Source organism: Mus musculus, chromosome 2, assembly GCF_000001635.26.
Source record: "Mus musculus strain C57BL/6J chromosome 2, GRCm38.p6 C57BL/6J".
Classification (NCBI taxonomy): domain Eukaryota; kingdom Metazoa; phylum Chordata; class Mammalia; order Rodentia; family Muridae; genus Mus; species Mus musculus.
The window spans coordinates 118,641,829-118,743,280 of NC_000068.7; the positions used below are offsets into that span (position 1 = coordinate 118,641,829).

General features: G+C 50.4%; 3 protein-coding genes across 13 annotated transcripts; 1 reads left to right on the plus strand and 2 right to left on the minus strand.

Annotated features, from left to right (window-relative positions):
* The first annotated feature begins 21,216 nt into the window (after positions 1–21,216).
* Pak6 (p21 (RAC1) activated kinase 6) lies at positions 21,217–56,192 on the plus strand. Of its 5 annotated transcripts, XR_866265.3 has the most exons (12): positions 21,217–22,195; positions 22,955–23,038; positions 35,895–36,000; positions 46,969–47,177; positions 47,906–48,562; positions 51,399–51,896; positions 52,039–52,172; positions 52,466–52,592; positions 52,687–52,812; positions 53,379–53,513; positions 54,275–54,400; positions 54,579–54,667. XR_866265.3 is itself a non-coding variant. In NM_001033254.3 (11 exons), the coding sequence occupies exons 4-11, from the start codon at positions 46,974–46,976 to the stop codon at positions 54,744–54,746; spliced, it is 2,049 nt and encodes a 682-aa protein (NP_001028426.2). In that variant the 5' UTR covers positions 21,749–22,195; positions 22,955–23,038; positions 35,895–36,000; positions 46,969–46,973; the 3' UTR covers positions 54,747–56,192. The 5 variants fall into 5 exon arrangements, 4 of the variants coding, with proteins under 4 accessions (XP_011237722.1, NP_001028426.2, XP_011237721.1 ...); NM_001033254.3 differs by lacking the exon at positions 54,275–54,400 and having other exon boundaries at positions 21,749–22,195; positions 54,579–56,192; XM_011239419.1 differs by lacking the exons at positions 21,217–22,195; positions 54,275–54,400 and adding an exon at positions 22,241–22,485 and having other exon boundaries at positions 54,579–56,192.
* Positions 56,193–57,274: 1,082 nt separating this feature from the next.
* Positions 57,275–62,135, minus strand: Ankrd63 (ankyrin repeat domain 63). Its single transcript, NM_001081971.1, has one exon. It carries the CDS (start codon positions 61,608–61,610, stop codon positions 60,438–60,440), a length of 1,173 nt encoding a protein of 390 aa, NP_001075440.1. The 5' UTR covers positions 61,611–62,135; the 3' UTR covers positions 57,275–60,437.
* Positions 62,136–63,174: 1,039 nt separating this feature from the next.
* Plcb2 (phospholipase C, beta 2) lies at positions 63,175–86,833 on the minus strand. Of its 7 annotated transcripts, none has more exons than XM_017316357.2 (32): positions 86,598–86,831; positions 83,189–83,266; positions 82,560–82,628; positions 81,840–81,980; positions 81,628–81,707; positions 81,477–81,530; positions 81,300–81,375; positions 77,832–77,932; positions 77,527–77,693; positions 77,286–77,432; positions 76,966–77,123; positions 76,682–76,764; positions 76,362–76,446; positions 75,567–75,729; positions 75,384–75,499; positions 75,199–75,295; positions 73,770–73,854; positions 73,535–73,659; positions 72,796–72,950; positions 71,907–72,071; positions 71,301–71,400; positions 70,539–70,643; positions 70,301–70,395; positions 70,103–70,175; positions 69,854–69,901; positions 69,508–69,718; positions 69,265–69,427; positions 69,093–69,169; positions 68,899–68,994; positions 68,375–68,432; positions 67,710–67,796; positions 63,175–67,374 (listed from the first exon to the last, which is right to left on the minus strand). In XM_017316357.2, exons 3-32 carry the CDS (start codon positions 82,623–82,625, stop codon positions 67,171–67,173), a joined length of 3,381 nt encoding a protein of 1,126 aa, XP_017171846.1. In that variant the 5' UTR covers positions 82,626–82,628; positions 83,189–83,266; positions 86,598–86,831; the 3' UTR covers positions 63,175–67,170. The 7 variants fall into 7 exon arrangements, 6 of the variants coding, with proteins under 6 accessions (XP_017171846.1, XP_030104373.1, NP_808236.2 ...); NM_177568.2 differs by having other exon boundaries at positions 65,689–67,374; positions 86,410–86,610; NM_001290790.1 differs by lacking the exon at positions 82,560–82,628 and having other exon boundaries at positions 65,689–67,374; positions 86,410–86,610.
* Positions 86,834–101,452: the final 14,619 nt, after the last annotated feature.

A 101,452-nucleotide genomic window follows, 5' to 3' on the forward strand; every position in this document is an offset into this window, starting at 1 on the left:
CTTTCCTTAAGTTCAAAGGTACCGGCCTTTGGGGACAGAGTACTCAGCAACCTGTCATGCAGGACACAGGGCTGCTGAGGGGACAGAGACCATTTTCCTTAGGTGTCAGGAAAGCAGGGGTCAGAACAGAAAGGACTGAAGTGGGGACTAATATGGAAAACAGTAAGTCTGATGGAACACTGTGCACCCAAAGGGGCGCACTGGCTGGGTGTGTGGGGGGCTGTGGGGGTGTGTGTGTCATTAAGGCTTTTGTTTCTTCAGTAGGATAATAAGCATTTATTTATTTATTTCACACTAAAATGTCAGTCACCTGATGTCCACTCGTGCTGGTGCCTGAGTCTCCTCTACTTGTCACCATTGTTGCTCTAAGCTTGTTAGAGAGCAGATTCCCTAACTAATCTCTCAACTGAAACACTTGGGCAAATTCGACAGGGTAAGCCAGAAAAAATGTATCTGAAAGACAAAGAAAGTAAATATTTTCCTTCAACCAAAATACAGTTCTGCAAACATCTTCAGTTTGCTTCTTATACTGAAGATAATAAATGATGAAACTGCCTTTCTGTAATCAAGTCCTTCTTAGTCCCCAGTGCCCTGTATTGCCCAGGAAATTGAGAGCCTTTAACTTAAGTAAGCTTCTACCTAGTGAATACTTCAGCAGTCTAGGCAGCCAAGTTGCTGTATGGGCAAATCTTGTTTCTGAAAGTACAAGCAGGAGTGGGAGGAGCCAGGACACCCTGCAGCTCTGTTCACACCCCACACCTCACCCCATACACCCCCCACTCTCTGACCTCCGCCAACTTCAGCCTTTGAGGACAGGAAAGGATGTCACTGCCAACAGTGCCTGTCATCAACAATGTCTGCCATCGCTTCAGTTTTCTTTACAAAAGCATAAAACCACAAAATAGAACCCTTTCCGTTTCCCTTTCATTTTTGTTTATTTTTAAGCTAAGATCACTGCAGGGCATAGGCTGCCATCAAACCCCAGGTACTCTGGTCACATTCCCCAGAGGGCTGGAATTTCAGGGGCCCACCCACCAGACTCCCTCATATTTGATGCCCATTGTCTTAGGAAAAGGAAGCCTTTGTTTTGTGTAGAGGCTACAGGTGGCTTTGATCTGGTCTCATGAAAGCAAGAAGAACAGAATGCTGGGCCTGGGAGAAGGAAAGACAGATGCACAACTGGGAAGAACAGGACTTCTTTCTCCCCGTTTGGAGGAAGACTGTGGAATAAGCTCTCCCCATTCACAAAGCACTTTGTGCCCTAACTTGCTTGGGGCCCTGTTAGAGGCATCCTCCTCACAAGTCAGAGTGTTCTAACTGATGCCAGACCCGAGTCTGGAAGTGAACTCCTTCCTTCCTGCTGGAGGAAGTTGTGGCCTATTGCTCGAGCTGTGATCTCAGGCAGGTAGGAAAGTCTTTCAGGGTTAGCACAGGCCTTCAGAATAACTTGTTGATGTCTTAAGGTGAAAGTCTAAGGCAAGGCCAGTGAAGGTGCACTCTTCATTGGAACTGAAAACAAAATTCTTGCTCTACCAAAAGTTACTCTATTCTGACTTCAACAGCTCCCTACGGAGCAGGTGCAGCATGCTTTTAACATGACTGACTTTGACTATAATGAGGTCGGAGGCATGGAAGCTGAGTATTTACCAAGGTACAGATGTGTCTGGGTAAGAGCGCTTACCACTAAGCCTGATGACCAGAGTCCTACCCTCTGCATGGTAGAAGAGAGAACAGACTCCACAAGTCATCCTCTGACTCCATACATGTGTGTGTCACACGAGCCCATACCTACACACACATACCAATACACACATACCAACACACACATACCAACACACACATACCAATACACACACACCCACAATAAATAAAACCTTTTACAGATCAGCGAGAAAGGACGAACCACATAGCATCCAGGGCTGAAACTGAGACCTAAAGCTTGAACTCTGTCCCCAGTGCCCCGTTCAGTGCCTTAGCGTGAGTTAAAGGCTGATCCAGTGTTTGCCAGCACGCAGGTCAACACCTTTTCAGCCCCTCTAATGCCTTCTAACCCCCTCTGGTGCCTTGTGCAGAGAATATACTTTATATCCATATGCTATGATCTAACCTCTTGTACTCCTTGTTCCCCAAATCAATTTGGGTAAGTCAATTTAAGAAAAGATAAAAAAAGATAATGACTCAAGTAGCTCAGGCTTGATCTCAGTATGTAGCCCAGGGTGGCCTTGAACTCCTGCCTCCCTCTCCCAAATGGTGGAGTTACTGGCCTGTTCTACTACAACCAGCCTGAGATGGCTTTAGTGTTCTGCTTGGTTCCTTGCTTTTCCACTCCAGGACTGGCGGGATGTGGAGCCGAGGAGTTGCTGATCTTCTGCAGGTGTTTGCATCACCTGCCGTCGTTATCATCTCAGGTTCTAGTCACTTGCTTCTCCCCCACCCTCCAGCCATCTCAGAACTCATCTCACATGGCCCCAAGTCCCAACGAATTTGTCGTAGTCTACAGAACACTAGCTGCCCAGTTCCCTGATGTCTCTGCTTCCTTACTCAAGGTCAACCCACGTCCCTCTGGCCACTCTTGTCTGCCTGGAATTCTTTTCCAGTTCAGTGGATGACATGTGATCCCATGTGTGCTTGTATATACAAACCCTTTTTCTGTTTTCTCACTACTACTTAAACTAAGGGCAGGAATTTGTGTTCTTAACTCTAATACCCCAGTTAAATGCTTGCCTTTATAAGAGTTGCCTTGGTTATAGTGTCTCTTCACAGCAATAAAACCCTAACTCAGACAGTATTTTTCCTGCTTTTATGTTTGTATACAGCATGCATGCCTGGTGGCTGGAAGTCACATGAGGGTGTCCAATCCCCTGGAACTGGAGTTACGCATAGTTGTGAGCCACCACGTGGGTGGGTGCTGGAAACTGAACTCAGGTTCTCTGTGAGAGCAGTGAGTGCTCTTAACCACTGAGCCGGCCCTCAGATCTTCATTTTAAAATCATTAAAGAGAATGCATCTAAATGTCTATTTGTAGTATGCTGAAAATTCAATGGTGTCTTAATGTTTTGTGATCTGTTAGAAGTTTTCAAAATCACTATTTCTGTTACTGTTACATTTCCTTATGTCTGTGAACAAGGACTGAGTGACATACAGCCCTTTTTTTTTTTTTTTCAAAATATTTAAGTGGCCCTTGAAATGACTCAGTGGGTAGAGGTGCTTAGCGCCAAGCCTGACAACCTGAGTTTGATCTCTGGGACCCATGTGATAAAGTAGTGGGACCTATGTGATAGAACTCCCAACTGTTCTCAGACCTCCACACATGGGCTATGGCATGCACGTGTGTGTGTGTGTGCGTGTGCGTGTGCGTGTGTGTGTGTGTGATGGCTCAGCAGGCAAAAGCCCTTGTCACCAAGCCTGATGACTGCTAGAGTTAGATTCTTGGGCCCCACACAGTGGAAGGACAGAACCACTTCTTACAAGTTGTCCTTGTGCATGCACACATATACAAATAAATAAAATGTAACTTAGAAATACTGCTCTGGAATAAAAGCTTGAGTTTTCATACGCTGGTTCCGTATGGTTATGTGGTGGATGTCAAATGACCATCTGTAAACACGCTGTTTCCTCCATCAAAGCACCTGCTTCTGCTGTTGCTCCTGGGAGGCTCCTGTGGCCGTCTTGAAGCCGAGCAGTAATCTGTCCATGAGTTCACATCATCCTCTCCCTGTGACACTGAGGTTGCCCAGACTGCTAGTTTTCCCTTGTAAGCAAGGGACCATGTATCTACTGTCACTCTGTGCCCAGTAATGTGTATTGTGGGAAGCCACATGTGCCGTTGCAGGGTGGCGCTGGTTACAGCTGGCCGCCACGCATACATAGGCAGTAAAGTTTGCCAAGATGAGGTTTTGAGAATTAATCAGATGAGAGACAAGTTAACCAATCAGATGAGAGACAAGTTAACCAATCAGATGTAGGCATGCAAATGAGGTGGTAAGCATAATCCATGCATAACCAATCCGGGTGTGAGACATGCCTCTCCTAGGCCTATATAAGCAGCACCAGTTCTGGGCTTGGGGTCTTTTCACCTCTGCAATCAAGCTCTCCCAATAAACGTGTGCGGAAGGATCCTGTTGCAGCATCGTTCTTGCTGGCGAGTCAGGGCGCGCATGCAAGACTATATAATTCTCAAAAATGAAAATCCAGGAAGGATCCAGCTACAAATTCAGGGACAAATTATAGTGGTTGCAGGTTAATGTCTGTCCTTAGTGTTAGATCTCACTTTCAGTACACCATTTTATTAGGCTAATGTAGCACGCTAAATGATTGTTAAGTTCACGTTATGATAGGCTTCACTGTCTAGGTTGTTATGCCAGGCGCAGTGGGGCACAGCTGTCATGCAGGAGCTGCACTGGGCAGAGAGCTTGCCGGTGGCCTGGGCTAGATCCTAGAGACGATCTCTTTTTTAAAAAGTTGTTTCTAAAGGGTATTCTCTGTGACGTGGACATTGTATTTCCATGTACACTTAATTTAGGTCCATGCTCAGCTGGAAGAGTTGGATGCCTCTGTCTGTCTGCTCCAGTTTCAGAGCCGTTTTAACTTGCCAGCCTGGTCATGTGGGCCTTTTCCTCTAATTGCTGCTCTTCCAAGATTTGCAAAGTGAGGGTTGCACTTCATAAAACAACTACTGGACTAGGGATATGGCTCGCTTGGCAGAGTGCTTGCCCTGGCATCCTCCACATCCTGGGTTTGATTCCCAGCACTGCATCCTGCAGTGGAAACTTAAGGGTTCTTAGGAAAGTCAGTTTTATGGTGTCTTGCTGGGGCAAACATGTGAATGAATATTTCACTGAAGCAGACACAGGAGAGAAAATTTTCTGCTAAAGCAAACATGTGAAAGGACCCATGATGGAGGATTCTTTGCTAAGGACTCGAACATTGGTCCACCTTCCACTGAGTAGTTGAGCTGGACTCCTCAGACTCCAGCTGATTGGATGCACCTGCAGAGGCAGGGCACGTGGAGGACACATGATGTCTGGAGGGTATAAATAGGACTCGGACCGAGTGACAGAGAGCTTGGCCTGCTGACACAGCTAGTTTGTGCTACTCTTGTGGGTCTTGAGTCTTTGCTGATTTTCGTTTCCCTGAGAGAAACACAGCTGAGGAACTTCTCCTGGTGTCCCTCTGGGTCCCTCCTGCTGACTGGAGCTGAGGCTGAGGCCTGGCTGTCCCTGCTAGGTCCTGTCACCGTTGCTGCTAACCACTTTTCTGAACTGGACTGCTTGTGTATCCGTGAAATGTTTGAGTGGATCGAGCTGCCGCTGCCTTCTAGCCTGTGAACTGATGACTTCAGACAACACAGACGGGAGTTGCTTCAAAGAACCTTTCTAAACAGGTTCACTTCTAAACAGGATGGGTTCCCATATCCTTTCTTTTCAACTACCTCTGGTGGGTAGTGGGCTAAAGGGAGGTTAAAGTGTTTAAGAACCATCATTAAAAAATAGGATGTGAAAACTTAAAGTTGCAGCATACATCAGCCGCACTGGTACTCCTGTAACCCCAACCCTGGGGAGGTGGAGGAGGAGCTTCGGAAGCTGATTATCTTCAGCTATACAGTGGGCTTGTAGCCTACCTGGACAGAAAGTTGTAGAATAAATCCATAGAGCCATGCTTGGTGGCATACACCTCTTACCCAATACTCTAGCAATAGAAGCAGGTGGGTGTCTGTGAGTTTCAGGCCAGCCAGGGTACATAGTGAGATTCCCCCCCCCCACCATCTATAAATAAAGTAAAACCACCAAAAATCTGTAAACAAGAGATGAATATGGATTTATTAGCTTTTCTATTTTAAAATTGAAAAAAAATGTAGTGCTACACTAAAGTACTAGTAAAGGCAGAAAAAGAAGCACACATGAAGTTTCACTGAGGTTGGCTGGGGATAATAGCTAAGGGTGAGTAACTGTGACGAAGCTGCATTAAGCACAGGGGTCAGACACATAAGCTGGACATAGGACACAAGGTGACTTCCGCTGACTTCTTCCAGATCTAGGGCATCACTACATAGTAAGAAAGCCATTGCTCAGGATTCAGATCGGCATGCCCTCCGCCCCAGTGCGTGGAGCACTGGCCAAGGCTCTTTCACGGGCTGCATAACTTATTGCATTTTCCTTATGTTAGCTTTGCATTCCCGGTTCAGGTGAGCTCTGTGGGGGTGGGAGTGGGTCCTCCTAACAGTCAGTTAGGATTTACATCGCGTGAGTCAACTTTACGGGTCTGTACCTGCCTAGAAGCTCTCAGGGTGTGATCCCAGCCAGACAAGACAAAGTGTGGAGGTCAGAAAGCTGACTTTTTGGTTTGCTTGTTTATTTTGTTTTTAAGATGGCCTCACTGTATAGCACCAATGGCCTAGAACTCATTGTGAAGATCAAGCTGGCCTGAGACTTATGGTGGTCCCCCTGTCTCTGCCAGGCCTAGAAATGCTTCCTTTGAAGCCAGAATAATTGGACCTGACTTTTAGCTGTGACTTTAACTTCCCTGAGCCACTGCCATCCTCTAAATGACACTACCCCGAGACCCTGCTTCACATGTTGAAAGCTGATGGTCTCTGCATAAGCATGTGTGTCGGTTTAGTTCTAACGTTTACTGAGGTAACGTCTGTAAAAACCTCTCCAGACCGAGATCCCGGCTGACTGATTGGAGCCTTGCTATCACGCATGTGCAGAGCAGTGCTCTTCTGTGCTTTCCTGCAACCTTTATATCACGATAAACCACAGTGCTAGCAGGATTCTATTTGTTATTATTTCTCTCTCTGTGTGTGTGTGTGTGTGTGTGTGTGTGTGTGTGTGTGTGTGTGTGTGTGTGTGTGTCCATTCGTGACCATGTCTGAGTCTGGTCTTTCTTTAGACACTCCATGTAGCCCTAGCTCTCCTGGATCTTAATATGTAAAGCAGGCTGACCTCCATTCCCAGAGATCCTACTGCCTCTGCCACCTGAGTGCTAGGATTAAAGGTGTGCACCACCGCATACCCTCATCCACCCTTTTACAGCACGCTATTCACAAGCCATCACGTGAGACGCTGAGGATGGAGCCCAGGGTGCTGCATGTTCCCCAGTCACATAACACACTTTTCAAAAGCAATTATAACCCGGTGGTCCTATATTCCTAGGAACAGGATTTTTAGTTACAGATAGAAGACTAAAGCAACTGTTATGAATCCTACTGTGCCCCAGCTTCAAATAATTTGGGTTCTTTCCTTGGCAGAGTAACACAGTTTAAAGGGAGATATACTATATACAATATTTATTACCATGTCCCAGAGAGTGGGTGGATTGTTACAAGATGGGTAACAAAGAAAGGACAGTGACTGTGGAAAGGGAAAGATCACACCAGATCCTAAGAGCCGCTCTGAGGCCAGCGGCTGGCTGTCTTGCTTAGGAGGAGTTTGTGAGGCTGGCTTGATACCTCCACTCCGTATCCAGGCAGCGGAAGTGATACGGACAGTTCCTGGTGTTTTGATTGGCACCAAGTGCTACAACTCCTCCTCCTACTTCAGCGAGGTATGTTTAAAGGCATTTTGGGAGCAAGAGACATAGCTCAGTGTCCGAGTGTTTGTCTAGCATTTGCAGGACCCTAGGATCCATCACTAGCATAATGAAGATAAATGATTAATTTTTAATGAAAATTGGGACCGGGGTGTGGCTCCGTGGTACAGCACTTGCTTTGCACACATGAGTCAGACTGTAGTGAGAATTCTGGAGTTTGGTTTCTCTTAAAAACACAGAAACATTATAAGAACATGCTTTTGTTTTAATCCCATGTGTGGGATAAGGGGCTGCTTTGGACTGTCCATACCAGCTGACCCTGATTTGCCTCATGCTCTAGCAGAAGTGTGGTTTTGCCAGCTGCTATGAACAGACACCATGACCAAGGCAACTCTTATAAAAGAAAACATTTAATTGGGGCTGGCTTACAAGTTCAGAGGTTCAATCTAGTATTATAGCAGGAAACATGGCAGGCTACAGGCAGGCATGGTGCTGGTAAAGGAGCTGAAAGTTCTACATCTCCATCTGAAGGAAGCCAAGAGGAAAATGTCCACCACAGGCAGCCAGAAGGAGGCTGCCTTCCACACTGGGTGAAGCCTGAGCATAAAAGACCTCAAAGCCTTCACAGTGACACAAAAGACCTCAAAGCCTTCACAGTGGCACACCTCCACCAACGAGGCCACACATACTCCAATAAAGCCATACCTCTTAATAGTGACACTCCCTACCTACGCCTAAGCATTGAAACACTTGAACCTATGGAGGTCAAACCTATTCAAACCACTACACCATCAAAGCTGATAGGATTAGAACTGGGCAGGAGACGTCTCCTGGAAACCTTGGCCATGACCTGAAAAGCACTGACTTCTTTGAAAAATGTCTGTTTATAATTTCCCACACAGTTAATGAGAGAGCACAGTTAATGACTTAACAACAGAAGGGGGAAGTGTAGTGAGAATTCTGGGATTTCGATTTCTTTTAAAAACACATCAATATTCTAAAAATGTGCTTTCATTTTAATCGCAGGTACAGGGATGCTGGGCTGCTTTGGACCGTCTGCAGCTCTGACTATGATTTGCCTCATGCTCTAGCACAAGCGTGGTTTTGCCAGCTGCAGGTATTTCCTGCAATTGTGTAGCATTTTGGAATTCTGGAAACTTTTCAGAGGGTTTTAAAAGGCAGAGGGTCAGTGATTATTGTTCATTCAGAGGGTGTCTTAGGGTTTTACTGCTGTGAACAGACACCATGACCAATGCACCTCTTATAAGGACATTTAATTGGGGCTGGCTTACAGGTTCAGTGGCTTAGTCCATTATTATTAAGGCAGGAACATGGCAATGTCCAGGCAGGCATGGTGCAGGAGGAGCTGAGAGTTCTACATCTTGTTCTGAAGGCAAACAGAAGAGTGACTTCCAGGCAGCTGGGCGGGGGTGGGGGGGGTGGGGGGGTGGGGGGGTGGGGGGGTGGGTCTCAAAGCCCACATCCACAGTGACACACCTACTCCAACAAGGCCACACTTCCTCATAGTGCCACTCACCCGGCCAAGCATAGACAAGCATCACAGAGGGATTGTTCTTGTTTGTTAGTAGGTGCTCAAAAAAGAAACAAAAGGAAGGAAATTAAAATTCAGGGCTCTCTCTCTCTCTCTCTCTCTCTCTCTCTCTCTCTCTCTCTCTCTCTCTCTCTCTCCACCCCCTCTAAGGGATAAAGACCTCTAAGGGATAAAGGGTGGGGAAAAGACCCACAAAGTAGCAAAGACTAGATACATCAGGCACTGATTTCAATCTCAGCAGCACAAAAGCAAAATACAACAGCTTGGGGAGTTGTTCCTCCAGTTCTTAGGTGGCAAGGGGGTCATCAGGGCAGCCGCCTCCTGGGTCAGTGGGATTCCTGAAGGTTAGAACAAACATTCATGCCAACAACAGGATAAGGAGAACTAGGTGAGCTTTGTGTCACATCTTCCAGGAAATAAGTGCTCTGGAATTTAAGCACTCAATGACCAGCACCAGCCATAGAGCAAGCTCCCAGCTGTCAGGACAAAGCCCCCATGAGAATCATCTCAGGAACACCTGCTCTTGGCTGCCAGGGCTTGAACCGTGGCAAACTGGGGCCACAAAAATACAGAAACACCCTGGACACAGATAGGGATAGTTCAGCCTGAGCCGTGGCAGTAAAAGGACAAAGCTTCCCATGGATAGCAGAACACGCATAAATGGTCCAGAGAAAGCTCCAGAGACTCTGGATGGGAACAGATGTTAAGAAAGAGCCAGGGGAAACTGAGGCAGAGCTCTGCACTCAAAACAGTCTCCAAACTGCCTTTGGCAGAGGAGCTGTGCAGTTGTACATGACCTGAGCATAGTCAAGGTTCCTAAAATGAGGAACACCACAGACCCTGTGGCTGGTCTAGGTATTAGCATTTCGGTATAGGGCTGTGCGAATGTCCTTGAAGCCAACCTGAATGGAGCGTGCATTAGTCAGCATCCTCTACAGGGACAGAACCAAGGGATTGAAGAAATGTATTAAGTGACTTTTAAAATAGTGACAAAAGCAGAATCACACCTGAGGTGCTGAGAACTTGGTAGTTCCTCGGTGATTGAAGCTGAGTGCCTCCAGCACAGGAACTGTCTCATAGCAGCTGTCTCACCAAGGGCAGAGGGACAACCGACCGTTACTGGGTCTGTAGGATGGGTGCCTCTGTGAGCCTGGGAGGATCCTGGAGAGCTGCTGGTTCCTGGTCCACCACGGAAGCTTGGAAACCTGTTCTACTATCAGTGGAGGAATCCACACTCAGGAAAATCAAGCTGGTGAAGAGAGGGAGGCCAAGCGGGCAAAATGAGACGAACATCCCTCTGAAATGCCTTTCTGCACAGGCTGCTACCCAACGATGCCACCCAGTCTGGGTGTGCCTTTCCATAGCAACCGAGGAGGCAACCAGGACAGTTCCTAGGGTGAGGCTCCGCACTTTGGTGATTGTAACTTGTGGCACGTTGACATTAAAACCATAAAAGAGGGCATAGGTGGTCTGTGGCCATGGCTTGGCTCCACAGTGTCCCTCCCAGACCTAAGACCAAGCTCCTAGCTCTGTGGCTTGGGCCTGCTGGGTGAGCAGACCTGCGCTGATCCACCTCGTCCCCGCTCTCGGGCACCAGGAATGTCTGCTTCATGGCTCTGGCTGGCTTACTTCTTTCTTTCACACAGCCAGCTCGTGTGTCGGTTTCTGTTACTGGCAGCAGGCTGTTGCCCTGTGGGAAAGCATGGGGCTGGCAACCTCAATACCCCATCCCTTCAGCCCCAAGGGATAGGTCTCCATGGTTAGTTAGCTAGGCAGAGTGGCTCTTTTGGGGGCCATATTGCTCCTCAGCACTGGAGACAGCCTGTGGCCAAGTGACCTGGGCTGTCAGTGTACTCATGGCTCTGGTCATTCTATCTGTACTTTTCTGAGGCCCTGGGGATAGAACCAGGCCCTTCTATGTCCTAGATACACCCTGTGCCCACTTCACAGTACTCAGTGTACTGACGCGGAAACTTAAGGGCTCTTTGGAGAGTCCGTTGTGTTAGATGGACTGTTTCATTGAAATGGACAAAGGTGAAAGACTACGGCAAACTTGTGAAGGAGTGTCTCGCTGAAGCAGACACAGGAGAGAGGATGTTCTGCTAAAGCAAACCCGTGAAGGATTCTTTACTAACTACCCACATGTATTGGTCTGCCTTACATGCGTAGTTGAGCAGAATTTGTCAGGACTCCTCAGACTCAGGCCGACTGGATGCACATGCTGAGGCAAGACCTGTGCTGAGACAAGGCTCATGGAGGACACGTGATGTTTGGATGGTATAAATAGGACTCAGTGGAATGAGAGACAGAGCTTGGCTTGCTGGTACAGCTGGCTGTGCGACGCTTGTGGGTCTTGAGTCTTTGCTGATTTCAGTTCCCTGCGAGAGGCACAGCTGAGAATTTCTCCTGGTGTCCCTCTAGGTCTCTCCTGCCAACTTGAGCTGAGGCTGAGGCCTGGCCGTCTCTGCTAGGTAGTGCCATTGCTGCTGATTGCTAGCTTATGTTTGTTATCCTGACTCTGCCGAACTGGACTACTAGTGCATCCGTGAAGTGTTTGCAAGTGGATTGAGCTGCCGCTGCTGACCCGTGAACTCAACTGCCCATTTCTGACAACACCAATGGGAGCTGCACCAAAGAACCTTTCTAAATAGGTTCACTTCCTCTCCCGCCCCACCCGCCCCTCCCCAAACACACCCTGGTATCCTTTCTCTCCCTCTACCTCTGGTGGGAGGTCGGCCAACAGGGAGGTTAAAGCATTTAAGAACCATTATTAAAAATAAAGTTGGAGGGCTTGAGAGATGGCTCAGTGGTTAAGAGCACTGACTGCTCTGCCAGAGGCCCAAAGTTCAATTCCCAGCAACTACATGGTAGCTCACAAGCACCTGTAATGGGATCTGATGCCTCCTTCTGGTGAGTCTGAAGAGAGTTGCAGTATACTCATATAAATAAAAAGTAAATAAATCTTTAAAAAAATAAGGTTTGAAATAAAATTACAGTGTACCTAACCTTCGACAGTAATGAAGGCAGATCAAGAAAGTGTTCTGAAATTTAAAAGCCGGGAGGAATATCAAAAGAAACAAATACAAGATAGTTAGAAAGATGGGTTTGCTCCTCTATCTGTTTGGATCCAGAGCGGGCAGCACTAGCAGCTTCTCCTCTTCTCTGCGAGGGGAAATGCTTGCTGTTAAGAAGCAGGTCTGCTGACCTCACATGAAGGTCTCGCCCTGCTTGGACCTGGGCTTTAGGGAAGTTTTCAGTTTTATGTGGTATTATATTCCTTTCTGGGTCATCAGTTGCTTCATAGGAAAAAGTTGGGGGAAAGAGGAGGGGCATGCAATAGGAAGTTCCAGGAGCTTGGCTCAGGAGCTGGAAAAGTCACCCTGCTGCGGACAGCTGTGTGTTAGAGCAGGCCAGTCTGCCACTGCTGTCCCCCAGGGCCTCTGCTTCCTACCTCCAGGGCAGAGTGAGCAGGGCTTTGCTTGGGCTCACAGCAAGCCATAGATTCATCTGCCTGCTGGGCATCCAGCACTAGAGCAAAGCATGGCTGGAGCTGCTCCATTGTTGAATCCAAGCCTGGAGGGAGCGAGGGAGGGAGGAGCAAGTGAGATGCCTCACATGCGCTCACACGGGGACACACACACAGGCACACACATGCCACTGCCACCTAGTTCACCGCTTGTTGAAAGCAGTTCATGGCCCCTCCTCCAGGGCAGCAAATGATATATTGGAATGTGGGGAAGAAAAGATTAGCCAATATATATTCATTAAGCTCTACCTGGGCCCTTCGTTTATGATGGGATTTAAAGAAATGGAAGGCCTGCTTACTCCCTGGAAGGAGTATATAACTTAAAACTAACAGGATATGACAATGGAATGGCCAAGGAAGTACAGGGGAGAAAGAAATCAGTCAGAAAGAGTCAGCTTGGGACAATGAGCTGGCACATGGGTAAAGCCTGGCATCCAAGTTCAGTCCCTAAGGTGTGAGTGGTAGGAGAGACCTGACTCCACAGAGCTGTCCTCTGACCTCACAGACCTCCGTACAGGCAAGGTTTGTGTGCGCCTCAGCCCACATCATGCATGCACAATAATAAGGAAAAAACGTAAAGGGTATTTTTGTCTGTGTGTGTATGTGCCACATTTGTATGTTCACAGTGGATATTCAGGAGCCAGCAGAAATCAAAAAAATGGGTATTGCATTCCTGGTACTAGAATCACAGTCAGTTATGAGTCCCCATGTGGGGTGCTGGAAACCAAACTGAGCCCTGCAAGGGCAGCAGGTGTCCTTAACTGCTGGGCCATCTCTCCAGCTGGGGCATGGGGGTGGGGAGATGTTTTAGAAAGACATCTCAAGGAAAGCCTCAAGCAAGAGCCAAAGGTGTAGAATCCATTGTCTGTGTCAGGACGCTCAGAACCATAGTCTGGGTTAGGACACTCAGAGCCATGGTCTGGGTTAGGACACTTAGAGGCAATAGCCAGTGCACAGGGTGTCCAGGAGCCAGCCCAGCTGAGTAGTGGTTGGAGCTGCCTTGTAAGTAGTTTGTAACCAGAGAGGGGTCAGGATCAGAAAGGCCAGACTACCTCATATAACAATGCCTGGAGCTCAGCTCAGCAGGTAAGTGGTATTAAGGTGTCTCCTTGCCACTCTCCTGTCCTGACACTAAATGTTGACTTTTACCTCAGGCTGGTCCCCTTATGAGAGCAGCTGGCTACCACACTTTGGGCAATTTGAAGTTGACAAAACAAAAAACAAAAACCAACCCTTACAGAAACCCAACCTCCCATGACTCTCCCCGCCAGAATGTTACATATTTGGGGCCTAAGCCAATACCTGCCTAAGGGGAGAGAAGGAAGTTACTAAAGAAAGTTTTGATCTAATCCACATTCAACCCCAGAGCTGGGAAGGGACTTCTCCCTGGGCACACGAGAAGAAGGTATGCACTTAGATAAATGGACTTCACCATAAAGAAAGGAGGTGAGCTGGTTTAGAAGGGCAACCAGGGCTGGAGAGATGGCTTGGGGGTTAAAAGTGCTGACTGCTCTTCCAAAGGTCCTGAGTTCAATTCCCAGCAACCACATGGTGGCTCACATCCATCTGTTATTGGGATCCAACGCCCTCTTCTGGTATGTCTGAAGACAGCTTCAGTGTGCTCATATAAATAAAAAACAAACAATTCTTTAAAAGAAGGAGGAGGAAGAAGAGGAGAAAGGTGGGGGGCAATCAAAGGTGTCTGCTACATAAACAGTGCTAGGAAGCAGAAACAGCAGGAGAGGAAAGCATGGGTTTTCAGCTATGCTCTGCCATTACCTGAGTGAGGGGTTAGTTAGTCTTGGGAAGCCTTAGTTTCCCCATCTCTAAAATAGAACAATAGTTTTTGCCCAGGTTGCAAATTCCATGCCGATGGGGACTTGTTGGTGCGTTCTCTCCAGCGGTCAGCAGGCACTCAATAGGTGTTTGTTGAATGGGAGGGCTACTTCACTGAGGTGCTGTGAGGTTTAGGAGAGCTTGTATTTAATAAGGGCTTCGCACAGTGAGTAACCGACAGCATGTGTGGAGAGGAAATCCCCTTCAGCTACAGCTCTGGTGGAGTTGCGGGAGGGAGCTGCCCTCCACATGCGCCCTGCTGCCCTTGCTCTCCCAGAAGCTGGGAGGTTTAAGAAGGTTCTGCGTTGGTGGATGGTGCTGGAACACAAAGACCCATCACTTCCTAGGCTGGTAGGGGGGCACTGAACATCAGTACCTGTGTCTCCCTGGCTTCCAGCTGGTCCTACTTGGTGCTTGGGTTTGTAACTCTCCTCTGGCTGGCTTCTGAGGCTCTCCACATGGCCCTTAACCTCTGGGGGCTTAGCCCCACCCCTCCCTGGACCAGCCTCACTCACTTCTAAGGCCACCTGGCTGGGATCTGGATGGGTGCCCACTACTGACAAAAGGCTTTTCTTTTTCATCCTTTCCCTACTGAAATGGCCGCCAGTTTTGGTTATATTCTCCTGTCTCTGCTTTGACAGCAGTGGGGAGTCCTTCCCGCAGCAACTGCTTCCTCTGTAGGCTCCTCTGTAGGGGATGAAACACAGCCATCCCTAAACTAAGCTGCTGCTGGGCCCACTGCCAGCTGCAGAACAACTAAAAGACAGAGCCACTCCCCCCCACCCCCTACCCCCCAGGTCTAACTTCCTGGCTTTCCTGTCTCACAGACATGAAACCTCCAGCCACAGAGGCAGGCAGCTCCTTACAAATGACACAGTCCTGCACTGTGTCATCTAAAGAAAGAGCACAAAGCTCTTCCAGGAAGCCTGGCCTCTGCTCTGAAATGCCTCTAAAAGCTGGACCTTGACCCCAGCTCCTGCACGTCCCAGTCCTCTCTGACTTGGGACAAGTTCTTCAGACACTGAGCTCCAGGTTCCTCTGTGTAATTACACTCAGGAGTCAGCACAGAAATAAGGTAAAGAGAGCCTCCCCTTACCGAGCCTGACTGTTAGAGGCCTCGCAATGAGGGCTTTTCACTGGGTGGCCTTCCTCTCATGAATTCTCAGATCTTCACCGTTCCACACGTCTTGTCCTGGGAAAAATAATTCCATCTCCTCAACAGGGAGTCTTCTACTCGGAAAGTCCTGTTCCAAGCAAACCTCCCCCGGAGGAGAGTCCCTTCCCGGGGGTCACTCCTGACCCTGTGACATTCTGACTCATGACCCCTCACTCGTCCCCATAGAATTGTAACCAAAAGCAGGCAGGAAGGGAAGATCGTATAAAAGTGTGTTCCTGGGGGCTGGAGAGATAGCTCAGAGGTTAAGAGCACTGACTACTCTTCCAAAGGTCCTGAGTTCAAATCCCAGCAACCACATGGTGGCTCACAACCACCTGTAATGAGATCTGATGCCCTCTTCTGGAGTGTCTGAAGACAGCTATAGTGTACTTACATATAATAAATAAATAAATCTTAAAAAAAAAAACTCTCTCAAAAAAAAAGTGTGTTCTTGCCGCTCACTCTGGGACTATGCTTATAACCACAATCTCTTAACCCCCAGATCCCTGAAATGGGTGCTGTGGGTATGGAGGCTTCTCAGGGGAGTCATCACCACCTCCCTTCAGGTCCCTCAAGGTTCCTCCTCACTTGCTCCTGCCCACTGGCAGCCTGGGATGCAGCCCTCCTGGCAATTGGAAGGTTCCTCTCCCTCCTCTTTGCTTGCAGGAAGAGAAGCAAGCTCACCTCAGGTTAAGGCTGAAGGAGTGTGACCCACGGCAGCCTCTACCAGGTGGTCACTGGTGGTCCCTTCTCCTGGTACTCTGGCAGGCATTCCGTAAGCTGATGCCCCTGGTACCCGATCTAGAGTGCAGAACAGTGGCAGGCTTGCCATCAGACCAGGCTTTCCCCACTTCTGCATCTGACAGGAAAGGGAGAGCAGAGCCAGGAGGGCACACACACACACACACACACACACACACACACACACACACACACACACACACACACACACGAGACTTAGAGCATTCCTAGGACAGGGCCCGGGAGTCTTCCCTCTGAGAGCATCTTGAATAGATGCAATGATTCTCCCCTTTGTGGCCAGCACCCTAGAGTGGATCACCTTGAATGTCTGTGACCTCTCCCTCTGGTCTAGCGCCCCTAAAAGCCAGCTCTGAGGTGCTGGACACGTGGTCCTCCAGTGACCACACCTGCTCACATATCCAAGCTGTTCCTCTCAAGCTTGCACTGGGTTGGGCTGGGGTGTGTGGGTGTGGCCGACAGCCTGTTCCTCCCCTCCAGGCTCTGAGAGTATAGGCAGGTGGAGACAAGCCGGGCTCAGTCAGCAAAAAGGCTGTAAATGTGGGTGGGGAGTCCAAGGCAGCAGCAAAAGATCTAGACCTTTGGGGCCATCCAGGGGAAAATTGTGGACACACTGGAACCCCAACATTTGTATCTAAACATTTTTATTACTTAAAGCAATTTCACAATTATTGGCTTATGAAAACTTCATATTTCCTTACTGGCATGGCTTTTCCAAATGCACCCCACAAATGACAGTTTAAAATCATAAAGAGAGACAAGATGGGTATAAGCAGTTATTCCTGCCTTGCTGACTCCGTTGGAAGGTCGGTTGCTGTTGAGTTTGTAAGTATGTGTTCATTCACAAAACCAGAAGGCAGCAAAGTGAAAGACTTTAAAGTTGTAAGGACACTGGCTTGGTTGACTCACACTGTGAGATCCCTGGGAACCAACAGGAGACAGGACTGCTACTGTCTCAACAGAGTTACTGGACCAGCACTCTCAGGGCTGCCTCTAGACAGGCCTTACCAGCAGTAAGGGGAACACCCAAACCTGTGAGCAGGGAAAGTTAAGGTCTGGTCCTGACTGCCTCTCATTTCCTCTGTGTTTTTTGCTGAGTCACCTTATCTCCCAGAGCTGCAGTTGGCTGTTGGCATCTTTTGGAGGAGGGGTGGGGCTTCCTGGAATTCATCTATGCTCTGAATCATGGGTGCTAAGTAAGAGTGGCTAGAGCACTGAGCCTCTTCAGATATTCACTCATTCATCCAACCAAATAACACAAGCAGCCGCTATATCCTGTCCTAGAGAGCTCACCGGCTACCGGAATGAGAGAGATGATTCCAGAAAGATAAGGAGGGCACGGGATGTGCCAATGGATAGGACTCGAGATATCTGAGTACTCTCACTTGCAACAGGCAACCAAGCCTTCTCAGGAATTCTTCCTATCTTTATATGGTGTGTTTGTGTGTGTATGTACGAGCGTGTGCGTGTACAAATGCATGTGCACGTGTACAAATGTGTGTGTGCACTGCGAGCACACACGCATGCGCATGTGTATAGACCCACGTTTACTGCTATCTCACCACATCTCTCACCCGTGCAGCACTCAGAGAACCTGTTCTCAGTCTATAGGTCATCAGTTTTCAGAAGTCCCGAAAGATATGAGGAATCTAAGTGTCAGCAACTGTGGACTCTCCTCCTCAGGAATTGACTTATTAGAAAAGCTAGTGGAAAGGTTGTGACGACCCCTGGCTGATGTATTTGTTGTTGAGGGTACTTTGGGGATGGGAAGGGACCCTGGGACACAGTTTCCTTTCCTTTAATGGTATCACTCTAAATTTCCAGCCCACACACAGTATCTTAACAGAGCACTGTTTCCAGAATATCCCTCCCCTTTGTCCGAGTGGGCACATGACTTGAGCCAGCCAATCAGAATCCTCTTGGTCTCAGTGCCGGGCTGCAGTAGGTGTTTCAGAGCACCTTTTGTCCAAGTGTGGGCATCTGTGAAGGCTGTGGTCAATGCTGATGTTTAGAGGCCCAAGGCTGCCCTGACTTCTCTGCTCTGTCCTCTATCCCCGGGCTTGCTATTTGGAGAGCGTGGCTAATTTGGAAGGGAGGAGGAGGGGCTTGTGTTGCTCTCTTCCTGCACCCTCTGTTATCTGTGGCTGCTGGGTTTGTAGCTGTTGCCTGGACTGGGGCTGCTGACAGTTTCTTCAGCAATTTCTGTTACTTCTTATAAACCAACCAGAACTTAGAAATGTCACATTTCCTAAAGAGAGTGGATGTAATTGTTATTCCAATCAATTATTCCTTCAAATTTAGTATAATAAACAGCCTACCTCCTTAACTCCTTCAATCTTGCTCTTCCTTCTAAACTATTTCTGGGCATTTGAAAGAAGAAAAAGGACTTTTCATTGCCCACATTGCCTTAAAATGGAATTGTGGAGGACGTTCAGATATATGAGCTCCGTGTGCTCTTTACAGAGTGTGGGCTTCCATGTTAGCTTGGCATTCTGTGTCTCAATTGTTATTTTTGCTTTTTAAAGATTTATTTATTATGTGTAAGTACACTGTAGCTGTCTTCAGACACATCAGAAGAGAGCATCAGATCTCATTACAAATGGTTGTGAGCCACCATATGGTTGCTAGGATTTGAACTTAAGACCTCTGGAAGAGCAGTCAGTGCTCTTAACCACTGAGCCATCTCTCCAGGCCCTGTATCTCAATTTTTAAACCCTTGCTTTTTGTGGTTTTATGCTAATAAATGTTTGCCCACATGTTTGTTTGTGTAGTGTGTGTGTGTGTGTGTGTGTGTTGCCCACAGAGGTCAAAGAGGGCACCAGATCCCCTAAAATTAGGGTTTCAAATGGTTCAAGCTGCTATGTGGTGATGGGAATCAAACTTGGGTCCTCTGGAAGAGCGGCTGGTGCTCTTAACCATTGAGGTATCTTTCCACCCCTTCTTGCTTATTTTTAAACAGGTATTTTTAAAAGTAGAAAAATATGTTCAGTGAAAATTTCAGATAATGGAAAAGTTAAAATTTTAAAGAAAGTAGAAGGTTCACCAGACCCCCCTCTCAACGTGACAGCAGAGTTAGAAACAGGTATAGAAATAGCTTATGCTTTTCAGTGAACTGGAGAAGATGATTTCTATTGTCTTGCAGGATGTGGCGTCATCTCTCTCTGGTGTCAGTGCCATTCTTCCCCCACAGAGAAACAGATACAAATTTTAATTCTTATTTTATCATTACGTGTATGTGCGTGTGTGCACATGCATGTGCATGAATGCCAAAATGCACATGTGGGGGTCAGAGGACAACTTCTCTCCCTCCACCATGGGCTCCAGCGTTCTAACTCAGGTTGTCGGGTTCAAGTGGCTGCCCTTTTACCCACTGAGCCATCTTGCTGACCTGACTCCATCCTTGGTCAGGGTCCAGCAGTTATTTGGCTGCATAAGAAAGTACCATCTGATATTAGTCAGTCCCCGATTTGTGAGCTTTCTATGGCTTCCATTTTTTCTGATCATAAACAATACTAATATATATGGAGAGAGAGAGAGATATCAGATTCGATGTAGGCCTAGAATGCTTTACATAGCCTAGGCTATCCTCAAACTAACAGTAACCCTCCTACCTTAGCCCCCCCCCCTCCAGTGCTGGAATTACAGGTGTGATCCACCATAAATTTGCTTCTGACTTAACTTGCTTCTGTCTGCTTTTAGAGCCTACGTGGACCGTTTATAATTGTTTCCTCACGATGTTATTTTGAAGGGCAAAAAGGAAAGACAGAGTTCTCTAAAACTGCCTACCTAGTTCAAGGGAAGACGTTTCCTGTTGGCCCCTGAGTGACGTTTGTATGTGGATTTTGATGTCCCTCTTGTTGGACACTGATGTTGTCCCTGTGTGCAGTCTGAGACCTTTGCACAGGCAGTGACTGGGAGTCCTGGTTTTAGAAGATTAGCTTGGTGACTAGGTAGATAAGAATGAGCAATAAATGACATAGGCCAACGGAGAAGAATGCTGATGTTTACCAAGCTCTCGGATGGACAGTCCCTGGCCGGGCAGCTTTGTCTACGGAATTCCCATAATCCTGGGAGGCAGGTGAAATTGTTTCCATTTTATAGATGATGACACTGAGGTTCAGTTGATTAAACAGCAGGCCAGAGTCACTCAATTAGTGAACAATAGAGCTGAGATGTGAGCTCAAGACTGAAAATTCAGAGCTCAGGGAGTTAGCCACATTTTAAGAATGAATGTTCAAAAGTGATGTGAATACTTTAGTGCCCCCTTGGGTAGTTAGAATCAGAAGACTTCTAGCTTTCTCGTGGCAGTACTTGTGGGTCTAGGAACACGTGGTGGGCAGTGTGGGCTGGACTGTTCACAATGGGGCAGCTACCACATAGGTTTGAGGTCAGCCTTCAGCAGAGTTTAGAGGAAGCCACAGAGAGATTATGGAATGATGCCTGGGAAAAGGGAAAAGGCAAACAATTGGCTAAGACGGGAATTTGGGCACTTCCCAGATGGACATGAGAGAAAATGACCAGTGAAGGAGGCAGGAGGCTCAAGACAGTGAGGGAGGGGCCATGCTTACGGAGTGCTCTTCAGGGAACCAGCAGGTGGGCATCCTGAGTCTCCTTTCCTCCCATGCAACTGTTTCTAGTTGTGGGAGGGGCGATGCTGGAGCAGGGGAGAACAGAAAGATGGTACCCACAGAGCTGAGTACCCCACCCTCCATCCTCACCCTTTTTGCCCTTTAGGACAAAACCAGATGAGAACGTGCAGCCCAGGTGTGGCCACGCCTGCCAGGGCTGAGACCCACAGCTGCAAACCTGGGGCGCGGATGGGAAGGGGGTTAGGCTTGGCTGTGAGCCAAGAAGGTCTGGTTTCTGGGGAACAACGGTGAGGTGAACTACAGTAGGCTCCTCTGAATCCCACCCCTCAGTCTTTTCTCTCCCTCCTCCCCCTCAGCAAAGGAAAGCAGTAAGAAACGTGTTTTTTTATAAATAGCTCCAGCCCCAGCTGATTTGTAAATTCAGTGGGTTTTTTTGTGTCAATGACATCACCCTCCTCCCCATGGCAACCCCCGACGATATCAAAATTGCCAGGCAACGTTGGAGCTGCTCGCGCCCTACAGGAGCAGGTCGCTGCCTGAGATTCTAATGGAGAAATCCCAAAGTGAGCTGGGGTGCACGGTGGAGGAGGGGTGCGCCGCGGCCGGGGCTGCCGGGCCCTGATCGATTGACCAGAGGAAGGCGGGAGCGGTTGTCGCTTGCTCCGCAGCTTGAACACACCGGGGGCTCCACGGCCAGCTCTTCCTGACAGCAGCGGCAGACCACAGCAGGTGGGGGGAGGGCACTGCTCGGTTCCTGACATGCCGGGAGCAGCAAGCAGCCATCCAGGTGACTAAGCCGGCCCACCGCCACTGAGTCACCCACCCACCCTGGCTTTTCTTCCTTCCCCCTTTGCATCTGATTATTTGGGGAGCTGAAAACTTGGAGGTGTCCCTGAGGCCCGCCCCTTCTAACTCTCCCCGCCCTACCTCGGCTTGGAGGAAAATGGAACTCGCCCGGAAGCTGCCACTACCCCCTAAGGACATGGAAGGCACGGAGGGAGCCAGAGGTGCCCATGGAGAGACCTCGGCTGGCAGAATACAATAGCAGACATGGTGTTCGGGCTGCCCGTGTGTCCTCTGAAGGTTCTGGGAGAGAAGGGGAGTCTAGTCCACACCGACTGGAGTCCTTCTGGGCTGCCTTTGCGCTCACCTCTCAAGGGGATCTTTCTGTAAAAGGAAACGTGTGGCTTCCAGGGTCACTGGTATTTGGAGAGCAAGACTGGATTGGCATAGGCAGGCCTGTGCAGGTAGGTGGCTCTGTACTGGGTGTGGACCCACGTGTGTGAGAGGGTGAGGGTGTGTCACAGTGCGTATGCGCCCAGCCAGATCTGAGGACAGCCGCTGGTCAGCAGAGAGCTGGGATGGGGACCTGACAGGGGTTGATTCTGATCGATGCTGGGCCAGCCTAGTCTTGAGTGCATGTTGGGGAGAAGGGACAGCAAACACGTGGCCTGAGCAGACAGAAGGACAGCTGCCTGCTCGGGCAGGCCCAAGCCCTGGCTGGGACCACAGGACAGAGACGTGGCCAGATGCCAAGGTAGGACGTGGTCCTGAGGCCTGGCCAAGTGTTAGGAACTAAACTAATAGGCATGGGTGTGCAGGTTCATCTCTTGTCTTCCTGACAGCCCTGAGTGCCCAGAGAACACCTTTCTAACAAGGATCTTATCACTCTCCCAGGCAGAGCTGTTCAGCTCCTATGTGTGTCCCTGCTGAGCTCAAAGACACATCCAATGAGCAGGCTACAGGCCGGGGCTCGGCTGGGGGCCACCCTGAAACCCCCTTTCAGGCATGCCCCTATGTGTGACAGGCAGAGGGGTGTGGGCCCCCTACCTCCTCCACACAACTGGCAGGCTTTTAGGCACATTGGTGAGTAAGCTGCCGCAGGCAGGGAGGTTGTGCCCACAGAGATGAGATGACACCAATCAGGGACCTTCTGGGGAAAAGCGGCTGAAAGAGAAAATCACCGGGGTCTTTCTTTTTCTTTCTTTTTTTTTTTTTGCCTAAAGGTAGCACCAAGCTTCTGGGCTCCAGACAAGCACCAGCCTACAGTGGGAGAGGGTGAGGCCCAGCTGCCCAGAAGGAGTGCCAAGGTAAGGTCTCCACTGTGGCAGCAGGTTCTGGATTCTTGAGCTGGGGACAGGGTATCCATTTATTGAGGCCACTCCTCACCTAGGCCAGAGAAGCTAACTCCGTGTTCACAAAAAAAAAAAAACAAACAAAAAAACCAAAAAACCAAAAACTGTGAGCTCTTGGACTAAGGATCCCTGAGGTGACCTGACTGTTGGCCACCCCCTCTTCAGGTAGATTTTGAAACAGCTCGGTGGAAACCAGTTTCTGGCTCTGGGCTTGTTTCTACAGTCCCTGCCTTTGCTTCCTGCTCCTGCCAGACCAAGCGAGGGCCACCAGCACTTCTTCCAAGAAGCCCTTCTCACCTGCCCCTCATGTAGTCATTCTGCAAATATTTATGGTGCGTCCTCTGCCTACTGGGCTCCAGCCCCCACTGGTGCCCTTTCCCTGAACTTAACCTGGCAGACTCTGACTCTGAAAGTCAGCATGAGGCCAGGGCCAGGGGCCTGCCTGGGGGCAAGCTAGTGCTACCCTTAGTCTTGCTTGGGCTTACCACTTCTGCTCAGGATTCTGGGCTGGTGGGCTTCATCAGGCCCCAGGAACTCAAGTCCATGCCCCAGGGAGCAAGGTTAGTGCAGTGTAGCCACTGGTGTAGAATGCCAAGGTCAGAAAATGTTGCATTCCTTCCGGGGAGACAGGGGTGTCTTTCCCTAAGTTGGTTCTGATGAAAACTGAGTTCCCAGGGTGGGCTTGGGAGCTCACCTAGTTAGGATTGGGGGTTGGTCTTTGGGTTAAGAAGGGCCCCGCTCTGTGGGCATTTTTACCTACATTTTTTTTTTCTGGTGATAAGCCTGGGAACTCGCATGACAAGGGCACCAAGGGATTTGGCACCAAAAATGAACCCTTCAAGAAGTATTTGACTTGGGTGGAAACTCTGAGCCCTGCAGGGCATAGGAACTGCATAACCTTTCTGGTGACCCCTCCCCCACCCACATACACTGGGTACATTTGAGATTTGCCAGACACAGGGAAGGTGCAGGCCAGTGGGGTACAGCCTACTCTATGTAGTTTTCCTCAGGATGACCAACACTGTTCCCTGTCCTGGGAGAGAGGACACAAAGGACCACAGTCAGGAGGAGACGATAGTATCATCTATACCTGGCTTCGGGATGAGGAAAACGACCAGACCATGGAAGGGCTTTCTGCTTCCTCCCAGAAGGTGACTCTTAAGGGAGCCTCCAGGTCTGCAGAACTGAGCAGAAGCCAGAGCCCAGCTGCGAGCAGAATGGCAGGTGCTAGTGAATATGCAAGCGAGCAGTAGTCCCTTAGGGAGGCAGACAGCTTAGCCAGGAGGAAGCCTAGGGTAGAAGCCAGGCCATCAGGAGATGGAAAGTCTGCTGGGGTCTTAAGGGGGTTCAGTAAAACCTTTGGGCTGGTCCCTGACCCTATCTGTCTCTGTGGGAGATTCTGGGCACAGAGGACTGGCAGTGCCAGTCAAGGAATAGGCTGAGATACTAGAAGATGGTATCCTTACTCACATGGCCCAGAGGTACTCCCGATGCAGTTTATCTTGCTTGCAGAAGGCAGAGAATCTTCTGGGAGACCTGTGGCTGAGAGCAGAGAGCCTTTCCTAGTGGCTGCCATCCAGATGTCAGTGGGAACAGCCAGCAGCCGAGCAGGTGGTCAGACCTGGGCAGTGCTGGGCCTGCAGACCTTACTGTCAGGCATTTTGTAGCCAGCCTTGGTAGGGAGGCAGCTTGAGAAAAGAGCTCATTTCTGTGAGTCTCCTGCTAGAAGTGGGCTAGCTAGCAAAGCGGGGCAAAGCATAGGAAATGGAAACTTCTCAGCCAAGGTTAGCCCTCGTGTGTGTATGTGTGTGTGTTCATGACCTGGGAAACTATTAGCCCCAGACTCTTTCTCAACCCCCAATACACTCTACCTCCATCATAACTTAGACTCTGGGTCCAGGAAGGAATAAGTGGAGAATGGGGCCATGAAAAGGAGGTTTGTCTGTGTGTGCTACTACAACATAGTATGTACTATTGTTTTTAAACACAAAATCTCCCTGGTGTTTGGTCTACCAAACCAAGACTGAGGAGCCAGACACTGTAGTGTAGACGCTTCTAGCTCAGAGAACCAGAGAGGCACCCAGCTGACCTTCCTACTCTCCCAATATCCCAGAGGGAAAAACTCCTCCTCCTTCCCCACACTGTCTAAAATACCCTTGGACTCACAGACCCTCCTTTCTGTTTACTTATGCTCATCCCTGTCGGCTGGTTCCCTATCATGGTCAAGGTCTGCCTCTTGACCCAGGGTCGACTTTTTTTAGCTCTTGGATTAAAGGTGTGTGATAGGGCTGAGGGCCAACACAAGTGTTTTCTAGCTCACGATCTTGGGGTTCACAGTGTGATCAAATGCGCTGCAGTAATGTACTGCTACGTAATTTGCACACAAAGGAGCTTTATCTGTATCTCACTCTCAGAAGCCAGGCAGTCCAAGGTCAAAGGGCCCACATTTAGCAAAAGCCTCAGCGCTGACTGAGATGTCACATGGCAGAAGGCAGAAAGACAAAAGAGCTGCACCCACTCTGATCTACGCTGTGTAAGGACAACCATCCACTCATAAGGGTGATACCCTGGAGACCCAAATATCTCTCAACCCTGTTGCATTGGGGGTTTAGTTGCCAGTAGACTGTGGTACCTGGCAGGCTGTGAGATCCAGATAGTGCCTGTTGCTGCTCACTGGCTCAAAGCTAGTGATTGCCGGGTTACTAAGTACCAGATCCAGATGGCTGGAAGAGGGGGTGAGAAAGAGAGAAACAGGACAGAGCTCTGGGCCCTGGGGAAGCTTGTACAGAGGAAAGGGATGGAGAGAGACACTGAGCTCAGGGTCAAGGCGGAGCCACAGAGCCAGGTTATAACTGGATGGCTTCTCCTTATGCCTTCGATGGCCTGTCTCATCTCTGAAGTTGTCACCCATGATTCATCCAGTCTAAATAATTTATGAATTTGAGCCAGTCTTAAATTAGCCACTTCATAAAAATGTAACCACCCCCCACACAAAATCCCTATGTTATGAGAGAAAACTGGATCGATCTCTAGGTCCAGGCAAAGGATGCTCGTCCCAGACCTGGGAAATGTCACTGAGCAGAGTCAGGAGTGTGTCAGGCCTTCATTGATTCTGGTGACTTGGATGTGTTATTTCACACCTCTCCACCTTAGTTTCCTCTCCCAACCCACAAAGATAATTAGCACCTGTGGGCTGGGGCTGTTGAGGGGGTAGTCAGGATGCTTTGGAAACTGCTGAGACCATGAGAGGAGCAAGGTGCTGGAAAGAAGGGGCCCATATTATTTAGGGGATGCAGGAAAGGCTTGCTGGGTGACTGTGGAAGATCCTCCCCTGAGAGAAGCAAAAGTCGACGGGTCCAGGACCAAGAAAGCCAGGGAGAATGGCAACACCGATCCATTTGTCCCATAGAGCAAATTGTGATCTCAGGTTCTTTAAAGAACCCCAGGCTAGCCGGGCAGTGGTGGCGCATGCCTTTAATCCCAGCACTCGGGAGGCAGAGGCAGGTGGATTCCTGAGTTCAAGGCCAGCCTGGTCTACAGAGTGAGTTCCAGGACAGCCAGGGCTATACAGGGAAACCCTGTCTTGAAAAAACAAAAAAAAAAAAAGGAAAAAAAAAAAAAAACCCAGGCTACTGAAAACAGTTCCTTCTTCTGAGGCCGGGAGTTCAGGGTTCTACGGATTTGGAGTGGGCTGTACCCATGCAAGGATGGGGAGGCGAAGCAATTGCTGTAGGCCTGACATCTTTTCTCATAGTGGATGATGCAGTTCCTGAAGAGCTGTGATCTCACTATGCCCATCCGAAACACAAAGCTAGGACAGCTGCAGGCAGAGAGGACCACTGATGAAAGATGGCTTTTTTTTTTTTTTAAGGGGAGGGCAGGGGGTGAGTTGATGCTCAATCTCCAAAACTTTTTAAACTTTTCCTGCCAAGTGGTCATCTGTCCTAGTAACTTAGAAAAGTTAATCTCCACCACCACTACCACCTCCACCCATTGTGATTTCACCTAGAAACAAAGGCAAAGCCAGAACATGACAAGTTCTTTTGCTAAGCTGGAAGAAATTTCCTCTCTGGACAAGAGGCCGGCCACAGGACCTCAGCCCAGCACAGGAGCACTCATCCTGATCAGTAATGTCTATAAAAGCTCATTATGGTATTACTGTAGTACAGAAACCCAAGTATTTGGGGGGGGGCGCTGATGACATTTTTGGACGATCAGGACTTCTCTGGGACACTGATTCTGCTCATGATTCAGATAGCACTGTCCTGAGGGTGTTCTGCTGGTCAGCATTTGTGTCTGTATCCTAGGGCCCTAGACCTCTGGCTAAGGAGAGAACATCATGGCTGACTCCTTCCTTCTCACTTCAGGCTACCCAGAGCGCGGAAAAGACTTCCCTGAGTTCTCAGAAAAGTATGTGCAGAAACCTCAAGTCAGCTGTGTGTTGTTCTGGCCTCTGATCTCAGTGCAGCAGGGGCCCAGCCTACTCTCCCCCAGGGCAAATAGCAACAAACCAGTCACCTTGCTCAAGGCTGCCGTCACAGCATCCTGGACTCCCAGAAGCTCAGGCATCAGCAGAGTTAAAACTGGGAGGACTGGTTCTGTAGTGCCTGGAGCATCTCCAGCTTCACACGAGGAGTCATGTGGAATTGTACACGAAGGTACAAGGTAGAAGGAGCTAGGGGACCATTCGGCCAGAGTACAAGTTGCCCAGGAGAGGAAGGGCTATCCATCACTGAGCTGGCCTTCTTAGATGCCGCAGCACCTTCAAGACAAAGGAGGGGTTCTCTGACAATGTTTAATTCAACTCTCATTGATGTATAGAGGAAAACCCACCCAGAGAGAAAAGGGGGGATCCTGAGGTCACCCCACTAACTAAAAGCCCTATCTCCCTTGACCAGCAGCAGGCAGGTATAGCTCATAGCTTGACGATTTTGAGAGAGGTGTTTTGGCCTGACAGTGGGAGGCTGGACAGGTCCTTATGCCTCCTCTGTGCATGTTGTTTTTACAGGGACCTGTGCTGGCTGGGCTGGCTGGCTCGCCCTGCATTCTGCTCAGCATGGGGCCTCAGTCTGGCTTGTGTTTATTAACCAAGTATTCCCCAAGGACAGATATCATTCCTGGGCACTGCACTAGGCCACTGGCCAACAAACAGAGCTAACTAATATGTAAGTGGACTGACTCAAGTTCTGTGTGTCCCAGGAAGTATCACAGGCTGTGAAAGACTTAGGCCAAGAAGGGGTAATGATAAGAACACCTGGAAATGAGAGAATCTGGGCAGAGGCAGAGAGGAGGCATGTGGGGGGGGGGTGGATCTCGGGTCATCTCTTTGTGTGTGTGTGTGTGTGTGTGTGTGTGTGTGTGTGTGTGTGTGTGTGTGTGTGTGTGTGAGAGAGAGAGAGAGAGAGAGAGACAGAGAGAGAGAGAGAGAGAGAGAGATTCTCATGTATGGTCTCTGTGTTACATGTTGATGTGCTCAACGGATCCATGAGGAGGCCAGAGGCTGACATCATTGTCTTCCTCTATTACTTCTCTATCTTACTTTTTTTTGAGAGAGACAGAGTGAGAAAGAGACAAAGAGACAGAGAGATATATAGAGAGATTTAGTTTCCTATGTGTGTGTCTGTGGACGCCAACGTGTGTGTGCAGGCCAGAAGAGGGTGGTGAACCCTCTGGAGCTGTACTTACAGGCAGTCTTGAGCCACCTGATATGATAGGTGCTAGGAACTGAACTTTGTGTCCTCTAGAAGTGCTGAAAGAACTCAAGCGTTGAGTCATCTCTCCAGCATCCCCCTATGAGATAGGGTATCTCACTGAGCCTAGAGCTCATTATGTCTGCTAGACGACCTGGCCAGTAAGCCCTGTCTCTTGGTTGCCCCAAGAGCTAGAGATACACTCTGTGCTGGGCCATAGCTGGCCTTTTATGTGGGTTTTGGCAGGGGAGAGGGTTTGAATTTGGGTTCTCATGCTTGCACAGCAAGTACTTTGCCCATGGAGCCATCTTTTTAGCCCAGAGGAAGGAGTGTAACTGGCACCCATCACCATTAGAGGTCAGTTCCCAGGAGGAGGAGCATGGTCCCAAGTCAGCAGATCTGAGACAGGCAAGAAGATTTTAGGGTAGAACTTGCTGGAAGAAGAGGGTGTGCCCAATGTCCAGAAAGGAGGACTGAGTGTTAGCCCACGGGAAGGATGGAGCCGGATTCACAGCAAATGGGGCAGAAAAAGTAGATATTCAGGACTCTACAAAGCATGTAAGAGCAATATGGGGGAAACCTTCACCATCCACCAGCTAAGCAGGGGCGCAGGTATGGGTGTGGCAATGGTGTGATCAGGACCCACCTTCTCAGTGTTCACAGGAATGTTCCGGTAAGCAAACAGGAGCTTTGCCCAGTATGTACCAAAGTGCCAGGAAAGGAAATACCAGGAGCGAACAGTCAGTCAAGCACAGACCAGCCAAATGGCAGTTAAACAAGCCATGCCTTCAGATAGCAACCTAGTGGCCAGAGCTCCCCAGTGGCCACACAGCCCAGACCCTTTGACTGTCATGTAACTACACCTAAGTATAGTTTCCTATTCAGAGAATTGGGGTGGCCCTTGGGGAGGGCAGCCTCATGCACCCTCAGAAACTTTGGTCCTCATCTGTCCAGGCATAGGAGTCTCTCCACACCCCCCCCCCATACCATCACCATCTGTGGCTCCCTGAAAGTCAGACCCAAGGGCTACAGTCATAGCCCTCCCACAGCCTCAGCCCCGAGGCAGCAACTGCAGGTTCAACAGGGAGAAAGGGGTTCTATCCAAGGGGCCTTCCAGCTGTTAGTTCAGCCAGTAGCAATGGCAGCTAGTGAGCTGAAGGGCCAGCAAAAGGCATCTGGAGGCCATTAATAGTAGAACCTGCAAAGCAACTGTAGCAAGAAGATATTAAATGAATTCATCATGTCTCTAAAGCAAGTGTCCTTACTGTAGAGATAGCTTGGCTCCCCAGGCCTTCCCAGGAAGGCTTAGATCATAGTCCATGTCCCTGGGAAGGGTGCCATGGTCTGCAAAGAGGCCAATGTTCCTGAATGGCTTATCTCAGGTTACCAGGTCCCTTGGGAAGGTCTGGCTAATTGAAATGAACTCCCACCGGCAGTTTTTGTTTGGAGAGCAGTCTAGAAAAGGTTAGAATTTGGGGAAAAGGAGAAAGAGAGAGAGAGAGAGAGAGAGAGAGAGAGAGAGAGAGAGAGAGAGAGAGAGAGACTGTTATGTGTGAGGCCAGAATGCCTGAGTTCTTGTCCTATCAGCAAATGAATGGAAGGTCCCATCAAGTGGGCACCCTTAGACTTTTCCCCAACAATAACTGGATGCTAGGCTGAGCTGGGTTCTTTTCTAGGCCATAGAGTGGTATACCTGTCGAATTGGTTGAGTAGTTGACCTTCTAGAAGAATCTGGGATTCTGCTCTGTGTTGTACCACAATGGGCTTGACTGATCTTTATGGAAGGTGTGTGTATCCACTGTGTGTGTACACTGTGAGTGTGTGTGTGTGGTCTTCTTACTCTTTCATCCATTGTGTTCACTCAGTTTGGAGGTGCTGGTCCCAAGGACCTCTGCACCCCAATGCTTAGACCTTATCACTTCACCCTCCCAAGGGAAGGGAGCAAAGTTTCCCCCACTATCCACATCAAGAAACCAAAGCTGAGGTCATGGGAACACCCAGACAGGGCAAGGGAATTGGTGGTTTCTACAGCTAAGCTCTGCCTGCCTCCTCCTGCAGGAGGACCAAAGGGTCTGATAAAGTTAGCTTCCAACTCATGCTCCCGGGCCCTTAGAGCCAGGCACTGTGCGCTTGTCCCATTAGCGCGTGCATGCATGGGCTGTCATGGAAAGGGAAGTAGCTAGACCAACCCCAGAGCAGAAAGAGACAGGTGGTTCTCTGCCCCTCCTAGAGCCCAGTCTCCATCGGACCCCTCCTCCTCCCTCCAATGTGCAGGAGACAGTGTGCTTGCCTCCCCGGTAGTCTCTGAATGTGGGATTCATCAAGTCCCTTTGGGTATGTGATGGAGAGAGAGCGTGAAGCAGGGTCTGCAGGCACAGTATTGACTATTGACTCATGAAACCTAGTACTTGGCTCCTAGCAGTGGATTCAGTGACCACCTTTGTCTTGCACATATGGAACCCCCTCCGCCCCCCCCACCCCGCCCTCTTCAGATTCAGGGTGGAGATAGCCACTGTATCAGACTCACTCTTCCTGAGTAGTGGCGTAAGGTGGCCTCTTCCCACTGCCACCTGTTCAGACTGTCCTTGGCCTCAGGAACTTCTGAGCACTAGAGTTAAGAGATATTCATAAATCATATACCTGTGTCACATACCTGTGGCTTCTTCACTCAGTAACCAGCTTAGGCCACCTACATCTGCACAGACTTCCATTGACCACACACCTTATATACAACACTGTTTCTCCTGATTCTGAGAGCTCAGAAGTCCAAGGTTAAGATGCTGGAAGATTTGATGTTCAGTGAAGACCCATTTCCTGGTTTATAAGTGTCTTTTCATAATAACATCAGGTGGCCAGAGCCTGGAGCCTACTCTGGGGCCTCTTGTGTAGGGCACTAATCCCACTCATGATATGTTATGGGTTTTTTAGGGTAGCAACAAGCTAAGTTCAGTCACCTCACTGATATAGGGCCAATTAAAGAAAGGAGTAGTGGGGATTGGGGTAGGGGGGAGAAAGATGTATACAATATGGCTGCACAGGGAAGAGGAACAGAAGAGGGATCCAGCGACCCCCCCCCCCAAGTCCGTCTTTAGGAGTACCAACAGGTTTGATTTTAAATAGAGAACCGTAAGAGTGTAACTAACCAGTCCTTATTGTCAGCGCGTGGTTCTGCTCTTTAGAAGCCCATCTCTGTCTCAGCAACATCCTGCTAGGTGGGTGGATGGGTTGTCGGATCTGTACGAAGTCCCTCCCTGGGAGGCAAGTTCTGGCTTGCACCAGGGCTTCCGCTTATCCTTCCCTTAGAAAGGAACTCAAGCAGAAAATCATAATTCCTTGTGGTCCACTACCTCATAGATTGATAGCTGGACGGGAGGGAGGGGCGCAGGTCTTTCTTTGAGAATGTTTTCCTGCTGACCAGAGGCTACTTTGGTAGTGTTTGTTTGTTTGTTTGTTTGTTTGTTTGTTTTTCGAGACAGGGTTTCTCTTTGTAGCCCTGGCTGTCTTAGAACGTGCTATGCAGACTAGGCTGGTCTCAGACTCACAGAGATCCACCTGCTTCTGCCTCTGCCTCTGAAAAGCTGGCTGGGGTTAACCACTAGGGTAGCTACAGGGCCTTTAGGTGCTAAATACTTGTAAAACCCTGCCTCTTAGGAATCTCCTCACCCTGGCGATTAGATCTCAGCATATGAATAGGTAAGTGTGGGGGTGGGGTGGGGTGGGGAAGGATCCATGCGTTTGCTTTACTAGGAAGTATGAGTCCTTTCTTAGCCACGGTGTGCCTCAGTTTTCATCACCTGTAAAGTAAGAATAATAATATGGCACTTCCACGCAGGATTACCACGCAGACCAAATAAGACAGTGTATGCTAGGAGCTACGCTCAGGGCTCCTCCCACAGGAACCATTCAGTAATTGGCAGGTCTGATTACTACTGTTCGGGAACGGAGGCATCCAGAGATAGGAAACTCACAGGGAGCTTGTTAGCAAGCTCCTGGCTCCTAGGAAACGTTTCAAGTCCTGAGCAGAAAGGTGCTGGGAAGGATAATGTGTTTGTATTTCTAAACCACAAGTTGATCCATATCTTTCCTCTTTGGCCCTAACCTGGGCTCACAGCCCTCGCTGTGCCAGTCAGATGTTACAACAGGCCCGACAGCCACTGACTGTCAGAGAACTGGGAAGTGCTCACTCCACCCCATGTGCCACCCTGAGGCCCTTGAAGATTGCTCTGGCTGTCTGGCCGGCCAATATTCCAAGAGCCCCTTCTTCTGGTGTTTCCCGTGCTTATCCCAAAGCTCCTGTGCGAGTTCCCTGAGCTACAGACCCATGCCAGAGACCATGTCTCCTCAGGGGAGTGCATACCTGCTGTCCCATATCCTTGACACCACAATAGGGGGAAGAGGCCTAGAGTGAGCTGCATGCACGCTGGAGGCAACACTCTTTAGTCTGTTGCTAGGACTTTCCACACTGTCATCCTCTCTCCTCTGAGGCAGGCTTGAGCTGGGCATGGATCAGAGGAACACAGAGAAAAGGGACAAGGAGACACAGGGGAAATAGCCACTCAATCGACCCTGCAGATCCCAGCCATCCCAACCCCCCGCTGGGCACCATCCCACCTAGTGCAGCTGAACTTGTGTAGACGCAGTGGGAAATGTAGAAGTGTGGCTTGGTGTGTGTTAGACCCTACGCCAGGGATGCCCCCAGTGTAGTCCTGTACTGATCATGATTTCTCTAGCAAATCTTGCTGATAGCAGGTTTGGTTAACTTCATCAATGGAGGAGTCATTACCTCCTTGGCCCATCTTGCTTGAGAACCCCTGCCTTTCTTGAGGCCCCAGTCCCCAGTTCAGCTTCCAAGGGTGGAGGGGGAACCTAGGGTTTTCTAAACCTATTCCTTGTAAGGGAAGGACTGAGACTTGACTGATGTCTACTCTGGGGTATGTAATCCTTGATTCAAACCAAACTAGATGCCAATTGACTTCTGATAATATTCTAATATTCATATTTTATTGTAATTCAACAATTCAAAATTAATGCTTAGAGCCATGGTTTTGGCATATAAAGGTATTTTATTAAAAGATGGTAGCTCATGTATACTTGTGGATCAGTTAAAAAAACAATTTAGGGTGTTGATTCTAGCTTCAATGCTGCATTTCTTCCCAGCTTTGATTTGTAGTTCATTTCAAACTCACAACAACCAATCTTGTCCTTTGTTCCACACAGCACAACCTTCTTCCTACAGCCAGCATCAGACAAGTACCTAGGCCCCAGAGATCTGTGGGGGAGCCATTTGTATCACTGCAAGGGCCTCTGGCAGCTTCCTGGCTGCCCACAGAAGTCAGGGTTTTGCTTACAATGTCCAAAGGAAAGAGAATCCACTTAGGAAAAGCACAGAGGAGACGGGGCAAAGCAGAGAGCCACAAAATGTGCATATCTGTGTTGGGCGGATGATCAGGAGAACCTGTAATCAGCTGCCGAAGCCTCTGTACAACCCTTCCACTGCACATAAGCCTGCCACCATGCCTTCTCCAGTAGAATGGAGGGCATGGAGGTCTGAGAGGCAATCAGACAGGGCATAGGCCTTTGTGGGTCTGGCGAGAACCTGTGGATCACCTCCATGCTGGTTAGTAGAGCCCTGTCATAAGCTCTAGGTTAGCTACCTAATCCACAATGAAGATGACTTAATCAGAAATGTCACCCATAGGGCTAAAGAATCCGTGAGCGAAAATAGACAGCAAACATGATGTCACTTAAAAGACAAAGCCTGAGATACCAGCAGTGGTGGCCAAAGAAGCAGTACTGTCCTCTGTCCAGTAGTCCCTGTCTGTGACACCAATCACCTAGCCCCCCACAGGAAGCAGCCCTTTGAGTGCCAAATGTACATATTTCTAAGCCAGAATCCCCTTATCACTCAGCAAATACAGTTTTCTCTGAGGGTCCAAGGAAGGACAGAGAAGGTCTTTTCTATTCCTTGTTTGGGGGAGGAGACAGACAGGTGGTCACTGCTTCCCCCAAGCAAGGTAGAGGGCTCCTGCAGGAACTTATTCTGTTCCCGTGTGCCAGGCTGCTTACAGTCCCTTTCCTGTAATCTTGAAGCCACATAAAGTTCTCAGGACTAAGCCAGGATGACAAAGAAATCAGAATCCCTTTATATCCTGCTCTCCTGCCTGCACAAAGAGGCCAACCCAGGACAGTCGCAGAGCTGGGGAACTTGTCCAGACTGGCAAGCAAGCCAAGATGCAGGATTTCAGGGCTTCGGATCGAGCCCTGAGAGATGTGCGAGTGGGCACATCTTGGGGAGTGGGCCCGGGACTCCAAAACAGGCATTTGCGAGCTACTTAACGAGCTGATTGCACAACCGCGGCTTAGTAGATAATCCAGGTCCTGGCTTGGCGCCGCGGGGAGGTCGCGGCTGGCAGGCGGTGGTCAGCGGGGCTGGGGCCGAGCTGCTGGAGGGAAGGCGGTGGGCATGCAGCTGCCCCTTGGTCGAGCCCGGAGCGCCCCTCGCTATCTCTCCGGAGCTCCCGCGCTCTCGGCGTTCCACCTGAAGCCACACCCTGCGGTCCAACTCCCCGCCAGGTGAAGCGGGCGTCGCACCGACGTGCTGCCGCCCCTCCTTGCCGTGCCCGCGCCGAGGTCCCTCCCGCGGAGGGCGGGCCTGGCTCCCGCGGCCTCTCGGGGCTCTCCGTGGCTTCCCGCTTGGCAGGTGGGTGCCCGAGGCCCCGCGGAGGATCGGGGATCCCTGGAACCCGGGTGGGGATTACGGCTCTCTAGGACCCAGGCTTGCCGCGCGCTCACGGCCCCTGCCCCGGGTTCTCAGTCCCCGAAGTTCGGGAATGGCTCGCCGCAGGTCCTAGGAGCCTATGGGCTCCGGCACACGGGCTCGGCGACCCACCTCGGCGTGAGCGCCGCACGGGACCGATCGCGCGGGGACAAGGGCGACCTTCGAAGTGGTGCTGCGCCCCCTCCCCCACCCTCTCCAGTCCCACTCTCTGCGGCTCAGCAGGCACCCGAGTTCGCTCTGTCGCTAGGCGGGCGGGGTGCGGTTCCCAACGTCCTGGACTCCAGCCAGTCGCAGAATCCGCGGGGACACTTCATTACATTGATCACACTGTGCTTCTCCCTAGGCCGGCAGAGGACTGGCCCTGGAAGGTCCCGGGATCTCCCGTCACCTCCATGCTCTAGAGAGCTGACCGCAGAAGGGAGAAAGGAGCGGAGAGAAGGCCACAGGAGGTGAGTGAGGGGGCTCCTGCTCCAGACCTTCCTAGGGGGTAGGTTGGGAGGGGCAGTGGGAGGGCAGGGGGCTCTCCTGAGCTGGATTCCTCCAGGTACTGTTAGACAGTGGCAGTGGCCCGGTGGAGGTGCCATTTCTCAATCCATTGCCTGTGTCAGATAAGTCATTTGCAACCTCTTCCAACACATGGTAGGCCAGCAGGGAGTCAAATGGCCCGCCTAGTCTCTGATGTCATCAGGTTTGATAACCGGCTGAACAAGGCAGTGTCCCAAAGCTCAGGTCCACAGAATGCATGCAAGAGGCTTCCAGACAAGAAAGACGGTGGCAAACCCAAGTTTGTGCTCATCAGTGCAGGAAGCCCTGCTAACAGTGTCCAGCTCATTCCATGCTCAGAGAGTAGCTCTCCGTGTGGGGGTGTGCTGCCGGTATCACCAGCGGCTAAGGCACAAGAGTTCTGGGGATGTGAGCCAGATTCTCTGCATTTTTTTTTTTGCCATATTCTAATGCTTTTTAAGTTCTTTTGGCATTTTTCTGTGTTAAGGTGGGGAGTGGTCCCTGGTCCAGTGGGCCTGGAAACACATTTGGAACCAAATGGTGGTGGCTTCAGACCCCCACTTTGCTGTTGATTACTTAGGCAGTTGTTTTCCCCCCTAAAAGTTTTAATGTCTGTAAAGTGGGGTTCAGTGTCAAGTGGCGAGGATTAAGCTGTCCACATAGGACAGCTGAAATGTAAAACTGGAGTAGTTAATGTTCAACAGCCCAAGAAGGTACCTCACCAGTTCTCAGCTAGAAGGGTTTAAGCTACCTTGAATGGGGACCTTTGAGAACAATGTGGTCCACTCCGCAAGATATTTTGGAGGGCATTAGAGCCAAATGATAGATATAAAGTGAAGGCAGAGAGAGAGAGGGAGAGAGAGAGAGAGAGAGAGAGAGAGAGAGAGAGAGAGAGAGAGAGAGAGAGACACTCTAGGAAGGCAAATAATGGGAGGTCCTAACTCACCACCTCTAGCACAGGGGAAGGGGCCACATCTAGAAGGAGACCCAGCTTTACAGACAGAAACAGCAGCAACATCTGTATGTATTCACATGTGTTCTCACATGTTTATGCTTGAGCTGAGCATATTGTTACCTTGGGTACTTTTGGGACACCAGGAGTCTTTGGCTTGTGGCTTCTGTGTCCATCTCTGCTCTTAAGTAGCTGTGTGACAGGGCAGACTGTTTGATGTCTCTGGTACTCCTCCTGGTAGGAGCTTGAAGTCAGAGGGACTTTGTATCCCAACCTCTCCATGTATAATCAAGGAGAACAGATTTTCTCAGAACCTCGGTTTCTCCATCTGTAACACAGAGCCCAGAATGCCTGCACAAACCATCGATTCAAGAATCAAAAACACCCAGGATGGTGTTATAACTGGGGAGCAGAGGCAGGAAGAGCTCTGTGAGTTCAAGGCCAGCCTGGTCCACATAGTGAGCTCCAGGGCAGTCAAGGGAGAATCTGGCAAAGCAGGTTCCACCTACCTCACAGTAGTTTTTGAGCATAAAGCAGGGAGGACCACAAGAGGGCTCTGGACAACTAAGGGCTATAGACATATAAAGCAGTCTTGTGGCTGGGGAGCGCTGCTGAAGTTCTTCTGGAAGGGTACTGAGGACCAGGGTTTCTACATGAAGTCACTGAAATCTGACGGTAAGAAGGGCCCTGGCCTGCAGTGCCCTGAAGGAATGTCATTCTTCATTCTTCTTAGAGGCAGTGCCCAACTTAGAGCCTCATGCCCAGGACAGCCCAGGACTGTCTTGCATCTTGCATCTTGCATCTTGCAACAGAAGCAGGATGGTACGAGACCAAGACTCTAGGCACAGCACACAGAGGTCAGAGAGCTGGACTAATGTGAGCGTCTGCTGGACCAAGCACTGTTAGAATGGTCTGGAACTGGGCCAGACAAAGCCCAAGTCAAAATTGACTGTCCTGAGCTGGCTAGCCTGCTCCTCAACCTCTCATTCAGCAGGAGTGTTGACATTAGCTACTGAATGAGCTTCAGCATTGTATTCTTTTAAACAACAGCCCTGTTATCTCTCCCTTGGGGTTCTCTGCGGCCTGTTGTGTGGGAATGGTAGGAAGATGTAGTCCCACTTCTTCTGCCTGGGTTACACAAGTGGGGTAACAGAACCTCTGTGTCCTTCTCAGCTTTCTGGGGCCTTCTGCACCATGCATGGCCCTATAGAGCTGTACAAAGCCACCAGAGGGCCACAGCTTGAGTCTGGAGGTAGCAACTGAGCCAAAAGCAGGTGAAACTTTCTCCTAGTGTGGTCTGGGAAATCAGAATAGGAGGCTGGGGTGCCACCTTCCCTGACTCTCAGGGAAATGTAGAGAGAAACAGAGCAGGCCTGGAGCCTAGTGGAGGCTGAGCAGTAAGAGGCCCATACATGCCTTGGGCAGGGACAGGAGCTCCTTGTTGCTGAACATGTTTAAGCAGAGGGTAGCCGGACTCCTCTTGGGAATACCATGGGCAGAGGCAGAAGGGTAGTTCAGAGGCTTCGTGGAGTGGGCATCTCATTCTCTGGGGCAGGATAACCAGCATCTATTTGGAAGAAATAAGCTCACCTTTCCCCAAAGTGAAGTCTTATTTACTATGGTGTGCAGACTAGGAGTGAAGCTGGCGCATAGTAAATGATATAATTTGATATTTAGGCAAACTCCAGAGAGTAAAGGCTAAGGAAAATCTTCCTGGCCAACAAGACAATTGAAGCCATCTTCTGTTACCAGAAATTTTCAGTCAGGGAGCTGAGGAGGCCCGCCATTCCTCCTAGAGGGGTGGGGTGATGGACCCAAGGTGAGTTTCAAGGAAGCTCACATGGAACGAACGGGGCCTCCACAGGCCACACGGGGCCTCGATAGTGGCAAAAATGGGAACATTTCTAAGCTCTGTAGAATCTAGGAAGGTTGCTTCTGTCTTGCAGTCTGATTTTGAAGTAAGTAAGCCCTTCCTCAAAAAATCTTGGGAAATACCACTTGAGTGGGGTGGGGTCCTGACAATCAACTGCAGCCAAATTTGCCTCAGGTCTAAACAGACCCGGTCTTTTCTTGCTGCTATCCTTGGGCGAGTAATTTGGTTTGTGTGGTCATCTCATTCCTCACCTCTGTGATGGAAAGCAAAGAGGACTCCTCAGACCAGCGGATACACATCTTGAATTTGAGATGCTCGGTCTAGAGCCTGGCCCTTCAAACCTGAGCGATTCTTGTTAAAAACCACTCCAACTTAGTAAGAACAGGCTGTTCTCTTTCGCTGTGCCTGAAGAGGCTGGCCAAAGGGAAAGAATTTCTTCTCCCATCAGCAATGGATACAAAGGCTGAGACCTAAAGATTAGGTCAAGGCCACAGATTCCAAGATTCCTGCCAAGCCTTAGGGCCCTAGACATGAGCTCCGAGAAGCATGGCCTGAGCCTTCTTGTGAGGAAACTGGACCGTTACTCCCCACTATGTCACCAGCACCTGAGCTGGGTGTCTGTCACTCACTATTCTGTGTTTCCCAGCCTCCTTCCTGTATCCCAGAACTTGCTTGTGTAAGTAACTTAATCTAACCTACTCCAGTTCCCTTCCCAGAAGCTGCACAACCCTCTCCACTCGCGATTGTTCTCAGCTTGTGGTCCCTTCCCTGAATCCCTTCAGTGGATCCTTGAAAGGCACTCAAAGTGCAGAAACCTGAAGTCACCCAAAGCCAGGTGTGGCAGGGTAAGGTGGGTGACCACACTGGACATTCACTATTGATGAAAGCAGGGCTGGCAGATTAGGAGAACAACTGATATTGATTCAAGATAGGACCCAAAGGTGACTCCCAAATAGCAGTTACAACAGATGTATATATACCCCAAGGGCTCTGTTGTAAAGTTTCTGTCCATCTTGGGCCTCTATAGCTCTGTCTGGGATCTGTGAGGAGCTGGCCGTGTTGTCTTGTCTCCTCTGGGAGCTGCAGTTTGAAAGCTACCCTCTCATCCTCCAAGTGGATGCTTGAACTGTTTTCCCCATCCCAATGGCATCATGGGGACATCAAACATGGAACCCTGCCCACTTCCCTGTGAGCCAAGTCTATGGTTACCACCTCCAGGGACTTTGTTTTTAATATATGCAGATCCTCGTCATCTCGGTCCCTAGCGAAACCTTTTAAAAAACATTTTGCCCACTCCTTACACAGTATAAAACATTCTGGTTCCATATATAAAGTAAGGGGTAACCTACAAGTCAGGATAGCCCTGCTTACCAGGGCTCAGACAAGCCCCGGGTCAGGTGGAGAGAGAAGGCCCCATCCCCCCAACTTTAGACTTCCATTGGTTTTCATTGGGTCATTAGCTAGATCCTGTTCCCTGCTGGTGAAGACTTCCAAGAAGAAGATCGTTAGCAGAGCATTGCACATAGTGCATAGGTGGGAATAGGAATGGCATTGCTCACTGCATAGGTGGGCATAGGGACAGCATTGCTCGCTGCATAGGTGGGCATAAGCCTAGAGCAGGGTCATGCAATCTGATCTGGGTTTAGTCCCCACCCCCACCCCACATACATGGTCACTTCCTGTGTCAGTGATCTGGGGCAGCCTCTGTCCTCCTGAGCCTCTTTATCTAGATGATGAGAGATGACTACTCCCTTGCAGAGCTGCTAGCCCTCAGGAAAGGCCTGACAGATACTCAACAACAGCTCTGGCCTTTTCTGAGTCTTCAAACCTCCTTGGACTCCAATCCCTCTCTCAGTGACCCCAGGCCTGTGGCTCCCTGAATGTCACACCAGCACCTCTCCAGGGTTTACTGCGTATGGCAGCACTTCTCCCAGAAAGTGTCTGCCAGGAACTGCTACATTCTTTCTGCTAGGCTCCCTGCCAGAGGAGCCTCCTCCTCTAATTGGTGTTGGCTGGAGTCAGCCCTCCTAGCACTGGGCACCCTGCTCTGATCCAGTTATGGGTCAGAGAGCTGGGAGGTAATGTTGAAAGCATAGTGCACACCTAGCCTGGGCTCTGATCCTCAGCCAGCCTGGTGTCCGACAGAAGAGGGGAAGCCAACCGCTTTGGGTCTGCCCATTTCTACATCAGGTCTGAGGCCACACCCTCTTTCTCAGCCTAGGCAGAAGGGAACGTATGGTTTGAGAGGAAACTCCCGCCCTGCTCCTCTTTGGCACTAGCTCCTCGTTGGATGAATCGAGCGGTGGGTGACATTTGAAGACTGGTGTAGCCTGAATTGATTGAACACCCCAGCATGGGGGCAAGTGCAGCAACTGCTCTCTCAAGGCTCTTGGAACTATGTGGGAAGGAAGGCCTAGATGCCAAGTTGGAGACCTCTGACTAAGCAGCTGTCCTTGGCAGAGGACATGGATATCCTGCCTCACTCATGGAGCCTGGGCAACACTGGCTATCATGGATCCCTCTTCTATTTAAAAGTATTTTGAGGCCTGGAGAGATGGCAAAGTGGTTAGAGCATGTACTGCTCCTGCAATTTGGTTCCCAGTACCCAAGTCAGTCTGGTGGCACGCAATTGTCTGTAACTCCACTTCCAAGGAGTCTTACACCCACTTCTGGCCTCTGAGGGAGCCTGCACTCACATGCACACACCTACGCACAGGTACATGCACATGTGTAAAAATAAGCCATAACAAAATAGATACAAACATTGTTATCTGGGTGTGGTAATCCACTCCTGTAACTCCAGCACTTGGGAGTGTGAAGCAGAAGGATTAATAGAAGGCCAGTCTGGGCTACATCTGTAATGACAAATTTGGAATTTTGGTTTCTTTAAAACAAAAAACACAGAAACATTATAAGAATGTTTTTGTTTTAATCCCAGGTGTGGATATGGGGCTGCTTCCAGGTGTCCATAGCAGCTGACTATGACATGTCTTGTGCTTTAGCAGGGGTGTGGTCTTGCCGGTAGCAGGTAGTTTCTGAGGTAGTGTAATGTTTGGAATTCTGGGGACTTCTAAGGGGGTATATAAATGCGAGGGCCGCCAGGCGTGGTGGCGCAAGCCTTTAATCCTAGCACTTGGGAGGCAGAGGCAGGCGGATTTCTGAGTTCAAGGCCAGCCTTGTCTACAGAGCGAGTTTCAGGACAGCCAGGACTACACAGAGAAACCCTGTCTCGAAAAACCAAAAAAAAAAAAAAAAAAAGAATAAATGCTAGGGTCAATAGGTGGGATGTTGGAGGAGATGTTGTTGGTTGTTAATGGTTGTAGTTTGTTAAGTAGTTGTGTACAAAGAAAGAAGAAACTACAACAAGAAGAAATTAGATATCCTGACATCGAAGATCAAACTTGCCCCAAGGAATTCGATGCCCTTGATTAGCAGGAAGTAGTCTAATGACAACGTCACCCCCTTTTCAACCCCTAACTTTATTCAGGGATCTCTTTTCTTCCCTCTATATCCTTTTTTTCTTTCTTATCTAATATGAGGGAGTTGAAAGAGTAGAACAAGAGTAAAGAAGGGGTGTTGGAGAGATGGCTCAGCAGTTAAGAGCACTGACTGCTCTTTCAGAGGTCCCGAGTTCAATTCCCAGAAACCACATGGTGGCTCACAACCATCTGTAATGGGATCCAAGGTCCTCTTCTGGTATGTCTAAAGACAGCTACAATGTACTCATCATATATGTAAAATAAAGAAATTAAAAAAAAAAGAGTGGAGCAGGGTAAAAGACACAAAGTATCCAGAGAAAAGCTACAAATGTTGTAAAAACCCTATCTAAAAAAACGGGTTGTTTCCCTTAGAAGAATGGGGAGGTGGCATAGGAGGAAAGCCTCCTGCCCCACCAGTTAAACTTAGTGATTATCTTCATGTGTTTCCTTCCTACTGCACTGGCAAATGGCAGAGGTGAAACTTTAAGTAATGATCCCCATTCCTGTTTAGACAAAGAAAACCTTGGTGTTTTAATTTGCCTCTGGGTTTCATGAACACAGACAGGTGTGGGGCCCATCATGTCAGCAATTCCAGAAGAAACCATCAAACTTGGGTCCAATATAGTCATCACATATAGGGGAATGAGGAGGGGACAGACAGACTGTACACACACACACACACACACACACACACACACACACACATACACACACAGCCATCAGTTTTATGATTTTCCCTTTCACATGTGGGTTATGATTTGTCTCTATTTAATTTAAGGGTATGCCAAGAGCTCATTTCTTCAGCTTCATTCCCCCCACACACTCCCATGGATATTTAATTGCTTCAGCTACATTCAGCTACAGAAAAGATCATCTATTCCTACCATATAGCAATGTCACCTTTGCCATAAATCAAGTGACCTCATCTGAGTGGGTCTATTTCTGGATTCTTGCTTCTGTCCCGTTGCTCTGTTTGTCAGTCCTTTGCTGTTTCTACAGCATATTAATTACACTAGCTTTATGGTAAACCTCGATATATATTTAGTATAGTCCTCCAACTTTGTTCTCTCAGATTGCTGCAGCTATTCCTGGTTCTCTGTTTCCCTGCACATTTTAGAATCAGTGTGTCAGTTTCTGCCACAAGAAATATGCTGAGCCTGAAATAAGTCTGTAGGTTGACTTGGGAGTAACTGACATCTTCACAGTGTGAACTCCTCAGCAGACGAGCATACTTTAATATCGCTAATAATGCTTTATAGCTTTAAATATGAAGAAATTTATTCCTGGGTGTTTGCTATTTTTAATGTTAGATGATAAATAATGCCATTTCATTTCTCTCTTTTAAAATTTATCTTTATTTTATTTTGCACGTGTATGTATGTGCTTTGTATATCAGCCTGCAGAGGTCAGAAGAGGGTGTCAGATCCACTGGAACTGAGGTTCCAGGTGGCTGTGAGCTGCCATGTGGGTGCTGGGAACCAAACTCAGGTCTTCTGTAGGAGCAGTAATTACTTTTAACCACTGAGCCATCTCTCCAGTCATCATCATTGTCGCTGTCCTCCTCCTCCTCCTCTTCTTCCTCTTCCTTCTCTTCTTCTGACAGGCTCTCTAGCCCAGGCTGGCCTCAGTGCATGCTGGCCTTGATTTGAATTCCTGATCCTCCTGCCTCATCTGGTATTACAGGTGTGAGCTACTATGCACAGCTTTATTTCATTTTATATCGTAATTCAATTAACTTTTACTTACTGTGACCTTGATTTCAGAACTTTCTAAATTAATTTGGTTGTTGCAGATTTTTCTGACTTTTCCACTTTCACAAACATGCTGTCCCAAGCACAGTTGGCCTGGCCATGTTTTGGATGAGCCCTAGTGGCCTTCCTGTAAGTCAGATTTCCCATTGTTTAAATGGTTCCCCGATTTCTTAAATCTTGATCCGATCTCCTACCCGAAGCTCCACTGACCACTCTGTTAGCCCCCAGCCTCTGTAATCCCCTGGCTGGTGGTCTTTCTCCCCAGATCTCTCTGCTGCCTCTGGGGGGATCTTGTCAAGGGATTGCTGTTCGGGTGAACTCTGGAAGGAAGGTATGGGGTCCCTGACACCACTTGATGCCTTCTCTCCCCATGGAGGAGGTGAAGAAATCAGGGCTTTCAGAGGAAGGCCTCAGGCAGTTCTTTTGTGACTCTAGATGTATTTGCACCTCTAGAAGATTTCCCAGCTACAGAGGAAGCAAGCAGTTGGGATTTCTATTGCTATGGTGAAACAATGTAACCAAAAGCAAGTCGGGGAGGAAAGGGTTAATTCAGCTTCTAGTTCCAGCTAACAGTCTGTTACTGAGGGAAGTCAGGACAGAAGCTGGTGCAGAGGCCATGGAAGAGTGCTACTAACTGACTTACTCTTCATCGCAAACAGCCTGCTCTCTTATAGAACCCAGGACCACCAGCCCAGGGATGGTACTAACCACAATGGGCTGGGTCCTCCCCATCAATCATTGAGAAAATGCTCTACAGCCAGATCTTACGGAGGCACTTTCTCAATTGTGGTTCCCTCCTTTCAGATGACTCTGGCTTATGTTGACATAAAACTAGCCCACAGAGTCTGCTGACAATCCAGGGGGAGGGTTTGCCTGAGAGGCTGTGGAGACTGGCCCTACTGACCAAAGCAAGAGCCGAGGCCTAAGCAGTCCAAAGAGGCTGCATAACAGAGGTGTGAAGTATCTTGTCTGCGTCCGGGACCTAGAGTTCTAGTCATGACCCCTTGAGAAGGAAATGAGAGAGGAAAGAACTTTGGCATCACTCCCAGACCCAAATCTACCCAAGTGTCAGAGTCTGGAGACCCAAGCATAGGCACGAGGTGGGCGAGAACACAACTAGAGAGATGGCCAGCGTTTGCTGGGAATCTGTCGCTTGCCCTCACTAACCTTGTAAGCTTCTTCCACAAACACTAGAGACGGGTGAGGAGCACAGAGGCTCGGCTGCTTGGGTAACTGCTCCAAGTCACTCCTATTAGGGTGGAGGCCCTCAGCAACTCAGTGATGCGTTTCAATGTAAAGTCTTCAGTCTCCAGGGTTCTGGAGCCGCTGCTCCGCCCTTAGGGGATATTAGAGTCTGCTGATCTAGGACGTGTGCTATGGATTCCACTGCCTTACATATAGCAAGTTCCTGGTGAGGAAGTGGCGGTCCTTCTGCCTTTTTTTTGGGTGGGACTATTGCCTGCACCCTCTCCAGAACCTGCCAAAGCAATGGGGAAAATGCTTTCTCTGGAAGGAGAGCAGTCAGAGATGGCAATGGCCCTGCATGGCAGCTCTTCAACTGGAAGAGTAATCCAAAACCTTCACAGGGAGAAACAGTGTAAGCTCTATAAGGCAGTGCATTCAGAGTCCCAGCCACTCCAGAGGCAGAGGCAGAGGGATAACCCTCGGGGAGACACGGTAAGACCCTGTTCAGAGTCAGAGACATATTGATTCATTCCATTTCTGAAATGTTCAAAGGCACTCAAGTGTAGTTTATCAGTATGTTTCGTCAAGCCTGGTCCCTAAGAGTCACCAGGACAGCCCTTTGGAAGCCCCTCTACACCATTCCCATTGATGGAGTTCAGTAGAGCCTCATGCCAACTCCAGATCAGCAAGGTGAGGGGTGCAGGCTTGACTACATTTTGTGAAATATCCTAGGATAAGATTAAAATCCACAGAAAGTGGCTAAGTGGGACTCTCTGCCTTTTTGTGGAGAACTTGACCTATAAGTTATCTACCCTGGCCCTAACCAAGGCCAACCCTTTGGCTCAGCCCTTTTCAGAGTTAAGGCAAAGTGCACGCTCAGCCCTTTTGGCGCTGCCAAGTCACATGGTACCCATTCGGCCTGGGCATCAGTGCTGCAAATTGGCTGTTGGGCTTCTTGCTAATATGTGTTGCTTTAACAGGTTTTCTATTAGTCAGTCAGCAACAAACAAGAGTTGACTGTGATGAAATTTTTAACAAATCATTTGATTCAGTTTGCTAGTTTTGTTTAGACTTTCACATCTATGGTCATTTGTGGTGGGATGGGTATCGCAGTTTAGACAGGGTTTTGTAATATAGTTCAAGTTAGCCTCAAACTCACAGCAATCCCCCTGCCACAACTTCCCAGGAGCTGGGATTACAGCCATATAACACCATGCCCAGCACATGTGTATGTTCTTAAGTGAGATTGGTTCCGACTTTTCTTTTCTTGAATTCTTATTTGGCTGAAGAGACAAGATCATACCAGCTTCAGAAAACAAGTCTGCTGGTCTTCCTTCCATTTTGTAATTCTTCGATGCGGATTGATTGCAATGGGCTTTGGGTTTTATAAAAGCACTCCTTGGCAGGCAACTTGACACAAGCAATAAGGTGGACACCTCTTTTCCTTGCTTGTAGTCTACGTGGCTATTTATTTATTATAGTACCTTTGTTGTTTCTACAACTGCTCTACTGGGAGTCAGCCATTTCCCCAAGGAAGTCCAGGAGAGAGTAAGAAAAGCCCTTGGGCTAGAGTAGTTATGCTAAGGGAGATCCACACAGGCCTGAGCCTGATACCCAGTGCCCACTGATCCACCCCAGGGTCCCTGGGACCAGCTCAGCTAACCCTCTTGCAGGCACCATGTTCCGCAAGAAAAAGAAGAAACGTCCTGAGATATCAGCCCCGCAGAACTTCCAGCATCGTGTCCACACCTCCTTTGACCCCAAGGAAGGCAAGTTTGTGGGTCTGCCCCCACAATGGCAGAACATTCTGGATACTCTGAGGCGGCCCAAGCCTGTGGTGGATCCTTCTCGAATCACACGGGTGCAGTTGCAGCCCATGAAGGTAAGGATAAGGAGGACAGGCTTGCAGCCACGTTCAGCCTCTCCCACTGCACAGGAAGCTGTCTGTGAGACCCCCAGTGGCACCATCAGGGTCCACTTATGTATCAGAATCAAGTCTCCTGTCTCAGTTCTCTGCTAATCAGCCTTCCTACCTGGGGAGAACTTTAAGCTGGGTGTGGGGGCTCTCCATTATAAGCCCAATGCTTGACAGGCTGAGGCAGTCATAACGCTAGGAGTTGAAGGACTAGCCTGGGCTACAGGGTGAGGCCCTGTCTTGAAAAAATTGTACCCAAACCATCAAAACTAACTCATCCACCACTTAGACCTGTAGCCCCAGAGGAGATGCAGCTGTCACAGACCAAGGGTCACATGAGGAGATGTAAGAGTTGGTTGGGAGTTGAGGTCAGGAGACTTGTCATAGTGGATGGGAGGTTAGGGGGTCTCTCTGAAGACCACTGGAAGATCTAAAGCCTGAAGTGCTGAGTTTGCCAGCTCCCTGGGCTCAGCTGACCCACCCACTTTTCATGTTGGACCCTAACCCTGAGGCTGCCTACCTATCTGCCCTGCCGACCAGGGCTTTCTCCCCATAGCCTCATAGATTCACTGTGATCACGGGTGATCAAACCCTAACATATGGACGATGATAGTGGAGGTGTGTGGGTGGGAGGCTCTGAGCCGCCACCGCCACGAAGGGGCTGTTCCTCCATACTCTTTTGTCTTCCTCCACAGACAGTGGTACGGGGCAGCTCAGTGCCCACGGAGGGCTACATCTCCGGGCTGCTCAACGACATTCAGAAGTTGTCAGTTATCAGCTCCAACACCCTGCGTGGACGCAGCCCCACCAGCCGGCGGCGGGCACAGTCCCTGGGGCTGCTGGGAGATGATCAGTGGGCTGCTGACCCCGATATGTACCTCCAAAGCCCCCAGTCGGAGCACACTGATCCCCATGGCCTCTACCTCAGCTGCAATGGGGGCACACCAGCAGGTCACAGGCAGGTGCCCTGGCCAGAACCACAGAGCCCGCAGGCCCTGCCCAATGGGATGGCTGCCAAGGCGCAGTCACTGGGCCCTGCTGAGTTCCAGGGTGCCTCACAACGCTGCCTGCAGCAGCTGGGTGCCTGCCTGCAGAGTTCCCCACCCGGTACCTCACCCCCTATGGCCACAGGGAGGCGTGGGGTGAAGGTTGCCAAGCATAGCTCCGAAGAGGCCCGGCCTCAGTCCTGCCTGGTGGGCTCCGCCATTGGCAGGCCAGGTGGAGAAGGCAGCCCTAGCCCTAAGAACCAGGAAAGCAGCCTCAAGCACCGGCTCTTCCGAAGCATGTTCCTGTCCACTCCTGCCACAGGCGCGGCAAGCAGCAGCAAGCCGGTCCCTCTGCCACAGAACAAGGTATATGACCTGGGGTTTCCTCCTGGGGTCACTCTAAGCACATCTAGTGACATCCATAGGCCAATAAGTATTAGAGATGCCAAGCCTAGTGGGGCCCTCCCCACTCACTGGATAAGGATAAGAATGTGGGAAATCAAAACGGCCAACCAGAGTGACCTTGGCTAATGGCTATAGCCTGAATTCACCATCTGAATCCATGTCTTCCAAAGGCTTAGCATGTGTGAGTCACAAGCTGTAAGCCAAGTCATTTCAGGTAGAGAGAAGAGATCACTGTGGCTGGCATTCCTGTTCTCTGAGGCCTGGCACTCCACACTGAGAGGCAGACCCTCCTTTAAAAGCATCTTTAACCAAAATCTCAGGACAGAACCTCAAGGCCCAAGTAGGGATATGTGTCCTTACCTGGAGAGGACAGGGTCTCTCTGCCTCCCTCTTTGGGGGCAGTTCTGAAGCCCCTGGTTCCCTGAGAACTGCAGGGGATTCTGGGTATCGCTTGATGCCTACAGTGACCTCCTCCACTTCCTCCTCTTTCTTCTCTTCGTTTTCTCTCCATAGTTATTTATTCTGCAATGTGTCAAGAGAAGACCAAAGGGTCACAGAGGAATCAGACCTCAGTTCTCACTTCCACATGTGCTTGATTCTCTAATGTCCCTGGAGGGGTACAACTTTCCAGAAGAGTGTGAGCTATGAAAATCAGGAGATCTGACTGTGCACCAGAACTTGGAGTGGCAGGACAGAGGGCTTCTTTCCTGAGACAGGGGGGAGGGAGACTTGGTGGCATTTCTTGGCAGGCAGGTTAGCATGGTTCCCTACTCGCCTGCCCGCCTGCCTGCCCATCCTATCTGCAGTGACAGGGCCACCATTTCTCACTTGGTAGATGATGACCAACTCAGAGTGAGCTCACCTAGGGTCTCCAGTGAATCACAGGAGCAAGCAGGAAAGGTCCTCTCTTAGAGCCGTCATCCCATCTCAGACCTTCCAGGCTCCTGGATCTTGTCTACAAAGCATTGCAATCACAGTGGATAGTTATTATCGAGCCCCCGAAAGACAGGATGAGCTTGAGGGTTTTTTTTTAAAGATTTATTTATTTATTTATTTATTATTATATGTAAGTACACTGTAGCTGTCTTCAGACACTCCAGAAGAGGGCGTCAGATCTTGTTACAGATGGTTGTGAGCCACCATGTGGTTGCTGGGATTTGAACTCCTGACCTTCGGAAGAGCAGTCGGGTACTCTTACCCACTGAGCCATCTCACCAGCCCCCGAGCTTGAGGGTTTTAAGCCATGCCTAAGAAACAGCTGCTCATGGTGGTTGGGCCTCCCCTTGAACGGGAGGGCATTGGGAGCAAGCTGGATCCTTGCTGTGGTGATGGTATGACTGGGGTGTAGCCTGAACTGGAGAATGCCTACTAGTGCTCCAGGCCACTTCCAGCTGAGGCACCGAGGAGGCCTTTTGGCTTCATACACTCCTGTCCCCACATATCTGTGATATTAGGGGTTTCTGGAAGGCTGTGACTTGGGAGACATCTCTACTAAGCTAAGGTGTGACAGGGCAGAGCATAGCACTAGGGAGGTCAGGGTCAGTTGATTCCTGTGTCTGCTTGGGTCAGCTACAGGGGTCTAAAAGAAAGAGGTGCTAACACTGAGATGGGCTCTGACAGCATTTGTTTGACCTGCCAGTCACCACGCTGCCCATCCCCATAGAGGACACTGAGAACCCTCATGGGCCATTGTGTATGCCAGGGCTCTCCCGCAGTGGAAGCAGTCATCATGGGCTCAGAGGCAAACTCAGGGGAGTAGTTCCCTTCAAAGCAGACTTTCCAGATAAATGCTCTCTAGCTGGGGCTCTTAAAGGCTTGACAGAATCTTCCTTCAACCACCCCTGTGTACTTGCAGAACCCTAGCAAGGCTCTGGTCTTGCTTAGAGTGAGTCCCCAAAGCCTGGGAATAGCATAGAGCTGGCAAGCCTATGTCAGAACCAAGATTTGGGGCACCTGAGCAAGCCTAAAGTGGCAGCTCGAGGAGATTTCCTTGAGAGGGTTCAGTGCTGTGGCCATGTGTGAAACCTAGTGAGTGCAGACATCTGCCCCTGGGATAGGTTAGGGGCACCCTAGACAACCTTCTGTGTAGCCCCTGTAGGGTCCCTCTTCACAAGCCTTTTAAAAATACAAGACTCCTGAAGGGGTGGTGAGGGGTGGGCTCCTTTTGCTCCAGCGCTGGCAGGAAGGCTCAGATAGGAGAGGGCTTCACCAGCTTTCAAGGATGGGCTGTCTTTCCTCTGTGTCACCCCCAACTGAGGCTGAGAGTAGCTGCCCCCCCCCCACTTTTTCCTCCAAGGGTTTTAGCCAAGAGCCTAACCTCCTAGATACACAGCCTCACAAGAATGCTGCCACACAGCAGCCATGGCTCCTTCCCTGTCTCGGTTTTGGGAGCCAGTCACAGCTACCCACTGCCTCTTGCCCAGGGCCACCTCCACTCACACCAGGAGCCTCTGACCCAGCTTCCCTGAGAAATCTGTCTCCCTGAGGCCTGCTTGTCAGTTGCTCAGGAAGAAATACCTAGCTTGAGGCCCCCCCCGGGGGGGGGTTACTGTCTTTGTCTCCCCTGGGAGTGGGAGAGTGGGTATAAAGAGATGCTCCTGTGCCTGTCCCCTGGGGGGTAGGGGGTACATCTGCTGCTCTGGTCAGGTTCAGCTCCATTGTTTGCTTCCTCAATTTAATCTGAAGTCCTGGGTGGCCCTGCTAGTGTCCAGGCCACAGCAGCCAACCCTGCCTTTAGGAAGCTTGTCTCAAATGTTCCTTAACACACCCAATATTGTCTCTTTCCTTGTCTTTGCAGCCCAATTCTGCTTTCCGACCACCACAAAAAGACTCCTCTTCAAACCTGGTAGCCAAGGCCCAGTCCTTGCCCTCAGAGCAGCCCATGGGGACCTTCAGTCCTCTGACCACCTCAGATACCAGCAGCCCCCAGAAGTCCCTCCGCACAGCTCCAGCCGCTGGTCCACTTCCAGGCCGGTCTTCTCCAGCAGGCTCCCCCCGTACCCGGCATGCTCAGATCAGCACCAGCAATCTCTACCTGCCCCAGGACCCCACAGTGGCCAAGGGGGCCCTGGGTGGCGAAGACACGGGCATTGTGACCCATGAACAGTTCAAGGCTGCGCTCAGGATGGTGGTGGACCAGGGTGACCCTCGGCTGCTGCTGGACAGCTACGTGAAGATTGGGGAGGGCTCCACGGGCATTGTGTGTCTGGCCCGGGAGAAGCACTCAGGTCGCCAGGTAGCAGTCAAGATGATGGACCTCAGGAAGCAGCAACGCAGGGAGCTGCTCTTTAATGAGGTGGGGACCTGGCGGGATGCCCGCAGGGCAGTAGAAGTGTTCAATGAGGCTTGCACGGCACGTGGGGCTGACTTGGCAGGAGAACAGGATGGCCTGACCATGGGATGCTGTGCTGGGTACTCAGGCTTCTCTCTGCCCTCAGGTGGTGATCATGCGTGACTACCAGCACCTCAACGTGGTGGAGATGTACAAGAGTTACCTGGTAGGAGAGGAGCTGTGGGTGTTGATGGAGTTCCTGCAGGGCGGGGCCCTCACAGACATCATCTCCCAAGTCAGGTGGGCATCTGAAAGGGCTGGGCAGAGGGAAGGCCACCCCACCACTGCTTAGACGTGGAGATCAGTTGCCTCTGGCCAATAGGACTGATCTTACTAGACTCCTGCCTATTTGGGGTAACTGAGACTCCATGGTCTTAGATTAAAAATGGGCAAGAAAAACGTGTACTCCGGGGTTGCAGCCTGCTGAGTCTGCAGCCTGGGAGTTGTAGTCCCTTTGCCCGGGACTCCTTCCTACCCAGCCCAGCCATGCTGACCACATGGCTCTCCCATGGTGGCTTGCCTTCCCTGTCCAGACTGAATGAGGAGCAGATTGCCACTGTGTGTGAAGCTGTGCTTCAGGCCTTGGCTTACCTGCACGCCCAGGGTGTCATCCACCGAGATATCAAGAGTGATTCCATCCTGCTGACCCTTGATGGCAGGGTAGGTCCTCCCTTTCCACGGCTCAGCTGCCCTCCCTGTTCTCTCTGGTGCCACTCCTCTTCCTGGTCTCTACCTACTTCCTTTTCAACTCCAGGTGAAGCTCTCAGACTTTGGGTTCTGTGCTCAGATCAGCAAAGATGTTCCCAAGAGAAAGTCCCTGGTAGGAACTCCATACTGGATGGCTCCTGAAGTGATCTCCAGATCCCTGTACGCTACTGAGGTAAGGGTTCCCTCCATCCCCAGCTCTCCAGGCTTCGGGCCACGTAGCTCCTCGGTCTTGCCCATGTTAAGTATTTCCACTATTAATGACCCCGGTTCTGAGGTCTCCACTTAATCAGTACCTACCCGCTGCCTTCCTTTTGAGACAGGGTCTCTCTGTGTCCTCCATTTCCTGGGACTCACTATGTAGAGCAGACTGGCCTCAAATTCACAGAAATATGCCTGCCCCTGCCTTCTAAATGCTGGGACTGAAGGTCTGCACCATTGCACCCTGACCTGCCTCCCCTTTTTGATGGAGTTACTCTCACCTGGACTTCACTATGCAGCAGGCCCTGCCACACACTGCTCTCTTCTGCACTTGCTTATGGCCAGTGTTCTCCATGAGGGGTGGTTTCTATGGTCACTGGCCACTCATACAAAAAGGGGCTGAACGTAGGGCATCGGACCAGGGGGTGAGGGAAGGAGGCAGCCACACTAGGGCACCTGGTAGGAGACAAGATACTCCATCCAACACACTGCCACCAAGAGCCAGACCCCAGCAGCAGAGTCAGGGCTATTCTCCCGCAGGTGGATATCTGGTCTCTGGGCATCATGGTGATTGAGATGGTGGATGGAGAACCCCCCTACTTCAGTGACTCCCCAGTGCAAGCCATGAAGAGGCTGCGGGACAGCGCCCCACCCAAGCTAAAGAACTCTTACAAGGTCAGTTATTGTGTTAGGTGTGAACTCCTCAACCTCATACCCCCAAGCCCATTTCTCCTGAGACAGGAGGACAGGGACCTGGAGCCATGGACTCAGAAGGATATATATATATATATATATCCACATATATGTTTTTGGTCTTTTTCCACATAAAACCTGTGCAGTCACATGTATGTACCAACCATCAGATTCATGCCAACAAATTCCCACCTGCAGCTGCAGCAGGAGAGCCACGACACAGCAGGCTCTTCGCCTATCCCTATGAGGAGGAAGAGGAGCCCTAGCTGTCTCCCAAGGAGGAATCCAGAGTACAAATCCTTCCATTCTACTTGTCTGGGGCCCATACCAACACAGTGCCATCACATGATTGGGCTTGTCCTCCTGTATGACACATCTCGATCATAGCTGAGCCACTGTTTGCGCCTTAGACCCAGTATCTATACTTATTATAATTAACTCTCTCCTGCCAAATAAATCCATTCCCCTGCTGCCAGATTGCCACAGGACAGACAGCTAAATGGTACTGCCACCTAGTGGCCAAAGCTAAAAAATGCCCCAGAGGATTGATGCCCGGTTTCTAACAGGCTCTAAGACAGCTTGGTCCCTGGAGACTGCCCTGCGAAGCCTGAGATGAGCAGGTCTCAAAGAGCACCCGTTAGTTAGTTAACTGCTCCAGGGGGGCAGCCTTCTGTAGCATTCCCCAGGCAGCCCGGTAGATGAGGAACTGGATCGCTGATGCCAGTTCCATGCCCCTTTCGCAGAGCTGCAGAGCCTGAAAGCCAAGAGCCCCGAGAAGCAGGCAGGGGGAGTGGGCCGTGTGTGGAACCCAGCCACCCAGACTTCCAGACATCCTCATCCCATTCATTGCTCTGCCGCTCTCATAACAGGTGAACTGGCCTCCTTCTCCTGCCTCCTAAGCCAATCATCAGTGCGCCTGGGAGGAACCAGAAAGTAAGAAAGCAGAGAAGATGAGGTGTGGAGCTAGTGGGGGCCCAGCAATCAGGCCGCCGAGAAGTGACTGCGAGCCATGGCTTCCCCTCACCCCCTCACGGTTCTGTTCCATAGGTCTCTCCAGTGCTGCGAGACTTCCTGGATCGGATGCTGGTACGGGAACCCCAAGAGCGAGCCACGGCCCAGGAGCTTCTGGATCACCCGTTTCTGCTGCAGACGGGGCTGCCTGAGTGTCTGGTGCCTCTGATACAGCTCTACCGCAAGCAGACCTCCACCTGCTGAGCCCGCACCCAGGGTGCACCTGCCACCTGTGCCCACAGGCAAAGGACACTGGACAGCCGTTCCATTGGCAAGGCCTACCCGCCTTGCCCTCTCAGTGTTCTCTCCAAAGATCGAATGTGAAGCTCCGCACCTTCCCTCCTGCCCTTTTGCCCGCTGGGCCAGGCCGGACCTGCCCCCCTTGGTTTCACTCCCCAGAGTCCCAGTTGCCTTTGGGATGACAGTGACCCCTTCTGCAGGTTTGGCCCTTTGTTATTTGCACAGGGATGTTTCTAAGAAACGCGGAGAGTGGTGCTCTTGGCCGCAAGCCAGCAAAGCCGACAGGCTGCTGCAGATTTTTAAAGGCAGTGTCCACAGTGACCTGGGGCAACCAAGAGGGTGCATGCTCCATCTCCACATGGACACTTGCTATTCTCAACTGAAGCTTCAAACCCTGGAGTCCCAGAGGGCCACGGGGAAGGATTTCGCTGCCTGAATCCTTCTTCCTCCTCTGGTCTGACTTCTGGAAGCCCCACTTGCACCTGTTTCCTGTCTGTTCCCTGGCACTGCCTCGCCCTAGAAAACCTCTACGGAACTGTGAATAGCCTGTGTGTAGACCATGAGAGCAGCCAGGGGGGAATCTTCTGAGAGAGAGTGGGGTTGGCAGTAAACGTGGTTCCATTGTCCAGGATGTAGAGAACATTCTCTCTCTCTCTCTCTCTCTCTCTCTCTCTCTCTGTGTGTGTGTGTGTGTGTGTGTGTGTGTGTGTGTGTAAACTTCCCCCAGTGGCCCAGGTCCTTCCAGTCACCCACAGAGAGCCTCAGAAGAGCTGTCCACCTCTTTTCTACCAAGCTCCATTCTGAAGGAATCTGCTTTTTGGACCTGGCTTTCTGCCTCTCAAGTCTCATGTTATTACCTAAACAGGGAAGGGGTGTGTGTATGTCAAGTCTAACACATGCTGGGGGCCCTCAAAGTTTCTGAGTTTCTCCCATACTGAGGCAGGAATAGTAAGGGAATAAACTTTGTTTTACCTGTCAGCAACTTCTTAGCGGCCAGATCAGGGACCCCTCCTTTTCAGAACCCTGGGCTGGGACAGAAAGGTGAACCACCTCCCGGAGGGGGTCCCTCATGCCGAGCGAGGGATGGGCACCTCCTCTGTGAGCCTGCTGCCCCAGCTGTCCTGTTGATACTTCCCTGCCTCCTTGACCTCCCTCCCTTCCCACCTTCCTGGCTGTTGTGAGACAGGGAATGCCAAGGAAGAACTCTAGTGTCTGGACCCGATCCAGATAATATTTTTAGACTCCTCTGTTCCCTGATGACCTGCATTAGGGCAAAAAAAAAAAAAAATTGCAAGGTCTTTTTTTTTTTTTTAAGGGTCAGAGTTTTAAAAAAACAAAAGCATCCTTCCCTAGACATTTTTGTGACTTGTTTGCACTTGTGCCTGTTTTAAATTAAACTAAATGTTCGAACCTTTGGGTTTTTCATTCTCTGGGATTGGAGCCAGGCTTTCTTGGAACTGGATGCCCTTGGAGTGGGTGCCTGGTAGGGCTCCTCTGTGGTTACTTGAATCCACAAATCACCCAGCTTCTTTGGCTTGGACACCTAGAATGAGGGCCGAGGAAGGAGGAGCCGGGACGTGGAAGGCCCTGGGGCTGGAAGAAAGGGCGAAGAAGGCTCTGGTCAGGGCCGAGGAGCCACCAGGCGGAGGTGTGGGGGAGGGCCCTAGCAACCCAAGGCCACAGAGACTGGCCTCATTCAAGGTTGGTTTCTCCCTTCTCCTGGTCTTCAGGCTGCCCATAGAAAGTTCCCCGAAAGCAGCCCATGTTCCTTTCTTAAAACTGAAGGACTCTGACATTTCAAAAGAGTAGGGAAGTGACCAGAGACTTGGGTTCTAGCCCTGGGGTTGGGAAGTGGCAAAAATATCTTTTAACTTTTACTCCGACAGTGATTCCAATCTTCCTTTTCTGAGCTCTATACTCAAAACAGTGCTCATTGAAACCACTTAACTTGGAGCAAGGAGCCAGCCCCAGCCCCAGCCCCAGCCCCAGCCCCAGGCCCAGCCCCAGCCCCAGCCCCAGCCCCAGCCCCAGCCCCAGCCCCAGCCCCAGCCCCAGCCCCCCCAGCCCCAGGCCCAGCCCCAGGCCCAGGCCCAGCCCCAGCCCCAGCCCCAGCCCCAGCCCCAGCCCCAGCCCCAGCCCCAGCCCCAGCCCCAGCCCCAGCCCCAGCCCCAGCCCCAGCCCCAGCCCCAGGCCCAGGCCCAGCCCCAGCCCCAGCCCCAGCCCCAGGCCCAGGCCCAGCCCCAGCCCCAGCCCCAGCCCCAGCCCCAGCCCCAGGCCCAGGCCCAGCCCCAGCCCCAGCCCCAGCCCCAGCCCCAGCCCCAGCCCCAGCAGCGGTTCATTGGTTCATTGAGAAGCAGCCCCCATGACTTGTAGAATGGCCATGGCCAGGGCTGATGAAGGTAGGAAGTACCTCCAAATCAAGTGTGTGCTTCCATCTTTTCAAAGGAAGCCAAGAGGCAGCAGTGAGCAGGAAGGCAAAGAGAGGCCAGGTCTCCAATGCAACAACACTGGGTTTATTAGCTGTGCCTCCCCTGCCAGTCTTTTTCAGCACATCGCTCCAAATGCATGTGCCAACGTCCTTCATACCCTTCCACACCAACCAGCGCTAAGTGCCAGTGGCTGGGGTGACTGACTCTTCACAACGACGATGATGACGACAATAACAGGAAAGGCAGAATATGCAGCAAAGTCTTTTCCTACTGCAGGAGGGGACGAGGGAGGACCACAGCCTCAGTATACCTAGAGCTAACAGGAAGTCCAGAGCGAGTGAAGTGTGCTGGAGTTCTGTACAGAGCCTGCTAAGGCTTAGCTAAGGCTAAGGGCAGACAACAAGGCCCACAACTCAGTTGAGATGGGAAAGATCTACAGTGTATCAGAAAAACCATTTTCAACCACCCATGTTCCAGCAACTCCACAGACCACAGACAAGAGCAATCATTTACCCAACAGAGACTGACCAAAGTGACGTTCCCACAGGGTACATATCAGTGACACTGGATGGTTGGCAGCACCCCTGACACAATGTGTGAGCCAAATGCCACGGTGCTTGTAAGCCAAAAAATTGTATCCTTACACCATTAAAAAAGTCACTAAAAGTAAACATAGTTGAAAATAGAATGTGAGGGACGAAGGGTCAGAGGAAAAACACTATTCACTTGGAGTGTCCCAGCCCTGACCTCCTCTGACTTTTCAGACACTGTGGTATACTGTTCGTCTGCCCCTCGGGGTGAGAAAAGGCAGGTGTATGTGTGCAGGTGTGTGGGACAGAGGCCAGGAGTGTCTGTGTGTGTCCGGGTGGGGTGGGGTGGCAGAGAGATCATCCCAGAATGAATAGCAACTGTCGTAAGACAACACAAATGGTCAGGTCAAGGCTCAGAAGTCATAAGGGTTGGCAGCTCCAGTTGTTCTAAAGACAGCAGGCGATCTTCCAACAGTAGCCTTAGCTTGCAAAATAACTTGGGGTTCTTGGTAAAGGGGTCTTTGCTGGGCTTCTGAGCACTTCTTACCACACCCAGTGCTGACTTTCCTTGTTCACTGTTCCTCACTTCATTGAAGTGAAGTGACTTCAAGTATCCGGATTTAATATTTTACAAGAGGAACACGCTTTATGGGTAAAAAGCACACAGAGGGAGAAGTTACACATCAATGATCTCCCGAAGAAAGCCAAGTCTGAGCTCCCGGGGCGCAGCGGGGAGAATGCAGAGGTGCCACTAGGGGGCAGCAAGGATCACGGTCCCAAATGTGGGCTGGCGCGCGGCCTCGGACGTTAGCGAGGGAGGGCAGGAACTGCGGAGCTCTCTGGCCCCTGCAAAAACTGGTTTCCGACTTCCTACGCTTCAACCGCAGACCCAGTTTCTGAGCACCAGCATTCTCTCTGGGAAGTTCTCTCAGAGATACTGGTGAGAAACCTTTCCACAAAGACGATCTTCCACAAAGATCAACGTCTTCAAAGACTTTATCGCAGACAAGTGAGGGACTTAAATGCTCACTCTTCGGGGTTCACAACTAGAAACCCGAGGTACTATCACGGCCAGAAAACCTTCACTGCTTTGAAGCAGGAGTTTTTACCCCACCCTGCTGGTACAGATTTTCCACCAGGAGTTAGCACTGACACTGGGGTCGTAGAGCATGCAATCTGTCAAACTCCTTTCTTCGCCTTCTCTCTGAGGAGGTACAGTGTTGGAGGGCAGGGGCGGAGATGGAGAGGACAAAAGACTTCGCGGGGAGGGGGCCTAACTACTTCTCCACAGTTGCCTCTGACTCACTAATCTGCCCAGTAATAAAAGCTGGAAGCTGGGCTGGGCCAGCATCCCACGCGGTGGGGCCCAGGCAGGGGTCTTTGGTCTTGATCTAGCATCCATCATCTGCCCTGCCCTCCATTAACAGCCCAGCAAGAAGCAGGAGACGTTTAGCAGCCCCCTCCTATGCTCTCTCGGGAGTTTGATGTAATTTAGACCGGGACCTGCAGTTCGTGTGGGCTCTCGACTCCCGCGCCCGTCGCCGTTTAACGTGGCAAACACTACAGTCAATTATCCCCCTCGCTGAGGTGCTATTTAAAGAGACGTTGTCAGGTTCTTAAGCCTCGGATCAGACCTGCTGCTTTCTGCTTCATACACAAAGGCTCAAAACACGAGTTCTTTTGAGGGTTGGGAGAAATACAATTAAGCAAAAATCCTTCCTAGCTGTTCCACCCTCTTGGAGCACCCACGTGTGGAATGGGGGAGCTGGGAGGAAGGAGGGGGTGGGGTGCTATGTCCTTTCCATTTCAGGCCTCTGGGACTAAGTGGAAATATAAGTAAGGCTGGGCCAGGAGAAGGGAAAACATTGATCCTCAAAGATGAAATTCAAACGCAATCATTTGGGGGGTCAAGCAGGCCCAGAAGCCAAGAGTTAGTAGGGGCTTGGGGAAGCAGTGACCCACCAGTATCAATGAAGTTAGATCCCATAGTCTTGACTGAGACAGAGTCAAAGGAAGTTGATTTCCCAGAAGGGAAAGCTGGTAAACACCTAAAGGGGGCATTGCGTCTCAAAATATTCCTGTTGCCTTGAGTCTCTGCCTCAGAAAACCTTAACCATTGGATTCCTTCATAATCAGCCCTCTTGTCCAAAAAGCTTACGTGGCCACGTTAGTTCCTCCTTTCTTCCAACACTTACAGGGAAGGGAGACTTTGGTAGTTTGTCAAACTATTATGGTCAGCATCAGCAGGCACAGCCGCCTGGGCCCTTGTTCTTCCGAAGCCAGCTCTGCCGTTACCTGGCTGCCAAGGTGATAGGAAAAGTTAAAAATAGGCAAGGGATGCTGCGGGTACCGAGCCTAGGCAGTTGAACCTCAAGGCTGGGGCTGGGCCTGAGCCATCCACCTTTCCGGCTAGAAAGCTGAAGCCCACAGAAGCAGCCGTTGTTCACACCTCCTTTTTCCCCCAGGACAAGGAAATCAAGCTGGAGGAAGGTGGGAGATTTACGTGGGAAATACCAAAGAGCAAAAAGATGGGATCTCTTTCTTACATCTGGTGGAGGACTACAGGAAATCTCCCTTTAGCAGTGGGGACAAAGGGTGGGCAGAAAACTGCAGAGAAAGGGAGGACTTGGAAGAATGGGAGACATCTCAGTAGCTAGAGACAGAGTGAACTTTACAGGGCGCGACCTTCGTGCTCCTTACCGCTGAGCCTGCAGTACCACAGCCTCTGTGCCCGCCTGCCAAGGCTTTGGCCCAGGCACTGAGAAAGGCAGAGCGTTGTTCTCTAATTCTGGGCCACTCTCAGGCCCTGAAGCCTCCCCGACCAGGCTGGGGATGTCTGGAGCTGTGGACCGTCGGCGCAAACCCAGGCGGCCAGAGCCGGGGCAGCCCTCGGGATGAGGACTAAGGCCGACCGGGGCTTGCATTAAGGCCAGTGGCGCTCCCTCCAGCACCTCCTGCGAACGCCACCGCCCACTCCCCGAAGACTGGGGTGAGTTTGGTCGAGCCATCAGAGCTCCTGCCCTAAGGCGTGCTGTCTCCTCCTCGGTCATGGTACCCAGAGCTAGGCTCATGCTCCGGCCCAACTCTGGTCTCTCATTGCCTTGTGCCCTATAACGGACCGAGCCCTTGCCAGCAGAGGCAAGCTCGCCTCCGTGGCCGTGGCCATGGCCGTGACCGTGACCGTGGCCGCCGGCAGCTCGCGCAAACCGTGCCAAAAGAGGGCGCGGTAAACGACGGGGACTGGGTCGTCGCCGCTCTGGGCTGGGCGCCGGGGCAGGGTGGCCAGGGGGACTGTCGGAGTTGGAACCCCGGGCCGCTGCCGCAGCGGCTGCCCGACCCCAAGGCCCGGTGAGGGCTTGCACACAGGTCCCGTGGCCGCGGGAGGCAGCCAGCTGCAGTGCGGTGAGGCCCGCCCGGTTGGTGCGGTCAAGGCGTAAGCCCAGGCGGCGGAAAGAGCGCACCAAGAACTCCAGCACCGCCCCGTGGCCGCACGCCGCCGCCCACATCACCGGGCTGTTGCCCGCCGAGTCCGTCGCCTCCGGATCGCCGCTGAACTGCACCAGGAGCTGCACGGCGTCTAAGTGGCCTCGCTCGCAGGCCAGGCTGAGTGCAGTGCGGCCCCGCTCGTCCCGCAGGTTCACGGCTGCACCTTGCTCCAGCAGCAGTCGCACGAAGCGCGAGCGCATCGCGGGGTCCGGCAGCCCCACGGCCACCATAAGCGGCGTCCGGCCCTGCTCTGCGCGGCAGTCGATGATGCTGCGGTCCAGCGCGTCCAGCACGAAACGGGCCAAGTGCACTTTGCCGGCCTGCATGGCCTCAAGGAAGGTGCGCGTCCCCGCTCGGGGACACAGGTCCTTGGGCTTGAGCATGGCTCCGGCCGCCGCGCCCCGGAAGTCCGACGCACGGGGGCGCCCCTGTTCCCTCACCCCACGGGGCTACGGCCCCGGCCCGGACACCGGTACCGCTCTTTCCAAGCGGCGTGTAGGTGGCTGCAACCAAGTGTCCTGCAGTTCCCGCTCAGGTCTCCCTACCGCTCGGCTGCCTCGCCGCTCCCAGGGCGTCTTGCTTTTCCTCCCTGGCCCCCCACGCCTGGAGGTGTGGGCTGCTGGCTGCTTCGACTCCCGCTCAAGCTCCAAGCTCGGCCTCCTCAACTCTTGGGCCCTCTTCCCTGTATCCGACGCCCCTTGGTCCCTCGTGGCTTGGAGCAACGCCACTCACCCGCACCCCGGGCAGCCCCTGCTCCCCTGTTGAGCGGGTGGCTCCCGCCTGGCGCGCCTGCCTCCTGCCTCGGCGGGGAGCGCCGCTCCTCCAGCTCCCAGAGCCTCTCCCCGCCTCCTCCTTTCTTGCGGGGGCCGGGACGCTTGCTTTTTTACTTGGGGGGCTCGGCGGCTCCTGAGGTGCCCGACGCCTAGATACCTGGCTTTATAGCTTCAGGGGTCTCCATGGCAATGGCTGCTCTGGAAGCAGACTGCACCTTCGGGGCAGAGACGGACAGGGCAAGGGAGACCGCCCCTGACCCCCACCCCTTCGTGGGCCACGAAGTTGGGGAGCGGCTCCTCCTCCGCGCTCCCCTGGGAATGCGGCGGCGGTTGCGGGGCGGGGGTGGAGGCTGCTCGCCGGGGGCCACATGCACCCGGCGGGGCCAATCCTAAAGTCTCAGTCATCTTTCCCCGCCCCCCGCCTCCGCCGGAATCGGTAGCCTCCGCTGCTTAGAAACTGGCGGGAGCTCCTGCCATCGGTTTTAGGTTAAAGGGACTGGGACCCCACGAGGACAGGACTGGACAGTGCACCAGCTTGAGGTGGGCAAGAGACAGAGGAAAAGTAATTTGGGGTATGAGGCATTTGTGCTCCGGACTGAGGGCGCTCAGTCTGGCTGATAACTGCCATCTAAAGTGCAGCGAATCACAGCCACACACAATTGTGCCTCCCGCACGCGCTCACTCAGAGAAGGGCGGGGGTGCATTCTCCAATCTCAGACGTCTCCAAACCTGACAGCGCGCCCGCGTGCCAGCTCCACGGTTGATCGGTCGCTGTGGAGCAAGTTGACTTAGACACTGGCCGCTCTGACCCAGGGCAGGTGCCTTAGGACCCGAGAGTATGCAGGCATTTGGACTTCCCAGGCACTACCTCCTATCTCCTCAAAGATGGGCTAGTTAGGGTCTAGGAAAGGACAAAAGACACAAGCAAGAATTCCCTGACAGGGCTGGGTTCTCTTGAGCACAAAACCATCTTTAGGCCACAGAGCGCTAGACCTGGCCCCTACAGAAAGGAGACAGCCTGAGATTTTTTTTTTTTTTCAATCAGATGTGTGGAAAACCTACTTCCTTTGGACAATCAGCTCATGGGCGCTAGAGACGGGGAATACTGAAGGCCTAGCAGAGTCTTACAATGAGTGCCCCACAAGCTCCCAGGACTAGAGAAAGGGCTTGAGAATAGTTGAAATGGAGTTTATTTGTAGAATAAGTGAAGAGCTAGGGACTTTTCGCAGCTGGTCGAGTATTTGCCCAGTATACACGAAACGATTGGTTTGATTCATTCCCAGGATGAAGCCAGGTGTGGTGCTATAAGCTAACAACCCAGCACTTGAGAGATGGAGGCAGGAGGCTCAGAAGTTCCAAGATCATCCTCAGCTACAGTTAGGTTGAGGCCAGCCTGGGCTACATGAGACCCTATGGTTGTGTTTCCAGCAATGGGAAACACAGATGCACAAACTGAATGAATGAGACTTGTCTTCTCAGTCAGGAAGACGAACCCAGGACTGAGAACATCTGCTAAATGCAAACTCAAAACAGCCATTGGATGGAAGGACAAATGATGGGAAGGAGAGGGAACTAAGATCCTCTGAAGGCAACAGCAGAGTTAGTCCTTTAAGGATGAGAGACGCAGGCTAAGAAACAAGGAAGACGGCCAGGCAGAGGGGTTACAGGGACAAAGGCACCCAACAGACACAATGTGGAGGGTTGTGTTCAGGGGTCCTATGCTGTAAGAGAAAGGAAGTCCAGTGAAGAATGGAGGGGGTGTCCAGTCTGGTTGCTTTGCGGGACACGCCTGAGGATTCTGTGAGGAGTGCTCTGCCCCGGGGAGCAGGGGCTGGGGAGGCCCCGGAGCATCTGTGTCTTCTGGACTACCTAGGCTCCAGGATGGCCTAGGAGTGGATTCGGGCTAGACCATACAACAGGGACTCATGCTCCCCTTTGTCCTGTGAGGCATATTACTAAGTGCACAGTCGGTGAACTGAGCCCCCACGCATTTCTTGGCAGGAGAGTTAGGTCTCAGCCTGTGTCATACACTGGCAGTGTCAACCCAGGCCTGCACAGTCCCATCTGTGCAGAGGGAGCAGAGACAGAAACTCCGCCTGCACCACACAGGGTCAGGAGCCAGTTGGAGAAGCACCATTTAGAGGGACCTCAAAGTCCGTCCCATCAGCATCCAGGTGACACTCTCCACTCCCAGGAAGGTGACAGGCATGCTCCCACTCCTTAAGCAGAAGAAAGGCTTTTGTCCTTTTAGGACTCAGTTTTCCCTGTTTTCATCGTGAGAGAAAAATGCTTTCTTCCCTTTTTTTTTTTTCTGCCTTTGGGATCAAGAGGAAGGCTAGGCTGTGCACCTCCATGAAAAAAAGCATCAAGCCTCCCCCACCTCCCCAGCCCCTCTTCCCAAGTGCCTCCCTGAACCAGCTCAGCTTTGCCTGTGCCCCTGTTGCCTATGGTGGAAGGAAACAATGTATTTGGGGGTGGGGTGTAGTGGGAAAATTGGTCAAGTCTTCAGAGCCTCACTCTGGTCTGTGCTGAGTTCCCAGATGGGCAGTGAGTCCCAGGTTTCAGAACCTAGAGCCTTTGCTCTGACTTTCTACCCTTGGCTCACTATGTTCTGAACAGAAAAGAAACAGCAAAAGCTGGGGGGAGAAAAAAAAACCCAGAGATTTCACTGTGGAGCACAGAGGCTCCAACAGCCGGAATTAGAAGCTGTCGCTTAGGGAGCTGAAGGCTGACAGGAGAAGGAGCTATACAGGCAGGGGGCAGGCAGGCGCTTCACACTCCTCCCTCCACCCGCCCAGCTTCTCCTCCTGCAGGCCCCAGGCTGGCAAAAGGGCTTCCTCCCAGAGGTGCCTCAGTGTGCAAGTCTGTCTGTCTGTAACTGCCCCTCCCGCCCCCTCCTTTCCTCTTCAAGTGTCACCAGCCCCCTCACCCTGTCACATTGTACTTGCTAGCTCCTGAGGGTTGAGCCTAGTGGCACGTGCCTTGGAGCTGCAGGGAGCTGGGAGGGGGGTGAGTGCAAGGGGGGTGGGGTGAGTCAGCAGAGGATCTGCTACTGAGTCAACCATGGGGCTCCTGAGGGGTGAGGACCCTTCTCCATATCAAATGGAAATCAGGAGTGAAAAGGGAACCTGGCCCTATGGCACAACAGGGATGGAACGCAGGTGTCTTTTACCTATCCAGTGCCCAAGGGAGGGCATCAACTCTTCCTCTGTACTTCCCCCTGTGGCCACAGATTAACCTATCTCCAGGGCGTAGAACCAGCCCTTTGGGGCATCAGATTGAAAGCAAGCAAGTGGGTATGCAGACCTGCCTGAGAAGCCATTCAGAGGCCCCTTCAGGAGGCAGGATTGCAATTCTTTCCCATTTGCTCAGTTGCAACCCGACCTGGCAAAAGGAGAACTGAAGGTGGGCTTTCCCTGTGGGCTCATGGGTACTGACTGTGGTTACTTGCCCAGTGGGCCCTGCTGGCTCTGACTGAGCCCACACACCCGCTTCAGTGAGTTCCCCTCAGTCTGGCTCCTCATCTCCACAAAGTTACATCCCTGGGAGGTCTGAGGAAGGAAGGGCAGTATGGGATTTTGGGGAATGGGTTGATGTCAGGGCATTGCCCCGGGGTGTGGTTATCCCACCCTGATGGTATCCAGTGTAGCTATGACAGGGAGACTACCTGACAGAGGCCAGGCTTTAGTTGTATGAATGAACAGGTCTTAGCTTTACTCTGTGGCCAGGGACCTGTGAGGTCAGGCCCTGGGAGGGATAGGGAGGGCGTCCCTATTCATTTTCCAAAGACACAGGTGCTCACAGTTACTGGCATCTGTTGTAACTCTCTGATAAGAAAACAACCTCTTCCCAGCATCACCCTGCCCTGTTGGCCCATTTGGGATTTGAGACGGAGCTGGGGGGTGTGGCCCACAAGCTATGCCTCCAGAAAGTTTATTGGATCCAACCACAGCAGGGGCAGGTCTCTGTGTGTGTGTGTGGTCACTCTCGGTGTTCCTAAAGAGGCCCAGACGGCTCAAAGGTTTGGGGTTACCAAGAGGGTGGGTGCACTTTTGTACTGGGATCTTCTGCTCCAGCCCTGGTCAGGAGAGACAAGGAAGGAACATATCTGTGGGGGTGTAGAGAAGCGAGAATAACATCATCTTTTAAGGATTCTGGCATCAGGGCCAGCAGACAGGGAAGCCAGAGGCAGGGCCACTTGACAGGGCCCCAGAAGAGCCTTCACTCTTTCTGTAGCCCCCAAGGGATCCATTCCCCACACTCCACTCACGCAGCTTGGCTTCAGAGGCCTTCCACTCCCCCTGTCTTTTCCTAACTGGAGAACAGAGGCCAGGCTAAGGCAGGGGATTCTGGGATTGGGTTCTTTGGTAGGAAGGAGAAAAATAAATAAATTCAGTGAAGAAAATGACGATGAACTCAAGCCCCCACCCAAGACTGGTGGCGCACCTGCCAGGAAGTGCCAGACCTAGATCCAGAAAAGAGGGTGAACCAGTTTCAGAGTTGGAGAGAGCACTCTAGAAGCTAGTCTCCCTTTGCCAGCAGGTGTAGCCCCCAAACCCCCAATACTTGATCAATTGAGGGGCAGCTGAGAAAGCTTTCCCAGGAAGCCATCTATCTCCATAGGCAGGAGGTGAGGGCAGGGCCCTTGGCTGCCATTCTGGAAGTAGCCATTCCCAGAGAGCTTTGAGGCAGTATCAGGCTCTGCCTTAAGGCATTAGCAAATGCTCTGTACTCAAGGCAGGCCCAAGATGCAGCCTAGAAGCCTGTGTAAGGTACTGCTTCAAGGCATGCATCAAGGCAGGAGGACTTGGTTCTGCTGGAGCCACGCCCACAAGAGGGAAGGTTCCAGGGAGCAAAGCCAAGTGTCCAGGAAAGGGAACGGAGCTCCAAGTGGAGCGCCCGTTTGTACATTAGGAAAGGCAGAGGGGAGGCCAGGACCCAGTTTCCTCTCTCTTGGTCCATATTCCTTTGCCTTCAATGGCACTACAGGTGGGACAGACAGAAGAAGCCAGCTTAGAAAAGACCCAGGTTCCATGAGGACCCTTGCCCTTGATAGTCTCTAATCCCTGCCTTATCTGAGTATTAAGGTCCCTTTCTCCTGGGAAATGGGACCATGTTCCAGAGAAGAGTGTGGACATCCTTGCTTAAATGTCGAAGCGAGATGCTGGCATCAGAGGCGGCTCTCCTGAGTGTCTGCCTTGCTCACAAGTGGTTCCTGTGGACACGACTCCTCAGAGGCCTCACAGGACCTCTCAGGCTTGTCTTCTGCTTCGGTGGGGAAGCAGTCCTTGAAGTAGGCCCGCACCGACTCCTTTACTTCAGCCTCCAGGCCCTTCATCTTGGCCTCATACTCTGCCAGCGCCTTCTCCTGGAACTGCAGGGACAGCAGGGACCATTACCAGGCTCAGGAGGGGGCCCTGCCTGCCCCAGACTATAGAACACTAAGATGCCCATTCTATTCGGGACTTCCAAGAGCCTGGGAGGGGATGGAGAGAGTAAGACCCACCAAAGAACCTTCCAGGAGAAACATCAAGCAAAGAAATCTGTAGAGATGCCTCACTTGACAGGGCCTTGGGACACCATGAGAACCTGCCTGTGGCCCACTGCTGAGGTGTGATGGGCCCCTCCCCTGACCTCTTGTATGGAGCCCCTGGGGTTGGGCCCCTTTCCACCCATTTAGCTCCACTGGGACCAGGATAGAGCTCTCACCTGCTTTTCCATTGCCTGGATCTGCTCCAGGCAGGCTGTCTGCCTCTCTTCCAGCTTCTCCTGGTGACGCTCCAGGGTCTCTGTCATCTGGGTTCAGGTAAGAGACAGAGAATCAGACAGACAGGCAAGCAGCATAAAGGCTGGACCCCAGCTTTCATCTCAGCTAGCCAGCAGTGAGACTCTGGGGCAAACTCCTTAACCTCTGGGCAGCTTTTGCAATGTGTAAAGTGAGGTAATCGCACTGGGGATTGTGAAGGATCACATGTCTGGTCCACAGGAAGCCCCTGTCATAGTGCCTGACACGAGGTCAGGCCACAGTAGGTGGCAGACCTGTTACTGTGGTCAGCAGTGCCCAGGGAAGGAGTTTTAGGTCCATTCTCAGCAGTGTTTCCCTTCCCCTTTCCATTCCATGGTGCCCCAGGAAGCCTTCCTCTCCCGCCCCATCCAATCCCATTCTTCCAGGACCTGCTAACTCATGTTTCCCAGGCCAGTCCCTCCTGGCTGGCAGGCTCCACCCACAGGCCAGAACCTTGGGAAACTTCCTCTCATTCCTAGCTGCATGGACACTTCTGGGCAGCCTGCTTTCAGGGCTCAAAGGAAGGACACTCACATCCCCCACACAAACCTATGGTGAGAATGGTTGGGAAGGACACGGCCCTGCATACCTGCTTGACAGCCTGGACCACTTCCTGGATGTGGGAGTTGTTAATTTCTCTCTTGAGCCTGTTGATACAATTGGAGTTTTATAAAGGGACAGAGTCCATAAATTATCCTAAGGGTACGACAAACAAGAACTCCATCACTGAAGCAGGGAGGAGCAGAGAGACCAACATGGAAGATGGGGAAGAACTATTGAGAGTCCTGGGTCCACTTCCTCGTTAAAACACTCTGACAGAAAGTCATCTAGGGTGGGCACAGTGGCAAATGCAGACATCTAAGGGAACAGGCTGCTACCGGTAGGTTCCATCTCCCTCTCTTTGTGCACGGTTTTCCTTTCATTGTTTTTCTTTCCTTAAGCAGTGTTAGCATCTGGGTTTTGCTCAAGGGAGACTGAGAGATACAGCTATAGAACTAACTTGTGAAGGGCCAAGACAGAGGCAGATCTATGGGAATCAAGTTAGGAGCCCTCGTAGGGTTGACCTTCTTCCAGCTGGAGGCTGCTCAGGTGGGCCTCCCCTTCAGGGTTTACCTCTCCTGGGCCACCTTGTCTGTGGTGACCTTGGTCATGGCTTGGATCCGTTCCAGCCTCTTGGCCTCCAGTTTTTTCTTCATTTCTTTGGTGTCACTGCGGACAGACAGGGGGGAGAGATTCTGTGGATCGCAGCCTTTGGCGGGAGGTAGGGGCAGGCAGTCACAAGAGGCGACTTTACGACTTGACTTTACGTTTCTGAGGTCTCCTTGAAGGTCTTGAGTTCAGCAGCCTGTTTCTCTCTGGCCAGCTCCATCATCTTGGCGATTTGCTGCGAAGGAGGAAGGAGCTTAGTTAGCTTCGCGAGAAGCCCTTGGCTGTGCAGAAAGGGTGGGGTTGGTTGCCGCTGTCGCTGTTGTCCCACACCTCGGTCACGTGCTGCTCCTTGCGCTTGAGGACGGAGCGGTACTGCTCCTCGCCTTGCTGCTGCAGCTCCTGCTCCAGCCTGTCCTTCAGCTCCTGCACGCGCGGGTCCGCCCGGTCGTGGGGCTCGCTAGGCGCCACGACGGTCTCCTCACAGGGCAGGGTCCTGCGGAAGCCACGAGGGTACAGGCGGTGAACCAGGCTCCACCACTCTCGGAGAGGGCAGGGGGCCACCGATGCCGGTACCTCTTCTTGCGGGAGCCCTTGCCTGGGCGGAGCTTGCAGCCTGCTGCCTGGGTCTGGAGCTCCGCCAGCTGTGCGGCGCCACGCTGCAGCAGTTCCTCCCAGCGCCGGGCTCCACGGCGCTCCAACTCTCGAAGCTCCTTCTCATGTCTTCGCTGCAGTTTCACCACGCCCTTCAGTTCCCGCAACTCTTCCAAGCTGGCGGTCTGTGGCTCTGTAGAGGCATGGCTTGAGGTGCCATGAGGCCCAGAGCATCCTCCCAGTTTTGCAGGCCACCCCCACCCCAGCCAAAGTCCCAGGCCCTCCCTCCAGATCCTGCCCCACGATCACATGGCTCAGCAGGCCTCACCTGTCACTTCTTTCGTAGCTTCTTCCCCCGTGGCCTTGGTCCCAGGCGCTGTAAGAGCACAGAGCTGGACTGTCAGGTGCTTTGGAGGCACCTCAGTTTGGTTCCTGCGGGGTTGTAGTTTAAGCAACTCCCCCTTTCTTAGTGTTGAGGCTTCCGATTCAGATCTTCCCTCCCCGGATGAAAGTGGGACTAGGTGTGTGGTGAGAGAGGTGCAGAGCTATCTAGGCAGCTGAACCCAGAACTACCTACCTGTTGACCCATTGCCTGCCGAGACTGGCGCCCCATTGGACTGACTGGCAACAGGTGTCCCAGAGAAGAGTTTCTGTGTGAGGGTGGCTGGTTAGAACGGTGGCTCTAACACGATTTTCCCTGAGTGGGGGACTCTGCCCCTCCCCACTCATTCCACAGCTCGTGGAGGGTTCTGGGAGTGGTCCAGGCCACACAGACCTCGGGCAGACTTCCTGTCACTCCTTTGAGCTTCACGGACTTCTTATCCTGGGCATTGAAGTACTTGATGGGGTTGGCAAGGGCTACTGTAAGATCTGGGAACACAGGACATGAGCAATGTGTATGGAGTTTAAGGCACGGAAGGATCCACCGACCACCCTTTCTCGTTCCACTTCAGATACTGGCTTAGTGAATGGAGAGGAAGCTGACAGCTCGGGGCCAGGCACAGGTCTCCTACCTGCCCAGGTGTCAGGTATGTAGTCCTTCATCTCCAGGAAGACAAAGAGAGCTGGCATGGTAAGGGCCATGTTGCTCTCACTGCGCAGGCACAGATGGTGGTATCCTGTGGAACACGGTGAGGTGGGTGGTAAGCGAGAGCTCTCAGCACCACAGCACAAGCAAGCACTCAGGACCTCTGGTTCTGGAGTCAAAGGCCAGGGTTCTAATCCTTCCCTATCCTTCCCTACTGTGTGGCTTTGGGCAGGCTACGTTAACACTTGGTTGACTCCTCATCTATCTGCCGTGTGTGCGTTTATTCTGAGAATGTGTTATAAGCTCTTCACACCTTTTTATTACATTTTAATTTATTTACTCTGCGTGTGAGCGCGTGCACTCGCAAGCAGAGGTCAGAGGACAGCTTGTGGGAACCGACCGGGTCTCTCTCTTTCACCATGGGGTGTCTAGGGTCAAACTCGGATCATTAGGCTTAGCAGCAAGTGTCTCTACCCGCTGAGCCATCTCACCAGCTCCTCTCACACACTCTAAGTGCCCAGAGATGCCAGCTGCTCAGAAATCTGTAACAGTGACTCCAGAAGATCATGGGCATTCTGTTAGGTGGGCAGAGTTCCTGGAGAAAGTCTATTCCTGTCCCAGATAAGCTGATAACACGAGGGAGGAAGCTGAGGCCTCGGAGACCCTGCCTGAAGGCCACTCCCGCCCCCAGACAGGAGGCTATTCTTGTCTCAGACTCTGCGAGTAGTTAAGACCCCCAGTCCCTTACCAGAATGTAAGGCATTGATGGGGATGATGCGGTGTCCAAGAAATTTGCTGCCTTCTTCCATCACAGCTATCCTGAGGGAGGCCAGCTCAGGCATCAAGATCTATGGTAGTTTAGGACAGCAGAGTCTGAGGAGCAGACAGTGGGGAGTCAAGCAGCCCCTCTCCTTGACTCCAGAAGTCTCACTAAGTGCCAGGCTGAGACCGTGGCCAGCATTGCTAGATTTGGTAAGGATAGGCAGAAGCAATGCCCTACGGTACATACAGGCATCTTCCAGTTTGAGCCAGGCTTACATGTGAAAATGGACTAGATGTTTGCCATGCAAACAGCCCTGGTAGCTTTGCCAACCAGTGTCCAAGGAGACAAAGAACCCCATCACCTGTTAGCTTCTGGGCTGAGAGTTCATGTTTTTATCCCTAATCCTAATGTGTACAAGCAACCTCCGCCACACGCGAGCGCGCACACGCACGCACACACACACACACACATATGCACACACGCACACACACTCACATGCACACACACACACACACACACACCTTGCAAACTTGAGTTTGGGACTTTTAAATGTTAGGGACAGGCGAAGAACTAGGGACAGACGCCTAGCACCTTCTCAAAGATAAAGGGTTCCTCTTTCCAGACAGGATTGATGGAGTTAGCAGTAGGTGACAGCTTGGTTCGATACCGCCTCTTGGGGTCCCCTGGGAGGCCAAACAGTTCCACTTCCACATAGGTGCGTACACTGCGCTCTGACAGGAACTGCCCAGAGATGATCTAAGGGTGAGAAGCCAGGGGAAGGCCAGCATTAGATACCCCATTCCAATTGATTCCTGTGCCTGTGGGGTTTCTGTCCCCATAAGGCTAAGTATCTACAGTGGGTATTGTGATGATCCCCCTTCAGCATTGGCCATCAAATAGCAGCGGTGTGACTCAAGATTTGCAGGCACATGCCGGGCATGGTGGTGCACGCCTTTAATCCCAGCACTCGGGAGGCAGAGGCGGGCAGATTTCTGAGTTCGAGGCCAGCCTGGTCTACAGAGTGAGTTCCAGGACAGCCAGGGCTATACAGAGAAACCCTGTCTCGAAAAACGAAAACAAAACCAAAAAAGATTTGCAGGCACACTTTAAGGACCTGAGTGCTTTCCAGGACTTCCGAGCAGAGGCAGGCCACCCACACAAGAAAGAAGCAACAAACGTTTACCCCCTGGTCTGGAGCTTGGGCTCCTGCTGCCCAGCATAGCCAGACTCTGTCTCTGTCTCTGTCTCTCCCCTCCCCCCACGGGAGTTTCAGCCCTTCCCCTTGGTTTCCATGGGGACCAAGAGGCAGACTCCAATGCTGAGGAGGAGGCAGTTTCCAAGGCAACTTGCTACTGCAGGAACTGGTTGGGGTTGAAGTCTTCAAGATATCAGGAAAGGGGGTTGAGGTAGAGGGGTGGGCTTTTTAGCCTTCTTTTCAAGAGCCCAGCCCTCCCAGCCATTTGTCAGCCCTGGGCCTTGCCGTAATGGAAAGGGTGGTGGCTACCACCACATCAATGCGGTCCACTGAGAAGGGGTTGAACTGCTTGTCCAGTCTGCGCATGAACTCGTGCTTTAGGAGGTAGCCACTCTGCCCGTTGAACTCAAACAGTGCCATGTTCTGCTGCATGGGCAGGTCTGGGGGGACGAGAGGATGTGGTGAGGATGGTGTAACCTGGTTCTAGTCTCAGTCTCTTTTCAATACTTTCAAGCCTTTTTTTTTTTTTTGTCTTGGGAATGGGGGAGTTTAGGTAGATCATGAAGGTAAGAGTTTCTCATGCCCCGTCCCATTCCCTTGGGGGTACCTAGCCTTTCAGGAAGGGTCTTCAACCTAAAGTAAGCAAGGAATAATGGTATGACTGCAAATTCACAGAGGATCTGGGAGAGCTGGCACAGATGTGACATCCAAACAGAGCAGCCAGAACCCATGCCAGCCTTCATGTCTTATGTATGCTCCGATATATGAACAGCTGAACAAGAATGGGGGAATGAGCCCCTCCCCAAAGTGCTCTCACTACCAGGGTATGCTCCCAGAGCCTACACAAACACCACACCCAGTAGGCATCAAAGCTCTTTATCCAGGGAGGAGTAAGGATCAGATAAGCAGGGCCCAGAGGAGGGTTCTGAGGGTGGGCATCTGGGAATGCAGGGCCCAGGGGAGGGTTCTGGGGAGGTAGTGAGAGGCCCAGGGGAGGGCTCTCTGGTTTTGGAAGTGTTCTTACCCATTGTCTGGAAATTGAGGGCAACCATCTGACATCCAGCATTCCAGAACATCTGGGGCATGTAGTTGGAAGAGTCCATGCGTGTGCCCTTGGGGTACACACGGCTCATCTGGCGTTTATTATAGCTGTCGCTGAGTATAGGAGCTGGCCAAGGCCACTTGTACCAGCAGGACCCCAGACCCTCCCCCAAGCCCCATCCCACCAGGGACCTTGTCTGGCAAAGCCTCAAGGATACTCCACAAACTGCATGGAGGCCTTGGAGAGCAGCTCGTAGGCCTTGAGCTCCGTGAAGGAAGAGACAACGTAACTTCTGTTCTTCTCTGTACAAGGGAGAAAAGGGAGGGAGTCCACATCAGGCTGCCTCCTCTATCAGCCCCACCTTCCTTTTGGGGCACTTCCCCCATAGAGTGGTGTTTCCAACCAAGGATTCTGTTGAGGTCTGAGGGCCTAGTAGCAGCCAGATTTGAGAGGAATGTGTGCCGACAAATGTGCTGGGGTAAAGGGACATCACTGTGGACATGCAGGAGGAAATCTGCATCACGGTGAGAAAGAGTGGGGTCCATATGCCATGGATAGGCACGTAGGGTGTGGCGGACATATGCGGCCGATTCCAGGGTAACAGGAACGCATGGTACACGCACTTGGCGAGAGAGCAGCTGGGGCACGTAGTTGGAAGAGACGTGTCTGTACCCCTGGGACACACAAAGCTCACATATTATAGCTGTACCTGAGTCTAGGTGCTGGCCAAGGCCATTGGCAGGACCCCAGGCCTTCCTGCAAGCCCCCATCCCGGGGACCTTGGCTGGTGAAACCTTAAGGATACCCAGGCAGTGATGTTCACAGGGAGTGAAATGTGCAAGCAATCGGCAGGTGCATAGGGGAGCTGTATAGTAAGGGTAGTACCCCACACCCTCCAAACACCTCCTGCGTGTGCCTAGGTAGCAGAACAGGCTGGGAATTCAGATATGGGGAGTCAGTGTTGCAGAGATCCACATGTACACAAATGCTCAGAAAGGTGCTCATGTTGGTTAGATGCAGAGAGTGGGAAATGCACTCAAGGGCATCTTGGAAAGATCAGGGCAAGTGTCATGGCGACACACAAAAAGGGAAGGATCGGATGCAGTACATGAGCCTCTGGAGGTTGCTCTGCTTTCCACCCCCTCATGGGCGCTCTCTTCCCTTCAGACAGGGCCTCTCTATGCAGAGTCCTGGCTGTTCTGGGGCTTGCTCTGTAGACCAGGATGGCCTCAAATTCACAGAGGACTAAAGGTGTGTTCTCCCAGGAACTCTTCCTCTAGGGCCGAGGCTTAGAGCTGGGGCAGCACTTGGTAGAGCTCAGGCGTGGGAGCTGCAAAACCTTAGGAAATGGCAGAAGCTCCAGACAGGCCTGGCTGAGGTGGCCTGTCACACCAACCTGCCTGTCACTGACACACACCAGGACATTCTGTTTGCTGCCAAGTTCTTCAGTCCAATGCTGGGAGCCACTGCCACTTAAGCCCTTTGCCTGACTCCTAAGCTGGGTATTTATAGACAAGGCCCTTAGTCCAAGAGGGAGCAGGTCCCTTCCTTTCATGCCACTCACAAGGCCACTCTTGAACCAGGACAGCCTGTTCCTGAACCCGGCCTGCCCTCTCTCCCAGATCACCCTATACTAGCGTACATACGTGCAGAGAACTCGAAGGAGATAAACTTGGTGGGCTGGATATAATTGACAAGGCTGGACATTTCCTCATAAGCTGTCACCTCCAGGCCTGCTGTGCCCTAGAGGACAAGGGGGAGAGTGGAAAAAGAAATAGTACAGAGCCAACGCCATCGCCCATGTCCACCCAGAGGGACTGCCCCCACACACCTCATCCGACTGCATCTTCTTAATTTCTTCTTCATCCAGGTTTCCTGACTCCTCCTCTTCCTCCTCTTCCACCACCTCCTCCTCCTCCACCTCAGTCCGGTCCTCAGCAGTCCACCCTGCCACACACAGTTCTATCAGCCCTGGCTCTCCCCAAACCCCACCCCACTGCCCTTACTCACTCACCCGTGTCCTCTTCTACAGGGACACTAGACGGGAGGCTGCCCTCAGCCACCCCACCAGGCTTCTTGCTGGGGGATGCTGGCCCAGAAAACTGGTTCTTCTTATTCTTAATGAGGATCTTGCCCCGGAGGTCCTCGGGGCTGGGCAGAGGGATGCCAGGTTTCAGCTGTAGACAGGGAAGAGGTGGGTACCATTGCCTCCCCCTGTGGTGTGTCCTTGTGGTGTGGGCCTACATCTGCTGCTTCGCCTCCAACCACTGCCCCTTGTGTCTTGAATTCCCATTTGACTGAAATTACCTGTTCCTCAGCAGAAATGTGTCTTTCACCCATTCCTTCTGACTAGACTGCTCTTTTCACATGCTCACTGAATCTCTGTCATCTTCCAGACTTCACCTTACCCATCGCACCCCTCCAGAAAGCCTGCCTTGATCCTCTAACTCCGAGCACTGCTTCCCAAACAAACGCTGGCTGTAATTGGCCTGGATTCTTGTCTGCCTCCTCATGAAGAGGGTCAGAAGCCTGGGACAGCACTTGTGACATTTGGGTTTGTTTGTTTGTTTGTTTGTTTGTTTTAGATAGGGTCTCAGTATGCAGCCCAGGTGAGCATGTAACTTGAGATCTTCCTGCAGTAGCCTCTCAAATGTAAGTGCTGTCACCATGCCTAACTTTCAACCAAGTTTCTGACACTGGTAGACTCCTAATTCTAACATACTCTCTGACACATCAATCCATCGAATAAACTCAAGTATCTCTGTCCCGCTGACCTGGTTCCAGATGCCCCACAAGACTGTACACTCACAGGGAAATTTTCCAGGGGATCTGTGAGCAAGGTCTCTCCAAACATGCTCCTGCAGTACTCAGCCATCTTAGCCTGTTGCCGGGGTCTGTTAGCAGGAAACAAAGTTCAGGTAGGGGTTGGCTGCTTAGCACCAACCTCTTGCCCATCTTCTGTGCCCTGATAACCCAGATCAGGGGCCCAGGAAGTGGGGCAGGTAGGAACAGAGGAAGGAGATGCTGAGGTCCGAAGGAGACTAAATGGATGCCTAGAGGCCAGGGACAGTATATGTGCGTGTGTTGGGGGTTGGGGGTTCAGGCAAGAGGCTGGACCAGGATACGCACGAGTCTACATGGTTTTCAAATGATAGGATGACAGGATACGGGGAGGTCTTAAAGGCACTTTCTGCAATGGCTTCAATTGCTTCCTAGAGGAGAAAGGAACTCCGTGAAGAGGGTAGCTTCTCCCCACTACTTAGTCTCCACATACACATAAAACTAGATAGATAGCCATGGTAGCCTCCCAACAGCCTGAGGGATTCCAGATGTTTCTTCCCTTCAGCTTCCCTTCCCAACCTCAGGCTCTTTCTGATGGCCACTGTCATCAGCTCCCACACCCCAAGACCCACCTTGAACAAGATATCTGTGGTCATGGTGAAGCCGTGGGTGATAATGGGCTCTTCGTCAGGGGGCTTGCCCTTCCAACAGTCTAACTCTACACACCGGCAGCCAGACAGCAGCACCTGGCGGTACATCTCAGCCGAGGAAAGGCCTGAGAACTGGCCGGCTGAACCAGTGGAAAGAAGGGGCAGGGATGTCACTCACAGCCAGGCCCAGGCCCCTCGCTACCTCATAGTCTGCCCTGTCAGAAGGACAAGCAGTAGTGGAGAGGCATCTGTGGAGAATCTGGAGGCCGGGAGCAGCTCAGCATGAGGCTTCCAGGACCCACCTGTCAGGTAGGTGTTGTGTGAGGAGTTGATGAAATAGTGATTCAGTGGTTGTGTCATGTCTTGGTGGATCAGCAGTGTATCGTGGGCCAGCACACTGTTCTCTGGTCCACAGAGAAACCAGACCATCCCCTCTGGTGACAGCTGGCCTGGGAGACAGTGAACAGCAAGCAGTCACGGCTGTCACTCAGCCCTCAGGGTGCCATGGGACTACGGGAAGTAGGAGGTTTCCTTGGTCCTCACCCCTCTGCACATTGATGCCGCTGGGTTCGTACTTGTCAATGAGCACTTGAACTTGCTCAGGCCGGGCTGGTGGGAACAGCAAGGAGTTGAGTCGAGGGTCTCGCTGCTTCTGATTGATGAATTTGGTCAGGTGTTCCTTGGTCATGTAGGGCTTAGCTTTAGAGTGGCTGCAGGCCAGAGAGAGAGGCACAGGTGTATGCCCTTTGGACCTGGAGGCTTGGATTACCCTCTTCTCTTGTACAACCCTGTGATTCCCAAAAGGACGGGTGGAAGGAAGGACTCCACGCCCAGCCCAAGGAACTCACTAGGAAGTGAAGATCTCGTCGATTTCTGGCCGAGGACAGAGGCTCATGAGGAAGCTCTTGTACACGGATTCTGGGAAGTCCTCTGGGTTGATAGCATCATTCTGGAAGAACCATCACCTTGTTAGCCTTCATCTCACCTCCTCAGAGCTAAGCCTCACCACGACCTCCCACCCGGCTCTGGGGAAGAGGGCCTGATAGGAGAGGAGTTACTCAAGGCAGACAGGCGGCAGACACATCGGGCACGTCTCAAGGAGCTTGCCGCCTGACTGCAGTGCCCGTTAGCGGGCTTGCTCTGATGGTGATTTTGGATAGTGGCTAGTTCCGGGATTGGAATGAGATTGGAACTAAGCATGAGCAGAATGAAGAGGACAAAATGTCATAAGCAAGGGGCCCTGCTTGCCTGCCAGGGTCCCAGGCTGTTAATTTCTTTTTAACTTTGTAAGTGAAGGACAAAGTTTCTAAAGAAACAGTATGACCATAGACAAATGTGCACCTAACAGTAGAGCCCTGGACTGTGAGGGCTAAAGCCTGAGGAACTGGAGGGAGAAATGCACTGGTACAACAGGAGCAGAGTAATTTGCCTGATACGCAAGAGCCCCAGTGAGCACGCGCACACAAACACACACAGGCGTGCACACACATCAAACAAAAGACAAGAAATTGGGAAAAGCAGACACACACACACAAAGAAATAAAATCAGATTTGATCAAAATTTAAAATATGCATGCTTGCTGGGTAGTGGTGGTGCACACCTTTAATCCTAGCACTTCAGAGGCAGAGGCAGATGGATCTCTGTGAGTTCGAGGCCAGCCTGGACAACAAAGGGAGTTCCAGGATAGCCAGGGTCACACAGAGAAATCTTGTCTTGAAAAAACAGCCAACCAAACAACAACAAATGTATGCTTGTAAGGACACCATCAAGAGGCTGAAGGCTAATAGCTAAGGAAGAAAGAGAGGGAGGGAAAGAGGAAGGGAGAGAGGATAGACAATTCACAAAATAAAATATTTACAAATCAATTATCCATTAAGTGTTAATTCAACAACAAAAAGATAGCCCAAAGGCTGGGGAGATGGCTTGGTTGTTCATGCACCTACTGTGCATTATAAGGAACTGAGTTCAGACCCCCAGTACCCACATAAATGCTGGTCTCTGCGGTGTGTGTCTGTAGCCCTAGCGCTGGGAATGGACAGAGACAAGAAGATCCCTGAAGCTACCAGCCAACCTCGAACACATGAGCTCCTGGGTCAGTGAAAGCCCTTCAAATACTGAGATGAAAGCTGGAGAGATAGCTCAGTGGTTAAGAACAAGTCAACATTGATCCTGCAGAGGCTCTGAGTTCGATTCCCAGCACCCACAACAGACAGCTCACAGTGCCTGCAATTCCAGCTCTAGAGGATCTGATGCCTCTGGCCCCTGAGGACACCTGAGCTCACATGTGCATATCCACACACAGATACACACAAGCACATGATTAAAAAATAAGTCTTTCAAAAATAAGATGGAGCGTAATTGAGGAAGACCTCTGACATCAACCTCCAGCCTCCACACATGTACAAATTCACAAATACATACAGACACCACAAACACATGCATAAAGAAGAAGAAGAAGAAGAAGAAGAAGAAGAAGAAGAAGAAGAAGAAGAAGAAGAAGAAGAAGAAGAAGAAGAAGAAGAAGTGAAAGACAACGACTTTGAAATGATGTTTCTGTAAAGGAGACACAGAAATAATAGGTACATGAAAAGAATTCACCATTATTAGTTATTAAGCAAATACAAATTAAAATCAAGATGCGATACCATTTCATTCCCACTAGGACAGCATAAAGAAACGACAGACTGTAGCAGTGTTGATGGCCCGTAGGAACACGGGAACCCTTGTGTATGCTGGCAGGAAAGTAAAATGTGGCAGCCACTTGAGAGAACAGTTTGTCAGTTCCTCAAAATGGTCAACATAGAGCTACCATATAGTCATGTGAACAATTTCACCTGGATATGTCAAGACTAATAGCTAAATCATGACAACATGCTTATACAAGCATTATTCATAATAGTCAAAGAGTGGAGAGAAACCAAATATCTATCAACATGGAATATGATAACTGCTATATATTATGTACTTAGTACATGTGTATACATATACATATGTATATATACAACACATATCTATACATATACATATACATATACATATACATATACATATACATATACATATACATATACATATACATATACATATACATATGAAGTAGTGATACTATCACATGGATGACTCTGGAAAATACAATGTTGAGTGAATAAACAACATAAAAGACCATAGATTGTCTGAGCTGAGTACGTAATTCTATAGAAATAGAAAAAGAAATTAGATGGACAGTATGCAGGGATCCTGTTCTCTTCATTTTGTCCCTTCAGAAAACAAAACGTTCACTGCCATTCAGGATCACACTGGAATATCAACACGAGTCTTAGTTGGAGGATAAGGGTCTGAGCCGGAGAACATGGCTAGATCTCCCCCAGCCCAGCTCTGCCTCCGAAGCCAGTCAGTGGCTTTTATGGGGACACAAGAAGCAAATATGGAGAACGCAGCTGGGGATGAGCTCAGGAGAGAAGTGGGCGGGTGTTACTAGAAGCAGGCAGGCACCTCAGGAGTCCAGTCCACCTTCTCCCTGCCCCATGCTTGAATCCAGTGTACCTGGCTGCACTTGGGGTCGCCATGGCTACGAAAGCTGGGCCTATGGGGGCGCATTTCTTGTGTGGTTTATAAGGATGGCTGCTTAGAGTCTTAGTTCTACTCACTTCTAGTGTCCTAAATTCTTCCCGGGGGGGAAATGCTTCCTGGGGTGAGACTTGACACAAGGGCACTGGCCAAGGTGCAAAAGGGATCCAACACCACCCCAGACCAGACTTGGACCTTGGCTCTGGGCCTTATCTACCTAGACAGCTCTCTCTTTTTTTTTTTTTTTGGTAAATCACACAGACATCTCATGTGGTGACCCTACTTCTGATTTGTAATTAAAAATTAATTGCTTAATTAAAAGGAAGTGGAATGTGTTTCCAAATTGAGCCGAAGTCTGTGCCCTGGCAGCTTCCACTCTTGGCTCTGCCCCTCTCCCCAACGCCCTGCAGCATTAGTCCTTTCCTGGAGCCTGTGGCCCGCCTCCTGTCCCTGATGCCTCCTATCTTGATCTCCACAATGAAAACATCAATCTCCTATGCCCGAGGCAAGGATAGAAAAGCTCAAGCTCGCCATGTCTGTCGCTGTCCTCCCCAACACTGCCTCCTGCACCGCACTCTCACGCACTGGTCCCACCTTTATGCCTAGTGTCAGTCACCAGAGGTTCTGCTTAATTGGCTTGGGGAGCTATGGGCTTCTGCCCTCCCCATCCATCACCCTCCCCCGGGCCACCTTTGCTCTGGTGGCAATGAGAACTAGCAGAGTTGACTGGGGGTGGAGAACTACTCACTTTGCCTTTTGCAAGGTGACAAGCACCGAGGGCAGCTTCCACCCGTTTTCGATCAGCAGGAAACATCTGGAAAAAACTGCAGGAGCAGAGAAAGGTACCAGGCAGCAGAGGAGTCGTGCCAAGGGAGGGAAGGCTTGGGGAGCTGGGTGGCTGTTAGGACAAGCGCAGGAGACTCACTTCTTCACGGGAATCTTCCCTTCAGGGTTGAGCTGCATCTTAAGCTTCACCAGGCTGGAGGGGTGGACAGTGGCCCATCAGTGTGGGGGCTGGGAAGCCAACCCCTTGAGCTCAGGCGTGGAGGTGGGGGAAGAGGGGAACAGGCACTTACATCTTGTCCAGGAATGTGCTTCGAGGAGCATTGACTGTCATCGGGTGTTTGGCGAGAGCTAGCACGTCCTCAGCCCAGTCCTACAGAACACAGAGCCCCGAAGTCAAGCTCCTGGCCACACGTGCACCTGAGCCCCTCGCCCAGGCCTATGAGTCTCAGGAAGGGCAGGCTCTCCCAAGGGCCAGCACTCTACCCAGGTGTTGCCAATGCACCTTGCCTACGTTCTCCTTGTAAGAGACAAAGTTGTAGAAGGTGAGGTCCACCATGTCAGGGCCGGACACCACTGTGAGTGTTTTCAGCAGGAAGTGGTTGTCTGGAAAGTCCATGTTGAAGACCTCCCGGAGTTTCTGGCTCTGTAGGAAACAGTGACACCGTAAGTCAGAGGGAAGCTCTCAATCTTACCCAACGTGTCTTTTCCTGTATCTCCTTATCAGAACGGCCATGGAACCTAGGAACCACAAAACCACAGGCCTCAGCATCGCCCTATCCCTGGCTCCAGCAACTGCCACGGGAAGGAGAGGCCCATGGGAAGAGCTTGGTTGGCAACGCAGTGGGACCTGAGAATCCTGGGAATTTTGTTTGAAGATAGACTCTTAGCTCCTAACTCAGAGAATACTGCTTCCAACTGTCGGTACCTTCAATTTTCTCACAAGCTTTAGGCAAATGTAGGCAAAGCATCACCAAGATGGGAGCAAGGGGTAGAAGACATGTTCCAGACCGCCTGGCATACTCAGGGACAGGAATTCCCAGCCTCAGGATCCAGGCAAGCTGAGCAGCAGCCACCACACCACCCTTCCTTGGCCTCAGCTGGCATCCTCGTTGCCTAGCAGCCCAGGACTCATCCATCTGGTCACACAGATAGGCTCCCCACCTCCAGGAGAGACACACTCCTTGCCCTCTGCAACTCGTGGCTGCTTCTGGGCCCTCTTTACCTTGGGTATCTTTGCAAACTTCCCAAAGCGAGTATCTCGGATACTCGTGACATCCAGGAACTCCATCTCCTGGTAGCAGTTCCCAGTGGGAGCAGAGAAAGGTGGGGACAAGGAGGTCAAGTGGAGAATAATGACGCAGAGGGGAGAGGGCTTTCCACATCCCTTCCCATCCCATCTGCTGCCTCCTCTAGATGCGAAGACTGCCCCAGGCTTCCTGGATCCCTCCCTTCACTTACTGCTCATCAGCTTCTGTCTATTTAGGGAGAAGTACTCTTCACCCCTTCCCTGGAATAAGAGCTGCAATCTGCAGCCTATATTTTATCCTGGAGGCCCCCACCTCCAACCCCCAGGCCTTTTTCTGTTTCTCTAAATGGCTGCGCCTGTCCTCTGAGCCCTGAGCTCTGTAATGACCTGGAACTATCTCTCCAAGGGATACTAACTTAAGAGTAGGTGGGCTCTGGGCAGCCATGAAATGAGATGACTGCACCTTCCTTCCCTGCCCATTGGAGAGCCCCAGGAGCTACACTCTCTGCACCTCCTACATACATGTCTCCATCCTATACCACCAGGGTTCTAGCGGAGCTCATTGGATCCCTTGGAGCTGAGAGCCATGTTGGGTAGTGTCTTACCTGATTTTGATATGTCCAGTATAAGTAATAGCCCTTGGGATCCACACGGAGGATAACAGGAGAGGCTATTGAAGTTTCCTGGGGAAAGAAGGAGTCAGCTATCTGCTCTCGGATCTCAGGCCAACATTCCTGGCCCAGGCTAAGAATTCAGATAGAGTTCATCCCTTTCCTAGAAATTAAAAAGGTCTTTCCCTTTGTTCTCTGAGCTAACAATAGGGAGGTCTTGAGGAAGGGAGGTGGGGTTCCTGGAGGAGAGGTGCACTTTCTGGACACCAAGCAATGCCTCTACCCCTCCTTGTTCTCAGGGGTCACGGTTCCACCAAAGGATAGAATCTCTCTCCAAGATTCCTTGCTGCCATCTTGGAAAGTGTGCCCCGAGCTCTGGTCCTCACAGCCAAGGCCCTGTACAACCCAGCATCAGCCCTGATCCTCAGATTCCTTCCGTTCAACCGTGAGCACTGGCTGCCCATCCTGTCCAAATGATCCAAAGAGACACCGAGTTCCTTCCCACCTCCAAAGTGAAGTCCTCAAAACTTCTCAGCCTAAACTGTCTCAAAAGACCAGCCCACACTTTACCCCTTCAGCAAAAGATTGTCTGAAGCGTGCTGTTATTAATAAGTGTGGACAGGAACTGGGTCACACATCTGGGAAAGGCCTATGAACTCAAGGATCCCAAGGGCTGTGAGCCAGCTAGACCTTGAACTTGGTGCTTAGTGGTTAACCTTGGAGTTTGCTGAGTGAGTATGCAAACGAATGAGCAAACTGGCCTACATCCCTACTCCACTCACACAGTACATAGGCCATCATTTATTTTAATAGCCTTTGCGTATATAAACAAGGTATTACAACTGAAGTTTCCAGCAATGCATGATTATTGCTGCTGACACACCAGACCAAATACAGGATCTACCAAGGAAATGGAACAAGAAAGGTTCCCACATTACAGGTGGTTAGAGTGTGGGGGAAGGATTTTATAAGAAAGCCAATTTTGGAAAAAGGCTGTGTAGTGAGCCCCAGGGAGGGTCTGTGCTGGCTCCGGACCTTAAGACTGTTTAGTGTGGGATGGCGTAGACAGGAGCTGGTCTCTAGGCTGGGAAACCCAGAAGGTGTGGGGCAGACTGCCTCTGATTGCAGTTGCCTGTACAGTAAAATGTGAGTGTTTGCTGGACCCAAAGCCGACACATGTGTGAGGAATGGGCAGAAAAGGCCCAGAGCTGCAGGGAGGAAACCAGTGAGAGGGAGCTGAAAACAATCGTGAGTGAGTCCCTGAATAGAGAGGTATTGGGAGATTTCAAGCAAGCCAGCCCCAATACATGGAGGAGGGTCTCCCCAAATCATCAAAAAGGTCACCAGAGAAAGAATAAGTGTCAAGTTCTGTCAGGCTTAGAAACTCCAAGCCAGCAGTCGACAGCATATATTCAAGAAAGAACTCTCATTCTTCCTTGCGCCCCACGTAGGAAGCCCTGGAAGAGAAAGAACGGAGGACCCCCCTTTCCAGGAAGCCTGCAGTTGCCCCCACCTCATCCTGGAAGGAGAAGGGCAAAATGCAAGCCAAAGCACGGTTAGAGCTTCACTTCTAATGTGTTCCTAGAAAAGGACTGGGCGTTGTGGGGACCCCTGGACTATTGCCTAAGGGTGAAGGTCATGTCTGAGAGCTTGCTGAGTTTCTTTCTATAGCCAGGAAAGGTTTCCCCTCTAAGTACGTTCTGAAGGGGCTGTGGGAGACTAGACAGAGTCAGGTTTGGTTCTATCCTTTCTACTACAGTTATCAATATAGAGCCATATATCTACTAACTGTGCCAAAGCTATCCAAGAGCAAAACCTGGTTCATAGGTCATGTGTCCCATGCCTGGGCTTGGGACATTCTTGCTCATGCAAGTCAGAGTTCAGGGACCACACAGCACTCTGGGTTGGGGAAGGGAATTGGTCAACCAGACACACAGGTTGGAGAAAGAATCACATGCCTTATCCCTGATGACCTACAGCCCCCCTCAGGTTATACAGGCTTCCCAGAGGAACTGAGAGAGTCACTTCACTTTTCATTGTGAGTCATTTTCCTCCTTCCATAGACTCTGAGACACGCCACATCACCACCATGTCACCAGCATGCCACCACCATGCCACACCAACCAAAACTTCTAGAGACCAACTTCTAGAGAAACAGAAAGCATTTCATGCCAGGGCCCCATCCCCACAGTTTTGACAGCCAGATGCCTTAACGTAACAAAGCCCTGAAGGGTCTAGCTTCAGACTCCCCTCAGTTCATAGAGAAACTAGACTAGCCAATCCAGGGAGCTGAAGTAATTGTAGGTGACCTCCTAAATGTCATGCGCTGTTGAGAACATCAGGCCTTCCTGAGGCCAGGCTAGAGCACTCTTAAGGAGGCCTATCCCTCTCTGAGTGACAGTTCTCATTTTATTCTTCTTAGACCAAAAGATTCTATGGTTAGTGGCTGTGTCTTCAGCCCAGAAGGACCAGAGACGAGTTAGGAAGGCGCAGACTCTGGGCTGGGGTGCAGATGGTCTTCCCTCCCCGGCCGGATGACAGGTTGGCAGGTAATAGAAGGCTGAGCTGAGCTGAGCCACCATGGGGGAAGCAGAAGTCAGTAAGTTCCTTCTCAGACCCCAGTCTTTGAGCCTCCCGTTTTCAACTGGATCCACGGCCCTTTTGTAACTCTTGCCACAGTAGTAGCTTGAGATAGAATATGGCTTCCCTGGGACAGGACACAGTTTGTTCTGCACACTGGGATGGTGCAGCTGGTTATGGGCCTCCTGCCAGAGCAAATTTGGGGTGTCCGTGCTGGGAAGAGGACCTGACTGACCTCTCTTCCTGATCTCAGCTGAGGTGGGAGGAGAGGGACATGCATTCCCCCTACCAACACTGAAGTTACTAGAAACAAACCTTTATCATCTTCGGGGATTTGAAAAGGGCAAATCAGGTCCAAAGATTTCTGACTCTGACTCCCCCCCACACACACACACAAACACACATAGCCCCCTCTCTTATTCCCAAACACAGAGGCTTCCTTCCCTACAGCAGCCAGGAGCACCCACCCTCACCCCAGACTTGTTTATCTAGATAGACTGTTGTGACAGACACATAGGCGCCTGGGTGCTGGGAAGACATAAACCAACCCTCCGTTCTGCAAAGCTCCCAAGCAGCCCAGCCCCCACCGTCCCGGGGGCTGGGGATTTGAGGGGGGGGAGGCGAACCCTACTCACATCGTCCCACTTGATGAAGCGCTCCCCTTGGCTCAGATATGCCTTCACGTTAGGGGGCAATAGAACAGGGTTGAGCAAAGACATGATGTCAAGTGTCCCTCTTTGGAGAGGTTGGGCAAACCTCTCCAGGGGACAGGAGAAGAGAAGGAAGAAGGGTGAACAGGAGAGGAAGCTTAGGCTAGGCTCACATGGCACCCGCCCAGTACTGGTCCGGAAGTCGGGTGCTCTTATAGCCTGCGGGGTGGCAGTAGCTGGATGCAGGACTCAGAGCTTCAGGCCAGGGCCCAGTTGATCTGCCTTGTAAATCAGCCTCCTCCTCCTCCTCCTCCTGAAGCCGGGGGCTGCAGTAGCTGTTTTGCCCAAGGGGGCTGAGCTCCCCTCCTGGGAGTTCCTCCCCCACCCCCTGCCTCAGCACTTCCTGCTCTGGGCTTCCTTCTCTGGGCTGCTGTGAACTGAGGGGCGGGCTATGAGATCTAGAAATGTTGGGGCCAGGACCCCGTTACAAAGACAGGCTTTACTCAGATTTACACACCCCCCCCCCCCGCCAATGGAAGAAAGTGATATATCATGGAGGGGGGTGGGAGATACCATTCCTGAGCCTTGGGCTGAGGCAAGAACACAAACAGTTCTTTAGGAAAAGGGTCCTCCACAGAGCAGGGGTTCTGTCCTCAGAGGGCGGGATCTGGAAGTGGGAGTCAGGGATGGGCCGGGTCCCAGCTGGCACTGAGTGTTTTGAATAAGCAAAGTCTCTCGGACACCCAGCTCCTCTTTCTCAGTGCTTCCTCCCCATGAAAATGAGAGCCAGGTGAGGCAGTATGCCTCTCACCCATGACACTTCTCTGCATCTTTGAACCTTTCAATGAATACCTAAAAACTCCACTGCCCAGCAGCTGCCTCACAGCCTAAGAGGCCCTTTGCTGCCGCCAGCACTGGAGTGTTCCTTCATGCACTGTGTTGCCTCACACACAGATCCTGGAGGAGAGAGGTTCTGAGAGGCAGACCAGAGCCTGCTCTAGCCCCCTGTTCAGGGTTTAGCCCACTCTAACCCAGTTCGGTTCTAGGTGTTGTGATCCTTACATCGTCCATATCTATCCCAGAGGCTCAGTTCCAGCCCAGCTCAGGCCCCAGTCACTTCCTCTTACCTAATAATGCACTCTTATCAAATGGCTTAGCACCGTTGGGGAGGCTAGAAGCTTAACCCATGATTTCCTTCCCCTCTGAGGCCCTGGCCTTCTGCAACAGGTCCCATCAGGGGTCTGTGTGCCACCCCTGACAACTGTGAACTACCCTCTCCAGGCCCTGGAACTACTGGCTAGGAGCCAGTGCATGAGAGTAGGGGCGGGCAAGAGAGAACAGGTTTAGATGAACAGGTTAGTTAGGGTTAGTGAGAATCAAAAGGTAAACTGTGGGTCTCTGGCACTAGAGGGATGGGGTCAGGAGTTCAAGACTAGGCTACAAGAGAGCCTGCCCACCTCCCACCCCACCCCCAATAAAAGTAGTGAACTTCTCAAAGAAAGCTAGCTTAGAAATTAATTGTCCCCAGAAAAGCAATTCTAAGACCAGATCTGAATGAACGGCCTGGAAACCGGCTCCCAAACTCCTGCAGGTGACAGGTGTTCCAACCCCTCCCTCAGTGTCTCTCCTCAAGCCCTGCCTTCAGCCTTGGATCTCCCTGGGAGACTCCTGGGAGCCCCTGCACATCTGGCTGTCTCTGTGGGATCAGGTTTCCTGTCTGTTTGAATGAATTTTGCAAGGGAAATCCCTGCCCCTTCCCAAAGCCTACACCTGTCACCTGCACGGAGCTAGTCCCCATTTCCAAGTTCCTCCTTCCTGTCTTGCCTGCAGCCATAGGCCTGGAAGAAAGCCTAGAAGGGAGGAGGGGTGTCTCTGTTCCTCCTTCAAAGAATTCTGGGTTCTTTGCACCTTCCATCTCTGGCCCTAAGCCCACAGAAGAGAAACTTTATATCCATACCCATTGATGGCATCCCCTGGACAGGCTCTGGGATTCCTGACTGTAGTAACATCAGTGGCGCTCACCTGCTAAATCTGGATGCCAGCCAAAAGAGCAGCAAGCTATTTGAAAGACCTTTACTGAAGAGGGGTTTCCTCTTTTAAAAATATATATACATTGCCCAGCATGGCAAAACACGTCTGTAGTCACAGCTCTTTGGGGGACAAGCTGGAAGATTGTTAGAACGCTGGAGTTCAAGTTTTAAAAATATTAAGTTGACAAAGGAAGAAAAAAAAAACCGTAATGTCAATAATAGTAGAGTGGTCGTGGCTGAAGGAAGAGAAGAAGTCTCAGGAATACATTTGGGAAGTTAGCCTTGGACTGACTCTTGGGCCTTGTGGATTGGAAGGCTTCCCCTTGGCGGGAGGCCAATCTAACCCCCCAGGGTGGAGAGTGGAAGGGCAAGGATGCCCCCTGCTGGGCTCATGGGAAAGCTGAGCCTGATAGGGAAAGAGGCAGACTCCTGAATCAGCCACTCCAGGAAGTCGCTGGTAGATCTGTGTCACTGCGCTTGACAGGTGGGAGCTGTGGGCTGCAGGCAGGGAGGGAGCTTACACTCAACAGCTGTCTCTGCAGGGGTGCAGAGGGGAGGAGGTCCCAGTCCCAATCCCAGCTCGCCCAGCTCACTGGTGGCACTGGACTCATGGGGTGACTGGGTTTCCAATCTGCTCACCAGAGAAGTTCAGGGGTGGAAGCTAAACTCTTATCTTCAGGTGCCAGAATTACTGGCCAGGTGGATAATTTTCTCACCTGATGCAGTGGGATTCAGGAACAGGGAGGCACCTTGTGTATTGGGTTGGGGGCAATGGCTACTTTGCTCCTGTCATGGAGAGGGATCCGTTGTGGCATCCTCTGAAGCCTGTTTTCCACACACTGTTCTATGAACCCAGCCAATTACTGAGTAAGTCTATCTGGTGATGCTCACCTTTTAAAGCACCTCATCTTTCTCACCTGTATAGTGGGAATACCTCACTATACAGGTACCTCATAGGGATGTCCCTGAGCTTGCAAGGGAAAGGGATGGGCCCAGGGGAAGCAGCCACTCTAGGAGGATGCTGGTAGATATTCCATTTGCGATACTGAGACAGCAGTATCATGTGGGAGCTTTGGGGACAGAGCTTATGCTCACCAGCTGCCTCCCAAGGTTAGGTCCCAACTTCCCATGCTCCCAGCCTGACCTAGGACACCCCCTCCCACTTCAGCTTCTCCAGTGCTGGAAGCACAGGCATGTACCACTATGTCTGTCCCTTTCTTACTCCTTCTCAGTGAGTTAGCCTCTGAACCCATAGGTTCTGCATCTGTAAAGTCAACCAACCTCATAGTTTTTTAATGGTAAAAATGGCATCTGTATTGAACATGCAGACATGTTTTTCTTGTCAGTATCTTTCTATATAATACAGGGTAATAAGTATTTTCATGGCATTTACATATCAGGCATAAGGATCTCAATATGGCTTACAGAATGTGGAAGGTATGGTAGGCAATATGCAAATGCTATACCATCTTATATAAGGAATATCTTTGGATTCTGGTGGATACAGGGACCCAGAAGCCAACAACCCATGTATATACCAAGGGATAATTGTACACATGCTGTTCTTTCTACATGTGTCTTCACTGACTTGCTTCACACACACACACACACACACACACACACACACACACACACACACACACACACACACACACACTACAGCTGTTTGTAAGAATCACGTGCTTGGACTCACTTTCCCAGAGCAAACCAAATTAGAGACGCCTCAACTGTAGTCTTGAAATCTGTTGTCTCCAAGCTGCCTGAACTCATAGTTACCAGCACTGGGGCTCAATTTATTAACAAACCACAGCCTCCCATGTGTCTCTCAGCTCAACCCCAACAGCCAATAAGACAGATGCGAAGATGTGGACCCAGGGCGATACCAGTCCAGCTGTCATCAGCTGAAACTCCTTGCATCAGCTGCCCACTGCAGTGCTGGAAACTGAGTGTGAGTGAAGGCAGAGACAAAATACGGACCAGGTGCCAAGGTGCTAAGGCAACCAAGAAGCTTCAAGCATCCTCTGAAACTGGGCTTATAATCCCAGAATTCAGACAGCTGAGGCAGGGAGATCGCCACAAGTTGGTGGCCAGCTTGGGCCACAGAGTAAGGCTCTGACTCAAAATTTTAAAAAAATTTTTAATTAAATTGAAAAAAAGAGTTCTCTGTAGCCAGGAATAGTGGCACATACACGTAGTCCTAACACTCAAGAGGCTGAAGCAGGAGGATCACACATTTGAAGGCAGCCTTGGCTATGCAATAAGATTCTACCTCATAACCAAATGCATGAATAAATAAAAATTCTCTAGAATTCTCAGAGTCAGATGTTGTTCGGCTTCCCTCCCTCCCCTCTGGGTGACAGAAGAACCACCTGGAATGTCATCATGGAAAAGATCAGAAGGAGCAGTCTCAAATATGATTTTTGTTTCGGTTTGAAGACAGGCTATCTCTGTGTGACCCTGTTGTAGCCCTGGCCATCCTGAAGCTCACTACATAGATCAGGTTAGCCCTGAACGCACAGAGATCCACCTGCCTCTGTCTCCTCCATGCTAGGATAAAGGTGTGTGCCACCACTCCTGGCTGTATGTTTCCTTTTGAAGTGTCATTTGGGATCAAACTTACCTGATCCATGTTCCAGGACCCTAGCGGATTGTTTCAAGTCCCAGAAGTTTGCTGTGGGCTCCCAGCAAAAGGGCAGCTCAGTGATGATGAATCTAATTAGGCCCCAAATGCTCCAGTTCTAAAAATCCCACTCCCATCAGGAGGGCCAACGTGTGTCTCCAAGAGACGGTCACCGGTCACCTTGGGGGTGAGAGATGCAGATGGTAGAAAAACATGACACTTGACTCAGTATGTGCTGTTTAGGCATCATCTCTTAGCTGTTCTACCTTTGTTTATACATCTGTAAAAGGGGCCAGTTTTCATATGGATGAGGAGAATAAATTAGTTGATGTCTGTCTCTGAAGCACAGTGCATCACACATAGGAAATGTCCTAGGTGCAATCGATTGCTTCTCTCTTTACTCCTAATTTGGTCCATCCCCCAGCCTTTATTATTTTTTTTAATTAGGGCCCAGATAGAACCACGGCCTCTTGGTTCTGTGACTAGCAGGAAGCTAGTCATTACAGGGATATTTGGGGAGAATTGGGACCAAACACAACCTACTCTGCTGGAGCAACAGCTCAAACCCACAAGGTAAGATGAAAGGGCTTCATTGAGGGATCCAGGCTTGGCTCCAAGACACCGGCTGTATGGGGACAGGGTGGGGGAAGTGTCGGCTTAGCAGAAGCATGTGTGAATAAAACAGGGATTTTGCTGACAGCCAGCTCCATCTGAGTCAAAAGACAGAGCTGCCAATAAAAGCGGACGCTCTTGAGTGGTTGGATTGAAGCTGCCTGTGAGCCTAGCAGCTCTCTGTCTTGCAATTCCACCAGAATAACCTGCCAACATGACATGTTCTCTGCTGCACCCAGACCCTTGGAATCAGGGTCCAGAATGAGATTCAGGAGGGGACAAGGCAGTTCGGGAGTTGGGACGTCTGCAGATCTTCACTCCTTGGTACCAGGAGCAGCCAGTGCCCTAGAACCAAGGAAGACGCCACCCCATTCTCGTTCATTCTCTCCCCATTCTCTGCATCATTAGGCCACATCTGAAATACTTGTGTATTTCTATTTAAGTTGCTTTACCACAGGAAATGCATAAACTGGGGAGCATTTGGTAGATAACAGTCAGGATGTAGGAAGCATGCAACATTTTGTTAGACCAGGTGGGAAAGCATAGGTGTCTCGAAGCTCTACCTGCATAAGGGTGGCCCTTATTCTCTGGGTCCTAGATGCCAGAAATAGAGATGACCTTGCGGCTGGGAGTGTATGGGGTGTCCCTTCAGAGAAAACATTTCTAAAGTGAGAACAAATCAGGATAAAATAGAAAAAGAAATTATCGACGATATGACCCCATATCCCGAAAACATGTCAGTTTGAGTTGAGTGAAATACCAACAGTTCTAGAGCAAAACAGATGCAGCAATCAACTTGTTACCGCATGGCCATTTGGTTCGGGAAGTAACAGAGAGGTCTGTTTTGCTGTATGGGAGGCCATTCTGGTGGGCCACTGCTGCCATCACTTACATGCCTGTGCATAGCCTCCATCTAGGCCACCACGGCCATTCACGTGACTGTTGTGCCAGATGCGCAGGTCATTCTATCTACTTGGGCACATTTAATTGGGGCTGGCTTACAGTTTCAGTGGCTTAGTCCATTGTTATCCTGATGGGAGCATGGTGACATGTACCAGGTATTTGATCACACCGTGAACCCTGAGATTGTGTTATTTACTGAAAAAAAAAAAACCCCACCTATTTCTACTCATGGTGTGGCCCAACCTTAGCACACACCTTTAGTTCCTTTGGCTGAAATAAGATGCACCCTTAGTATACACATTTAATCCCCAACAATGAAGGTAAAGTTAGTTTGTAGAAGAAAGCACCCGTGTTTGAAAGTGATGTCTAATTGAGTGGCAGACAAACTGACATATCAGAAGAAGCTTTGACAGAATGGGATATGCCTAACTCTTAGGAGAAGACAGAGAAAAGGGAAGCTACTTAAGAGAGTGGTGCAGAGAAAAGAGGAGGGGACAGAGGAGGTGGTTTTACCAGGAGAGTTTTACAGAGACAGGAGAAGACAGAACAAGCCAGAGAATGAGAAGGAGCCAGAAGATTAGAACAGACTGCCAAAGTTAGTGTGAGGGCAAGCAGAGCAATTCAGGAGAGGCTGAGGGAGGGCATTAAATCAGTCAGGGTGGAGAGGAGCCAGAATAGCTGAGTTGAACCAGCAAGCCAGAGTTCAGAAAGAACTAGAAAGGGTGAGTTTATTTGATAATAAAGTCTCAGAAGCTGAAAACACTCTAAGCCTAGATTAGATTGTATGGAGGCTAGAAGCTTCCAGCACATGGCCTAGGTTAGTAGATGGACCCAGTAAGCCTTGGAGATGACAATTACTTCAGGAAAATAAAAGTTACTTTATGCAGGCAGGCAGACATGGTGTTGGAGAAGTAGCTGAGAGTTCTACATTGGATCCACAGGCGTCAGGAGGAGAGAAAGCCCATTCCCAAACCTTCCTCCAACCTATTCCAATAAAGCCACACTTCCTAATCCTTCTCAAGTAGGGTCACTCTGTGGTGACCAAGTATTCAAATATGGGAGCCATTCTTACTCAAACTACCACAGTAGTTTGAATCAAACAGATATAAAAACCTGGAAAACATATGTAGCTTTTTATTTGAGCAGCTCTTGGTCTTTCATACTCTATTTTATAAACATTTTAAAGCTTATTTTGTGCATGTGGGTGTGTATATCAGTAACTTCTGTTCTCATCTCTCCTTCCAGGCCTCCTCTCAGGGCCTCAGGCAGCACCAGCTTACCTGCTGAGGCATCTCTGTAGCCCTATTAGCATATCTTGATGGTACCCACAAAATGTGTTTTAGATGACATCTTCATCCACATAGATAATATACCTTGATCGAGTTTAGTCTCCATTATCCTCTCTTGCTCTGCCTCTCCTCTCCTGCCAGTCCCCTTCCTCCTCTTCTACTTTCATTTGTTTTTTTTTTTGTTTTTTTTAAACTAGGTCCCTGGGATGGACAGTTTTGGTTGTTAACTTGACTGCATCTGATATGAACTAAAACCAAGCTGCTGGGCGCTGTGGTACAGGGAAGCTCTAAGTCAGATCATTTGGAGCAGGAAGACCCACTCTAAACCTGGGCCACACCTTCTGATGGCAGCGCACATAAAAGACCATGGAGAAGGAAGCCTTGCTTTTGCCTGCTTGCCCTCACTCTTGCTGGCAGGTCCATCCATCCTGTTGCTGTGCCATTCCTTCACCACGTTTAGAACCAGCATCTCGAGGATTTCAACACAGACTGAATTCCAGCAGCTCTCCGGGACTCCCTTAGACCTCCAGAGCCAGATCAGGACTGCAAAGATTCTAGCCTGTAGACTGAACATCTACGAGCTTCTCAGCCTCTACAGTGTGAGGCCTCCTTGCTGAATTCCGTGGATCACATCTTGCAAGACAATCCCTTCTATCCGTTCTGTTCCTTTAGGGAACCCTCATACAATTCCTTGTGTGGAAGAAAATGTGACATTTGTCTTTAGGTTTGACTTATGATCTCAAGTTAGGTCTATAACTTCTTCCCCCTCCCCCCTTTTGCTTCCCTCTCTCCCTCCTCCTTCTGTTTGTTTGTTTGTTTGTTTTAAAACACAGGGTCTCACTGTGTAGTCCTGGCTGTCTTGACACTCACAGAGATCCACCTGTCTCTGCCTCCTCAGTACTGGGACTGTAGTTGTGTACCACCACACCCAGCTTGTTATTACTTTCTTTCTCGATGATGGTTATCCTAACTAGAGTAAATGAGAATGTTATTTTGGCTTACTTTTGCCTGATGGATAAGGATAAACAGCTTTTCCTGTGTTTTTTATATTTAAATCATTTTTAAATCATTTACCTTTTTTAAAATTTTTTCTTTCTTTATTTAATTTTTTTCTTTTATTTTTGAAATTATAATTGCATAAGTTCCCCCTTTTTTATTATGTATTTTCCTCAATTACATTTCCAATGCTATCCCAAAAGTCCCCCATACCCTCCCCCCCACTTCCCTACCCACCCATTCCCATTTTGTTGGCCCTGGTGCTCCCCTGTACTGGGGCATATAAAGTTTGCATGTCCAATGTCTCTTTCCAGTGATGGCCAACTAGGCCATCTTTTGATACATATGCAGCTAGAGTCAAGAGCTCCAGGGTACTGGTTAGTTCATAATGTTGTTCCACCTATAGGGTTGCAGATCCCTTTAGCTCCTTGGGTACTTTCTCTAGCTCCTCCATTGGGAGCCCTGTGATCCATCCAATAGCTGACTGTGAGCATCCACTTCTGTGTTTGCTAGGCCCCGGCATAGTCTCACAAGAGACAGCTATATCTGGGTCCTTTCAGCAAAATCTTGCTAGTGTATGTAATGGTGTCAGCGTTTGGAAGCTGATTATGGGATGGATCCCTGGATATGGCAGTCTCTAGATGGTCCATCCTTTCGTCACAGCTCCAAACTTTGTCTCTGTAACTCCTTCCATGGGTGTTTTGTTCCCAATTCTAAGAAGGGGCACAGTGTCCACACTTTGGTCTTCATTCTTCTTGAGTTTCATGCGTTTAGCAATTTGTATCTTATATCTTGGGTATCCTAAGTTTTGGGCTAATACCCACTTATCAGTGAGTACATATTGTGTGAGTTCCTTTGTGATTGTGTTACCTCACTCAGGATGATGCCCTCCAGGTCCATCCATTTGCCTAGGAATTTCATAAATTCATTCTTTTTAATAGCTGAGTAGTACTCCCTTGTGTAAATGTACCACATTTTCTGTATCCATTCCTCTGTTGAGGGGCATCTGGGTTCTTTCCAGCTTCTGGCTATTATAAATAAGGCTGCTATGAACATAGTGGAGCATGTGTCCTTCTTACCAGTTGGGACATCTTCTGGATATATGCCCAGGAGAGGTATTGAGGGATCCTCCGGTAGTACTATGTCCAATTTTCTAAGGAACCGCCAGACTGATTTCCAGAGTGGTTGTACAAGCTTGCAATCCCACCAACAATGGAGGAATGTTCCTCTTTCTCCACATCCTCGCCAGCATCTGCTGTCACCTGAATTTATGATCTTAGCCATTCTGACTGGTGTGAGGTGGAATCTCAGGGTTGTTTTGATTTGCATTTCCCTGATGATTAAGGATGTTGAACATTTTTTCAGGTGCTTCTCTGCCATTTGGTATTCCTCAGGTGAGAATTCTTTGTTCAGTTCTGAGCCCCATTTTTAATGGGGTTATTTGATTTTCTGGAGTCCACCTTCTTGAGTTCTTTATATATATTGATATTAGTCCCCTATCTGATTTAGGATAGGTAAAGATCCTTTCCCAATCTGTTGGTGTTCTTTTTGTCTTATTGACGGTGTCTTTTGCCTTGCAGAAGCTTTGCAGTTTCATGAGGTCCCATTTGTCAATTCTCGATCTTACAGCACAAGCCATTGCTGTTCTATTCAGGAATGTTTCCCCTGTGCCCATATCTTCAAGGCTTTTCCCCACTTTCTCCTCTATAAGTTTCAGTGTCTCTGGTTTTATGTGAAGTTCCTTGATCCACTTAGATTTGACCTTAGTACAAGTAGATAGGAATGGATCGATTCAAATTCTTCTACATGAAAACAACCAGTTGTGCCAGCACCATTTGTTGAAAATGCTGTCTTTCTTCCACTGGATGGTTTTAGCTCCCTTGTCGAAGATCAAGTGACCATAGGTGTGTGGGTTCATTTCTGGGTCTTCAATTCTATTCCATTGGACTACTTGTCTCTCGCTATACCAGTACCATCCAGTTTTTATCACAATTGCTCTGTAGTACAGCTTTAGGTCAGGCATGGTGATTCTACCAGAGGTTCTTTTATCCTTGAGAAGAGTTTTTGCTATCCTAGGTTTTTTGTTATTCCAGATGAATCTGCCGATTGCCCTTTCTAATTCGTTGAAGAATTGAGTTGGAATTTTGATGGGGATTGCAGTGAATCTGTAGATTGCTTTTGGCAAGATAGCCATTTTTACAATGTTGATCCTGCCAATCATTTACCTTTAAAGATGTATTTTTATTTTATGTATATGAATGTTTGGCTGAGTGTATATATGTGTACTGTGTATGTGCCTGATGTTCACAGAGGCTAGAAGAAGGTGAACTGTAACCCCATGTGGGTATTGGGGACTAAATCAGATCTTCTGCAAGAACAACAAATGTTCTTAGCCACCTGTGTCACCTCTCTAGCTCCCCCACCCCTTTTCATGTATTTATTGGCTATTTATACTTTTTTCCTTTTGAGAACTGTGTGTTCGGTTCATCCACCCATCTGTTGGTTGGATTATCTGTTACCTTGGTGTATAACCTTTTAAGTTCTTTTTAAAAATCTTATTTAATATGTATGAGTGTTTTGTCTATATGTGTGTCCCTGCATCACAGGCATGCCTGGTGCCCTCAGATGCCCAGGGACAGGTGAGAGGCCATGTGGGTACTAGGGACTGAAACTGGATCCTCTGGGAAAGCATTGAGCCATGACTCCAGCCCCTGAATTCTTTATGAATTCTGGATATTAGTCCCCTGTCAGATGAATAGCTGGTAACCGCCCCCCCCCATGCACACACACACACACCCCTATTTCTTTTGCAATGAAGAAGCCCTTTCATTGATGGAATGAATCCAAGATGTCATTTTTTGCTGGTTAATATGTATGAGTGTTTTGTCTATATGTGTGTCTCTGCATCACAGGTATGCCTGGAGCTCCTGTAGGCCCATTCTGAAGATCTTTGCCTAGTCCTATGTCTTGAAGTGTTTTCCTCTGGAAGTTTAAGTTTCTCCCTTCCCTTCCCTTTTCCTTTCCTTTCCTTTCCTTTCCTTTCCTTTCCTTTCCTTTCCTTTCCTTTCCTTTCCTTTCCTTTCCTTTCCTTTCCTTTCCTTTCCTTTCCTTTCCTCTCTCTCTCTCTCTCTCTCTCTCTCTCTCTCTCTCTCTCTCTCTCTCTCTCTCTCCTCTCTCTCTTTCTTTCTTTTAAAGGTTTATTTATTTATGTATAGGAGTACACTGTCTTCAGACACACCAGAAGAGGGCATCAGATCCCATTACAGATGGTTGTGAGCCACCATGTGGTTGCTGGGAATTGAACTCAGGACCTCAGGAAGAGCAGTCAGTGAGCCATCTCTCCAGCCTCCTCTGGAAGTTTCAATGTTTCCAATCTTACATTAAGTTCTCAGACCTTTTTAGAGACTTCACAGAGTCAAAATTATTTTCACAATACTGAGATGTATATTTTGCCTTTTAAACAGTTCTGATGCTCACACCAATGTTACAAATGTAGTAGTATGAAGGAAGCAACACATGAACTATGAGTTTAAGAGGGGAAAAGGAAGAAAAGGGAGAAAACCCAAGTTCACGTAAGAGCATGTTCACAAGCAATTACTGGTGTTACGCTATACCAAATCACAACACTTATGCACAGCCCCTTCTAATATTCTCAGTGACTGGCTGTAGAGTACTCTACTGCACACACAAGTATAACTGTCCCTTTGGGGAAACCATTTGAGTGACTGGGTTATGACCTAAACTGGCCACCTTTGCTGTGGAACATTATTCTCACTTGAAGAATAAATGACATCAAGCTGTTGTCATGCAGACTTGATGACTTGGCAGGTGTTTCCTCAAACGTGAACCAAGTGTCCCTGTCACTTTGAGGAAAACTGACATCTGTTGCCAGTGATAAGAATTTGACCTTTCAAGTAAAAATAGAATTTGGAATAACCTGTATGCGCTATTATGAGCGTGACTGATTTCCAGGGCTTAAACTGTTTCTGGTATCACCAAATATGATTATTATACTGCATCATTAAATGTATCAATATTTGGAAAATGCATGCCAGCAAGTCAGTATCTTCCTAATAACTAAAACAGGATGTTACAAAATCATACATAGATAAAAGTGCTTTCCCGAGAGCAAGATAGACAGTGACTTTAATCAAGTAAGTACCAAAAGTCCACTGATAAAGTAATAGTGGGGTATGGGTTTTTGTTTGTTTGTTTAGTGGGTTTGGCTTGGTGTTTGTCTTTCTTTCTTTCTTTCTTTCTTTCTTTCTTTCTTTCTTTCTTTCTTTCTTTCTTTCTTTCTTTCTTTCTTTCTTCCTTCCTTCCTTCCTTCCTTCCTTTCTTTCTTTCTTTCTTTCTTTCTTTCTTTTTTTTTTGAGTCAGAGTTTTTCTTTGTATCTCTGGTTGTCCTGGAAATCACTCTTAAGACCAAACTGGTCTTGAACTCTGAGATCCACCTGTCTTTACCTCCTCAGTACTAAGATTAAAGGCCTATGCCACTGCCACCCCCACCCGGCTAGTAATAACGTTTATAGTCTGCATTGCAACTTCCACTTAGCACTTGTTGAGATTCGGTGTAGTACAAAAAATAGCCACAGCGATCCGAAAGACTACTAAAATACTCCTCTATTTTCCAACCACACATCTACACGATGCCAGATTTTCTTTATATATTTTGACCGAAGGAGCACAGTGCCAGCAAAAGTAAGCCTCCAGCTGTCTTCTGTAAAGCAACGTTCATTGGAGTTGTAAAAATGTGAAACTGGCCAGGCATAGTGACACACGCCTTTAATCACAACACTGGGGAGGCAGAGACAGGCAGAGCCCTGTGAGTTGAAAGCTGGCCTCATCTACATAGCAAGTTCCAAGAAAGCCAGGGCTACCTGTAACCCACCTTGGCAACTTAGTAAGTCAACTTACTTTAAAAATAACCACGTTACTTTAAAAAAACTGTTTTAAAAAGAAATATAGTGATTTTCATAAAAACATGTCCTTTATTCACATGCAATGGAGTTGTAATGTCCTAACAAATTAATAGTTTATAAATCCCTGCCTCATTTCTAATATGGAAATTTATTAATAACTATAACCCACACAAACAAAAGGATTTATTTAGGTGCATCAGCGTTTTGCCTACATGTGTGTGTGAGGGTATCAGATCTTAGAGTTACAGACAGTTGTGAGCTGCCATGTGGGTGCTGGGAATTGAACTCGGGTCCTCTGGAAGAGCAGCCAGTTCAATGCTCTCAACTGCCAAGTCATCTCTCTAGCCCAACAAAACTCAATTTTTTAAATGTCTGTCTCATGTTGCCAAGTTTGGTCTTGAATTCCCAGCCTGGAGTGGCTTCCCTACCTCAGCCTCTCAGGTAGCTAGGACTACATGCATGTGCTACCAAGGCTAGCTCTGGAAACCTGAGATAAAGTGCTTGAGAGCCTCTGGCACAACTGAGGCACAATGAACCATTGTGAGCTGGCCAGCTAGCTTGCCCCAGGGCCATGACAGTATCAACCTGATCCGTAGATCTACTGGACAGGAACCCTACCTGCACTGGATGCTCATCATGTTAACAGCTCAGCAACCAGCTTCTGTTATTTCAGATCAGTTATAGAGCAGCCTCTTGCTGGCTTCCAGAGGACAGCTCACACTGAGAAGCCCCATGGTACAATATGGGTATCTGTCCCACCAGCCAGTCCTCATTGCTTTGATACCCAAGTATTGTCTGAGCCTTCTGGCCAGGCTTAAATAGGCTCCTGGCCACACATAGACTATCCACAGTAGCACCCCAGCTCTTAGTGTTTTTTTTTAAACCCTTCTTCCACGGCAGTTCTGGCATTTTATTCTGGTGTTGCTCCAGTCTCCCAAGGTCTTTATCAGGGCACAAAATCCTGCTTCCCAGGCTAGTGCTTCCATAACAACAGACTCCCTAACTCAATGTCATGTTCAGTCTTTCCCACACCCCACTCACCTATACTACACATCTGCCTCTGCCTCCTGCCAGTCCATGGCGTCCACTTCTGCAACTCCTTCAGGGTGCACGGTGCCTTCCCTCTTGCCCAGAAGGACGCTGCAGATCTCTGGTTGGGTTTCATCACAGTTTCATTCTACTTAATGGCCTGGTAGTTGGGGAGAAAGAGGCAACTTCCTTTCCTGCCTGAGGACAGTTGCCAGGAACAGTAGCAGCAGGGAGCTGTCCATAGCCAATACTCCTAGCAGAGTATCTCTATCCCATGGACTCGTGGCTGGTGCCCCCACAGAATAAACCTTGTCTACAGAGACAAGGTTTGGCTGTGCTTCCAAGCAGAGTAGAGCAAGAATTACGCATCTAAGTCCTGAAGTCAGAAAGACTTGAGTGTTACTTGAATTCTAGTCACGTGATCCTGGGTAAGCACCAGTTTCTTCTACAAAATGGAGATAGATATTAGCTCCCTAGTATATTGCAAATAGTTATGACTTCAGACATAGTGCCTGGCACATACCAAGACTATAAGGTTGTGCCTCTGCTTTGATTGCTTTGAACTTTTCTAGAGGCTGAAAGGACTTCTTCAGGGAGCAGACAGCGTGGCTGCTCGGCAGAGACAGT

Bases quoted from the DNA above. Each gene is read 5' to 3' on its own strand.
- Ankrd63 (NM_001081971.1), bottom strand. From the start codon at position 61,610: ATGCTCAAGCCCAAGGACCTGTGTCCCCGAGCGGGGACGCGCACCTTC.
- Pak6 (XM_011239420.3), top strand. From the start codon at position 46,974: ATGTTCCGCAAGAAAAAGAAGAAACGTCCTGAGATATCAGCCCCGCAG. The intron at 48,563-51,398 runs GTATATGACCTG...TTGTCTTTGCAG, and splicing joins TCCCTCTGCCACAGAACAAG to CCCAATTCTGCTTTCCGACC. The intron at 52,813-53,378 runs GTAAGGGTTCCC...ATTCTCCCGCAG, and splicing joins GATCCCTGTACGCTACTGAG to GTGGATATCTGGTCTCTGGG.
- Plcb2 (NM_177568.2), bottom strand. From the start codon at position 86,493: ATGTCTTTGCTCAACCCTGTTCTATTGCCCCCTAACGTGAAGGCATAT. The intron at 81,708-81,839 runs GTGCATTGGCAA...TGTGTTCTGTAG, and splicing joins ACAAGGAGAACGTAGGCAAG to GACTGGGCTGAGGACGTGCT. The intron at 73,660-73,769 runs GTATCCTTGAGG...ACTCAGCGACAG, and splicing joins GCCTCCATGCAGTTTGTGGA to CTATAATAAACGCCAGATGA.